The 143,546-nt window shown below is 40.4% G+C and overlaps 6 protein-coding genes and 1 long non-coding RNA gene across 12 annotated transcripts in view; 2 read left to right on the top strand and 5 right to left on the bottom strand.

The window, feature by feature from the left end:
* The window catches only part of NFXL1 (nuclear transcription factor, X-box binding like 1), a 43,305-nt gene extending 43,053 nt beyond the window's left edge, over positions 1–252 (bottom strand). The window contains exon 1 of the mRNA XM_042871088.1: positions 93–252. Coding sequence (XP_042727022.1) covers positions 93–252 — 160 coding nt within the window. The remainder of the gene's footprint in view (positions 1–92) is intronic.
* Positions 253–2,605: 2,353 nt separating this feature from the next.
* CNGA1 (cyclic nucleotide gated channel subunit alpha 1) lies at positions 2,606–9,828 on the bottom strand. The gene is given in 8 exon segments (XM_042871913.1): positions 2,606–4,062; positions 4,500–4,606; positions 4,742–4,849; positions 5,566–5,661; positions 5,839–5,868; positions 6,233–6,329; positions 6,597–6,722; positions 9,744–9,828. Coding segments are annotated over 7 exon segments (1,965 nt in total). The 5' UTR covers positions 6,706–6,722; positions 9,744–9,828; the 3' UTR covers positions 2,606–2,644.
* A 6,512-nt stretch (positions 9,829–16,340) lies between these two features.
* Positions 16,341–25,491, top strand: NIPAL1 (NIPA like domain containing 1). 2 transcript variants are annotated; one of them, XM_042871421.1, is made up of 6 exons: positions 16,341–16,427; positions 20,121–20,384; positions 21,287–21,343; positions 21,756–21,846; positions 22,978–23,138; positions 23,941–25,491. In XM_042871421.1, exons 2-6 carry the CDS (start codon positions 20,138–20,140, stop codon positions 24,543–24,545), a joined length of 1,161 nt encoding a protein of 386 aa, XP_042727355.1. In that variant the 5' UTR covers positions 16,341–16,427; positions 20,121–20,137; the 3' UTR covers positions 24,546–25,491. The 2 variants fall into 2 exon arrangements, with proteins under 2 accessions (XP_042727355.1, XP_042727356.1); XM_042871422.1 differs by lacking the exon at positions 16,341–16,427 and adding an exon at positions 16,619–16,774.
* A 2,704-nt stretch (positions 25,492–28,195) lies between these two features.
* TXK (TXK tyrosine kinase) lies at positions 28,196–46,524 on the bottom strand. Its single transcript, XM_042871867.1, has 15 exons — positions 46,320–46,524; positions 42,584–42,638; positions 42,226–42,328; positions 40,489–40,694; positions 39,372–39,437; positions 38,342–38,396; positions 37,488–37,567; positions 36,943–37,070; positions 36,135–36,209; positions 35,020–35,191; positions 33,970–34,186; positions 33,322–33,386; positions 31,110–31,228; positions 30,542–30,699; positions 28,196–30,035 (listed from the first exon to the last, which is right to left on the bottom strand). The coding sequence occupies exons 1-15, from the start codon at positions 46,498–46,500 to the stop codon at positions 29,967–29,969; spliced, it is 1,749 nt and encodes a 582-aa protein (XP_042727801.1). The 5' UTR covers positions 46,501–46,524; the 3' UTR covers positions 28,196–29,966.
* Positions 46,525–48,051: 1,527 nt separating this feature from the next.
* On the bottom strand, positions 48,052–105,488 carry TEC (tec protein tyrosine kinase). Of its 4 annotated transcripts, XM_042871667.1 has the most exons (21): positions 105,371–105,488; positions 99,133–99,308; positions 98,319–98,491; positions 85,043–85,204; positions 73,989–74,171; positions 62,249–62,350; positions 61,685–61,766; positions 60,222–60,350; positions 59,289–59,329; positions 58,869–59,050; positions 57,630–57,695; positions 56,958–57,012; positions 56,726–56,805; positions 56,228–56,361; positions 55,014–55,088; positions 54,124–54,295; positions 53,776–53,992; positions 53,194–53,258; positions 52,325–52,443; positions 51,824–51,981; positions 48,052–49,274 (listed from the first exon to the last, which is right to left on the bottom strand). In XM_042871667.1, exons 5-21 carry the CDS (start codon positions 74,124–74,126, stop codon positions 49,197–49,199), a joined length of 1,893 nt encoding a protein of 630 aa, XP_042727601.1. In that variant the 5' UTR covers positions 74,127–74,171; positions 85,043–85,204; positions 98,319–98,491; positions 99,133–99,308; positions 105,371–105,488; the 3' UTR covers positions 48,052–49,196. The 4 variants fall into 4 exon arrangements, with proteins under 4 accessions (XP_042727601.1, XP_042727600.1, XP_042727602.1 ...); XM_042871666.1 differs by lacking the exons at positions 98,319–98,491; positions 99,133–99,308; positions 105,371–105,488 and adding an exon at positions 90,082–90,166; XM_042871669.1 differs by lacking the exons at positions 48,052–49,274; positions 98,319–98,491; positions 99,133–99,308; positions 105,371–105,488 and adding exons at positions 51,381–51,748; positions 90,082–90,166 and having other exon boundaries at positions 51,857–51,981.
* A 369-nt stretch (positions 105,489–105,857) lies between these two features.
* On the top strand, positions 105,858–136,147 carry SLAIN2 (SLAIN motif family member 2). 2 transcript variants are annotated; one of them, XM_042871349.1, is made up of 9 exons: positions 105,859–106,246; positions 114,155–114,303; positions 120,132–120,296; positions 121,597–121,758; positions 122,543–122,902; positions 124,570–124,707; positions 129,308–129,385; positions 134,068–134,386; positions 135,846–136,147. In XM_042871349.1, the coding sequence occupies exons 1-9, from the start codon at positions 105,900–105,902 to the stop codon at positions 135,910–135,912; spliced, it is 1,785 nt and encodes a 594-aa protein (XP_042727283.1). In that variant the 5' UTR covers positions 105,859–105,899; the 3' UTR covers positions 135,913–136,147. The 2 variants fall into 2 exon arrangements, with proteins under 2 accessions (XP_042727285.1, XP_042727283.1); XM_042871351.1 differs by lacking the exon at positions 129,308–129,385 and having other exon boundaries at positions 105,858–106,246.
* Positions 136,148–140,730: 4,583 nt separating this feature from the next.
* LOC122180428 lies at positions 140,731–142,368 on the bottom strand. Its single transcript, XR_006179064.1, has 3 exons — positions 142,243–142,368; positions 141,167–141,353; positions 140,731–140,816 (listed from the first exon to the last, which is right to left on the bottom strand). It is a non-coding gene; the product is annotated as an uncharacterized LOC122180428 (long non-coding RNA).
* Positions 142,369–143,546: the final 1,178 nt, after the last annotated feature.

The following is a 143,546-nucleotide window of genomic DNA, read 5'->3' as shown; positions in this document are numbered from 1 at the left end:
TCCAAGTCCCCGGCCGCGTTCTGGGGTCTTCCCGAGGCAGGGCCGGGCTGCTGGGCCCCGCCGCAGCGCTGAGGGGAAGCAGGGGCACTCACCGCAGGTCCCCTCGCCGCCGCTCGCCGCTGCCCGAACGCACGCACCGCCGCGGCCGACAGCGGCAGGAGGCCGGGCGGCCGCCCCGGTACGGCCGGAGAGCCCATCCCCGAGCCTGGCGCGACCCCGGCCCCGGCCACCCTGCCGCCAGGCCGCCTCCATCCCTCCCCGCCAGCCGGAGAAGGGCCGCACGCCTCACGGCCCGGCGCCTCCTGGCCGCAGCCGCCCCGAGGCGAGCTCTCCGCCCTCCCCGCCGGCTCGGCCCCTCCGCACGGAAGCGGCAGGCGGAGGTCTGACTACAGCTCCCAGGGTTCCTCGCTCGGCACCGAGGCGAGAAGCGGCGGGACGGGGCCGAGCGGCGGCCCGGAGGACTACAGCACCCAGCGTGCACCGCCGTGCGGCCTCCGGGCTCCTTTGCGCAGCGCGGAGGTGCTGCCGGCTGGGGGGCAGCTATGGTGCCTGGGGTACGCGGGGCATTCGCGTGCTGGCTCCGTGAGCTCTGTTTTTATGGGTTTCTTCCAACAAACACATATTGATGGCAGTTAATAAAAGGTTTCATAATAAAATTTCATAAAAGATCATAAAGAGCCTGAAAATGCTAAATAAGCTGCTACCGGTCAATCATGGTTTCATTTGTTTTGAAATGTTAGTGATAGGAAAGTGGCAGCTAGCGGCTACAACTCGTCACTGAAAGATCCAAGAGAGACAACGTGCACAGTAGCCCTCTGTCTTTATTAAGACTCTGTATAATATTAGTAATTCCATAACATTTCTCTAATACAAGACCTTAAACTCTTCAACAAAGATGAAAAGTGCTTCTTAAGTGCCTAGTAAGCAATGACACAGGCCCTGTATGATGCTGCTGCCATGTGGACTGTGAGTTACAACAAGAATTCTGGTTGCAAAGTCCAACATTCATAATGCAGAAAATGCCACTTCTTGTTTGCATTGATAGGTTTGAATTAAATGCATATCCTTTTGCCTCACCAACACATTTTCCCATGTCACGTGTTGTTCGAAGCACAGGATCAAGGGTGAATGAACAGCCATCTCATATAAATATTCCATATAAAATCTACGTGTTTATTACTTCATGACATTTAATTCTCACTGTGAAATCAGTTGTTCATAGGTTTCTCCCATTCTAGAATCTCGTCAGCATTAAAAAATAAAAATAAATGAATACACTTTGCTCAAACAAAAGATCCAATATGTAGCATTTCCATCTTACTAAAGAACAGAACAAAATAGAAATATAGATACATTATCAAGTGATAACAGTTTTTACACATGTACTGTTTAAGACTGGAAGTCCAATTGCCCAAGACATTAAAAATACTCTAACTACAGAATTATGTATTCTCTCCGTGCACTCCCTTTCTTCACTCACAGTCACTAAATTAGTCCAACGTTAAGTGACTATGGAAAAAAATATATTGAAAATACCTAGGCAAGTCTGAGACCACAACTAATAAAAACAATTTTTCCAGTGAGAAAAAGACAAATTAAGGAAAAGCCACGGAGACGATGATTTTTAAATGGGTTGAAAACTTACCAGACTTAAACCTGTGAATTTAACTATATTAGTAGTAAGAACAGAAGAAAGAAATACCCAGACAATTTAAGGGAAAAAAAGAAAAAGTATTTGCCCCAGAAGTAGCTACAGAAGATGCTGCAGGGACAGTCAGGCCTCCTTCCAGCGTCTCTTCCTTTTGCACTCTGCTGGTATCCATAGCTGTTACTTTAGCGACATAAAGATTTTTAAGCAGTTATATTTGAGGAGGAGTAGTCCATGCTCAGCACCCATGTGTTTGCACAGAGCAGAGCATTCTTCAGTATCTGCTACCACTGTGGAAAGAATAGCTACTTTTTCAGCCATCTATACTTCTCATACAGATACATAGAAAAGGCCAGATTTTCTCCCCTCCATACTCCAGCCTTTTCCTGTAATATTCCTAAAAAAAAAACCACCATTTTAAAACTGCCCATTCTTACTTCAAGGAATCAGCTGAGGTGGACCCAATGAAGTCATAATATTTTCCAGATCCTACAACCTTCAATGCTCACATCTGCATTGTAGATATACCTAATTTTTTAGGAACAAAAATATGTAATAATATCCCATATTTAATTAATTGTACTTTAATCAGCAGATATTAAAATGTGTTTGTTTATACACAAATTATTATCACGATTCATGCGTATATTCACTTAAGATAATTAATACAGTTACCAAACTTTTTTTTATCTTTCCATAAGAAGACATGAAGAAATGATTTTAAAGCAGTCAGGAAAACCTTCAGTATTCCTACACAAGTAGAATGCATTAGGCGTACAAAGGTGTAACATAAAGAGTGAGATTTTATGTCCCATCCTCATTCTTGATTCTTCTTTCCTTCCTAAAGATGTCAAATACGTGTTGTTTTTAGGGAATTGGTGATATTACCTCAATGGATAATTTTTTGTAAGTAATTGTTGGGTCATACAAGCCTAGAGAAGAATGTATTCAGTCAGAAAGACTGGACCTTCAGTCCTATTGCCAATCGCTAGGTTTTTATTCTGTTTTTGTCACTCCAGGTTTATCTGTGGATGGATCTGCTTCTTCAAAGTCTAAGAATTCTTGCTCTATCACTGGCTTCAGTATTTTCTCGATTTGTGTAAGTCTTTTTTTCAGTTTCTGTTGTGCAGCATCATACTCAGCTAGCAACCTGGCAAACTTTGTTTGTAATCTGTCCATTGTTCCTTCCATATAAGCAACCTTCTCTTCCAGGTCTTTAGGATCACTTCCTAAATTTGCAGCTTCAATGTCCAGCAATCCATCTTTCATGAGGATTTGTTTACCTTTTTCTTCCAGCATTGCCTTTGCATCAGGATACTCTGTTAAAGCCTCCATGAGATCATCTTTAGACAGACAGAATAAGTCTGAGTATCCGATACTTCTAATATTGGCTGTTCTTCGATTGCCAGCTTTGCTACCTTTGATATTAAGAATGCTGATTTCTCCAAAATAGCTGCCATCACTTAGGACTACGAATTGTGTCACTCCATCATCAGCGACTACTGCAAGCTTGCCTTCTTTGATAATGTACATTTCTCGTCCAATATCTCCTTTTCTGCAAATATAGTCTCCAGGACTGTATACTTGGGGCTGGAGTTTCAAAACAAGTTCAACCAACAAACCGGCTTCACAGTCTGCAAAAATCCTAACTTTTTTTAATGTTTCCAAGTGAACATTGATTGCAATCTCTGCTCTTAGTTTGTCTGGCAGATACTTCAAGACTTCCCTTTCATCCACAGCTTTTTTGTTTGTCCAGAGATAGTCAAACCACTTTATAACTCTTTTTTCCATGTCTTTACTTACATTCCGAAAGTGCATATACTGCTTGATAGCATCGATCTTTGCTTGAAATTCTGCCCTGGCAGCATTCATGTTGGAGATCATAGAGCCGACGTTACCAACGATGGTAGCAAAAATCAATACTCCCACCAAGAAGTCAACAACCACAAAGAAATACTCAGAATCTTGTACAGGAGGGGGTGTTTCACCAATAGTAGTCAGGGTCAGAGTGGACCAGTAGAGGCTATAGACATACTTTCTGGTCAAACGGGCAAATTCAGGATGAGAGGTGTTGGGGTAGACCCACGTGTCAGCCCCAAATCCAATGGCTTTTGAGATCGAGTAATACACACAGGCATTCCAGTGAATAATAATCACAATGTACATGACAAGGTTAGAGATCCTGAAGATATTTGGGTAGTTTGTCCTTGTTTCTGTTCGCTGGAAAAATTCAAACATCCGAGCTACTCTGAGCAGTCGGTTTATTCTCAATTCTGGGTAATTCAGCCCTAACTTAAAGTATAAGAGGTCAGTTGGTATGATTGACAGAAAATCTAATTTGAATTGCAGGGAGCTCTTATATTTCTCTTTAAGCTTTTGTTCTTCTTTCACTAGAAGACCTTGTTCCAGGTAACCTAAAATCAAGTTGCATGTAAGTATTAGATTTTTTCATTTTCAACTTTTTGTATTTAGTGTCAAACCAAATGTAAGTTGAAAGACACGTTGTGTGCAACTTCCAGATCATGCATGACTTTTTTTTTTTTTTTTTTTTAAAGCAATTTCTCGTGTGTTCAAGCATTCAACTTAGGACCATATGGTTCAGCTTAAGCTAAAGTGTACAGCTTTGAAAAGAATACACTTCTAGTTCTGACTGTTTTCCTTTCACTGACGAACATTTGGGGGGGAGAAAAAAAAACAACAACAACAAAACAGGCCATAGGAAGTTTAATGGAGGGAAGGAGTTAGAGCCTCAGACTTTCTGTGCCATATTAGAGGTATCTAGTTCTGGGTGTAGTATAAGACTTTAAAATGAACATACTAATAGAAAGAATGATTTATCAAGTATACATACCTGTTCTTGTCCGTACAAACATGTCAGCAATATAGATGATATCAGAAACATAATCAACAATAAACCATACAGGTAAGTAGTCATTCTGAAGCTCATCAAAACAGGCTCTGAATAGGAAAGGAAAAAGTAAGTTACCATGAAAAGAAAATGAAATACTTGCATGAAATGAATGAATGAAGTGAATTTCCTACCAGGCATATGTATTACAGTTTGTCTGAAGTTTTATTAAAGGACTACCTCACCTAGCAATAATCATTGTCCAGTTGTACATGACAGGCATTGTGATGCAGAACAACCAGTTGTAATACATATTTCCTGCTGGATCAATGATGAAAATATCTTTCTTCTTCCTGAGTGATAGGTAGAGAAAAAGGGCAATGAGAAGAGACTGAAAATATATGCAATAAATTCTGAGGAACAAAGAATTCCAGAAAATATTAACGATAAATAAAAGGTCTTTATTGAAGCTAAGCTTCCTTGAATGAATGCAATAAAACAATTGTGTGAATATGCATGTTATATGAGACAAACTATACCTTCCTCACTGTGAAACATCTAGTTCTGAGCAAGATGAATTATCAGCACGATTTATATACAGAAACCAAAGAACATGAAAACAAACAAAACACTTTTCTCTTCATTGGTCAAGAAATGATGATTTTTCCAAGCATAATAAAAAGAAGAAAAAGCAAGAACTTCTAAGTCACATAAAAATTTACTTGTTTATAGGTGACACTGACATGCAGAAGACCTTCCCTTAGACCTTCCTTTGCTGCAGAGCATTATCCAAAATATATTAGATAATCACAATCCACACAAAATCTTTTGTATTTTTTTTTTTAATGTCTTATTTTTTCCATGCAGCATTTATGATCTCATTCTACTCTCTACATAGAAAAATAAATCAGAACAATTCTGTTCTAGGAGAACAACATCATTCCATGCACCAGTTCACTTGAGAGTAAGCATCTTGTTTATACCACACTCATCAATGCATTTTTCTAGTTGTACTTAAAAAGTGATTTTATCAAATTAACATAGCAAGACCTAAATGAAAAATACTTACTCTTCATCCTTTTCTTTCTTCTTATCTTTATTTTTGTGTTTTTCCTTTTTTTCCTTGTTCTTTTGTCTTTCTCCATCCTTTTTATGTTCTGACTTGCTACAAAATAGATTTATGTTTGCAGTTATTGCGGATTGAGCTAAAGCATGTTTGGAAAATTAAACGCTTTAGAAATAGTAGCAGACACCACTGGTAGCAAAAATCAGTGCTCCAATCAAGAAGTTAACAAGCACAAAGAAACACTCAAAAGCCCTTAAAGTAGATTTTCTGTCTTACCTCTTCTTTTCTTTTTTCTTTTTCTTCTCTCTTAAGAAAAAGAAAATACAGCAGTTACTGTTTCCTCATTTAATTATTAGAATCATCTGAGTTTGTTAAGGATAAAGAAATATGCTTAGCTGCTTGGTCTTGAAAATTTGTTTTTCTTATTGCATTAATACAGAACTACTTATACTCATAATTAATAGATAAAATAGCAATAGCTTTGGTATTGGGAGTGATCTTAATATTTGATGTCTGTGAAATTCAAATGCACACGCAATCTCTTTTGGGATTACTTGCACAACATAACTGCTTGTAAGGAAACTATTAGGTACAGATTATTCCTTTTCATGGCTGCTTAAGCAATCAGTAAAGCAGCACTATCACTATTTGAGATTGCAAAGGTACTTACTCGTCTTTATTGCTATTGTTGTTAGCATTGTATTGTGCAAATGCACCGGGTAGATACCATTTCCTAGGGAACATCAAAACAACAGTTATGTGTTATACTGCTGAAATAAAAAAAAATTCCTCTACATTGTCACAAGCTATTTGTCACAATTTTAATCACAGACTAAGTAATCTATGCAAATACTTACTATATATACATATATATATATATATACATCACATCATTATAAAATCAATTTATTAATAGAGGAAGAAGAAAATCAGATGAAGGCAAGTTATCTATGCTTAATTATTCCCAAAATATTAAATAATAGAAAAATAAACTAAACACACAAGAATGGAATGGAATGAAGCAAATCTGGCACACCTGTTTTCCCCTTTCTCTGTCAGTCCAGGATCCTCACTGGTGTCTTGCACCACCACGCTGGGAATGATTGCATGGGAGTGATGGGTCTCAATAACTCCTACCTTCATGGTGAAAATTGTCTTAGCTTGGGTAAGAGAGGAAGATTAATTTCAGAAAGTATCACAACTAGCAGAACACACCTTTATTTTTTTTTTCCCTCTAAAGATGAGTCTCTTATTTCCTTGCTTCCCCCCAAATTCCCAGCAGTTTTTCCAGTTTCCTCTCTCACATGACATTCCCTCCAGATAAAAATGGTGCTGTGGGTGCTACAGTGTGCTGAATGATCAGGCAACTGAAAAAATAGGAAATGTTTTTGAAGCCTTTTTTGCTATTACATGTGGTTTTGAACCAAAGACTCAAAAGTTTTTTCATGGAGATGGATAAATAGATTCATGAACAGGTGACATCCTGAATCCTCAGTATGTTTGACATCTGAAAGTTACGATCTGATGGCAGCAAGAATAGCTGCTGTAACTCTGTATTTGAAGACTGCTGTAGAGTTCTCATTACTTGCGTAGCACATAGGATAAGCACATCTGCTGGAAGCTATTTATGCCTGACTTGTTCATTTCAATATATTAAAAAAAAAAAAAAAAAAAAAAAAAAAAAAAAAAAAGCTGTAGGGTGCATAATTAATATATTGTATCCTGTACTGCATAAACTAATCACTGAAGTAACTAACTTCTGCTGCCTCTTTGCCTCTTTCTACCATTATTCTTATGATTTTGTCACTTATATCTTCATATCAATAGCACTGCTAATTGTTGGAGCATCACTGCTGCCTACAAGTGATCTGGTCTTGAAAGGGCTTTTTAGTTGGGATTTCAAAATAGATGCTATCCACTGCAATATCAATATCCTTCTGTATATGACATCAGACTGTAGAGATGCCTGTAAGCCACAAACTGAGAAATAAGTGCTGTTCCACTGGTAAATGAAGTAAAGTGCCATGGAATAAGCCAGTCTTAAAGTAATTCCGTTCTGTAGTGAAGTACACAGCAAAAGAGAATAAGGGTGCTACAGCTGCAACAGTACTGCCAGACTTACCTGACTTGATTAGCCAATGAAACTAAAAAATATTCCTGTACAAGAAATAGGGGAGGAAACCCATGTTTCAAGCAGCTGACAGACATGAATAACACGTGTAAGAAATGATACAGAAACATACATAACTCTACAAAACAGAAAGATGAAAATTGAAGGCTAACATCTGTTCTTTCAAGAATAGTCCTAAATACTGTCTAGCATTGCTTATCAATCTTTAAACGCTCAACAGCAAGCATCAGGTCTGAAGTATCACAGGAAAACACATAGCAAACATTAGGTCAGATTCATTAGCACCCTAAAAGCTGTAACAGAGTCTTCACTGACTAGCACCAAGGATAGATAGTACTTGAGTGTGTGGAGACTGAAAGTAAACCAGGTTAAATTAAGCAGCTTTGTATCTGCTTACAGCTGCTACAGGTGCTAGGATCTGCTAATGCTGGCACACAAAGCCCCACCCTGGTTTGACCTATATCCTCCACAGAACTCACAGAAAATGGTGTAAAATAAAGCTGTGTCCAACCACTTCCAATCACTTGGCATGAAACAACTGCAAAAATGCTCATCTCAAGGCAAATCATGCCTGTCAGTGTACTCTAAATCAGTCCACATTAACACTCGCAGTAACAGCTTTTCTAGGAACCTGGTTTTCATGTTTATCTTTGCAGAAGAATGACAGCAAAATAGACATCCTAGACTCTGTGATATGGAGACGTATTAATTTGCCCATAAGATAGAAATTAGACAGTGAGAAGTGTGGTGAAACAGGACATGTAGAAAAACCACACCTATCCAGAATACATAGCCTGGAGTTTGGGCAAAGTCTATGTCCTGCCGTTTCCCCTCTTCTTCAGGTGAATAGGAATTTCAATGCATTTTTTTTGCAAATAAACCAATTCCTCTGACTCCATTAGTGTCTAACCAAAAAAAGAAGAACTGTAGGGTGCTTTGTGTTCTGAGAAAGCAGAATTTGCTGGGACTGAAGAGCAGCTTTTGGGGGCAGGACCAGAGATTTCATATTTCTGAGGCACAGAAAGAATTTATTGGGCATTAAGTATGCTTCAAAACTATCTACACATAGAAACTGGAAGCATTTACTATCCTGTAGTCCCAAAGAATTAAATCCAAATCTCAGCTCAGGTGATTGCTGCCTTAAGTTGTCTCCCTTCTCACACAGTCAAGGACAAATGGCACAAGAATATCTTCAAATTCCATTAGCTCCAGCACACACTGCTTGGAACCTTGGAACTGTTGAGTCTAAAGCTCAGAAATAATAATGCAGCGTGTGCCCCATGCCAACTGAACAGACACAACAGTTTCTCCTGGTCTGGGGACTGTAGTCACTTTGTTACAGCATTTGTATCACAAAACCTGGCATTAAGAGCAGCAGAACATTCTCTGTTAAGCCCACTGGGCCCAAGATCTCCCTTAAGGCATTTCTGATTGCCTTACAGAGCTTTTTCATGCAAAATATTTCAGGCTGCCTTTGCTACGTTGTATCACCACCGCGCTTCCTTTTCTGTGGTTGCACATTGTTTCTTCAACTGGTACATTGTCACATCTTGTTACCCTGATGGTAAGTCAATGCCGCATTGTAGTATTCAGGCGTAAAGTTTGAAAGTAACACAGATAAGCGCTTCCTTTGCAAGTATTTTAGGTTTCTTGTTGCTTTTTTTTTTTTTCTTCCTGTATCACCAACAGTTCGCCTTCACTCCCTTGAATTTCTAAACGCGACTACTACATCAAACCACTGCATTGTCAAATCTTATGAACTAAAAATTAAATATGTAATTCCTATGTGTCAAAATCTTCAGGGCTGCAAGAAAATGAAGGCAGCATTATCCTACAGGACTGCAGAGAATGGAAGATTAACTTCCACCTCTCCTGCTTTCTTATTTTACCCATTTCTCACCTTGTCATTGATCCACTGCATTCCAAGCCACAAAAAAAATCATCATCAGCTTTAAAACATGAAGTCTATCAAAACATAAATCTGCACTAACATGCAAAAAGTGTCCCTAGCAGTTCTGTAGCAAAAGCTTTCATCAGTGTGCACACTTACCTTGGCAATGTAATCTGCTGCTTCTTGTAGCAATTCCACTCCTCTAAATGAGCCACGTTTCCTTACTACATAAGTGTAACCACCGTGAAAAGCTAAATACCATCAACATATCAGAATATCAGACTTAAATCCCTTATTAATTGATTTCTCAAGGAGCCAGCTCCATGTGTGGTTCCCTGAATTATTCCCAGGGAAGGACATGGTTGTTAGAGGAGGATTTCCTCGACCTGGTGATGGATTTTGAGATTTAGAGAGAGATGACAGTGACAGTGGCAGTCACTATTATCCTCCTCCTGAGCAGATGCTTACTAGCCCTTTTGACACGCTGAGGAAATGGCAAATATTGGAGCATACTCTGTCTTCAAACAAACAAACAATCAAACAAACAAACACCTGTTAATAACTGTATACTTGTTGTCCTTTGCTGGCCCATTTTTTTAAATAATGCAGATGCATTTTTTACTGTAAAAACAGTCCTTCACTGGAATAGAAGAAAGAGCATAAATCCAAATTTCCTGTTTATGATCTTATCGTATTGATGAATAATAAGAAACAACTTCAAACTATTGGAGGTTCTTCACTTATCTAACATAATTTTTACATTCCTAGTTCTTTAAAACATAAAAACAAACAAATAAACCAAAACAATAATACCACTAATTGAGTATATATATTTAGTGGAAAATCATTGAATCACAGACTTGCAGGGGCTCAAGACATATATCTTTCTGTAACCAAGAGCAGGAGAAAGCAACACTGCTAGCATTCCTATAAGCCACCATAAACTTTGCAGTGCACATGATTGAGCTGTCTTTCATGAGTGGAAGGAAGACTTGTAGCTTTAATCACAAACCCAAAATGATGCTCAGCACCACAGATCAGCCTCCTGACCAGGAGAACAATTCAGACACCATCTGCTGCTACGACTTTCCAACGCTGAAGATAGTTCATTTTCTTTTCTAAATCCAATACACATTTGAAATTTAAAGATATAAGAAACAAAGTTTTAAATGAAATAATGTTCAACAACAAGTAAATATGTAATATTATGTCCACGGGAACCCAGCTGTACAAATCTACAATAAAATATCAACATAGCAAATGGAGTAAGATGGAAATAGTTCTAGCCATTGTTTCATAGTTGTTTTTGAAGGGCTGAAATTCAGTTCCTATCCCAAACTCACAGGCATTAAAAGAATTTCTGAAGGCCTAGTATTGAACCAGGATTGGTTTGATCTGTCATTCTCACAGTCTTTTGCCTGGTCTGCAGTCTGAATGATCCCAGTGTTGAATGCTGAGCAGCTATTTCATGAGTGGCCAGAACGTGGTGGCACTGAGTGACCAGAACTTACACCTCGACTGTGAATCTCTTGAGCACCAAACTATAATTGTGCCCTTAATGGAGAGCAGATCTGTACTTGGCAGATGTCTTGCCCAGAAGTTTTAGGTGTTCAACAATGTCTATGCTGTATCCAAACACAAACTTCAAAGTAAATTCACCTTTTTAATCTGGTGGAGAACAGTGAGTTTTCTTTTAAAATAACCAATCCTGTAAAGGAACCCAAACTTCCATAAGTTGCTCTTACCTGCTTTACAGGAGAGCTTTTCAGCTCTCAAACATAAGAAGTGGAGCCCCACTGGGCCCAGCCAGTTCCCTATCCAAAACTGAGACAATTCCATCCCCCTTTAAAAGCCAGTTAACAAGTTTCCATTGACTGTGGTGACAATTAGACTAGTTTAGAGTCAATACCTCTTCCCAGGGATACTTTTCATACCATTTGGTATTTCAGTGAAGTAACCTTAACTGTTGGGAGGATGCTTGCACTATTGGATTATCATTGTAGCAGGCCAACTTTAATCTATTTCTGTATCCTGCTTTGTCAGTGTGTCTGTAATTCTTCTTAATCCTATTAAAGCTGTCTCTGGTTTCCAACACTCATAATCAAAACACTTGATACATCGAACATAGGTATTCATACATAAATGCATTTTAACAGAACAGTGCAGTGTCCCAGCTGCACACGTTGTAGCTCTGCAAACAAATGATTGGGTGGGACTGCAGCTGGGGCAGGCTCATTTTCTGCGAATAATTATGTGTCTTTAGTGCTGATGCTATTTCAGCATGCAGTGGATGTAATGTCAGAAAGGCCATAGCTGAGAAGGCTCCAAGGCTTCTGGCTAGTTTAGTACAACTTTACGTAAATACGCAATGAGGAATTCAGAATCAAGAAGTACAGTCAGCACCTGAGAAGCCCAGCGACTGGAAAGCCAGCAGTGCAAGCAGTGTCACCAACAGTAGGTGGCACTGCGTTTTTACTTTAGCTTTAGAAGGGTTCTGGGTGGAGAGGAAAGGACTACACGCGGTTTAAGATGCGCGTTAATGTGTTACATTCGTGGATGGAGATGAGGCTGGGATCTGAAAACACCGGGCAGACTTCCAGCTCAACCTCCTGTGAGCGTGAGGACTAACGAGCACAGAAATAGCACCACGATGGGATCCTATGTCAAAGCTCTTCACTTGTATAGAAAATAGATAATGGTGACCATACAAAAGTGCCCCTAACTCTGAATAGTCTGGCTGGATTTCTGTTTAGTTTAGTAGAATTTTATTTCAGGCTAAAGTAACATGGGAAAGCTGGGCTGATTATTCAGAGTAATTTTGCTAAAATACAGACAAAAGTTATTCCATTGAGATCAAGTCTTTTTATTTAAAAAAAAAAAATCATTAACATATGGTACTGCCTCTGATAAAAGCAGTAGAAAATGCACTGTGGTGAAAATAAACTTGATATACATATTCTTGATTGCCATTTGTTGTAGTATAACAGATAAGAAGACACTCTCTGTGCATTTTTAAGGCACCTTGTACAGGACTAGTAATTTCACAGCAAGCATAGCATTTTGATCCTATTGAACCACAATCCAGAAGCACAGTTTCTTGTACCAGTTGAGATTACTTCCTTTACACGTTGTTCCTACAGGTCTGAACTCCACAGGTTTTATCAGTGGGGCAGAAAAAGGAGGTTTCTGATGACAATTTTACTTATAAATGTAAAATTTTAAAGTTGTCTTTAGGTTGTTCTATTTTTATCAAAAATTAACAGTTAAGATCAGAGTTTGCTTGGCAGTCAGTTTCAGCAAAAACATTCTTTGCATAGGTTACAGAATTTTAACACAACTTTCTTCTCCATTTTCCAAGGAAAAACAGTACAAAAAACAATAACAGCTTCTTGTAGCATTTTCCTTTATTTTCTTTTGGAAAAAATGAAAACTGCCACAGAATTGCTCTGACTGTCAAAATCTGTTATTTTGTACACAATAGGACTGATCTTTTCTTAGCTGTAGCTGGCAGAGGTCCACTGGCATAAGAGGAGATGCACTGATTTATTTGCATTAGCTGATGCTGCAGGCATTGATCTAAATCAGTCACATATGCCATTCCAAAGGGTAAACTCACATTATTCTCCTCTTTATCTCATATGATAAGATTGTATATCAAGACCTTAATTTCTTACCCAGTTGACCTTTACACATCATCCAAAATAAAGAAAAATATATCACTGTTGATAAATGAATCTTACGCACTTTCTTTCTTCCAGGCATTGTCTCAAAGTTCTTTGAAACTTGCTGAGTATGCAGCGTACTATAAATCATCAATGAAAAATATATGCATGAAATTTCAGCGAGACCTGGACAGGCTGGAGAGCTGGGCAAAAAAAAAAACAACCGGATGAGGTTTAACAAAAGCAAGCGTAGAGTCTTGCATCTGGGGAGGAATAACTGCATGCACCAGTACAGGTTGGGGGATGACCTGCTGGAGAGGAGCTCTGCGGAGAGGTACCTGGGCGTCCTGGTGGATGACAGGTTGGCCATGAGCCAGCAGTGTGCCCTTGTGGCCAAAAAGGCCAATGGCTTACTGGGGTGCATTAAAAAGAGCGTAGCCAGCAGGTCAAAGGAGGTGATCCTCCCCCTCTACTCTGCCCTGGTGAGGCCTCATCTGGAGTACTGCGTCCAGTTCTGGGCTCCCCAGTACAAAAAAGACAGGGATCTCTTGGAAAGAGTCCAGCGGAGGGCCACAAAGATGGTGAAGGGCCTGGAGCATCTCTCCTATGAGGAAAGGCTGAGTGAACTGGGTCTGTTCAGCCTTGAGAAAAGAAGACTGAGAGAGGACCTGATCCAGGTCTATAAATATCAAAGGAGTGGGGGGCAGAATGGTGAGGACGGACTCTTTTCAGTGGTGAGTGGAGACAGGACAAGGGGAAACGGCTGGAAATTGCAGCATAGGAAGTTCCGCACAAATGTGTGCAAGAACTTCTTTACAGTGAGGTGACGGAGCACTGGAACAGGCTGCCCAGGGAGGTGGTGGAGTCTCCTTCTCTGGAGATGTTCAAGACCTGCCTGGATGCCCACCTGTGCGACCTGCTGTAGGGAACCTGCTTTGGCAGGGGGGTTGGACTTGATGATCTCTGGAGGTCCCTTCCAACCCCTACAGTTCTGTGATTCTGTGATTCTGTGAACCCACTAACTTTTGTAATTATGTTATAAATTGCCAGTCTGCTGTCTTGGATTTTCATATTTTTTTAACTTTTTTTTTCAGAAAAGAATTTTTATTGTGTTTTGACAGTTTATTGCAGATTTTAAAACATGAAATAGGAGCTATATAAAGAAATGTGTGTGTGTGTGTGTGTGTGTGTGTGTGTGTGTGTGTGTGCACTGCAGCCCAGATATCAAATATTCTGGGCTCCATCAGAAGAAGAGTGGCCAGTAGGGAGATGGAGGGGATTGCCCCCCTCTATTTTCTCCTTGTGAGGCCCCACCTGGAGTACTGTGCCCAGGCCTGAAGCACCAGCGCAAAGAATATTCAGATCTGTTCATCCAGAGGAGGCTTGGATGATGTTCAGAGGTCTGGAGCACCTTTTCTGTGTGGAAAGATTGAAGAAGCTGGGCTTGTTCAGTCTGGAGAAGAGAAGGCTCCAGAAGACCTCACCACAGCCTTCCAGTACTTCATGGAGGATGGAGACCAACTCTGTACATGGGCTAATATTGAGAGAACAAGAGGTAATGATTTTAAACTAAAACAGGGGAGACTTATTTAGACTTCAGAAAGAAATTCTTCACTAGGAGGGCAATGAGGCACTGGCACAGCTGCCTGGAGAAGCTGAGGGTGTCTCATACCTGGAAGTTCTCAAGACCAGATTGGATGGGGCCCTGGGCAGCCTGAGCTAATAGGTGGCAGCCCTACCCACTCAGGGGGTTGGAACTGGGTGGACTTTTTCCAGTCCAAGCCCTTCTATGGCACAATCTATATTTCAGTAGAGAAATAAGTGTATCTCAGATTAAATATTCTCTTCCTTAATTAAAAATACTTCAACATCCATCATCTACTAAAGGAGCTGGCTGATGGAGAAATATACCTACAGAAGTATTAACCACATTGTTCCTCAGTATTCTGCTGGGGACCACAGTGAACACCAGAACCACAGTGAGCACTCTGCAGAATGGTCAGTTGAGCTGCTTGCAGGAGCAACACTTAGTGAGCTTCAGTTGCTGTGCAGGAAACTGGGAGCACGACACATGAGAGAGCCATAGGCTAGTTGCTTCTGTTCACCCACCTCTGGGCAAACAGCACCAGAATCTGCTACCTGCCTATGGAACAAGTGGCAAAGAACAGCATGGGCAACATGTTGCATGCTTTTTGTAGTTGCATGCTCAAAATGCTCACCTCTTCTCCCAGAAGTGAATAGGAACAAAGTAAAATTAGAGCATCGTTAAATCATTTGAGCTGGGAGGGACCCTTAGAGATTACCTAGCCCAACTGCCCTGCAATGGACATCTACAGCTCAATCAGGTGCTCAGAGCCCCATCCGGCCTGTCCTCAATGTCTCCAGAGACGGGCTTCCACCAACATTCTGGGCAACCAGTTCCACAGGCTCACCATCCTTATTGTAAAAAATTTCTTCCTTATTTTCAATCTCCTCTCTTCCAGTTTGGAACCATTTCCTCCAGTCTTACTACAACACACCATGAATGCACCCCTGGAAGTGCTCCAGCAGGTAGGTCTGTATCACTCCTGTACTGAGGGCTCGGGGTGAGGCCTCACCAACACAGAGCAGAGGGGTTAGGATCACCTCCCTCGACCTGCTGGCCAAACTTCTTTTGATGCGGCGCAGGTTAAGGTCGGCTTTTTGGGTTGCGAGGGCACCCTGCTGTAGCAGAAATGAGAGAGCCGGCCGGATGCAGCAGCTGTCCAGGGACGGGCAGACACCGGTCCGGTCACGCCAGGACCTGGGCTCGCAAACGACGGACGCGGCACACGAGGCGTCCCACGGGCCGCCTCCTTCGGGGCGGGACGGACAAGGGACAAACAAGGGCCAGGTAAGGGACCGGGCGGAGCCTCCGCCGCCGCCACCTCCTCCCGCCAGCTGCGGAGCCGGCGCTGGGCTCCCGCAGGCGCAGGGCAGCCACGGGGCGCGATCGGTCAGTGCTGCGCGGGGCTCCGCCGCTCGGTCCTGCGCGGGGGGTGCGCGGCTTCGCGCGGCTGCGAGACCGCCGCGTTGCGCGGAGTTCTGAATAAGAAGCGGCTCGGAAGCAGGAAACTCTGCTGCTGTGAGCAATGAGCATCTGTCCCTCCACCACGGGGCTGCTGCGATGACGGCTGCTTTACTCCGCCGTGAGGTCACGCAGGTGCTGGCCGGGGGTTGTGGCGCTGGGAGGGCTCCTGCCGTGGGTGGGCGGTGTGAGCGGGGGGCGAGGAGCGCCCGTCTGCTGAAATGGTGGTAATAATTCGCGTGTTTGTCTTTCGGGCGCTGTTTTGTAGCTGTAAACTCGCTTTTCAGTTTCTTTTGTGTGTTTCTGGGAACGCGGGTGTGCCGGGAAGCTGTAAACCGCACGGTCGGGGGTTAATAGGGATGGGCTGGCATCTCCCCGAGTGGGAGAAGTGGGTACGGCTCCTGCCAGCGTGACCCGGCCTGGGAATGCAGCGAAAGTGGACGGTTATGCATCTGGTAGAAGCAAATGGCTGTTGGGATGAGGTGGGAGCGGCATGCTGGGGGGAGGGGGGGTGAGGCTGTAACTGCCAGCCTGTGGGACACGGCAGTCACTGGCTTCTGTGGGACTGCAGCACTGCAGAAAGTTACACTGGGTATGAGCAGTGAACCCTGCCTGTCTGCCACCTGTCGTCAAATGGCACTCGGGTGGCTGAGGAAACACCTTATCAGGAAAACAGTCAGAAGTGAATTGGTGGCCACCTCCAGCTCTGGATGGTTTCCTGTTGCTATCAGTCTTGAGTCAGAGCTCCCAGCGTTTATTTCTGAAGGAGCAGCCCTGGTGACTGTTTCACGTTGACATTTGGGAGTGGGGAGGGGAAACCAGCTTAGCTACAGAAACCAGGTGCTGTGTGAACCACCTTCCTTGGGAGCCCATTGACTCTTGCAGCTTTTCCAAACAACCCTTAAATTGTTTGCAATGGGCCACAGAGACACACCAGGCTCCTTTTTCCACCTCTCCCTCCATTCTTTGAGCTGCAGAATACCATCGTTCTTTTGCAAGTGGAACAAATGATAATAAATAATAAACAGTGGCCAGAGCTGCTCAAAGTGGCACTTCTCAGCTGGTAGAGGGGACATACCAAAGATCCAGGCTCTCTTTGTAAATGTGGGCAATGATTGGGTTTCAGAAAGGGGTGGCAGTCACTCAGTGATGTTCTGCAGGTGTCATGATGAAGTTTTCATTATTAAGTGTCATACAGTCTGATGGGGAACAGAAAACTGAAGAACAAGTAGTAGTATCATATAGAAAGGAGTAAGCTGCCATTTTCAACAGGTAGACAAGTGCACCATTCACAAAAAAAAAAAAAAAAAAAAAAAAAAAAAAAAAAAAAAAAAAAGAGAAGAGTGTTGTTTTCTTCCCTGTAAAAACACAGCACACTGGCACACACACAAAAAAAAAACATTTACAACCTTGGGTTGTTAACAGACCATATTTATGAAGAGTTTTTGTGCTTTCTTTTAATTAAAGGCTGCTGCTGCCTCTCAACACAAGGCCTGCAGTAGCCAAGTGGTGTTACAGCCTTCGCCAGTCCTGTTTAGCATCATTGTAAGAAGTTAAGCAATCCACTCGATGTTTCATTCCTTTTCTCTCTCTCTCTCTCTCTCTCTCTCTCTCTCTCTCTCTTTTTAATGTTATTTACTTTGCAACTTTTTCTTTGATCCAGGTACCTCTAAGAAACAAAACTAAAGCCGTGTTACTTTGCAGATGGAAAAAAATACTGTAATATTTGTGAATTCTCCTTTCCTGAAGGATTTTTTTCAGATAATCCATAGAGTGTACAAGAGCAGCTAGCCATATATCCAGGTTTTCTTGGATATACATTTTTTTGCCAGATGGCAGTTGAGAAATCCAAAACTTTTCTGGGTTTTCTGGCCACTCAGCAGAGGAGTAGCTCTGGCCACGTTGCAGACATTTAGGAAATCTTCAGTGTGCCTATGGCACACATTCTGCAGAGGTGACCCGGCCATTTGCAGGAGCAGATGACATATTCAGGTCATGTTGCATTTGCGCTGTATGCAATGACAACACGTATATAAACAGCTGTGTGGGAAATCCTGGCTGTCAAAATACATCAACCCTAACCTGACACTGAGTTGTTTGTTTGTTTGTTTTTTTTACTGATACAAAAGAAACTCAAACTGTAATGGAAACTTTTATTTCTACTGTCTAAGTAGATCAGCTCACCCAGTTTGATTAAAGTTACATGTTTTAAAATCACATTCTGCTACCTTTCTTCTGCGTCATGTCTCAGATTATCTTTGTTTTCCCTCTTGTTCATTTACAAGTATTTGCTGCAGAGCAGCTAATGCCTCTCATAAAACATATTCAATTCACTCTGTGACAAAGCAGATTGAATAGCTTTGTTCTTGAGCCTTCACAGTCCCACAGCAAATGGGAACAAATCCGTACAGGAGTGCTCAGCAGGGTGTGCTGCAGCCAAAGACCACCCGAGTTAGCTGGCAGGCAGTAGGTCTCGGGGTAAGGGAGCAGGAGAGAGGAGCATGAGGCAGGCAGGAGGACATGACCTAGGAGCTCTCCAAGCTGGGAAACCATGGTAATACTTTACACTAATACTTTGGGATTTAAAGATATTTTCCGGTACAGATGCAAATCTGTATTTCTTGTTCCTGTTTCTTTTCTTCTATCCTATTTCTTTTGGATTATTCAGTTGCAATTTCTAGAAATTGCATGATTTCAGAAAAGTAGTATCCTCATACTATGAATTAATGTATTGTAACTGCAGGATTTTAATTTTCACCTGCAGTATATGGGCATACCCATCCTGTGCAACCGTTTTTATAAAAGTCTGACTTAGCAATTCAAACCAACTTCTGTTAGATAGAAACTCTCTTGGCAAGCAAGGAAATATGATTGCAGAGCCTGAAAATCAAGTGGAATCTTACAGCAGTGTGTTTGCTTCACTGTGTGGCACAGGACACTCTAGAGCAGGTGTTCTTCACTCCTTACTTGTACACGGTGGTACCTCTTAGTGTCAGCATTCTCAGCTGCAAATGAAGATACCGAGAAGCTGTCAAACTTCATGCCATTTTTAATTCTTCTGATGTTTTACATTTTCCTTCCTAAGCAGTATTAGGTGAATTATCCAAGGTTAATTATTGTTAATAGTGTAATGAAGTAATTCTGACACAACATTAATACTTCTATAGTTTAGGTAGGAGGAGACACAGAGGCACGTCCTTTTCTACTAAATATCCAAATGTTTTTTCAGTTGAAAAAAAGAAAAAGTATATTGGTGCCATTAGTAGGATGATTCCTTCGTGTGTCATTTAATTACAGGGGAAGCACAGAAAACAAAATGATTTGTTTTATTCAATGCTTTCTGTAAATTACAAGAGACTAAGCTTTTGTACTTATGTTAAACTATAAACTGCTGATGTATATCTTAGCAATAAAACCTTTCTTTCAAAAAAACAGACTGTCCTCAAAAGCTGTTTCAGCCTAATTGTATGATCCCCACTACGTGTGTGCTTTAATAACAAAAAACTGGAACTTCTGCCTAAACTGCTGTATGATGTACTACTGGTGCTCCCCCATGCAAAATAATTCCTCCTTTTGTTCTTTTCTTTTTTCATGGATTTGGCTGTGGGTTTGTGTTCTGGAGACGGGATCTGTGCACGGAATAGAACACTTTATTGTGAGGTTTCAGGTTAGCTGGGACAGAACTGTATGTGTTGTGTGGATTTTGTGCTGACACCAGGATCTATCCGTAGGGCCAGAGGGGACATGGAAAGGAGCAAACAGCACAGGGTCAGGCACTTTCAGAGCTGTGCCTGGTGAGTGAACAGCTCTCCCTGCTTCCTCCCTCAGGTGCTGTTTTTGGGCTCATGCCATCATATCTACCAGGCCCGGGGCCAGGCCTTCAGTGGGGCCAAATCCCTCCTTCTCCCCTCTCCCCTATGGATGGGACTTTTAATGAAACAAGCCTGAGGCCTTCTAAACCTGCAGGAAGCCAGTACCAGCCCTACATTGGCCTGGCTCTGGCAGTCAGTTCCAACATCTTCATTGGATCCAGCTTCATCCTGAAGAAGAAGGGCCTCCTGAAGCTGGCCACCAAAGGAGTTCCCCGTGCTGGTAAGCAGCGTTCCTGCTGGGCATGGCTTGATGGTTCCAGTACCAGTTATGTTAGCACTGCCATACAACTCCTCCGTGACAGCAGCCAGATACCAAATGAAGTTCTGCCTTTGTTCTAATCTTCAAGAAGTCTTTATTATTTTTCCTTAATTTTTTTTCTGTTTCCTTTGAGATGGGAAGTTGTGAAATGGTCATTAGATCTCCTGTATTCTTAAAAGCCAAAAGTGGAGTGAGCTATAGAAGTATTTATCATAAGAGCTTCTACAGATAGTACAACTAACTTCCATTGATGGCAGCAGATGCAGAACTAGAAATGTGTCAAGAGGTTTAAAAAAACCTCTTCAGACTGACCTGATAATTCCCTTTACGGCATTTACATGCACAGAGGTAGCGGTTATTCTTTTGTTTGTTGCATTTATTGCAAGATCTGTTATTTCAGAGATTTCACTTTTCACTTGAAAAAATGATGTAACTGAACGCACAATTTACTTACATTTTGTGCAAAAATTAATGCATGCAGTGACATTTTTCTTTCTAATTTCTTTCGATTTAAATCATAAGCAGAGTCAAAAGGCAGATCTCTGTATAAGAATATACTGGATCTGACCTGGGAAGGTACTTCAAAACATTTGTTAAGCTCATCAAGAATCTTAGTTGACACTTCACTTTTTCTTGTCACTTTTCCTCGGTGTGAATTAGTCAAAACCATTTCTCACAAGTCATAAAGCAGCAGAGTGATTAATAAAGATGTGAGTCAAATTCAGACAAAATATTAATGTCACATCCAGATAACAGGATGTTTCTATACTCTATATGATTTGATCCAAATGTGAAGCTGTGCTTTTTTGTTAAAATAAGGTGATTTCTCTCTTCTAAGGTGAGATTTTTTTCCCCATTTCCAGGGCATGGTGGGTATTCCTACTTGAAAGAATGGCTTTGGTGGGCTGGACTGCTTTCAAGTAAGTCACCCTTTATCTCTCAACTATATATAAACGCTGCATAGAACAGTTCATTTTTAACAAATTCATTCTCTATTTTTTCACCCACCTCAGTTAAAAGAAATATCTTTGCAATCACCTTTATGACTGAAACAATTCTGTTATCTATTTTGTTTGCTCTTTGGGGTTCTTTGCAGAACAACAGCCTCTTCTTTATCATCTAGTCAGAAACAATATGGTTGAATCTGTCCAGCTTCTACACATTGTCACTGTTCCTTACAGGAAGGTGTAGGCAGCGCAGGGCTGTCCTGTAAATGCCTGCCTTCAGCTTTGTCATCGTAGTCATACTGCACACAGTACTTAGGGGATATGCATATAACTTTCTCCAGTCCTTACTTCCATTGTGTTCATCCAAATGTTCTTTCTTCTGCAGTGGGATTGGGAGAAGCTGCAAACTCTGCTGCTTATGCCTTTGCACCAGCAACCTTAGTTACCCCTTTGGGTGCACTGAGTGTTCTCATAAGGTCAGTGCAAACTGGAAGCAAACTGATCATTCACTGCCTGAGGGAAAAATAATGTCTTTGGTTAACAGCAGATAATTTTAACAAGAAAACTGAAGGGCAAATACAGATAAGAAAGGCTTGTTTTTCCTCAGCAAGGAGGATCCCTTGATTATTTGGAAATTAATTTCCTGGGTAGAGGGAATGAAGTCTTGTCTCAAAGACTGATCCAGTCTTTGCAGCAGCCTTCCACATATTCCTTGTGTGTTTCTTACCAGCATATACCTGGTATACAGCTGATGCACAGTGTTAGAAGGCTGCAACTTATTTCCTCCTAGAGAAATGACACTTTCCTAAAAAAACCCACCTTATTCTGTTTCTCAGTATGGACAAAACTTAAGAAGAAAATACGGCATTCTCCCCTTAAAATGTTTTCAAAAACGTTTTTTGTAATAGAAGCATAATTTTATATCAAGACTCACTTACTACGCATTTTTGGCAGATTCACACTAATCACCTGGCTGGCTGCTGCCCCTCCTTTCATGCAGGTGGCGATTTTTCACAGAAAGCTTGTGAGAACTTAATGTCAATGCAAAAAATAACTGAAATTTGATCAACAGGTTGAAAAACTGTTCATGACTACATCAGTACGCATGTGGCTATGCCTAAGGTTGTGTGTAATTCTTGACCATAGCCACTCTTTGGTTGCCTTTTTTGGGGTCATGTTATCCTTAGGTTAAATCTTAATCCTCTAGAGAGCTCAGAGAGAGATGGTGAGGAGCTGTCACGTAAACTTGCTTGTGTTTGTTCTCATGGCAAATGGAGTGCTTTAAACCATTTTTATGAGAAAACAACAGCTCACATGATCAGCTGTGAGTGTCCGAGGGCTCTGTATAAGCAGCCCATACCTCTGACCCAGGCAATCACTAATGACAAGTTCCTTAAGAAATTCAGACCCTTCAACCTAGAGGGATCTGATCAGAGTTGCTAAACTCCCCTAAAACTTCAGATTGACCTTTGTTGTGCAAAACTTCTTGTAATTTGGTTGTTTCAAGCATGTTTCCCCTATATCCAAATTCAAGAGTCTTCAAGTTGCTCATATTACAAAGTCTCCCATGTCTGTTGGACCTGAACCTTTTATTTCTGTTTTGTCAGTGCTATATTGTCATCCTACTTTCTGAAGGAGAAGCTGAATATTCACGGCAAGTTGGGCTGTGTTCTGAGTGCTTTGGGTTCTACAGTCATGGTTATTCATGCCCCAGAGGAGGAGGAGATCACCTCATTGGATGAGATGGAAATAAAACTGCAAGATCCAGGTCTGTACACTTAAGCTGACATATATCATGGCAGACACATGACAGATTTTGATGTGCTCTCCCTTCTTTGGATCTGTTGGTGAGTGAGTGGATTGGGATATCTAATCAGAACATCCTGGCTGCAGAACTTTCTTAGGCTGATTGTGCTAGAAGCCCAGAATCCCTTAATAAATGCGTGAGCACAAACGGGTTCTGCACACGTACCGTATTTCCCAAAGATGCAGGCTTAAAAGCAGCTCATCTTACATGGCTTCTTGCAGATTATTCGACTAAGAAATGATGCACTGAGTCTTCCTGCCCTCCAGCACGTTGAGGAGTTCTGAGGCTCTATACGCCAAGTTACTTCCACTTAAAATAAATCACAGCTTTAAATAAGGTTACTTTCAACCAGTTCTTAACGTACTTCATTTGAAATGCTGTTCAATTCTAAGTCCCAATTACTACCTTGCTCTAAGTAAGCAGTCGTTCATACTAATTCAAACAAATATCCTTGAGGTAGCCCTGGAGTACACTTCAAAGAGAATGTGTGTTTGAGAAGCGGAAGAATTTCATATGGATGAGTGTAGCATAGGACAAAATGAGCTAAATTCAAGTTAGTTCATGAGTCAGCTCATAATTTAAAAGCTCCTACAATCAAAAATTAAACATATAGTTGGCATTTTAAATACAAAGCATGTATTTTGTGTTTATTTCAATGCACTGAGTTTGTGCTCCAGTTCTTAGAGAAATTGACTTGAAGTTGAGTGACTTTTAGCATGTGTTTGAACATAGTCTGATATTTCATCTTTCCTCTTTCATACAGCGTTTGTTGCATTTGCTGTTCTCCTAATATCTGTTGTCCTCGTGTTGATTTTCATTGCGGCTCCACGGAGAGGTCAAACTAATATACTGATCTACGTTTTAATTTGTTCACTTATTGGTGCCTTCTCTGTGTCATCTGTCAAAGGCCTGGGCATTGCCATTAAAGAAATGCTGGAGTGGAAGCCAGTTTATCGACATCCCCTGGTTTATGTTTTGGTGGGAATCCTATTGCTCTCAGTCAGCACCCAGATCAATTATCTCAACAAAGCACTGGACACATTTAACACATCTCTAGTGACACCTATTTATTACGTGTGTTTCACCACCACAGTGGTGACATGTTCCATCATCCTGTTCAAGGAATGGAGTAGTATGGACCTGGATGACATCCTTGGGACCCTCAGTGGATTCTCCAGTATTATAATTGGAATTTTTCTATTACATGCTTTCAAAAACATAGATATCACCTGGAGCCAGTTGATGTCCAGTGTTACAAAAGAATCATCATTGCCACATTGTGAGTATGAAACCTCTCACACTTTACTGGAAAGCATGGAAGACCCAGCTGTGTTATATGGGGAAGACAATGTTTTATTCAGCCAATGAAACTCTCAAGTGACAGCTTCTCATTCCACTGTCATGAACTGCAGACTTACCTGTATCTACCAGACCGCTCTTCGTCACTGCTATCCTCTGGAAAACTGCCTGTAAAGGCACACTCCTCTGTGTGCCAGATGTTGGTAATAATGAATTAAAATGTTCAATAATTGACATGAGGGACAGAAACCTGGTGGTTATAATATGTCAAGAAGTGAACAAGTTTGTCTATTTTTTATGCAACATCTCCTATTGGAGAATTTTAGCAAGAAAGGATTTTTTCCCACATCTTGGGCTGTTCAGGGTGATGCTTGCCAGAGATTTAGCAAGAGAGCTGGATTATTAAAAATGACTTCTGATCAGCTGAGATATATATGCCAAGCAGAATCTCTTCATAAAGCAGGCTGTGTAATGTGCAAGCAGTGGAGTAAATGTTGACACTTTAGGTTCCATTGTTCTGTGAACAGAAAGCTCACAATTCTTCTGTAGAAACAAAATGGTTGCTACAGCTTGCAGCATGCTTGCACACGTGCTTGTGTTGTGCCAAGTTTAATCCCGATGCCAAAGCCATGCACCTCCTTTCTGAAAGGTGTTCATGAAACTTCTTACTTGTTAATGACTTTTATTTTAGTGAGGATTTAGAAGCTATGAAAACCTGAGAAGTGGCTCTAGGGATACTTGAAGTTATTTCTAAACTGCAAGCATCTTTTTTTTCCACTTGAATAGGTTTGTAATTGACATACGTACAGGAGGAAGTAGTAATTGTACCAATCACCTAGACATTATTTCTAAATCCTTGATTAGATGAAGCAGGAATTCTGTATTTCCTACTGGACCTGCTTATCTACTTTTATGTGTAAATAACATCTACTAGGAAAACAATGTTATTTTCTTGCAATATCAGAAAATCAAAGTTGATGCTTATTTCCATGGTGTACAAGAACTCAAAAATGTTACAAAGTAAATTATTATCTTTTGTATAAAAGCTTTTGCTAGAAGAGATATTATTTTTGAAACTGTTCATATTTAGTAAATGATTTGGAATAAGTTTAATTTTTACTGAAATTATGCTATTATTTTTCTTGTAATAAATTATACATGGTTTATGTATTAAATGACTGGTGTTTTGTAAGCATGGGAGAAAAAAGAGAGTAACCCAAGTTTACAATCAGCAATAAAATCAGTTTTAGTAGCACATCCTGTGCACACACACAGATTCAAGATGAAAGATGTCTGGATGAAGTCCCTGCAGTTCATGTGAATCTGGCTTGATCGTGACCTTCTTTTAGTAGCTTTGACTTCTGATTTTTTTCCGATAGGAAAGAAAATGTTGTACTCTCTTAGAAAGGCCACATGTGAAACTACCTTTAAATAAAAAACCTGCAGTATTCTGATGCAGGTGGAGGGCAGAATATGGGGAGACCGAGAGGTTTTGGTGTCTTACAGAGTGACTCAATTTTTTTGGATGTGTTATTTTCACCCTTATGTTCTACAGAAAACATCAGCAAGGAGCATTTAATACTGATGAAAACATTAGCTGCCAGAAGACAAGGATTTTGAGGAATAAGATTGGTAGGCAAATGAAATGTCTTCCCTTCTGAACTAGGGAAGGAAAACCAAAGCTGAATATTAGGGAGTTTTTTGTTGTGCTCATGTTTTATGGACAGTATTTCAGTGAACTTTCAGCAAAATAGCAGCAAAATGAAAGCTATTTTTCAAAGTAATCTGAAATTTTTGGAAAGAAGGTAGAATGGTTAACAACTGCAACAAAGGAAACCTTAAAGGCAATACATCACTAACCAAATTAGGGCTTTTAAATGCAGAAATGGAACCATCTTGGTAGTTACTCATTGCCATATCATAACTTGGGACAAATGAGCAATTAAATTAATTACACAGCTGTGCTGATTAGATGTAGGTAAATCAAAAAGACTTGTTACATGATCTGCAGGGAATTTGGAAGGAAGCACATAGGTCATTATTCCCTGTAAGAACCTGCCTTCCCAGCCACACTTAAAACAGTCATGCCCCAGTCAGGTTTGCTCCCAAAGAATCCTCATTCAGAACTTGAATTTCTTTACTCATGATGGTTGTGGCCTGGAGTTCTATCTTTAATCATATACTCATGGCAAATATCATCCTCTTACTATTTAAGTTCCAGCAAAACCAAACCAGCAAATGCATTAGGAAACTTTTAAGTGTTTTTCCCAAAACTGACTCCTTTCTGGCAAGTTTCTAAACTGGATGAGAGGTAGGCAGAAGCCAGGCTGGATGATGCATGAGGAGTGGCGCTTAGGTTCGTTTGTTACCTTCTTATGAAACTTCACTGTGTAGGGGTGGGGAGGGAAAGCTGCTCTCAAAAACAAATGGCACTGTAGAAAAACTTGCCCAAACATGTAACACACAAGTGATTACTTGCCAGGAGTACTTTTGAGGATGAAAGTCATCTCACGTTCTGGAAATATGCTCCAGTTTGTCAGCAATTCAGCTTTTGATAGAAAAGGGGTACATCCTATGGGGTTGCTGCACAGAAGCTAGGAAAACAGCTTCTTTTTTTTTTCTCTCACCCACGATACCAGCTGGCTGGTAGTCTGTTTTATGATATTTGATGAGGAAACAGTGGCCAAATTTTTTTGCCATTGCTAAGCACTCTTAACATCCCTTTGGAGACACGGTGCTTCCTTCCAATCTTTACTGCTCTTTTAATAGAACCATTTAGTTTGGAAAGTCCCCTAAGAATATCATATCCAACCAACCACCCTTTAGTACAAACCATGGCCCTTAGTGCCACATCTACACACCTCTTTCATACCTCCAAGGACAGAGACTCCAGCACTTCTCTAGGCAGGCCATTTCAATGCCTAATCACCCTCTGTACAATCAAACACTTCCTGATAACCAATCTAAACCTCCCCTGGCACAGCTTGAGACCATTTACCCACATCCTATCAACTTGTCACTGAGAAAAAGAGACCGCCATCCTTCTCACTGCAACCGCCTTTCAGATAGTTGTACAAAACCATGAAATCTCCCTTCAGCCTTCTATTCTCCAGATCAAACAGCCTCATCTGCTCCTCAGATATCTTACTTTCTATCAAAAATCTCTTTTGAAATACTCAAAGGTTTATCAGGAAAAAAAAAAAAACAACAGCTAGCAGACACATATGCCTCTGTTATCAGTGGCATGAGCGATTCTCACTGCTCACCTATCATTTCTTTCTCCTTTTTTCTTTTTATATGTCTGGGGTTTGAGGTATGCTAGGAGCCACCACAAAGGCTAAGTTGGCCTGTTGGTCTGTATATGGGTGTAGCTTCTCGAGTAAGTAAACATGCCCTACACACACAACCCTTGCCCTGCCGGACCTTCCTTCTTACTGATTAAACACTGATTCCATTGATCCTGAAGCACATTATAGTGCTTTTTAATTTATTTACTGTAAGCCTTGTGACATCAGCTATTAAATTCATCTGCGTCAGAGTGGTGACATCAGCCCACTCACAGTTTGCCCAGCCTCCAGAAAGGTGGAATTCTGAAAGTGAAGGAATGGTAGGCAAGTATTACTTTCCATCTGAGACCAGTGTGTGTCAAAGATACACTATGGGACAACTCAACAATGCAAACAAAAGCAGGGTGCTTCAAGAACTTGAACTTACCAGAGCCCCTTTTAATTGCATGGTACTGTGGTATTACATATTAACTTGCAGTAATTCATGTAGCAAAACCAGTTTTACAAGAGCTGTTGTAAAATATTACTCTTATATTATTAAAAGTCCCTGAGTGCATTTATACTTCAGACACAGTTTGAATTACTTTTTTTTTGTAGAGCATCATCAGCTCAAAAGCACTGTATTACTGTACTACAGGCATAAACTTGCAATGAGCTCAAAGCAGTGGTTTGTACAGTATTGTATAGGTTTGTGTGCAGTTAGAGGGCTGAGATGGAACTGAATGCTCATGAATAAGTCAGTTATAAAAGTAAACAGAGCCATATGCTGGTGGCAGTTCTTTCAGCAGATTACACAAAAGGATGAGAATATCATGTTTCACTTGAGCAGAAGGATCTTAAAAGCGTGTGTGTGAAGTTACTCCCAAATAGTAAAGTACTCCCTTCCCCAAGGGGTGGTAACTATGAGAATGCTATTGCAATAAAAATGAACTATTATTGCCATGAATTTGGCCCAGAGGTGTCATCACCTTCTGGAAATCCAAAACTCGGAATGATTGATTGTATTGTTTCATTTACTTTTAAAATGTGGAAATGAACAAACTTGTTCAGATGTCCATCATTCTTCATCTACTGGCTTTGAAGTATTTTTTCTACGATGTGCTATAAAATGAAATATGATGTACTTACCTATTAACAATTCACAGCACAATCACATTTTTAAACTACTATTTATTTGTAATGACCTGACTGTTCTCTGTATTGAAAAAAATCACCAAATTCACTTGCTTTTTCTGTAATACATTTGCACTAACCAAAATTAAGAATTAGAAGTGAACAATAAGCTAACAGGCACAGTTACAGATATGGTGCAAGTAAGGTCTCACAAACTCTATTTGATCTAAACTAACACAAAACACTTTCTTTAATGGCCAATTTCCAGTCTCTCTTTGTTCACCATTTTGGGCACTGGCAGAAGGAGTACTAAGAAAAGCATTTGATGGGCATTTGAGTAAGCTGCAGCAAGCAAGAAATGGAAGACAGTGAAAAGTTCAGGGAGAAGCTTGAATAAAACAATCTATACTTGTTCTCTCTGTTTCACACAAAATTAGCCTTTAGCTATGAGCAAGATTAAAATTCCTCAGGGGTGCTGAGCCCTTCCAGCTGTTTGGGATGTGGGTCAGGAGCTGCCAAAGGACAACTGCTGCCTCCACCTCTTCTGTGTGTCTGGACCCCCAGCAACACGCAGTGCAGTATCCGGGCAAAAATCCGCATGCTGCTCTGGTGGCTGAGTTACCTCTGAAACTGCTCCATTCATTCAGTGTTACGCAGTGCAAAAGGTTCTGCCTTTAGTCCTGGAACTTTTTCACAGGTTCTTCCACCACTTTTGCTGCTGCTAATCACTATTTCCTTGTGCATGAACCATATTAAGTAACAAATCATCTCTTATCAATATTGTTACAGGAATTAGCGTAGCTCTGACAAAAAGAATAAGGAAAAGAGCTTATGTGGTGAGTAAGCTTGGTTACTTCTTTCTAGATAGGACATTTTTCATGGAAATAAAGGCTTGAAAGTACAAATCCAGTAATCCAGTCTCCTCGGGTATCTTTCCCAAATTAGGCCAAGCCCAAACAGCTTCAATATAGGGATGCTGCTACCATAGTTTAAGTAAAGACTGCTCTAAAAGGCTGAAGTTTTCAGTATAGGCTACATTGGCCAGCTCAATGCTCACTTTTCAGTAAATACACCTGTATAAAATCCCCAATTATCCCATCTCCATTATATCTGTGAGGGCTTCTACTAATTCTGCAAAAGTAGGACGTCCTTCAGGTTTCTGGAAAAAAAAACAAAAACAAAAAAAAACAGAGGAGACATTAATAGAAATTGGTTACAAGTACAGTTAAAGCAACCACTTAAAATTATTATTCATATTATTATTTTATTTTATTGACACAGATTGAAGAGATCAAGTTTATCTTGTTCTGCACATTAATGTGCCAGAAATCAATAGAATGAAAAAGTACTTTCAGAAGAAAGCATTTGTATGCAAAATTCCTCTGCACACTACAGGAGGAAGCACAGGGCATATACTGACAGGGTATATATATTCAAAACCAGGGATGGCATAGACCTATTGTGTAGGTTATATGCTTGGTATTTACTGAATGCAACAGTGAAAAGAAACAGAGGCTTTTAAACTAGATGTGGTTTGTGAAAAAGCACAGCAAAAACTACTGAGGATTCTACAAAGTAGAGGTTTACTGCTCCAGTTTTTGAGGATAGCCTTCAGATCCACACTGCAAGTGAAGTAAAGTAATGTCACAAGAAAGACCAACAAACCTCATGCCAGCAGCTGTACATGACTTTGTACACAGAGTGTGATGCCAAATGTGGTCGATAAAGTCGGTTACCTGCAGAAATCTCACGGATAACTTCATAATTTGATTTACTTTCAAAAGGCATTTTGCCTTCTGTGAAAACTTCCCACATCAGTACACCTAAAAATGAATCAAAATACGTAGGAGAAAGCAAGTTGTCTAATAATACTAGAAGTCCCATTCTTTTCTGTGTATTTAATAATGAATGAAAAATATAAGCAACCTGAGGTGAATGAAAAAAAAAGTGAACTGATGTAATTATGCTCATATTGAAGCCAGCTAAAGTCATGGTTCATGAAAATGAAATAAATAAGCATTTGGTTAACGGAGACATATGTCTGTTGAAAACAATTTTTTAAGATTAAAAGTGTGTTAAAAAAAATACACACACTCTTCCTATACAGACAAGAATTGAAAAATGAGATAGACTAAAGATTAAGATAGGAAACATCCAGAAAAGTTGCTCTTTCCTCAGTCTTATCAGTAGTTTGGGGGAAACAGCTTGTCACACATTAACCTAACCCACTTACCAAATGACCAGATGTCAGATTTACTGCTGTACTTTTTGAAATGAAAGACTTCAGGAGATGACCACTTGATTGGAAACTTGGCACCTGAAGAGCTGACATATTCATCATCAATGACGTATCTAAAGAACATCAGCAAATACCGTGTATTTTAGTGAGAGTTAAACTGAAAGCAGTTCTGGCAGCACCTTGCACAGGTAGTTTACAATTCCATGAAAATACTGTGTCAGTTTGTAAGAAAAGAAATTATATCATTAATTTAATATAGAATGCACACTGGAATACATGCAGTTAAAGAAATTTCAATTTAAATGAGTAATTTGATTGCTTGTGAGAGGTATGTCATAATTAAAAGATTTAGTGCTATCTGTGTGCTCACAGGATGGCTGTTGTTATCACCTCCTGGGAAAAGTCCCTATGCTGCAGGCAGGAAAAACAGCAGCAATACATATTATTATTACTTTTTAAGAAGAGAAGGAATGGTCTTAATTTGTGCCCAGGGAGGTTCAGTTTGGATATTAGGAAAAAATTTCTCTCCAAAAGGGTGATGAGGTATGATAACAAGCTGCCCAGGGAGATGGTGGTGTGACTATCTGGAGGAGTTAAAGAAATGTGTAGACAGAGCACTAAGGGACATGGTTTAGTAGGCAATACGGTGATGAGTTGGTAGTTGAACTAAATGGTCTTCGTGTCTTTCCTAACCTTAATGATTCTATGATTCTATGAATTTACGTGCCCAACAAGGGCATTTATACAGTAATATATTAAAAGGCTGAGCCCAATATCCAAACAAGCTCTGTAAATTCTCATGAGAAGACGACAGGTATGCACTACACAAATCTTACAACTGAAGACATAACAGTATCTTTTAAAGCACCTTTCAAAGGATGTTGCACTGAGAGAATCATAGAATTGCTCAGGTTGGAAAAGACTTTCAAGATCATCATGTCCAACCTCAACCTAACCATATCACCCTATCTAACAACCCTCTGCTAAATCATGTCTCTGAGCATTTCATCACCCAAGGATGGTGACTCAACCTAAACCTCCCTGCGGAGCCTATTCCAGTGCTTAACAACCCTTTCTGTAAAGTTTTTCCTGATATTCAACCTAAACCTTCCCTGGCACAACTTGACGCCATGAGAAATTGCTTCTTTGTGTCCCTTTCTTATTTTTGGGGCAGGCACAGAAAGATGAGAGGTTACTGGATAAAGAACATACAACATAACAGTACTAAACTGGTCTGTTCTGAGCTCTGACTAATTAGGGAGTGTTCTCATCACCTCTCAACAGTGGACAGAGCTTTGTTTCTCTGGCCTGTGCGTGCACTCTCTCTTCATGTGTGGTTGGTCCCCTCACTAAGTAGAAAAACCACTTCCCTGCTAAGAAGCACATTTCACACTTCCTGCCCACGTGTCATCCTTCCTCACCTACCCTGTTGCTGAGGCTCCAAAGGCCAGTGCCAACACCTGCCTCTGTTCCCAGTGGCTTTCAACTCTCACTGGGCTCGGAAATTTGGAGCACTCACTTTACTGAGCCTAGAACCATGCAATCATACAATGGCTCAGGTTGGAAGCAACCCCAAGGATCATCAGGTTACAAACCCACTGCCACATGCAGGGCCACCACCTCCAGATCTGGTACTAGACCAGGCTGCCGAGGGCTCCATCCAACCTGGTCTTGAACACCTCCAGGGACGGGGCATCTACAGCCTCTCTGGGCAACAGGTTCCAGCACCTCACCGCTCCCTCTGTGAAGAACTTCCCCCTGACATCTAATACAAACCTTCCCTTCTTGAGCTTAAAACCATTCCCCCCTTGTCCTATCACTATCTATCCTTGTAAGAAGTTGATTCTTCTTCTGTTTATAATCCCCTTTTTAAATATTGGAAGGCTGCAATGAGGTCACCCTGCAGCCTTCTCCAGGAAGCAGAGTGAGCTTCTGGCAGCCCAGGGCACACTGGGCATTTCTATGTCCACAAACTACTGCTGACATTCATGAGATATTTTGTTCACCTGTCTTGCAGTCAGCAAAAGGACAATATGACACTCTGTTCACAGTACAACAGATGAACAGCAATATTATTGATTTGATCAGAATTGTAGACGCTGTGCACAGTGAAATTTCCCACACCAGCAAGCAAGAAGTGAAGGTGGCGATGGGCCTCGTCCCAAATGACACAAAATAGGGCACTCACTGAGCTTGTATCTCCTACCTTGCCATGCCAAAGTCAGATACTTTAACAGTGTGTTCAGCATTGACTAAACAGTTCCTTGCAGCCTAGGAGAAATGAGAAAAACATATCTGAAATCCGGCCAAAGGCATTTTTAAGAGTACAATTTTTAAGAGGAATACAATAGATAATTTACTTTCAGCTCATGTATTTCATATCCTGAAAGGAGGTGTGTGTCTTCCTCAAAAAGATGAGAAAAAAGTAAAATTCTGGCTCAGTGTTGGTGAACACCTTTCACTGCTGTGTGATTTCATGCACATAGCATATACCTGCATGAATGCTTGTATCATGAGTTGCAATAATTTCAAGTATCCTTGCACAATAAAATAACTTTCCAAATGCAGAGTCTAGTTATCCAAGCAGGTATTTTCTTGAATGTTAACATCAGGACATTCAATACGAATTACTAAAAAAGCATTTCTGTGACTCTTAATTCCTCGTGTCTGAAGGGCAGGGCAGACAAGCCACTTATATATCCCAGCACCAAAGTAAGGCAGCAGGGACCAGAAGAAATGTGAATACAGAAAGGCTTTGTTAAAGCCTTGCAGGGCACAGAAGCACCCCTAAATTTCAATGGCATGTTCTATATCATCAGTATTCAGCGAACCTCAGAAAACCCATTGTACTTACTAAATCACGGTGAATGAAGTTATTTCTCTCCAGATACTCCATTCCTTCACACACATCCAGGCACATGCCCAGCAGCATGTCTCTGCTGAGCTTCCCCCGCCACTGTCGCAGGTAGTTGAGCAGGCAGCCATTCTCCAGGAATTCAGTCACCACATAGAGGGGCTTCTGGCGTGTGCACACACCGTACAGCTGGACCAGCTTTGGGTGGGATAGTTTCCTGTTTAACATTGTTTAAAATTGCATTTCAGTTAGAAGATCATTTGTTTCTGGTAGGTAGAATCATAAAATCAAAGAATACCCCAAGTTGGAAGGGACTCATAAAGATCATCAAGTCCAACTCAAAAGGTAACTAGACCATTCGTTCATGATCAATTATCACGATAATTTTGAGAAACACCTTCAGTGTTTTATAAACATTATTCAGTTCAACTATCCCTGGAGTTGTCCTCTGCCTAACACATTTCTGTAAGCAATTTCCTCAAAAAGGGTTCATTTTGCAAAATTGTGATAGTCCATCAGTTATACAGGTGGAATGAATATAAACCTTGATTTGGAAATATGAAGCGGAAAGGTCTTATTTTGTCTGGCTTTCAGGCAGGGGACATGAGAGGCTGCAAACCCATGGCTTTCCCTATGGGCTCTGCTCAGCCTGACATAACACCTCTGTTTTTACCTCTTTCTATGGATTGAACCAACACCTGGTCTGGATAATTCCCTAATTTTCAAAATTAGCAGGAATGGCAATATAGCTTCTAAGAAGTTAGGTTTAGTTAGGTTTAGTTAGTTCTGCCCATGCTCCTAGAGGCACTGAGTTATAGACAAAAGAATGGCTGTAGGAGTAACTGTCAGCACATTTATTGCCTGCTAGGCTCCAAGTGCAAAGCAGCACACATGCTAAAGAAAGGCCCCGGTGAGCGATTTAGCAACCATTACACTAGCTTTTTGGTCCACTATTCCCAGCACAATAGCTTTGTTTTAAATGGACTTAGGTTATGTTTGTTTCTTGGTCATCTCAGTGTCATCTGTGAGCCACAATTACTTTGTACTTACATCATCAATTTGGCCTCCTCCATGAAATCGTCTTCAGACATTGCACCTTCATTGATTTTTTTGATGGCAACCTTGATGGTTGCTTTCCATTTACCCAGATGAACAATTCCAAACTGCCCACGCCCAAGCTCTTTCATAAACGTCAGTTCCGAGGGGTTCAATTCCCACTCCTCTATAAAAACAATCCTGTATATTACAATAGTCTAGGAGACATGCCTACCTGCAGTTCATGTACACAGCAAAGTATCACAACTGTTCATCAGCTATAGCATGGATTTTGATTATCTGGAATTTTCCACACATGTATGTGTTCATACATGAGTGGTACTTTACAGCTTGTAGAATGCTGTTTAAATTGTTTAACATAGGAAAGCCTGAGGCTTGAAGATAAGGCAAGAAATTGGCTTTGATTACCTCTGAGGATTTTTTTTTTGGTACTGTCATCTATGTTTTTAACTTTAAATCAGTTCCAAAGGGCTAATATAGCCATAGAAATAGTCACTGACTGTCTCCATTGAAACTGCCAATAGTTCTGCCCTCCAGAAATATTAAGCCTTGATACTGATTCACAGTAAAAATGCACAGTACAAATTTTGGAAATTCATATAGATATATATACACGTACATACAAATACGTATGTGTATATTCATACATACACATCCATCAGTTAATATTAACTTCCTGATCTGCATGCACAGCACCAGCATTTACTGCTTGTTTTCTAACGCTGCGTAAGACATAATTCTTATTTCTAAAACTTCCATAATTGACAAAAGAAAATCTTCCCAATCAACATTAATTTTATTTTCATAGACTTTTAAATAAAAAACCTTTTTCAAATCTGTTAAATGTATATGTGAGTTTCTGGTCTGCTTATGGAAGTCCAGAAAGGCATTAGTGGTTCTGAAAGAAGCACTTCACTAAACTGAAGGAATTGAGCCAGGCCTTTCATTTGGATTCAACACCTGAGGTGTGTGAGTCTGGTGATTATGAAGCTGGTTATGTGTTTCTTATGGCTGGGAAATTTAACAGACACAATTATTAGTTGTACGAATGCAATCTCAACTCTTTCCCAGATACCCAGGTTTCCACCAAAACAAGATAAAGAATTTACCATAACTAAATCCTGCTGTTGCTGGTGAGGAACATCTGATTGATCTGACTGGATGTCGGAGACGGGTGATAAGACCTGCAGGAAACAAAGCACCAATATTCTGTTGACAAATTGCTCCATATTTAAGTATACTACATCATACTTGCTCTCAAAAAATATTTTTGTCTCTACTCACTCGTGGAAAAAAACGTTTTAATCCATATTGAAATGACAGGCAGAACCAAGAATGAATGGCATTTTGAATGCTAGAAATTAAAAAAGGCTGCCATGAGCCAACAAGCAGGGGTGGCTAAATCAGGTAGGCTGCAAGTCAGTGTTAGAGAGTCCTTGTGCCTCCCAATTCTGCCTTTTGTTTGTGTGTGCCAAAATCTGCAAAAGCTGCCTGCTGGTGCATAGCACAGCTCCTGTTTTTCTCCTGTTTTTCCTCAGATTGCATGCATGCAAGCCGCTGAATTGAAGACAATAAAAGAACTATGATCAAATTTAATGCAAGTCACATTCAATCAAATATGAATCAATAGAATACAGAGCGGGTAAGATCATAAGGCTTCTAGTTTCATTCATTTTTATGAATGAAATTTCATTCATATATATGAGTTTGGTATTTTCATTTCCCCCAGGATATATGCACATTGTAGCTACAACTTCAGCAGAAAGGATCACAGTATACTTGAATTCATTACCAACAGAAAAAATTGTGTATCTTTTTGGAAGGGAAGGATTAGTTCAAGACTGACATCCAATTTCTCAAAGTCTTGATGAGCTTCAGGACATCAGTAGTAAAACCTTATCAGCTTACATCCATTACCTGCAGCATTGTGTTGATGATATTGAATGAGCTCAGGAATAGAGGAGAATAGATATTTTTCTGCTACATAATACTGTTTCAAGTGGTTTTTCTTAATTTGATAATGTCGAATGTCTCCACCATGACTTCTGAAATCAACAAAAGATTATGATTGTCAATAAAAATATTTGATACTACAAATCTAACTATATTTCACCAGTATGGCAGCCACAGCACTTTGTGTAAAAACAGGCAAAATGGGATTGTAAGGCTTTATTGTTTGTGCCACACTGCTGAGATGATCAGTCCTTGGAGTAGAGTATTTCAGGGTTTCCGTGAATGCAATTGATCTTATCGTAGGATATCGGCACCCTGACTCCCAAAAGCCCAGCACCAGCATTTCAATATATGGGCTGCAATTCACTGACTGCAGTGCTGCACAACTAGTGCTGGTGCCTCATTGCTCCCTTGCACCATATATCCAGCCTGCCCCTCATCCCAAGGAGTTTTAGGGAAACTCTTCCTTCACATTTTCAATCAAATCACAACCATTCAGAGCAACTCACCCTTTAGACCGTGAGTATACAGACAGTGTAAGGATTCCCTGTTGGCTTGAATCTCTGACAACAAATGAGCCTTCTTTGGACTAAAAAGAAATGCAGATATTTACTTTCTTGAATAAAAGTCTCCTGAAATAGCACTTGCAGATGATTACTGATTTCAGTGGTGTACCTATGACTACTTGGGAGGGTGATAAAGCAGCAGTGAACAGGAATTGATAACAAAGCAGAGCAAAATTAACCAAAGGATAATATCAAGTGCCAGAGTTAAATATTTTGGGTGAATTACACTCTTCAGTGTGAAATAGTGAAAATTCTTTCATTTATTAAAAATTCGGATTATACAAGTCACTAGATAATTGCTGCAAAACAATTTAATCTTTGGTGTTCTTCTCTGCTCTATCTTGCCCAAGCCCTGTGTTAGCCCTTGAGCCCTTGAATTTTACACAAGCTAGATGACATCTAAATGCCCATCAGAGATAGAGGATAGAACACAGCACAAATTGTTTGATCTGTATATAAGGAAGGATCAGAGGTTTTGTTAAGCTCTACCACCTCACTAACTTCCTGCAAGGATTTAAGTCTTCAGTGTTTCATACCAAAGACAAGCACAGTAAGCTCCACGTAACTCATGTCATTCAATATGGAAAATCTTAATGGAATTTGCTGGGGTTACAATGTAAAATTTTGGGATGTCTGGACAGTCTGCACTACACTGTACCCCAGAAAGCCATCCTTTTATTTTAAAGTACCTTCTCTTACTGTATGTCAAACAGAGTTGGATTTGGCTGTTGAAACTCTCATGATGCCTCTACTGATAATCCTTTGTAGATATTAACTCAACATACAGGCTGAATTACCTTCTGTCGCAAAAGTAGTTCTGCCTGGCTTCTGTTGATGCTCTTGCAATACCACCTGCAACAAGGAGATGACACATCAATTTCAGCCAGTACAAATTAACGTTTGTTCTGCTTCACAGAAATAAGCGTTAATCTTAATAGTTGCTCTGTCTCCAATGTTAACATCTGAACAGAACTAACCACTGCTGCATATCAAGCATCTCTTAATTTGGAATTACTTCATTAGACCACAGTAAATATGACAAATACTTTCCCCATTGAATGTGATTCACTATAATTAAACGTGAGGTGAAATAAAAGGAAAAAAAACAGGAAACATTTATGCTAAATTTTGATGAATTTTACAGTGAAGCTGCTTCAGCCCCCTCTTCTCTGGAGTTATGATGTATTTTACTTTTCTCTCCAGGAAACCAGGCTGAAGAAACTGAAAATAGATTCTAGATAATCAACTGGATGTTCACAAAGGGAAGAGATCAGAATAAAGAGATACTATGTAGTAAGCCTACAGAAATAGGACATATCTAGATTCTGTCATTATGATTTATCATAATTATATGATTATTATGATTGATTTCATCAATCACAACCCTTAAATTCTTCTAAGCAGGGCTACTCTCAAGGAGTTCTTCTCCAAGTTTGCATACACACCTGAGGTTACCTCGACCCAGGTTCAAAACCTTGCACCTTGTTTTGTTGAACCTCATTAGGTTCACATGGACCCATCTTTTGAATTTATCGAGGTCCCTCTGGATGGCATCCCTCCTTCTGCTGTATCAACTGCACAGCTCAGCTTGGTGTCATCATCATATTATACAGTCCAAACAGATAGACCACAATAAAAATGTTTAACACATTCTAAGGGTGATATTTTGTAACAACAACAACAACAAAAAGAAGGCTTCAATGAAGAGAACAAAGAGAACACCTGTTCACAGTCAGTCTTCTGGTAAAAGCTGAAAGATCAAGCGCCAAAACTTACCACTCAATTTTTAGAAAAGAAAGTAGAGTCATTGTCTTCAAGAGTACTTACTCATATGTTTCTAAATTACTTTTTTTGTTCTCAGTAACATAGTTGCTAGGAATTAGACCTTCGTTCCTGAAACGTATTAAGGATAATACAGTAGTAAGATGTAAAATATTAATAGGACTAAGATACACATCTTCTTTTACTGAATGACAGAAGTTATTTATACTACATGTCTTTAGATACTGAATCCCAGCATGAGAATCAAATAAGAGTATAACTCCTTTCACCTGAGGCAAAGTGTTTCTGCCCTAGACTATGAATGGCTACTGAAATGACGGTACTTAGAGTGCCAAGAACAGCATGTTAAGGAAAATTTTCAAGTAAAATCAAAAGAAAGATTAGAAAAAAAGTGACATTTCTTCCAAATCAGAAGTCACTAGCTTTATTTCTATCCTTGTAACAGATCTTCAATACGAAGAAATAGAAAGTGTGTGGTTGAACATATACAAAATAATAACAAAGTGGACTCTAATGGCAAATCTGACTTGAGAATAAGTGTTTAAAAGTATTTAAAGGAGGGTGAATGAAAAGGAGATAGTTATTACATAACATGTAATCACTCTTCATATCAGATTACAGGACACACTGAGAAATTGTGGAGAAAGAGAAACATCATGAAAAAAATATATAAATGCAGCAAGGATCCTAAAAGAAGTTATCCAGTTCTCTAAAATGTCCAAGAACCTTTGATTAGGGGCTTTGTTCAACTTAAATGTCTTACCAGTCTCTGTGGTCTTTATGAAGACTTTACACATACACAACACGTGGTAGAGCACTCGAAGCATATAAAGCTGGATTTTCACATGGCTTAAAGCCCAGTGGTTCACATAGTCCTCAGCTGTACTTATGTTGTTTTGGAAGTTACTAAGCCTATGACTTAACCTTGTATTACCAGCAGAGAGGAGTTGCCACCTCATTTCTGGAGTGCTAGACACTGTTCAAACCCTTCTCAATTAACCCGCATCCCTTGTACATACCTTCTCTATACCTTCAAACCTCCACTAAAATTGCACGCACCTCATCCTACATGCTTAGAGGGTTGTAGCATAATCCTACAAAGGGTTGTTCTTTTTATTTCTCTGTAGGAAGAGGGTTTAAAATTAGATGCCCAGTCTCTTACCCATACTGGTCTCTAGCCTTCCACCAGTGAGGATCATACTGTTCAAGGATAATGTATTCTTCTGACTGCTTGAGTGTTAAATCAGAGGGTCCTCTAGCGAAAAAGTCATACAGCGCAATAACTCTGAGTTTCTTTGTGTAGTCTTCAAAAGCCTCAGCAGGTAGAGGAGGTAAAGGCTTGTTCTTTACATGCAATTTCTTCTTATGCTAGTGAAAAAGAAAGTATCTTCCATAATTAGTATTTTCTCTCATCTATTTCTTGTATAATTCCCCTACTTCTATAGCACCTCAGTAACTAAAAGGTACTAATCATGGTCATAAATTCCTGCCATACAGCACAATAACCTTGTAAAACTATTACTTGTAAAACAGTACAGCTCACAGTTGAATAGTTTGGTATCAAAGTCTAAGTTAAAATGGGAAGTAAAGTAAATAAAAGACAAGCCATCTACCTAATCTTCCCCCTGTTCTTTGGGTGACTGCTACATAGTACAATTGCTGGGACAAGTCAGTGTAAATTAGCAGAGCAGCATTGAAAACAGTGGCAATTTGTCTGATGAATTAACATGGAGAACACTAGAAACATTTTTAACAATTGAGCAGGAACATAAGCTTTTTCTTATGCATCAGGTTAGGTTTTATTTTTACCTTCAGTTATGCTCTGACAACTCAAATGAATTCAATTTAGATCTAGCAAAACTGAGGTGGACTTTTCACATGAAGCTGAGCAAGGTGGATGGATGTGTGCATCAGTACAAGTTAGGGGGTGAACTGCTGGAGGGGAACTCTGCAGAGAAGGACCTGGGTGTCCTGGTGAACAATAGGTTGACCATGAGCCAGCAGTGAGCCCTGATGGCCAAGAAGGCCAATGGTATTCTGGAGTGCATTAAAACAAGTGTGACCAGCTGGTCAAGGGAAGTGATTCTCCCCCTCCACTCTCCCCTGATGAGGCCATTTTTAGATGACTGTCCAGTTCTGGGCTCCCCAGTTCAAAACAGGCAGGGATCTCCTGGAAGGAATCCAGCAGAAGGCCACAAAGATGATAAAGGGCCTGGAACATCTCTTGTATGAGGAATAGCTGAGTACCATCAGTCTGTTCAGCCTAGGGAAAGGAAGACTGAGGGGTAATCTCATTAATGTTTATGAATATCTAAAAGGAGATGGAAGGCAAATGGATGAGGCCAGGCTCTTCTCGGTGGCGTGTAGTGATAGAACAAGTAGTAATGGCTTAAAACTTGAACAAAGGAAGTTCCATGCAAGTATGAGGAAAAACTTCTTTACAGTAAGGAAGACAGAGTACTGGAATATGTTGAACAGAGAGATTGCAGGGTCTCTTTCTACAGAGATATTCAAGACCTATCGGGGTGCCTACCTATGTGACACATTATAGGGCATCTGCTTTAGTACAGGGCTGGGCTCAATGATCTCTTGAGGTCTCTTCCCACCCCTGCAATTCTATGATGATGAAATTGTGCCTTCCTAAAGGTCCCACCTTTCCCACCTCCACCAGCCAAACTCAAAAGTTAGAGAATGAACTACCCTCATCCATGACAGCAAACTTGGGAACCCACTACAATCCTGTCTTTCCATCAGTATGAATCTTTCGATACTCTAATTTTTTAAATAATTATGCAACAAAGCAACCTATGTGCTCAAGAGCCAGTTACTCCTCTGCTTGTTTCAGCAGTGAGCCACTGGAATCATCTCAGTTTTTTTCATCTGCCAAAATGTTACTTACTTTACACTTCCAAGTAGCTGCATAGGAATCCTCTGATTGAGAGGCTGTGTACTGGGTCTCCAGGTCAGTGTCAGGGTCCACATTTATCTTTGTTCTCATTGCTCTAATTTCAAAAAATAAGAAGTGTTTTTGTGATTACACTTATATAAACATCCACATGAAAATATTTACGGAAATGTACAGCTTCATTCACATTAGGGATGTGCAGGGTAGAGCTTCTTCAAACTTGTGCACAACTAGTATTTCTACTGAAGATAGACGGACTTTAAAAAATTTTACATCAGTTTTTAAAATAGATGGACTATGTATAGACATTTTGACTGTCTCAATTGCTGAAAATCTGAAGGATTTCACATACCGTTTTTGTACCTCACAGCAGCAGCAGCAGCAGAAAACAGACTGGATGGTGTGATCTGTAAATAAGAACATTTTCCGCATATGAACTGATTGTTTGTTTACAAAATTTACATAATGAATGACTACTTAGCATGTACTACATTTACAGAAATGTTAGTGTGGTGTATCTTGTATGAGGAGCAAGGATAATACACTATAATTCCAGCTGATTTAAAATGGATTAGAAGTCATTACGAAGACTTGAAATCTTTAAAAGGTTGACATCCGCACTATTCCAGTTCGACACAGGCTCTGATATGGAGGTCATAGCACAAGAACAGGTCTCAGAATGTTATTTGAAATAGGGTTCCTAAGGTCTAGGTATTTTGCTCTTTTAGCTTGCTGACAGTTGGACTTGGTGATATTCATGGTCTTCTCCAACCTAGATAACTCTATGATCATTTACACGATGTATCCTTGCACACACCACGTCTTCACTTGTTTCTCCCTCATACAGTTTTTGGCTTGTTAATCCTAACGACCTGTCTTTGAATAAAAAGGTTTTGTTTTTCTGTCAATCTGTGACAGTATTTGTCAATGTATTTTATCAATAGTTTAGCAAAGTGTGCTGACATGCTACCAAAACATTTAGTAACCCGTGCGACAAAAAAACAATTATTTTCTTTATAAAGGAATATGAGTCAGTAAATCTCATTGTAATAAAAGGAAAAGGAGAAAATAACAGATGACAGAAAGGTAAGAAAAGGTAGTTCTCAGTCAGATGTGGAAGAGACCTATTTTATACATGTTTTGATTAGAGTATTTGTCATGAAAGTTGTAGGGCATTTCCCTTAGACTTAGAGCAGCATCCTGTAAAGAACCTGCTGTGTGGGAAGGTGGCCGACCTACACTAATCAGAAGACACAATCAACTGTTTGATAAAAGTTTCCACTAACAGCTATACAAAATACCCAAACCAGATGACAGTGGCAATTTTCTTTGAAGAAACCAGGCCAAAAACTTGAAGGTAATGTAATTTATTTGCTGCACAACTTAAGTGCATTAAGCTGTCTCTCAGCTGCTTAAAACTACAGCAGCTTAACTTTGAACACAGTCTCTAGCATTGTTGGGCAGTAGAATTGAGTTTGCTAGTGTCTTCAGTGTAATCAAGCTTGGAACGAACAATCCTTTCAAAAAAATCAGCTGGGAAATATTTCTGTTTTATTTATATTGCTTTTCTGCTCCTGGAAAAAAAAAAAACAAAAACAGAAAGAGAGAAAAAAAGAGAAAAGAAAAACAAACAAAAAACCCTAGAAGTTTAATTATTATTTATTTGAGGTGCAAAAAGAAAACTTGTCTATTTCTGATGACACCCCATGTAGTCATTAAATATGTCATTTCTCATTAGATTTGCGGTCCTCATAGAAGCTTATTAGAAATAACTAGAAACACTTCAGAGTTTCAGTGTAACGTGAAATTGATGTTCAAGTAAGATTTTAAAGATGGCAACACATAGCCAAAGCTGGAAGTCAATGCATAGGTTAGACCATGGCTGTAGCCAGAAAAGCCTGTCCTACACCAACCTCCTTTTTTGACATATTTGGCCAACACTGCAAATAGTGACAGCTTTGCCACGCTGAACAATTTGATTAAAGTGGCCTACATCCGTGTCTTTGCTAGCAACACAACCAGATCTCTACATGTAGGACCGCCTCCAGATGCCCCTGTGATGCTCACTGCACAGCTACAGGAAACCTGCACTTCCTGCCTGAGGCTTTTATGGCTGCACACACCCTCCCAACGACTGAGGCTCTTCCTTTGTCTTTACCTTCTTCTATTCAAAAGCTTTAAACCAAAATTTAAAAAAAGTTAAAATTAAATAGACATCTCTCCATATTTAAATAAATAAAAAAAAAAAGCAAGTAAGAAATTAAAAGTGGATTTTCAGCATTTCTTCTTGAATCTCTTTCCTGCTAAATCATATCACCCTAAATCATATCACAGGAATCAATGGAATAATTCTGATTTCCTTGTTTTGAATTAAGGACCTTTTCTTAAACAAAACACTGGATTCAAAGATGTTTAGCTGCATACATACTAATAGCCCTTGATCCTCTGATCATTAAAGAGTTCATTATTAAAAAATTAAGCAGTGGTGGTATCAGTGAATGCAGCACTTCAGAAAGAAGAAAATTCTCCAGCACCCACAGCGCCACTCATCCTTTCAGTCCACGTTCCCTTGAGCTCTGTCAAAACATAAGCTACAAAAATACATTTGGCTTTGATCCTTAGGAAGTAAGGATCTCTAAGAAATCAGTTGGGTGGAGAACCTGAAAAGTAGGTTCCACTCAAACAAGATGAGAATTTAGGCTACTGAATCCAGCATTCTTTAGCTGTGGGGAGAATTTTCTATTTCTAATTTCCAACAAACGTTTGCAATCTCAGAGATCAGCCAATTCTACAAATAATTTAACATGGGGAGAAAAAATGTGGCCCATTTCATTACTGGTATCTTTTTCTTCCTAGAAATTAGTTTTTTAAAAGTCGCATTTTCCTGATGACAGATTAACAAGTATGAAACCTAACACCAGCACAAACCATGATAACTTATAGGACTACGAAATCAATTTTTTTTTTTAGCTTGCCTGGTTTTGAGAAGAGAGAAGATATGTTGACAAGTGAGTCCTGTGGAAGAAGCAGAAATCCTAGGAATAAAATGTTGACACTCACTTGACAAATACTCACAAAGCAGAAAAAAACAAAAACAAAAAACAGGGAAGACACAGTGGAAAGATGTAAGTTCTTTGAGATGGTCCATTGCTACCAGTAGTTTTCCTAAAAAAGTCCAAGAACATCAAGCAGAATGCATCATGTTGATAAAATTGTGTGACAGTATGCATATTGGTCACAAATGTGCAATCTTCCCCATCTTTAGTTATACCTCACTCAATTTTGTAGACTTTGGGAAATAGTATCAAAGGATTAGACAAAAGCAACAGGTTGCAGATGAGTTCTTACAATCAGCGTTTTATTATTTCTTAAGTCTCTTGATCTGACTCACTTTGATCACTTTTCTGATTCTCTGCATCTCAAAGTGCTACTGATTTTGAAAGTGCCGTAGTCCATTTCTAGGATATGTATTTTTATAGCATGTTCTGCAGAGTTCTTGCGCTTCAGTAGGGATACGTTAACTCTATACAACGCTATTCTGAGCAACAACTCAAATTCAGCTTCACCCAGCAAAACCAAGCCTTTACCATAACACTCAATATGCCTCCTAATCAACTACATCTGATATCTAATCTAGTAGAAAATACCAGTGCTGCTAAAAATACTTCAAAAGACAAGCTTTCAGCTTTTCAAATGTACAAACTTAGGCTTTCTGTATTTTTCCGTGTGTAAATTCTGCACCGGAGGAAAGCAGGCTCAAGTTCTACCAAACTTCTTATTTGTATCTAATTTCTATGTGCCACTAAGGACAGCATATGGGAATATCTCCACATTTATAACAATTTCCATCAGAAAAGACAGATGCTGTGCTGAATCCGTCATATAATGGATTCAATTCATATTTATGTAGTAATATTGAAAGTCAAGAAAAGGAGCCCAAATACAGATCTCTCAATCTGCAACCAAGCTGCACAGGAGAAAACTGTTGGGTATCGTTATAGCAATAATTAAGTAGCTCATTTGCTATGTACACACAACTGCTGCATGAAATAATACTTCAAGAGAAAAATGTGGGCCAGTTTACTTACAGGTTGAAAGAATCATATCTGGTTCTCTTCTTATATTCACATGAAAATGCAAACCTTCATCAGCTGTGCCTGTAAATACCCGAGCAGTGCTCTTAGCTCTTCTGTGAAGCAAGGTAAAACACCAATACAGCCTGTCCCCACCTACTTTCCTTAAAAACAACCTACTAGATATTAATCTCATGCCTGTTAAGTGGCTTTTTTTTTTTTTTTTTTTTAAAGGAGAAATCATGAAAAAAAGTCTGCTTTCTAAAATCCAATATACAGTTTACAGAAAAAAAAAAATATTGAACTATAATCAGTAGGGCTAACTACTGCTGAAAATGGTAAAAACATCCCGCAGCTGTATGCCACAGAATTTGGTCCCATTCTCATGAATTTTTGATCCTGACATTTGGGGGGGGAAAAAAAAAGTTTTAATAAAAAGGAGGAGAAAACATGAAGTTGATTAAGGAGTGACTGAGCTCACTCAGAAGAAATGATGACATGGTATTTTAACCTGCCTTTGATCGCATGAGAAGGTTGTCAAGAGAGCTGCCTCAAAGCCTGTTCTGATTCATCCCAAAATTAATCATCTGAGGGTATATTCAACTGAAAAATGCATTCATCTAAAAATGAAGTGGCCTCGCAGTTCCTGATAGGTCACGTAAGCGTCAAACCCAATGAGGGATATGTAAAAATTATACTTGGGCAGCATAAAGAGGCAGGTGAAGTACAGCATTTCAAGAGTCATCTTAAGCGCACACCTTCACTGAGGAAATCTGCAAAATACCAGTACAGTTAGGGTTATCTTTATCATATAGATCAACACATAATTGTTGTAGAATAAAGAAACATCCGTATAGTTTACTAGAAATTATTACTCTCCTGATAATTCAATGCTTCATATATGTTTTAAGTGAAATACTACTTATTCCTGTAAAACTATTTACAGAGTCAGAGGTCTTGGCAATGCCATACCTTGCAGTATCTCCACCAAGAAACTGGAATTCAAAGGAGCAGCTAGAAGGAGGATGAGCCTGGCTCACCTTAGGTCATCCACGTTACTTTTCCTGTTCCAGGTAGAAAATGCAAGAATTTTCCCTTTAACAATATTTGCTGTTGGTATTAAATTGGTAGTGGTTTCGACTCAACACTTCAGCAAACTCATTCCCATAGCTGTGAGACTTGACCATTTAAAAAAAAAAAAAAATAATAATTTCAATCCTTTCTGACACCCTGTAAGTTTCTGATGCAATATCACAAGGAAAAGAAAGCATTTCTTCATACTTCCCCCTCATTCAAAATACAAAGGCTTAGACAAAGCAGTGAGAAGAAACTAAGCCCCTCCAAGACAGAAATGATGAAATGCAGAAATGATGGAATGTGTCAAGGTAACTATACTTACCTTTAATAACTTCATTCAAAATAACTTTGCTATGTTCTTCTCTGCATGGAAACTAGTTTTTTGAGAAGCAAACTGGCAATCTATTTTGCATTACACACATTACACAAGGGCATAGGTAGTGGCAGAAGAAAAAAAATAAAGCACACATGTAATGGAATTAATCAAAAGGTTGGTACAGAAAATTTGAAGTGCAAATACTCTTCAGATGCTTTGGTCCAAAGTTAGGTGAATTGAAACAAACTTCAGCAAGGCTGAGGAGATGTCAGCCTTCAGCAGAGGGGAAAGAGTATGCAGGTATTAAGGAGTTCAACCATTTCTGCACTAAACACAGACAAATCCAATTAAATATATATTCATATTAAAAATATATGCATTTAATAGAAAGCATGTGTACACACAGGCATGTATATACATGGACAATCACAATGCCATATTTACACGAACAATGAGTTTGGCTTACGACGCACTGTCTTGACAGTAAATCAGTGGCAACTCTTTACATGTTGTTCCAAATAATAGTTAACACTCAATTTATTTATATACACATGTAGTACAGTGTTGTCTGTTAAGAATAGAAAGATTAAATCAATGTACATACACATGACAGTCAGAAAAATAAGTCCTCCTTAACTACATTTGAGTGCATTTTCTCTCATTTACAACCCCATGCATTGAGAGTTGTATGTAAGTCAAGGTAGGACAAGCTTGCATTTGAAAATGTCAAGGGGAAAACAGTTTATATAAATAAATGCATGAAATTTATATATTTACAATACCTACAGCATATAAATTATTTTACAATTAATCTAAAACAAGGTACTACGGTATGTTGACAGCCAGCTGAATCTTGGACTGATTCGTCATGAGTAATGTCTTTGGAAGGTCTCTGGTTCACCAAACAGCCTAGAATAGCTCAGGGCACATCATGGCTCAGTCCTGAAGCAACACTTTTGAGTGTTACAACAAACTGAAGACTGTGCTGTTAACAACTTACTGCGTGCAAATGAAAGGGGCAAATTTGCATTCCTGGTGTGTCATGAAACATCCATGAATAGTGTTTCTGGAGAATCCCTAGAAACATTTGTATGTCAGTAAATAGATATCTTCATTTTTTTAAGCATGCACGTGACTACTACTGCTACCTGTGTAAAGAGAAATTCAGAAACATGGACCATACGTATATGAACCCAAATCAATAAATGCAAATTAAGCTCCCAGACTTGGGTCATTTTTACTTTCTTCCTCCACAAAGAGCACTACTTTCTGGCTACGCAATGCTGAATTTTCAGAGAAAATACAAAGACTGTTATTGCTGCTGAAGATACCATGCTTATTTTCCAAAATCATGTGAAACTGTCCTTGTATTGAACTAAATACTACGGGCTCCCCATACTGTTTAGCAGCATCTAGCAGCATCCAGGACCAAACCTTTGAAAACAAAATATCTCTGGAAAGTGGTTTCTTTTCTGTGCTTGTACTGATATTGCCTTTTCTCAGAAAGCATCTTCACCCTCCGCAATGTCAATGATTATATGGAGCAAGTCTTCAAAAGTTGGGCGTCCCTCTGGTTTCTAAAAACAAAAGTATGTACAGCCATGATGAGAAAATAACAAAGCTTTGTTGGTTTGGATAAATCTTGGTCTTAGTATCATTCTGCAGAAGTGACTTTACCACTTTATTAAATGCGATGTGGAAAAAAAAATATTTTCTCGTGTAGATTTTGGATGCATTGCAGTTTCATAAAGTGTCACTTTTATTTCCGTGCTGTGAAAAACTATAATATGTACTGCTGGACTACACCTTTCCTGCAATTCATTATTTTGCATAGTGCCACACTTATTCATTTCTCTCTCCGTACCCATCCCCACCCCAGCCCCAATATATTATTCCAGTCTTCCTTTATGCAACTTGTTCATGCTCCTAAGCATTCTGAGCATTATTCTCCAAAATCTTTTACTTCCATATGATTTTTCATATAATGCAATGAGACTGCATTGTAGACTTATGCAATATTATTCTTCATTTATTCTTTTGTCCATATAATTCCCTATGTGTTGTAATATCCTCTTTGTTTTGTTTAACCAAAACAGTACACTGAGACAGTCCCTTTACTGACCTTAATGACAGAGTTAATGTAACATCTTTTGAATGCGAGTGTAAATTGCACCTTACCTCCACTTATCAATCTAAATAAATTTGTATTACCTGCTGAATTTTGAAGCCTTGCACACTTCTCAAATAATTAATAAATTGATCAAGCAAGGACTGAGATATCTAGAGTTAATCGTATTTTATGACAAAGACTGACTGCATGTTGCCATTATTTGTGCCTGTATGGGAACTGCTGAGTCACGGCCTGAACCTCTGATTGATCACCTGAGGCGAGCCATGAGTCAGCCAGAGGAGCACAGGTGAAGGCAATTCACCTGTGCTGCCGGAAGGGGTGGAGCCAGGCTGCACCCCTCCTAGACCTATTTAAGAGCTGGCTACCAGAGGGGAAGGATCTCTTCTGGAGATCACCTCTCTTGGTGTTTTGTGGTGAGCTCAGCCACAGGGTAAGCTCTTCCACTTATTCTCTTTTGTTATCGTTGTCTACTTTGCTTAACTCTCTTGATTATATTGTGATTATAACATCTTGATATCTATTGATTATACAGTGCCCCATTTGTGATTTGCAAAGATTCCTTCTTTCACACAATGTTTGCTTAGGTTTTACTGGTAATAACCTCTCATGAAATCAATACATTTTTAATCAATTGATGTTCATATGAATTCTAAAAATACATCTATATTGAAGGAGTGTTAACAAATAATTTAGTTATCTCATAGGTGATTTATTGGTCCATTTTAATGGAGATTTCAAGCAGGTTATCAAATACAAACAAAACTTAATGATCTATAATTTCCTGGCTCCTGTGAAAAGCCTTTTGGGACCATAGACATGTTTGTTATTTTGCAGCCCTCCAGGACACTGTAGTTTTTAATCTGCTTTTCATTTCATAAACCAACTGCTTTGTAAGCTTTAGATATTCACCAGTCAGTTTGGTGACTAACTACTTGTTCCAGCACCTTCTCAATCAAGACAAATGTCAGACAGCATGTCATCTTTCTTACAGGAAAAGAACAGACTCTCCTCAACAGCCAATGCAGAAAAGACAAACTAGAAAATCAATCATTTAGCTCTTTCCATCACTAGTTCCTCTGATTGCTCTCTGAAAACTGGAAGCAACTAATGAAATACAACTAACCTTTTCATATGGCTTCTGTTTTAATATCATGTTTCCGTGACAATTAGTAAAGTGAGGCAGTATCAAAATAAGTCCTCAATTCTGGACTATTTTGACTAATACAGTTTTGCAAGCAGTGCTTGTATGCAGAAATAATCATGATCAATTAAAACTTAGTGATTATTTCATTTTATTACTAAACTTATAGTTCATTTATTTCACAGAAATTTCTCCAGTGGCTGTTATCATTACAGCTGTACACTTGAAAACCTGAGAGAGACATATAGCTCCAAGACTGTCAACTATTAGATCACAGGAAAACAGGCTTGTACCTTTTTATTTTCTCACCCACATTCTGTGTGCAAAGCATGTGTTCAATTAATCTCAATTGTATCAGAACTATATTTGACTGCTCTGCCCCACTTTCCCCCTCCCTCCCTTCTTCTCACCTAAGGTATATATTTGTCACTGAACTAAAACCATTCTCACATTGATCCCTATACAGAACAATTCCCTCTACTTGACTCAGCTGACTCTCTTGTTGCAGCAAATTTACAAGTTGTCTACAAACATTCAGCTGTGGTCTACATCTCACCTACTGCACCCTATTTCTTTATGCACTATCTACAGTAGATAAAGGAGAACCTTCTTATCCTCGAATTCCTTATTATGCCTCTCTCACACCACCTGTACAGAAAAGACACCCTGCTTCTTTCTGCCCTAGCAGCCAACAGCCATTATCCTCGTATGGGCACCGTTCATTTAGAAATAAGTCTTCTGGGATCTCGGGCCTTGATGCCCTGGTTACAGGAAGAATGCTGCAATACAGATTGATTGTTGTTGCTGGATTAACCTTTTTTTCAACTCAAAGGCAAAAATAAAAACGTGCCTACCTCCTGCCAGCACATCATCATGACTTCATATACCTGCTTGGAGGCCAGTTTGGGGCGGTACAAGCGATGTCCTTGGCTAACCATAGTTACCACATCATAGTTGGAATTTTTTTCGAAGGGCATTTTTCCTTCTGTAAACACTTCCCACATTAAAACACCTAAAAAATTTAAATAAACATTAAGAAAATAAGCAAATAATTTCTTAAAATAAATGTTCATTTTGAGCTCTGGACTCAGGCTTACTAAAAGAAAAATAGTTTGAGAACCATATTACAGAACAAGCACTTACATGTCATCACCGAATAAACTTTATTCTAGTAGCATGTGTTTTAATACATAACAGCTCTAATGACCTCTGCGGAGCTGAATGCAAGCATAAAACCCCAGCAAATGATTTCCGTGACCTCCTTCTTAGATGTGTGATACTACCTGATAACTAGAATTTAACCACAATTGACAAAATGTAAAAATAGTGCTTTGTTTCAGTGATAAACACCTTACCGAATGACCAGACATCTGACTTGCTGCTGAATCGACTGTAATTAAAAACTTCTGGTGGGCACCACTTCACAGGAAATTTAGCCCCTGAGGAACTTGTGTATTGATCATCAAGGACATACCTAAAAAGAAAACATCATGTCTTTCAGCTGGCCTCAAAGCCTACAAATCGTTATTTAGATCGGGAACTGAGTATTTGTAGCTCGTATTGCCACCTAAAGGCTATGACTTAGTATCACATGAGAAAATGAGCTACATTGGACTCGCACTAGGGTCTCAGTCAAGACACTGTTTCTTTTTCTATTACCTTGGAGTCTTCTCAAGCCTTAGCCACTTGCAAGACAAATGCCCATATTACAAGAAAAACAATGCAAAATATTTCATTTCTTGCTCTGTTTCTCACTGGTCAGTCTAAACTTAGACACAGGGACATGCAAGAGCAGTAGTACAGAAAAGTGGCAAAAGTCAAGCAGGTCATGGTTCAACAACTATTGTGTTGCTTTTCTGAGGTTTTTGTTTTGTTTTTAAACAGAAAAATGCTAATAAAAGACCAGTCAGACTACGGAGTCTGTTTAGAGCCAATCCCTGAGATTCTGTGATTCTCAACATAAGCAGCAGAGACACTTAATTCTCTAAAGAATAAACTACACAGTTTTATTTTTCCATAATTTAGAAGGCACAAGTCACATCACTACAGAGCAAATAATCTTTAAAGGCACTGGAAAAATAAATATAAGAATGTTCCTTAGAGAGGTCAAAAAAGATCATTATTACCCGTAACCTTGTTTTTTGTGTATTCTCTTACAGAAAAGAAAAAGGGCTAGGTAAATTTTCCAATATCACTACAATTATGTTTGCACACTCAGCCATACCTTGTCATCCCAAAATCAGATACTTTAACCACTCCCAAATCATTCACCAAGCAGTTCCTGGCAGCCTGCAAAGAGAATCACTAGAATTACATTAAAACTTTCAGTCTCTCGGACAAATTGCAACAGACTGATGAGTCTGTTAGCAAGTTCACTGATTCACCAAGCACATCGGTGTATGACACTATGGCCCAGAAGAAAAGCTGCCTGTGCATTTGGCTCCTGAAAGCGTTGTTTTGACAACTAAAACATTTTGTAAAAAGCCACCAGGAAAAATTATGATCTCAAGGCATTTTGGAGTGGTAAAAATAGCACAAATATACACAGTTATTTCAGCACAACTAGCTATCAACTTTCTATAAACATTTGAGGGACTTTATTCTATTTTCTCAAGAGAGAGACACATCATCTTTTTCTGTACACTGCAGCTTTACATATTTGCTTAGAACCTAAAGAGTCAACTTAAATTACTTGTAGTCTTCTGTGAGAATAAAAGCTGATATTTACAAACATGCTGCTTCAAAACTGGATAGATAAGGTCAAAAACAGAAATTTTACGAAGTGTATTGCATGATAGGATGTTACCAGGTCTCTGTGGATAAAGCTGTTCCTCTCCAGGTATTCCATTCCCTCACAGACATCTTGGCACATCGTGAGCAGGACATCTTTACTCAAAACCCCACGTTTTTGTCTTAGGTAATTCAGAAGGCAGCCATGCTCCATGAACTCGGTTACAATGTAGATGGGTCTCTGTTGTGTGCACACACCATACAGCTGAACTAACTTAGGATGTGTTAGTTTCCTGAAAAGATTGGCATCATTATTGCTTTCCACCTCTCAGTACTGCCAAAACACACCTGCCTAAAGCAATTTTTCCAGTATATGCTATCAGAGACCAAAAATAAAGGTCCCAAGCACTGTGTAGCAACTCACATCATGACTTTGGCTTCCTCAATAAAATCCTCCTCATACATCGCGCCCTCCCGAATCGCTTTGATGGCCACTTTGTACTGCGCTCTCCATTTCCCAAGGCGCACTACTCCAAACAGGCCGCTCCCCAGTTCCCTCATGAAAGTCAGCTCTGATGGATTAATTTCCCATTTTTCTGTAAATCAAAACGAGCAAGAATCACTGACTGTTATTTTAGGATATGTGCTGAACTGGTAGAGAAGAGGAAGGGAAACTCTTCCTAGAAAATTAGGGAGAAAACTTTTTAGAATTAACACAAAAATGTAGTACATCCATATCACCAAGAAAATATATATTTTTTCATCTAGACACAGCTGTTGACAAACACAGAAGGTGAAAATCAAGATTTCCTGGAGCCAACAAATAAATATGGATATTATTAGACTTGATTCAACACGCTCCCATCATACGAAGCTCTGCCAATGCATAGAAGCTGATCACGTCACTTGGTCTGCTGTGGTTAAAAACAGACCACTAAAAACATTAAAAAACAAACTAACAAATCCACCTCTGTAAAGATCAAAGGAACAAGTTTGAGTATGAAGTCTGAAGGCTTATTAAGCAGGCAAAGGCACAGCTCTTTAATAAGGCAGAACCCAAGGTGTCCACAAAAACATGGAGGAAGATACTGAACAGGCTCTGTTTCTCTACACAGTGCCCCTTGGCACCACACATGCTACTGGCTCTGGAGCCTTTCCATGGCAATTCTCTGTGCAGTGTACAATTTAAACCCACTAGTTAGTGAGAATAGACAATGATAGTACAAAACTTCCAAAATTTTTAGAAACTATCATGGCTGCTTATACATATAAAATCATCAGAAAAGGTATGTAAGATAAATACAACACAATTACCATAGCTGAATCCTGCAGTTGTTGGTGCTGTTGTCTTCTTTGGGGTCACAGGGTAACGCAGCCTGGTAACAAGACCTGATAATCAAAGGTAATTCAAGAGAGACTGTTTATTTCTGAAATAGTGCCAGGTAGCAAATAAGCCATTTGTTCACCGCAGACTACAACACTGACTCATAAGCTCATACACAGTTTTGACCACGTTCTCTGCTAACTCATTGCTTTGACTATTCAAAGCGGCTACAAGAGCACACAAGAGCACTCACTGAATCTAACTTGCTGCATCCGCATTACTGTTAAGAGAGAGACATAAATATTTGTGCATTACAATTATGCCAGCACCAGCAAAGACTGAGCAGAGACCATCTCTTTCCTAAACCAGATCAGAAAGACTGCCCAAAATGCATATTCACAATGTTACTTTTGATCATTTCTATTTTGCACATACAAACCCCTCCGGTTTCACACTTATTTCCTGAAAAAATGCTGTTAGCCACATGTGTTTTCTACTTCCTTTTTATCATTTTAAGTTGTTGTGACCCACTAGTAAACACCTAGTAAGTACCTGGAAAGTACTTTAAAGAAGTACTATCCCTACCTCTCTGTTCTGGGCTAAAGACCAGCATTAGAAACAAGACAAAATGAATGCTCTTTTTTTTTTTTTTTTTCTCTCTAATCCAATAAAGCTGTTCTTCTGTTATGCTGTGGATCAGAGTGCACTGAATAGCACTAGAACTGTCAAAAATTAATTTTGCCACACTTTTGTTTTGTTCTGTGTTTGGACATCAGCTGGGAAAAAGGATATTGCTCACTGTACAACAAGCAAATAGAAATGGCAAAAGAGCAACGTATACAGTGTTAAATAAAGTACTGATGGAAAGAAAACACCACTTGTCCTCATAAAACCAGAAGCTCAGCCCTGGTCTCTAGCCACTACACTCAGCTGATAATAGGAATAGCAAGCAGGTGTGGGTATAAATACAAATTACATTAAACTATATACACATTATTTATGTATATATATATATACATACACACACACATATATATATATGCACACAATCTTTCAAATGATTACATACATTGAAAAAATGTGAAATGCAGTTTAGTGCAGTCTTCTATATTTAAGATCTACAAAATTCTAAAAGCCTTCATTGATAATCTCAGATTCCTTATCAAAACAGCCCGTAACGACAGGAAAATTTCAGTCCATCTACCTGCTGCATTATGTTTGTGATACTCAATTATTTCTGGAATGGAGTTAAAGAGATGCTTTTCTGCAAGGTAGTATTGCTTTGGTGATGTCACTGTTTCTTTTATATGGTAGTGTCTTATTCCTGATGAACCTTCTCTGAAAAAAGGAAATAAAACAATATCATTTGTTGAAGATTAACCACATGAATTAATTCTCAGTTTGGCTTGCTCCTCAACGCAGCTCCCCTTGTGAGCACATAGGCTGGCACAAAGGAAAAGACTCAAAAGCATGTCAGAGCCTCCTTGTTTTAGTGGCAGGTCAGATCTACACTAGATTAAAACCAAGGAGGCCTAAGCATATAGTCAAGAAGCTGATATTATGTCAACCCATGTTTTCTAACTGGCAGCCCTCCCCTCTTTGCTGAGCTTTCTCCCGACCTTGCCTCCAGGCCAAGAGTTTCAGTGTACGTGCACACAAATTCAGGCAAGGTAATGTATGCAGGGTGGACACAGAAACTTACCCTCCAAATTTTGTATAAAGGGAAACCGTATACAGGCCAGGCTGACTTGAATCTCTCACCACAAAACCACCTTCTTTGTCCTAAATTGCAAACAAATTGACAGTTTCATACCACAAATAACTTTAAGCTGCATGTCCTTCGTAATTGTTCTGTAATTTGCACATGCCAAAATGAAATGTTAGCTTAAATAGGTTTAAGTAAATGCTGTGGTTTGTACACAAGGCTGCCATACCTCATTTCTAAGGAGCTGCTCTGCCTTGCTGCGGTTCAGGTTCCTGCTGTACCACCTGCAACACAACATCAGCACCTAACCAAAAGTTCTCTGCAACACTTGATTTATGTAAAAGGCTTAAAATCAAGTATTGCAAAGTTACCATTTCGATAATTTTTTTATACCAACGGCCAAGAACTGTACCTGAGTAAATGTAAAAAAAAAAAAACAAACAAAAACAACAACAACAAAAAAAAACCAGTCCTTATTACATTGTAGAGTTTACCCATAAAAATGCCTTGAAATAAATCCAGAGAGATCTCACATAAACCAATAAGGTGCAGGAAATTTGACTAATTTTTGAGCAAAACATTTCCTAAAGCAGGCCAGCAGCCTCACATTTTTTGTGAGGTTTTTTGGTTTTTGGTTTTTTTACTTTTTATAGTAATCTTCTAGAAACTACTTGCCTGATGACCATCTCTGTCTTGAGTCTATTTTATACATCACATCAAAAAATCAGCAAGGAGAATCAGAACATATATATGCATATTTAAAATAATTAGGTGCTACGGTAAATAGCACTATTTTCAATGCTTATAAAAATATTTCAAAACATAAAAAAATGCATTGTAATTCTTAAAGCACAGCTTTTATTTTATGATATTCCACATTTTAAATAGAACGTTCACTTACTCATATTGATCAAGGTTGTTGGACTTCTTTCCTGTTACGTAGTTGCTTGGAATATATCCTTCATACCTAAAAGAATATATAATACATACTCTAAGCAAAAAGATGCAAAGTTACATGCCCAGAAGACAGCATTAATTCTGCTATTACCAGAGGTCACTAGCAGTCATTCTTCTTTTTTTTAACTGAGCTATCCAATGCGCTACTCATTACTGAGTAATGAATTTCCACATCAACATTTCCACATCAGCCTTTGCTGCACCTAAAGAGTTACATAGTCAGCAGAAATGTGCAACAAAGCCAAGAGGAGAGGAAAGGAAACAAGTGACCCTCTGGTTCTGTGGTCAGAGGTTGCAGTTGGTCACTGGAGACTGCCACAGCAGCCCTGCTGTATCTATTAACTCACAATTACTCTTCACTGCTCACAACATTGACTTGATCAATATTGCAGTTTGGTTAGTTTCACTTTTAAAATCAGGTGAAAAGATTTAAACACGGGAGAACTGAAGTCGAGACATTGTGGTCATTAAGGCATCTCACTGCAGCTCTCAGCTCTCTCAAAGATCACCCTTAATGATCCACTTTTAAATAAGGTAATGATCACTCAAGCTTGGAACTCAGAGCCTGTTGATCTGAACATCAATCACAATTCTCCCAAATGACCTATTGCCTGAAACCAGGAATACCAGACCAGTCAAACCAGGTTTTGCAGCCTGCTGACACTATGACTCAGAAACCATAGAGTCTGACAGGAGATATCACTGTAAAAGCTTACAGTTCTGCATCAGATAACTGCAGGACAAGGGGAAATGGTTTTAAGTAGAGGGAGAAGAGATTTAGGTTGGATGTCAGGGGGAAGTTTACAGAGACAGTGGTGAGGTGCTGGAACAGGCTGCCCAGAGAGCTGGTGGATGCCCCATCCCTAGAGGTGTTCAAGGCCAGACTGGATGGGGCCCTGGGCAGCCTCGTCTAGCATTAAAAGGGGAGGTTGGTGGCCCTGCATGTGGCAGGGGGGTTGGAGATTCATGGTCCTTGAGGTCCCTTCCAACCCTGGCCATTCTGTGATTCTGTGATCAGTCTCCACAGTCTACTGAGAATTACTTTTTTTAAATTGGATTCTATGTGGGAATAAAGAATTGGTGCAAATTTCAGCAATTTGTTAACACACAATCAATATAAACTATTAGAAAGTGAAAACAGCCTAAATAACATCATAAGGAAAAATAAGAAACTCATGTTTACCCATGTTTGTCTCTTGCCTTCCACCAGTGAATGTCATTCTTCTCGATTACTGTATATTCTTCACCTTTATCTAACCTTAAATCATGACGTTCTGTGGGCTGGAAGTCATACATCGCAACCACTATCTCCTCCTCTTCATTGTCATTTTCCTCAGCTGGAGGAACAGGTGGTGGTGGCCTTCGCTGAAAACGACACAAAATTATCATCATCCCCCTCCGTTCTTTGATTTTCCTCCACCCCACCTCTGCTATTACAGTTGTGTAAATGAGCTGAGCAGCCCAGAGGAAAAGGCTGAGCTGGTTCAGACTGTCCCATGAGGGAGCTGCGGGGTCAGGTTAGGCATGTGTGAGACATTCATAGCATGGCAGCCCCCATGGTGCTTATTTTTGGACCCTCTCTACCAGCAGCACAGATACCTACCATACTTTTTTCTGGCATTGGCAAGGGCAGCGTTACTACACCTAGAAACAGAGCACAGAAAAGCATTAAGTGTCCTATGAAAAAAAAGACTAGCTCAGAGAGTAAGCAGTGTTCATGGCAAGCCCTATCAATGGCTACTTTTTGTATAGAAATGTGTAAAGTCGTATAGAAAGGTAGTTTTTAATTATTTCTCTGGCCCAAAAGTATTTTTGTCTCCTGTGCTTCTTTTTTCCATTCAAAAGGTCTTGTAGAATAAAGGCAACCAAGAGCAATCTTTTATTTCTCTTTGAATGGAATGGAATCCACAGTTCCTAACCATTGCCACTCAAGGCTCTGATCAAGGGAACCAACGGGGCACTCCTGATTTCACCAGGTAGTGACCACTGGTGCCATTTCTTCTCTTACTAAGGAGGATTCCTTGAATCAAGTTCAAGAACAAATAACTACTGTATTGTTACACAGAACAATATTGCACTGAGGGTCATGTTTCCACATCTTCATATGCCACAGCACACACTGTGGAATAAGCACAGACTGTGATTTACATGCTAGAAGAGTCACTTCCAAATATGTATTTGGAAGTGATGTTTCATCAGGTTCAGCATTTGAATATTTGCAAACTACTAGGAAACCTAAGCTATGTGTCTGCAAATTCATTAAGTCTGGTTACCCTCTTGCATCATTTTCACATTGGTGTAATTTCTCTCAATAATTCCTTGCAGATGTCTCCAAATGTTTTTTGGAAGGACAACTTTTTTTTTTTTTTTTTTTTTTTAAACACAAGTGCTTGGAGATGAAAAATGTTTTGATTTAATCTAGGCACAGTGTCACTGACTCATCCTGCTCTATAAATTTCCCCATTACCTACAGCATTCAAGTGTGATGACATGATCATATGCCAAAACCATTTCATGTAAGGACACATGTACTTACTATTTTCAAAAAGATTGTATTTTTCACAGCCAGGTGCTAATTTTTCTGTCTGTCTGCAGCACTGATAAATTCCTTCTGTCCAAAATTTAGGATGATATTTTATCATTATATTGCTGTTGTTCTTTATTCCTACCGGAAATAAAAAGCAAAGGTCAAACAAACAAACCAAAAAATAATAATAAAAAAGCATGACTGCCCCTAACTTTTAAAGTACTTTCAACATTAAGCATAATGTTCGTTGCCTGTCCTTATTGTAGCATTGCTTTTCTTGAGGAACTTCTCACAAGTCTACATGGAGGACATACACTGATGGCAGGTGCAATTTGTAGAAACATACAAGACTGTACTACAGAATAGAGTGCTATACTCCCTGCCTACACCAGCTACACCAGCAGGTTGCCCTCCAAAGGGCAGAGGGCCAGGGCTCACCACAACAGGCCGAGGCACCCACCTGCCCCCTCCCAATGCAGTCAGGTGGCTGTGAAGGCACTGCAACTCTGGCTGCCTCTTTTCCTTTTGTTACTGCCACAAATGACTCAGAATTTCCTCTACAGTTAGCAATCTGGAGAGAGTTAGCTGACATGCACCACTATTCCATAGCACAATGCCTGTAGTTGGTTCAGCAAGCTCCTCACCCCTATCCTGAAAGCTTGTTGAGTTTCAGAAATCACTCTGTGAATGATGGCAGCAGAAAGCAATCAAGAGGCTCTTGAGAAAATGATCTTTATTCACTACAGCAGCAATAATCAGAATCATACCTCAGTGGAGATGTCCCCTCAGTGTTAGACCATCAACAGGTACCTCATTCTGGCTAGCTACAGTCAAATAAAACCTTTGAGTAATGTCATTAACTAGCTTGAATGAATTTTTTGGATGCTTTACATGTTATAGAAAAGCATAGATTCAAATTCTGATTGCAGTGAGACTACACTACACAAAATAAATGAAATTAGTCTGGGTGTTTGGAGACACTGGCATTGGCTGCCCACTGAAGCTGGGAATGCCCTTATCCCTGGAGGCACTTAAGGTCAGGTTGGATAAGGTCCTGGGCAGCCTGATTTGGTAGGTGGCAGCCCTGCCCATTGCAGAGAGTTGGAGCTGGATGATTTTAAGGTCCCTCTCCAACATAAGCCACTCTACGATTCTGTGTGCCCAATACCCATCATCAAATACTGCATATACAAATGACAATCTGGCCCAATTCAAAAGAAATTTAAAAAAAAAGTTTCACTATTTTATTTTTCTATCCTGTGGTGAGTTGTTCCCACCCGGCAGCAAAGCACCCACACACTGTGACAGGGGAAAATAATAGAAAGAGGAAAAGTGAGAAGTTGTGGGCTGATAGCAAGAGCTTAGTAAGAGAAGTATGTACTGAGTTAACGCCATCCTAGTCAGACCCAGCACACAGCTTTAGCAAAGTTATCTAAATATACCAGATATGAAGTGCAAGCAGTTTTCATTACCTTCTTTCAGATTCCTCACCCACTGATCCCGGCTTTGTGCACTTGGTGCAAAAATATAAAGTGTATTAGCATCATATACAACCTGCGAGGGAAAAAAAAAACAAAACACCAATGAGACAAAACACACAAAAAAACCAAAACACCAATAAATACACTCATATAGTACACTTATTTCCATTTGGATCACAATGAAAGAAAATACAATAAGGTTTATCTTGATTTTCTTATGCCTATATAAATTAATGGTAATCACACACTTGATATAAGCAGTATGTACGCAAAAGAAGGCAAAGGCTCCAGCTCTTTCCAATCAAAACCTAGGCAGAGTGTGATAGGGAAAGAAAAAGACCAACCGTCAGAGGCAGAACTCCGAAGAGCAAGGAGTTCAGAGGGAGAAGAGCTTTTGGGGGATGGCTTCCAAGCCCTGACCCTGAACTGTCTCCTACACAGTCCCACAGAATGGTTTCAGTGACAGAAGCAACAGTAATTTCAAGCAAGTCACATTCAAGCAGCTTGCTGATGTTGAAAAGAGCGCTGTATTTTATATAAGCCAAAGGAGCATACCTGAAACGGATATTTATTTTGACAGGGAATAATACCATCATTTTGTACAACTTCCACACATTTGATCCTTGAAATATCCACAGACCCTTTTCTGTACTTTTTCTGTAAGAGAAGAGTAAAAAAAGATATTATATTAAATACAGCTGAAGACTGATTCATCTACAGGCACTCATTTAACTTCCTTTTCCTGCCCTCCCCTCCCTCGCAAAGTCTTATCGCTTTCTTTCCCATTTACAATAGAAATACAGCTTTAACTGCAGAAGTAATTCAAAAACAGGAGAAAGAGAGCACAAAAATCTACACAGAAGTTCTACTGCTTAGTAGAAGGCACTACATTTTCCAAGATAAAGTTCCCAATCTTTAATAATAATAGGCTGGCCTACTCTTCTTTACAAAGAAACTTACAAAGGACAGCTTGCTGATCTCAAGCTATGACTAAAAGGGGTGAGTGAAAAAGGTTCCAACACCATCTAATCTGCTCGCTTGCTCTGACGCCAATGTGCTCCCACTGTTTTGTGGCTACTCCTGTGTCCCTCCAGCTTTCCAGAGAAACTGCAATGCACAGGCGAAACAAGTTCAGACAGAGTAGAAAGGAGAAGATAGGCTGAAATTGTCCTTGGGATAAGTTGAGGTCTGTGCTGAAAGAACTTTCTTTGACCAAGGCTGGCAGAAGTCTTGAAGAAGCAAGGTCAACCTGATCTAGGTGTCCCTGCAAGGGAGTTGGATCAGTTGACTTTTAAAGGTCCCTTCTACCTCAAATGATTCTACGACTCTACAATTCTCGGGGAAACAACAGCTGGGGGTAGCTTGTACTGTGCTTCAGTCTAGTAAAAGCAGTAAGTAACAACAGTGAAATCCACCCACATGCAGACGTTTTTAAACTGGCTTTTTCTGAAATAATTTATTTATACTGTTTTTATTTAAGAGAAGTAGAAGAGATTGAGCGTGCCAGCACAACACAGGTTGGACTCGATGATCTGTAAGGTCTTTTCCAACCTGAGTGATTATATGAATTATACTTTTATTTTTTTTAATCAAGGTGATGAAATCTACAGACAACATAAGGGCCACCTCTCGCTTTTGGGAGAGGAAGTTTCCACTGGAATCTAGAACAAAAATAAGAATAAAATATTAAAAAAAAAAAAGCCAGCAACTCATGGCTGGTCCCACGTAAACGCACATTAAACTTTTGCACTGTAAAGTACATCCAACAAGTGCAGTCCAACATGCAGCTTATGAAGGATGAATACTGTTCAGGCAATGTGGAAATAATTAGTAATTAGTGAATTATTGGAGATGCTCTAATCCCCACTCAGCTCCCCTCCTATCTCCTGAGGATGAGAATTTCAGCCCAAATAGCAGAATTCTGGCACAATAACATGCAACTGAAAACAAAAAGGGGAGAGCCGCTTCCTGTGCAGTCATGGTGATTCTGCCACCCTCATAATACAACACCCTCATAGCACCATCCAGAAAAAACAGAGGAGCCTCCTCAGCATTTAAAACATATTTAGTATTCCAACTCATAAGTTTGTTATGAAGAAAACAGAGAAACACGCATGAAAAATTCAGGCTCGTGATGGTCAGCATCAGGAAGAATGGCAGGAACTGAATTCAGATAAAGCTGTAACCATCATGCAATACCAGAGATTAAAAAAAAAAAAAAAAAGAAAAAACGGAGCTTTTTTCAAACTGCAACAATAATTAGGCATTAGACATTCTACTGAGACATTAAAAGAATTCAAATCATTGCTGATAGCATGCAATGCTATCATGTATTTTGTGGATCCCATCTAGCAGTTAACTGTGGTGGTGAGACAGAAAGAGATATGTTTTCTGTTTTTTTCTCCTGTCTGGAGTCACAGACTTTCATTAGAGGAACAGGCTGTATTACTTTAAGCCTCTCCTCCTCCACAGCTCCCAGGTTTTCAGGACAGTTCTGGCATCCAATGAGTGCTCAAAAAGAGCATATGTGTGCTAGGATAAAAGATAAAGAACAGGAAACCAAGAAAAACCAACCAGCGCTTTGGAAAAATATATTAACTAAAATAAAGCAAAGCTCCTGATACACAGAGCAGATCATTCTAATATTGGTATTCCTTAAGTGATCCCTTTGTATACTTTCATGATTTAAGGAGGCTCGGTTTGCATTCCCATAAGGTGCTACACTAAACCAATAGAAATCTGACCCTCTTTAAAATCCAGTTCAGCAAATAAAGCCTAATGAAAGCACGTTATTCTACTTTTGCATATTTAAAAAAAATTAAAAACCTTGCATATGTGAAATTAAACACAAGTGCACTGCTCCAGATTGCATCAGGAGCAACAGTTATTAATGGCCACCAGCTTTCAAATTGTCTGGTCTGCAGCTGTGATTTAGTTTAGCATTTCTCACAATTAAACTGTTGTGCACATGAGCAAGAAGGAATGACTCAAGAAAGATGCCAAAAAAACCATTAGCATTCCACCCCCATTTTAACAATTTCCTCTTACAGTGGGACTTTTTGCACACCATCACTGTAACGTATTTATTATGAATGCCAAATGGCATGCTCTAGACCAAGGCATGAGCAGTCAAGAAATGTGTGATCAAGTGAGAGCTTGAGCCCTGACCTATTGTGGAAGTAGAGGGGCAGACATGAGCCAGCCAAGAGAGAGCCACCAACAGCCACTCTTTCCAACAAGTGACAGAGATGGGATTATTGTAAGAGATAATAATGCAGTGCAAAACTACAGTGTAAAGAGGACTGTAGTTTTTTGCAGTTGTTCTTAGAGGAAGATGCCCAGCACAGTAGGAAAAAGTTGGATTTGCTGTAGCAGGGGCAGTATTTCACTTGCACATTCACACATGCTCTCTGGATAGAAGTGTTCACAGAGGATTTGAAAATCAAATGGTCTGTAAACACAAGGGACCTACCAAAGCAGAGTATATGCCTCTAGAGGATGCTTACTGAAGGAAAAATGGAAAGGAAAAGGAAAGGAAAAATGGTTAAAATTGTAATAGAGGTACACATGGTGTATACCAATAAGGATAACAAACAGATAAAAGCATGTGTTTCGAAGCCACCTTAAAGGATAGTGGTGTCTTTTTTGTTGCTTTTAAAATTATATTTGCTTGATGAAAATAACAAAAGGGAAGCAACTCTACTGCCACAGGGCAAAGAATAAGCCATTCCTATTTTTTTAAATAAAATACAGTAGTATCAAAAGTTGTAACACTAGAAATACACCATCAGATATGGTAAAAGTACATGATTATGAAATTCCTATACAAAAAAAAAATCTTAAAGGAAGACAACAAATATCTGTGAGATAAGAAGCATAGATAATTCATCTTCTACACACTTGAAACAACAACTCGGCTGAAGATAGTAGCTTTACAAATTCTTAAGAAACCCATGTTCCCACTGTCAGAGAAAATGGTTTCTTCAGTGCACGTCCTCTCTGTTTACGAAGGCATTACGCTGTTTACGTTCAGCAAAGTGGGGATGGGGGTTAAGCAGTACAAAGGACACTTTGGGAAAATAAACAAACAAAAAAACCCACAAAAATATACAGAAGTCAATCCTGCTGTCAAGAAATATCTACTTTCTGTCTCACCCATGATTTCTGTTTCTTACTCTTGTTCTTCACACTATTTCTCTCTTCCTTCCTAATTCTCACACAGGAAATCATGAGGTCATTAATGTGTAACCTAGGGAACTTGTGACCCCTAACGTATCCAAAGGTCTCTGCCTTCATTACATCTCCTTTTATGGAGCTGCTTGGCAATGCTGGGAAACCTCAGGAAAGCCTGATTATTCCAGCAGTCATCTGAGCCTATTTCTCTGTAGAATATTCTCCAAAGTCAAATGCAGGATGCTTACATAACTTTAAATTTATATATTTATCTTAAATATCCTTGCCATTAACAATAAGCACTGGATATGACTGCAGCTGCAACAGGAGAAGCATCTTAACCCAAGTCATCTCATTACCGGTTGTATAAATATAGTAATACTGTAGCTGGTTTTTAGATAGCCAGATTTCTATCTCTTATGTTTTCAGTGCATTAGTCATGTTAAAATACGCACTGCCTCCCTTTAAGTTTTTTTGTTTTTGTTTTTCTTTTTTAAATTATTCTAAATTATTCTAGGAAAAGCAAGTATCAAGTATTTTTACCATAAAGGGGGAGCTATGAAAAAGAAGGGGACAGACTCTTTGTACTGACAGGACAAGGGAAACGGTTTCAAACTAGAAGAAGAGAGATTTCAATTACATATGAGAAAAAAATGTTGATAACCAGGGTGCAGAAGCATTGGAACACGTTGTCCAGAGAGGAAGAAGATGCCCTATCTCTGGAGACATCTAAGGTCAGGCTGGACGGGGCTCTGAGCAACTTGATCAAGCTCTACGGGTCCCTGATCATTGCAGGGGAGTGGGACTAGCTGGCCATTAAAGGTCCCTTCCAACTCAAATGATTCTGATTCTGCCCACCTTTCTGAAATGGCTATAACTGAGATAAAAGTGAGAGGTGATTATTGTTCTCATATAGCTTGAACTGATCCAAGATCAGACTCATGGGAAGAATTTTGAGAGGAAAAAAATAATGCAAACAAATCTCAGTGAGAAGGAGAAAGTCTTAAACCCTGTCTTGCAGACTGTGAAACTGAGAAATCTTTACAGTTGCCTGGTTGCGCAGCAGATGCCAACCACCAGCAAAGACCAAAACTAAAACAAACAAATGAAAAATAAATTCTCTACTGGCACTGATGAAACTGCCTAGCCATTGCTGCAGTACATTGTATGCAATTTATTATTTTCCTGCAACTGAGATCAGTCAGTCAAACATACACAATTACAGCTCTGTTATATTGCTGTATTCACATCAGGTAGCAGTGCAAATAAGAGAGAAGGAAGCAAAATAAATCAGCCAGTCCCCCATCCAGATCAGGCCCTAAATTACATACAGTCTTCCAGCTGTCTAAACAAACAGCACTTAGCTTCAAGGTTCTTTCAGACAAGCATTTGCTTCCTTGTTTCCTGCGACATCCTCACAGAGCTCTGAGTCTGGCTAACCCAGCTGTAATACTTCTGCCCTATTTTCTTCCCTTCGATCACAGAGTCTTTGCTCTGTCCTGCTGGAGAGTGATACCTTTCCTTCAGCCATCCTTCAGCAGACCTACAGCAGTCTGAACTCTAAACCTGGGCAACTTGAGCCAAGAAGGGAGGAGAGTTGAAGTCATCAGGCTATCCAGACCCTCTCTGTGACATTTTCCTTCTTAGGTACTTTCCTGCTGCTTCCTTGCTGCTCGTCACATGGGGTTTCTGGGCCTCTGTTCCAGAACACAGACTTCTTTTCTGCTCACCTCTATAGCTCAAAATGCTGTCCAGATTTATATGCAGCTGTATTTTGAACAATTAGTTCCTGCTTCTTGCCCTACCTCATTTCCTAAAATAAAGCTGGTGGCTGATCAGAAGTGGCTATCTCACAAACATGCTATTCTACCAAAGCATGGGGATCCACAGGAGCAACACACCTTTGCTGATATGGCAATACCTACCTGTAAGCCTGCTTGTCAAATTATAACCTCACGAATATCCATTGATCAGTCACCTACACGCTTGCTAAGTCACATGCTAATGTGCTGCCTTGATTTCTGTCTAATTAAGCACAAAAATAAGTTAAAATCAACTATCTAACAAACAGCGCTAAGATGTAAAAGCAATGGTTGTAGTTGCTACAGAGGCATTATACAAATAAATTAGAAAGAGTGACTATTCACATTCTTTGTATTTAAACACAGATTTTGCAAAAATGAATAAGCAACAGTAGAATGGATACACATTAATCTCTATTTAAAAACTGAAAGGAAAGTAATTAGTATAGGCTTTTGTAACTCGATGTTGTGGTTATGTTCCAAAGGAAGCTTTTGCACAAAAGTAGCATTGAAATACAGCCACATAATTTTATCCTGAAACCTACAGCATTAGGGTGGGTTATTTTTTCCTTCCTTAAAATATCACCACAGTCATGTCAGTAGCTTCTGTCTCTTCTCTATTCAAATTACAAGAACCAAGTAAAACTCATTCAGAAGAACCATTTTTCCCTAGAGGAGACTTTCAAAATTAGGAATTCTCAAGAACATTTAAGTTTCTTCCCTCTGCATTTGTCACTTAAATGCTGGTTGGTTTTGTTCATTGCAATAGTTGTGCTATTTATGCAAGACTGTTTTCACCCTGGACTGATCCTGATGGCAAATACCACTAGTGCCAGAGAAGAAGAGAGCATCCTGTCAGAATTTGGTCTACCTCTTTTGAAAATGCAAACGTTGATTTGAACATCCTATTACTGCAAACTGCAATCCCAAACACCAAAAGTGAGTGAACATTGAATATGTTAAGGTTTAAAGCAATTCTGCATGCCTAAGCTCATGCTCATAAGCTTCACTGAAGGTCAGTGCAAGTCAGTGTGGGCCTGAGAGGTTAACGAGAGCTCGTGTGTGGGAGGGAGCAAATAAACCACACAGACCAGCACACTGCCAAGCTAAAGACTATCACTGCAAAGGAGGCTGAGAGGGGAAAAAACACCACAGCAAATGGAAGCACTCCACAGCTCCCACAGGTACAAAGAGACTAGCAATCAGCACATTGTTACCTGATGAAGCTACAGCTGGATCTGTGTCAGCTCTGTGGAAGCACTGCACCCATGAGCAACATCAACAGGAAATTTTTCAAAACAGCAAGCTGGCAGGACAGCTCGCTTGCACAAGCCAGATTCTTTCAACTGCACTAGTGGCAAGAAGTTGTTCAACACCTACGTTATCATCTTGTCCTCACCTCAAAGATTTTCCTTCAACCAAAATGCTATCTATAGTGCAAATCTCAGGTGCAGTAGCGCTTTTAGTTCAAGCGAGCTGCTTCACCAGCACAACCTGGTTAAAACTTGTGCAAAGTACACACCACCTGCTATCACAGCTGTCCTGTAACACAGAAATAAGCTGACTTGACTGCCATAACATCATACAGCTCAGATGCATCTTCTGACCATGTGCTGAGAAAGAATTCACAGTAGTACAGCTTATTGCCACACAAGTAGAAATAGCATAAGCTGTTGGACTTGTGGACCATTCTGAGGGTTAGAGCAGCTTGAATTGCTCTTTCTGTGTGGTTTGCCCTGTTGGCTAGCCCAAGAGGAAAAAAAGATGCTGTTCTGACAGCAGCTAATGATCACTCCATGAAGGAGTACCTGGCCTGTCCTTGCACTGTCCACCAGTGGAGCTGTAAAGTGAGTATTCTTTTCAATTAAAACCATGCAGCTGATACTTACAGCAGTATTTCCTATTTTTATGATAAGGTAGGCTTCTAGATAAGAACCAAGTCTTGATTTTCCAGACAGCCAGTGGGGAGAACAAATGCACAACATTTCCAAAAAGAAGAACCAGTGCATTTGAAGTTGAATATACAAGAAGGAGGCCACATTTGACAGAAAATGTTCAACTGTACTCAGAGCCATGCACTTCTTAACAGATGTCACTACCACTGTCTGAAAAAATCTATTTATAAAACTGGTTTGGTAAGTCTACAATGCATACATGAGAACACTGTACATATCTTAAATCTTACTGACTGTAGGGTAAACAGTTTTATAATACTCAGCAGTACATCTCCTTATTTTTATACGTCATGATCAGTACTCTCTACTTAGAGGCCATTTCAGTTATTTCTTACTGTGATTAATTTTTGACTTCACCACGAATGAAATCAATCTCATTCAGACCTCATTAGCCACTTTTGCAATGCTAAGAGAAAAGGGCAGAAAATGCTCTCCCCAAGGGCTGCCGATTAACCCTTGCAGACTTCATGAAACAGACAAGATTAATGCTGCCTTTTCTATCCTTGCCATTACTGTTAGCACAATTTTATACTGTAGTAATGGTGTTTCCCCAACATTTTCACTTCACCATTTTGGCCTAAAAGCCAAAACCAGAAACCACCTCTAGCTTGAAAACAATACTTCTGTCTTCTGGCAACATATTAAAAATTCATCTCTGTGACATTTCAGGCAAATCTGTTCCTCATGTATATTTATTCTCAAGCTTTTCAACGTCCATCTTTTTAAACGGCCTTAAAGCAAATATTCTTCACTGATTCTGTAGCTATGCTCTATTGATTTGATAACCCATATGCTGCTTCTATGACTCATGTTCCAACAGTACATCTAGACAAAGAAGCTCCATTTCTCCCTCTAAAGACTGTAGTGCAGTTCCAAATTCAATATAGCTACATTGCACCACCATGCAAAAATGACAGAGTGCCTGGGTTGCTTTAAAGTGCATGAAAAGCTAAGTTTTAAACAGGTTATGAACTAGTTCTAAAACAATTACCCTGTTGCTAGCAGTCATGCTTGTGAGATAATCACTTAATGCTCCAAGTAGACATACAGCACTTTGCAATACATAACAAAGAAAATAAATAACAAAGAAAAATAGAGAACAGTACTTATACATTGTGCAGTTTGTTGTCAAAGAGCAAGTGAACTCCTACCACTGGATGCAGAGAATGGGGGGGTTGGGAAAGGGGGGGTGTCAATGAGATCTCCCAGAAGTATTTACATGAACAACGTTTTTCTGTGGTTGACTGCTTTTTGTTGTCATAAATGTTCCACTTCTGCCACCAGATATATCAAGTCTCCTCTTCTGTTTCTCCATTTACAATCCCAGGTTGCCCACACTTTGAGTACTGACTTATCTGGTTAACAACATTGAATCTTAATAAAATAAATTAAGAAAAAATGTTAATAATAATATAAGTGATACGATTATTTACACGAACCTAAACCCTGAACTTCCTGAACTCTCTCTGCCAGGTACCCAGTAGAAGTCAAAACTGAAAAAGTTATCAGTGACCATGCTGGGAATCACATCCTTGCCTGGAGGAGCAGAGCTCAGCACCCTGGACTGACTGCTCCCACTGCAGCAATGTGACCAAAATGATGCTGTGAAGTTCTCTTGGCCTTGGTTTCCTTACTTATCTTAACAGTCTGAATTTCTGTAAAGGACCAACAGGTCAGATTGGTAAGGTAAGTCCACTGTCAGCCCTGAAAAGAGACTAGTCTGTACGTACCCTTTATCTGCCATATCTTTATGTTCAAACAGTAAGTCACGTTTCATTTCAGCAATAAACATCCAACTATTCAGAGGAACCACGACTTTCATTTCCAATTACTTTTTTCATTTCACATAAACTGCTTCAGCCAAAATACACAGCTGTCTTACTGTTAATACAGATTTACAACTACCAACATTGGCTTAAAATAGATGAATAAAACCCTCAACCTTTTTCCATTTCAGTTGCTCAGTGACACAAAGGAATAACTACTGCTGCATGACAGAGATCTTAGTCACGCAGTAAGTTCTCAAACAGCCCAAGTACTGCTGACATGAAATACTGCATGCTCCTCTATGATCAGAGCTCATTATTTTCAGACACACTCTATAAAACAGAACGCTGATTAATGTTTAAAAGAACCTAATGTGGGAGGCACATTGAAGATGAAAACGGATTGGAGGCATGGGTTGTAAAGCTGTATGCTGTGGCTAAGCCAGTCTGACAACTCGTTGATGCCAACAGCTGGAGCATTCTGTTCTCCTCCACCACCTGACATTGTCTCTGGCACATCAGATCCTACATGGAGCTAATGGAGCTTCCTAACCTAGCATAACGCTCACCTGGCAAAAACAAACACACACCAAGCATCCTTCTGCTGATGAAAAATGCCTTCAGAGCATCGCAGAGCCCAAGAAATGCCAGGGCCAACTCAAGTAGGGTGAGGGTGCTGCAAGGTGAGGACAGGGAGGAAATTGATTTGTCTCTTTCCACAGCTGGGCTGTGTAGGTGTAGTATGTAGTTTCATACCAACAGTCCCGACCTCAAACTGGAACATTTCAAGAAGCTACTGTCCCCACAGCTGAGGACACGATGTCCTACTCCATCTCACTGCAAGCAAACCTGCAGTTTAAGCCTCTTCTCAGACAGATCCACCTTGGAGGCTGCAGGGTATCAACCTGCAGGGTGAAGGTGGTATAAAGCTGGAAGTGGTGACTTCTTGAAAGATAACAACTAGACCTGAAAAACCTGTTTGTAACAGTTCTGCCTGGACTGAATGTAGGCTCATACACACACAAAAAAAAAAAAGCATGCAAGACATGTTCCAGAGGGCTTCCTTAGCTTTCTCCTACTGTTTCTTTGAAGGAAAGGGAAAGGAAGATTGGTTGTATTCTAAAGTAAATGCATATTTTACTGCAGCAGTCAGTGAAAAATACACAACAAATACAGAAATCTGTTTCTTGTTTTTAATCCTTGACCGCATACAAGCTACGTGCAGAAAAATGGCAGAGTAAAGGACCAACAAAAACCACTTTCTGTGTTATGCTTGGGTGAGATGTAACAGGCAGCTACAAGAGTCTGCTGTAATCCTCCAGTAAGAAAGCTCAATTCTGTGGTGAGCCCTGGCTCTAGCAGAGAACCACACTATAACAGACTTCTTCACCAGAGGTAAGGCATCTAACAGAAGAGGTGCAGAGACATCTCCATTACATTTTATTTACTGTACAGCTACCCTGTGTGTAGCAAAAGCTCTTCTAGATATTGCAGCCATTTTAATTGCTGTCTTCACCATGACAAATCTGGAAGGCAGGCTCTGTTACATGGAAAATGTGACCCCTCAGCACTAACTGCGTGATGGGATACTTCAGAGACAGATGATCCTGATGAAACTGAATCCAGATCTCCTCTGAAAAAAGCTGGTCTGAAGATTTGCCTAGTATACACTGCTGACTTGTCACGTAACTGAATTTACATTAAATTTACATAGAGATGGGTTGTTAGTGCTGCGAAAGAAATTGCTTCCAGCTTCACTTCAATCGCTAGGCTGCAGGATCCATCCTAATTGAGCCCATCCCTAGTGAACTTGGTCTGTAGTGCCTACCACATGTTCATGCTACTGTTAGAATTTGGAAGCCAGTTACTTTACAGATGTGGAAGGAAGTTCACAGTCTCACTGCCACATACAAGTTGGGGCTGGCCAGCCCAATTTGGAGCAGAAAAACAATCAAGGCTTTTTCCATAGCAGTGTAAGGAAGTCTATTTGAAATATCTTCCAAAACTCATGTAAAAGAAGTTTACACATGGATAGAAGCCAAAGAAGGGCAATAGCAAAGTTACAACAAACTCTTCAGTGAGAACATACCGTACAGAAAATCCTGTGTGAGAATCAACTGAAAAACTAAAGAATGTCCCATTAGTAGGGAAAATGTAAATTTCTTACAGAAGCCTTTCTAGCACAATATCCAACATGCCATATTCAGAAAAAATGATGCTGTAACCACTTGGGAAATAATTATTAACAGTGAGTGACAAATGCCAGCAGTAAAATTATGCCAAGACCCTTCCATCAGAAAGATCCAGAAATAAAACAATTAAAGATAAGAAAGAAAACAGCTCTTAGCAACCATCTTTTACTTTGTTATTGGCATCCTGGCCATGCACTACTGCCCCAATTAGAAATTAGTTTACACTACCAGATACATAATCTGCACTTCAGGAAACATAAATTATAAATAAGAGAAATGGAATCAGTGGTTTATGTTCACTGCCATCCACCTTATCCATTCCCTGACTGTATGATACCCTACAGGGAAAAAGAAAAAAGCAAAAGAACAAACAAAGGCAGCCTGTCATATAAATCTGTATCTCCTACCTCTGCTCGACCTTCATAATATGTTAACATAGAATTTGTAAGTACAAAAAGCCTCTCTTTGTAGTTTAAAGGAGAAGTCCTCTTCTTCTGTTGTGACCTTTTAATCAAGATCTCTTGTAGAATAGCAGTCATATTCATTTCAGCCACTTGTCCCCTCTGTTTCTAGCCATTGAATATCAGTTCCTGTGAAGATGAGAGAAACAAAGTCATTACTCTGTCTTTGAAGGATCACAGCTCTGGAGATTTCTGTAGTGAAAAGAACTTCTACTTACAAATTAACTGAAAATACAGACAGCTGGAGTCCATCTGAACCACACGGAAGTTCACAGAAGTTAATGATTACACAAGAAAGTTCAGGTGTTGCCAAAAGCTGTATCTGGCTGGGCTGAAATAAAGTACATTGCAGCCTATCTTGCTCTAGGTGGGTTGGACTTGATTATCCTTATGGGCCCTTCCAGCTCAGGATATTCCATGATCCTATCCCAGAGAGAATAATGTGACCACATCTGACTATTCCTCCTCACCATAGTACCAACCAGACTTCAAGCATTTTAAGAGAAAAATTTTCTGAAAAATTCCCTATGAAACAAGACTCTTGAAGCTCAGGAACTCAGTGCTATCCTTCCCATTCTACTGGGAGACTCTGGGTGAGCCGGGTGCCCATGAGATATTTTCGGGCAACCAGATTTTAATCATTAATGCCCACACATATACATGTGGGCCTTAATGCCTTCTGCAAAAATAAGTTTGCTCTGAAAAAATTGAACATGCAGCAGTAAAAGACATTTTGAAAATTGTTGTCTATTACATCAATGAAAGTTTTCTTTCACAAACAGTGGTTTAGAAGATGTCAGTTTGGAAGCAAAGGATTAAAGAAGCCTAAGTCTCAGCAAATGCTGAATACATGCCTTCCACCTTCTACTTCCAAAGATTTCAGGCTGACTATCAAGATCTCAGTTACACAGTACATTTCACAGTATCATACAGAAAAGCTTGAAAAGCTGCAGGTCACCTCGCAGTATTATTCTACAGAAGAAGTGTTTAAATAAAGTTAGATGTAAACACAATCACTTCAGTACCTCTCCTTTTGCTTTGTTCCCAAACCTTTCATTATTTGTTTTGACAATACACGCAGTGATGCCCTTTGCCTTTCAGTCTGTGTTACCACGTTTCACTCACTGTCTTAGCTGATTAATTTATTACATTCCACACTCTGACCATTTCACACATCTGGATTTATTTTCTTGTTCACTGCATTAAAAAGTACCTTTTTTTTTTTTTTTAAGGCATATATCTTGCAAATGTTGAAGGATTAGTCTCTAGTTTACACTTTACAGGATAGGATGCTTAAGTAAAGGTAACCAAATTGGACAAAATAATTACGACGAACAATCTTTTTGTTTTCCCTCTTCCTCTGATACATCTATGCACATAAACTCACTGGTCATCTGTCACACTGCATTATTGAAAGGAAGATGAATTTTTGAATTAGTAATCATCTTGAGTGCACTATTTAATTATCCAAGCTGCCACATTCTGTTTATTATCCTTCTGAATATAAATTCACAATCTTAAAGGTAATTAAGAAGGATATTACTGAAAATGCAAACACTGTTCAAAGAATTAAAGGTTAGTATTAGCTTTCAGACCACCTTAACACACACCAGACTACAAGGGTTCATCATAAGCTTTCTCTCCCAAAACAACTAGTGTGTTCTCCATAGTACAAACTCTCTGTTGGCACTTACAACAAAAAACTGTCTTAGAAATTGTGATATCAGAAGTCTAGCACAGATACAAGAATAATTTGATACTAATTCTGATTTCAGATCTCAGTATTGATAACATTAAAATATTTTATCTCCCAGTCAGCCCTCTTCAGTGATATTCACATTACACAAGAAACAAACAAAAAAATTCTTTTGAAAGAGTATCAGGTTAAAAAAATAAAATATAATTGGTCAACGTCTGCACTTTGCTTGCACCTGTTGCTACAGGTATTTATCTACATTGAGTTATTGCTGCTGCAGAGATCTCCACAGATTAGAACCAGTTTCCCAGATCAGAAAATCAGCCTTTGAATCTGCACCTGGTCACAAGACCTGCTTTTTCACATCAGTGTTTCTAGCCACATTTCTGTTTCCATAAGTGAGGCACAGGATAACAGAACTCTCACCTACAACTTCTACAAACTTCTCAGAGAAGAAGCTGTAACAATCACTCTTACCTCTTGTGAAACATCTACATCATTTCTTTTCTTCAGCAGTTTCAGAATGATTTTTCCACGCTTTTATTCCCAAACATTCAATTGTTTCTAAACTATTCCCAAGTCCATGAAGCTATCGTATGACACATTCTTATCTTGTTCCAAACAGCTGTGGGAGTTTCATGCTGCCACCCATCTAAAATTTTCATAATACTTCCTGCCTAGGGCTTGCCCATCTCCCTGCCAACTTGAGTTACATGATAACAAATACAATCTAGTTTGCAAGTACTACAGATCATGACAGAAATAACAAAGAATTACAGATGTTCGAAAATTTTTAGGGAAAAATAAAAAAGAAATGCATTCCCAGCTTCAGGCATCAGTTTGCACTGATCAATCTTCACATTTTGATGCATTCAGATGTAAGGCCGTGAAGTCAGCGTATACTTTTCTCAGAACAAATTTTAAAAGCTTCTAAGATAAATCCGTTAAATAATAATAGTCAAAATCCACAAAGCCTGGCTTTTCCTTGTAGCTAGAGTTGCTTATGCACGCCACCTCTCCCTTGTTTCTCTAGGAAAACAAGCATCAAGCGATTAGGTAAACAGAGCAGTTGCAACATTGCTCCTGTAGTTGGGAACTACTTGTTCCCACTCCCTTGGGAGTTTCTCTCTTGGCCTGTATTCGTTTATTGAAACAATTTACCATTGCAAGTCCATCAGTGGGCACATAAATGGATGCAAGTCCCAACAGAAGCTCCATTTAGAAAGGAAGAAGTGCATCACAATCTGGCTAGAGCTCCTCCAGCCCAGAGGTGTTAATTAACTCCTGCTTTTCACAGCACAAATCCTTTTATCAGAGTCAGACTTGTTCAGAGGAGCAAAGGCATTCTATAAACACACTTAGTACAACAGTCATAAAACAAACACCAAGAAAACATTTGTCTGCATCTAAAAAAATCAAGCCAAGTCAGAGCTCTGTTTTCTGAGTTTCCTCCCTCCTTAGTGATTTACCTGATAATTCGGGTTTTCCCATGCAAAGTCTCAATGCTAACTGGATGGACTGCCAGTCATGACAGATAACCTCTCTGACAAATGGACACCCTCAGCTTTCTGGCTTAGGTTTTATATATCCTGCACATATGCTTTTTTCACATTTTGGGTGCATCAGTTCAAATTGGCAGCAATTTCAGGCCTGTGTATTTAACATCAAAAACATATCACCTGCTCCAGCACATTAATTAGAACACTGTGATATTCACCAATTCAGTTTAGAAAATATAAAGATGTCAATTTTAAGTACACAGATGGTACTTCGGAATTTTGATGCAAATCTGCAACTCTTCATCAACTGTGTTGTTTTTTATGAGCTTTTTTTTGGGGGGGGGGGGAGGGAAGGGAGGAGAAGAGGAGAAACTGGTTGGTTGGTTGGGTTTTTTTTCCCTCTTAAGGCAAGACTGAGAAGCCACGTGGCTCTAACATGTGCAAACTATTTTTTAACTGACAGAAATGTAATTTTGGGCAGCAGTTTTCAAACAAATTTGAAAATTATACCTAAATGTCTGTAAAACCCTAATCTTTACTTGAAAGTCAGTCGAAGTACCAGTGGGCTAGTTCTAAATGTAATCAGGCCGTGTGGAAAGAAAATGCCTATTTTCATGCACCACATTCGGGTAAAGAAATAAACAGGCTAAGGGGTAACTCAGCAACAACCCTTTGACTTGACAGTCTCTAAGTTAAGCACACAATGTTGCAAAATACCCTTTTTTCAACTGCAAGCTACTCACGTATGCACTGGGAGAATTTCATTTTAACCTGCACAGGTCTTCCAAAATTCCTTAGAAACAGGGTTACAACATTTTACAAACTAAAAATGTTTGTTTTCTTTTAGCATTATAACTTAGGTAGCTGGGTTGGTAAGCAAACACTGAAAAAGTGCTGGTCCCTCCTGGGTAGGGTGTGCTGGCAATGAAGAGAGAAGCTTCAGCACACCAAACTGGAGCACCAGTTCACTGCTGGCTATCAACCAGCACAAAAGAGAGGGCAAATCCAAAGAGCACTGAAAAGTATGGGAAAAAGGAATTATTTCCTTTTAGGTTCAGGAGAACAATGTATACATATCTCCAAACCCTTTGATCATGCCCCCTGTAAGGAGCACACTACAATGACTATGTTATCCTTTCACAGATTTATAAATACCTTCACCAATTCCCTTACAAAGTATTTAGAAGGAGGTGGTGCTTTATGAAACAAAACTACTTTATTATCCATGTAGAAAATGTTTTCTTTTTTAAAAATTATTTTGATTATCTACTGATTTCGAATTAGCAGCACTACCAGATACCACATGAAGGTTGGACTGATGAATTTTCACTTATTCCTCTGTAGGTAACTAGCTGTAGTTTTTCCTATTTTTTCTGCACGAGCGCCCTACATTACCTGTAAATTTTTTGCCCGCAGTTTATTCAGATCAAAAAGACTTCAGCATTTGTAAAGTTCTTAACTGGAAGAAAATAAAGCTGAAATTTTGTTTGGGATGGAGGAAAAAAAGGAGGAAAAAAAAAGATCATGAAACATTTGCTAAAGTAGCAAAATCCAAGCAGCTTTCTCATCCTACAGACCTCAAGCACTCTCAGCCACCTGTCCTTTTCAAAGATAAAAACCTTTGAGTGTGTCATGGCCTCAAGAAACAGCACTGGCTATGAAACAAGAGATTCGCTCTTACATTATATTCCATTCCCAAACAGAAACTTACCCTGTTTATTAGCCAAAGGGTTTTATAAGGACGTCTTACAATTTCATTAAAGACTGGTAAAAATCAGCTTCGTTTCTGAATTGAGGAAAAGCAAAACCCACTGCCCAAGAGTTAGAGTTTCAAATCTCTTTGAATATGAACCTAATCCCCCACCTTTTTTATTGCATGCCAAGTGATGATGGTAAGGCTGCAACATCTGAAAGCCTACAACATCTGTAAGCCTGCCTCTTCGCCACTCTCAATGTTTGTGAAAAGTTTTTGCTGCTTTTCACCACCAGCAATATAAAGTTTAACCTCTACTTTCATCCACCCTCTTTTCATCTCAAAGTAATAGTAGTAAGACATGAAAATGTGATGGCTTTTGTAATTGGACAAAAGGGTCTTTATACGTATATACATAGACAGAAGATGGTTAAAATCATTATATTCATGGAAAATTTAAAACATACACAAAGTAAATCTTTAGCAGTAAGAGAATCTCAAATATCTGTCAGTCTGATTTTTTAGGCTTGAGAAAATAATTCTGTAACCACAAACATAATGTAGCTTTGTATCACCCCTGTTCATTCTAGCAGTTAGCATATCTAGCAGTTTATGGCTGCTATCACTTCCATAAATACTGTTGCTTTTCACACTAGCTACTATTATAAATTCTAATCCAGCATCCAAAATTACCATGTCATTTTTGCCGTAGACAATGGCAAGCTTCTAGGCAACACATCACAATGGCACAGTGCCTCCTGCAGAAGAAACTCAATCTTGAGTCTTCTGTAGGCAGAACTGGCCTCTACTGAGAGGCTGTGGTTTTGGGCTTACCAGAAACCATGTGCAGTCTGACACAAACTAAAATATCCTGTCAGCAAGGTTAACTAACTCAGGCTTGGCTATAGTTTGTGCATTTGCCTTAGCACACAGTCAGATCAAACTTTAACAAGACAAAGTAATATCCAGTTGGGCCTTCTGACCAGACCTCCTGCAACAGTCAGAGGAAGCACATGTGAGAAAATTAGCACATTTTTAACTATTCTACAATTGACTCGTGAATTTGATTGTATCGTGGGGCTTCAGGATGCTGTTGAGATCAGCTGGACTGCAGCTGGCCAGGTGAGGCAGAGACTACAAGGATTTGCCTCTTCATGGGTGCAGCCTGAAAATCTGGTAAAGAACAGGAGTCCAGCTTCCTTGTGCAAATGTAACTGGAAGTGGGAACACATGAACAAAAGGGTCAAGGGTCAAGTCAGGGTTGGAACTGATAGGAGGTAGGTGGTATCCTGGCCTTGCTTGTATGTTTTTATGTATAGTATAGCTCGTATGTTTTTATGTAAAAGAAACAGTCCTCTTCATTCTGGCAAACATCTGCAGAGCAAGTTAAAGAAGAAAGTGGAAGAACTACCCCCAAATCTGCATGGCATTGGCTTAGCAGAGATGAAGCTGATAGAGAGCAGAGCATTTATTTCACTTGTACATAGCTGTGTCCCCTACAGTGTTCTCAATGGCTCCACAGAGCTGAGCAGACATTTGGCAAAGTAGAACCACTGCCTCAGCCCTCCCCCTAAACACCCCTTCTGATAAGGAGGGAGGAGGAACAGCAACACCCACTTATTAAAACACAGGCAGAGGTGAGATTGGCAATGGAAATGGGTGATGCTGGTGGAAAAGCTTTTCTTCCTTTTACAGGAAGCTGGAGATTAAGAGGGATTAAAAACTAAACGTTCTGCTCAGAAGTTTAACTTAATTCTTCTGTTCACAGAGTCTAAAGCTCACCATTAAGTAGCAGGTGAATTGCAACTGTACACAAAACTGGGAAAAACAAACAAACAAGACTGACATCAACAGTGCCTCAGGCAGTTCTGACCTTTTTAGTTTCACTAAAGGAGAAATATTAATTCAACTCCCTCATAATTTGAATTTGGTTTTCCTAACATCACATAATCTCAGGTGAACAGTTGGCATATTATAGCACAAATAGCTCAATTTAGCTTAGTGGTCAAGACACTCATTTGACATGTTCTAACTAAAATACAATAATTCATACAAATGGTGCCTTGTTTTCTCTACAATGAATGTCTAATATTTCTAAAGTAACTTTTCTTTCCAACTGTAATGCTACCATAAGATGGAAAGCACTGTAATGATAGCAAAAGTCCTAGGCTGTAGCAAGTGAGAATATGCTCAACACAGCAGCCATGGACACAGCATAAAGAACCTGCTTACCCTCAGGAGGCTTCCATTAGGCAGGGATCTCCAGCAAAACACCCTTGCTTCCACTGCCAACCCTTAAATGAGGTCTGGGAAGGAGTGGATCCTAGCTGCACCTCTTCTGGTCACTCAGGTATATTGTATGCACCTGAGCTCTGAGTTGGCCCTGCCTTCCTACCAGGTGCTCAATCACTGTTTCAGGCCCTGAGTTAGCATTTCCACTACACCAATACAGTAAGATGAACTAAACTACCCTTTCTCCGACTACAAAGTAAATTCTTTCTGCTTACCCAGTGTACATACCATGTGACTGACACCAATACAAGTTTGCATTAAGTTCAACACAATTACAGTCTTGTTTTGCACCACTGAACTGAAACACCTTTTACAGCAGAGAAAAGCATAAATGAGACACACATTAATCATCTGGTACCATCCCTCCTCTGGCCCTTAAACTATTAATTCCATAGCTAGGAACAATATCAGACTACAGTATTTCAACACACAAAAAAACATCTCCCATTTTTCTGGATCATTATCTGCGTCATTTTAAACCATCATGGAAACTCAGTCAGCAGCTGAAGGAGTTCTACCTTGCACAGGCTTTGCCAGCAAACATGGAATACTTCTAAGCAGCTGTCCTCTGCATCAAAGAGCCATCATGGATCATGGCAAAGTGTCACTGGTATGTCTGTGTAGCATAGCTGAAGCAACAGAAACCCTGGCTGGGATGCTGGCTGCAGGAAAAGCAGTACCAATGCTACCAGTCATTTGCTCTACTCTGGAATTGTTCTCTCAGGTGTGAATTATGCTACACTTGCTTCTGATCCCAGCCAGCTTGTCACTAGCTTCTCTGACTTGCACTCTGCTGAAAAGACACAGATGAGTTCAAGCATGAGCATCCTGAGTTACTCATTTCTCAGTTGATATATAGTTGTCAAACTATGTCATGAACTGTATTGACTGTACATTTGACAAAGGGTTTATGAATTAAAAACATATCTTCATATCTCAAGAACAGTACATAGAAGCAGTCCATAGGTACATCCCATGTAATTGGATTTGATAACCTGTATCTGCTTCCACCTTCAAAGGCCAGCTTTAAGTCACTAAAGCTTGCAGTCACACCAGACCCAGGTATAATGATCTGACTGAAGTCAAAATGAACACCAACTCCTACTTGCTGTTTTATTGCTAAGGGAGCAACCTATTCACCTAGCAACCTGCCAGCCTCTTTTAGTACTTGTTTTATTCATAAGAAATGTAAAAGAACTTTCTTCTTCCACACTACTGGGAAAACTACTACTTCCCAAATTGACAGCAGGCCTGTATGTGCATCTACTAAGATTATTTCTATCGTTTCAAACATCACATTTTCCTCCATCTGTGATGAAAGTGTCTCATCAGAATCCAAACGACATTTATGACTTCTGCAGTGCTCCTCAATATACTTTCTTTCCCCCATGCAGTTATATGGAAACTATATCACTTCCCAAAATGGATGATAACTGTTAGCACCTGCAACAAAACAGCCGGCGGAGCGCTTCAGCACCTACAGAGTGACAGCCACACAAACATGTGTGAGCCTCGTTGCAAAGGGACAGTTTATGGGAAATTTAATCCAGACCCATCTGCACTGAACTGGTTACCTCCCAGCAAAGGACATATGACCATGGAAGTGAGTGTATGGTTGGGAAGAGTTACAAGGAAGTTTTGAGGTCAGGAAAAACTGTGAATGTGTACTTGGTTCACCAGGAATTTGGGGGAAATCTTGAGCATGCAGCTAGCAGAAAAGAGTGCTACCTCTGGGTAGGAGCTGAGTTAGAGAGGAATGATGGCTGCTGTATTGTTCGTCTTTCATTTTAAAGCAAATTTTCCCAGAACAAGATGAGGAAGCCTTGAACCAGCTCCAGGGGTGTGGTGTTCCTTTTCTCTGGGTTGTGGAAGAACGCAAACTACTCTCCATATTGCTAAAAATCATGATCATTTTAAAATCTTTTATCAGATATCCACCCTCCTAAGTAATACACGTAGGTTAAATACGAGCCAAGTTCATGTCCTCTCAGTAACAGTAGCTGTTAGCAGCTCTACTGCGGCACAAAATGACCATTCTCCCTCTAAAAATAAAAGCAGTTTAATAAAATCACATCCTATTTTTAATTACCCTTTAGATGCTTTTGGCAGATGGTCTATGAAGAGCACCTTCACAGTGAGATGCCAATGCTGAAACTAATGCATTCACTGCACAGTTTGCTTATGAAAAATGAATCAAAGACTGTCAGAGACTAAGTGCAGCTGTGGCAGGCCCTATATGCACCAGGACTGGTTCCAGTGTTCACACACCAGCATTTTAACAAAACAAAACATGAAAAAGTACATAATCAAGGTAACCACATGCTATGTGACAAGATGTTAGTTATTAATTATAGAAATTTACATAACATACATTTCTCATTATGACAACTGTTTATTTCCAACAAAATATACCAGAAACTACACTATCTTTCAACACATTTGTTAATAAGGCAACTAATATGAAAAATACACACTTGTATTAGTAATTGGTTTTAGAGACAGAAACAAGAACCTACGATGGGGTGAGGAAGCTAAAATGGTAAGAAATAGTTCATGGGTAATGGGAATTTCAGCAGAAAACAAAATTGTGAAATTAACTAGATGATGAATTGACCTCAACAAAAGCCTACTTCTCCCCTGAAATTCTTGATTTTCTTCTTGAGGCAGTACAGTGATGCAACTTGGCAACTGTTAGGTTTTTTTTTACACCTATTTAATAGCTGACTTGCCCCAAACCTTCTCTCATACAGGCAGTGCTGATATATCTAGAGTTATTCATCAAAATCATCTTCTGTGCACAAGAAAAATACAAGCCAACAAGCAGGGGGCAGGAAATACTGCAAGCCTGCAAGTTCCTGTGTGTTGAGTTTCCCATGCATTGTTTTCATCAGGATACATCATCAAGCAAATGGAGGAGATGGGATTGCAAATCAATGATCATTTTCACTTCAGCTGAGATGTTGTACTGCTTTTCCCACATCTGGCAATTCACAGCTTCCCAAACCGTGTGACATTTGCTGTGCTTACCAAAACAGAGGTGTTGGAAAGGTCTACATTCTTATCTTCTGATTCTTATCTTCCTGAATCCTTCTGATTCCTTTCTGACCCTGATCCATCGGATGGGTTACAAGAAAAACTTCATATAGCAAAGCTCAGATGAAACTCAACTCAAAACTCCCTCACCATCACACCACACCCTCATGTCTCATTTCATTAACAATCCGTCATATTGTGCTCGAATTTCCATTTGATTTGCACTCAAAATCTTAACAGTCATGCTACCAGAGAGAATTATACAGTGTCATGCTTTGTGCGTGCTTAGGTGGCAAATGACTTGAAGGACTGCATTTACTTACAGCAGCTTTCATTTTCTTTCAAAATTTAGCAAAGCCTTTCAGTTTCTGCTTTGCTCTGTACTTGAACAATCTATGACACAATAAGGATTGAAAATTAAAAAAAAAACAAAACAAAACAAAACATGCAAATAACAATAGTCTCTCTACATAGAAACCACACTGCTGGGTACTTTCTGAATGGATAATTGGAAGAGTGAGACCTATTTTCCTGAAGTTCTGGAGGCAGATCCAACAGAGTTCTATCCTGACCTTATTTGTAGATTTTTTAAAACAGAGAAACTTCCACTTGCATTTCAGCCTTTTACTAATAAAGTCTCTAAGTACAGGCCTGAAAACTCAGGATGCAACCTTGAAGAATTCCTTCACATACAACACAGCCCAAGAAGCAAGGAATACTAAAGTACTGTAGTCTCACCACTGTTAAATTTTAAGCATTATCTCAAGGAAATAATTTCTCACCATACCTGAAAATCAACACAACTGGAGGTAGTGCTGTCATCTTGTGCATTCCTTTTCTTTCAGGCTCTCAATCCTGTGAGGCAGTCAGCATCTCTAGCATAGAGGCTCATTACCCCACTCCCCTTGATGAAAATTCTTGGATGTCAGGATGTTTCAGCTGTTGTGAGCTAAAGAGGGACAAGAGCACTCATCAGGCATCACAAGACATTTAAGATCTAAAGCAGCTGTATTCGACTTAAACTCTCTTTGAGATACTGTATGATACCATCATTAATGTGTGATAACATCATATGCCATTTAATCCACTCTGATCACTAATGGTAGGGCATAAAAATACCATGGAATAGGCAACACTAGAAGCAACACTTCCACCACCCAGACTCACTGATGTCCAGATTACATGGGATAAATGCAAGAGACTGTAAAAGTAGGATAAGATAGTCATTTTACAGCTAGATCTTAAGTTTTCACAGGGATTGCCTGCTTCTCACTGACTTCCAGGGTTGGTTTCAGTTTGAGAGATCTAGAGAAATAACTGAAGGAAGTTGAGGAATCATGCCACTTGCCCATTATTTTGTTTTTAAATGAGCCGCAGCATGTGACCACGTAACTGAACACTACCCTCTGACACATTATGCATAAGCAAATTGAAGAGAAGTTGCAGTGGAAGTTTGTAAACCGATCAGTTTTAACACTGAGTGCTACATTCTGCCACGCTTGAAAATGTTCCTTTAATCATCTTTACTGGATAGAGTCTGGATAGTCATTTTGCTTTCAAAAGATCCCAAGGTGTATTTAAGACTACAAGTTTTAAGAGACCTGTGGAAAAGTTCAACCTCTGCTGCCATACCACCACCATCTCCCTCTGGCGTCATGGGCTAAGAAAATAAAATAGGAGTCATTGCATTTGGAGCAGCCATCATCTGTTCATCTCTCTACACTGAGTTGGGTCTGCCCATGGTAGCAATTGGGAGTCATCTCCTTGCCCTTCTCTCAACCCCTGACCTCTATTCCATGCATTTTCTCTCCTTCTTTCGCTGGGGAGAGGAAGTGAAAGTGTGTGTGTGGTGTGGTGGAGTTTAGCTGCCTCTACATCAGGAATTTTAAGTGCTGTTGTCATCTCACACTTTAGACTAGTGCAGAGAAGATGACAGAAGATCTCTGCGCAGGGAGAGAGCTGCAAGTACTGCATTCAGCCACAAGCAAGGGGCAGTTACCATTTCTATCTAATACTGAATTATGTGGTTGCTTCACCAGAGAAAAATGACTTATTTTGCGCTGTAATTCAAGGGGCCATGCTGGCTGCCAGTGCCCTGCTCACATCATGCTGCAAAAGGATGAAGACTGCACCATCTTTTTCTGTCCTATTCAAGTGCAAACAAGGCCTACATCTAAGGTGTTCTTATGATTTCATCAGATCACAGCTCATAAAAGGCACAGGGTTGAGCAAAACCTCCTGACAGGAAACCCTGCTGTGACCTACTTGAGTACCATGCAGTTGTACCTCACACATAGCAGAGCAGCACCCATTCATACACTTGCCTGTAGGAGAAAAGTGAATAAGGGAAAGCAGGACCACCAAGAAAACACTTGGCCCATGCTCTGTGCATTCCCAGCACATTGGGGTTTATTTTTTTTCCCCAGCAGGTTTCCATTAGTCCTCCAAGTTTTGCACTCCCGTTTGAACACTGCATGCCCTTTATGGTGCTTGCAAGGCAGTGACCTATCATGCCTCCACACACGAGAAATTGTGAAATCCTACCATCTACCCCTCTCAGAGCATCCCTTATGACAAGGCCCTTCACCACAGATTTCTAGAAGAAGACTATTTATTTTTCCAAGTTCTGCCTCGTGGTATTTTTCTCATTTCTGCATCCTGACTCTGAATCACAGCGCTGAGGCAGGGGATGACTGAGAGCTACCAGAGCCATCATAGCCACAGGGCAGTGCTCCATTACAAAGCTCTGCACCCCAGTTCCTCTTCTACCATTTGTGATAGAAAGGGCACATGTGTCCACCCAGACACGTGCCGCCCTCATCTACACACTGCCTTCTTTGCTGTATGTTAGATGTCCTTCAGAAGCATGCATGCTTTTTGAAATATAGGAAGGAAAAAAAAAAAAAGAAAGAAGACACCCCAAGCCTTCTTCTCCATGCCAAACTATAGCCCTCTTCACCCAAGTACTGCTTCTCATTTGTATCCTATTGCTGCAGGAGGCCCACTATAGACCACAATAACTCACTTTTTGGCACTCACAAGCTTGTCTCTTTTTTAAAGCACAATTCCAACTGCAGCAGTGAAAACATAACCGGGTACTGAAAAAAGTCAAAACATACAGAAGTAGCAAAACATCTTAGAGGTCAATGGTTAACAAAGGCTAAAGGCATTTTCCATGACATCTGCGTTGACAGTAGGAAGCACAGAATTCCATTATCTGATAAACAGAAAATATTTTGCATATCTGAGATATAAACATTTGTGTAAGAAGCACACCATTCTTTGCCTTATCTTGTGTACTCAGTTTACTAGCTAACACAATACAGAAGGAACTAATCTACGGCAGGTTACATCTATGGCTGGCGCAGGGGGAGACTTTTCCTGGTGCTTCCAACCAGTTCTGTGAAATTAACCACTTCCCAGCTATTGTAATCTTAATTACAGGATACTGCACCATCACGGCACTCCTGAATACAATGTTGTTTCAGGGCAAGATAAAATGAAATAAAGCCAGTAAAACAATGTCAGCTGTATTTCATTTTTCTCCATTTGCAGCCATTGCAGGCAGCCAGCCAGGCTATTGGATACAGCACAGAGTTGATTCACAGGGCTAAGCACACAGCTGGGAGCTGAAATGCAGCATAACTCAGGACATAATTCTAGCTGCTTCACAATCTATGCCTTTAGAAGATCAAACTTGAAAATAATATCTAAAAGGAAAAAAGAAAAGAAAGGTGCTCCTCTAAGTTTTGAATTGATAATAAAATCAGCTCTGGCAAATGAGAACTTGGGTTAAAAGCCAGCTCAACTGGCAGTGTCTGCCATCTCTAAATGCCACATGTTTGGATTTGATTCTCACACCTGTGAGATGATCACATTAAAAAAAAAAAAAGAGAGAGGAAAAAGAAGAGGGAGTACCCAGGTGGCCAATATAACCACACTGATTCTGTTTTCAGTGGTTTCAGCAGGCAAACTCAGAGATCTTTTTGGTTCACCCACGGGATTCTTTCTGAAATTTAGCAGGGCATGTAAAACACCCTTTTATTTAGCAATAGAAGTAGAGATGGGTGTATTTCACCTCGAGCTTTGATGTTTAAAAAAAAAAAAAAGTTGGTTAGAAATAAATACAATAAATAAACCTGAGATGTATGAAGACTGTCAGAGGAGAGTGACAACAAATGGGCTTTCCTGCTCTAGCCCCCTACAGATCGTGACCATCTGAGATCTTATAGCAGGCCAGTGGACACTGAACACCACCACGACCCCACATAGCAAGAGACAGCACACCAGCTCCCCACCACCCCTACCCCATATACCAGTCCCTTCCCAGCCTTCCATTGCACCCTGCATGGACACTGCCTTCACCCTAGAAAACAAACAAGTGCCTTCCAGTGTCCCAAGAGACCTTTTGGACCACAGGGAAGGACTTGAGGGAGATAGCATGAAGGCCATGAAGAGACCAGAGTGGGAATGGAGCAGAGGGTACAGGTAACTGGGAGTCTGCCTGTATGGGCTCTGCACTCTGCCACCCCAAAACAGCCTAAACATGTCTGATCTCAATTCATAATCTCAATTCAGGATTGTTTAGTGTAGAGAAGAGGCACAGGAGAGACCTTTTTGCTCTCTACAAAGACATGAAAGGAGGTTGAGGTGAAGTGGGGGTCAGCTTCTTCTCCCAGGTAACAGTGAGAGAATGAGAGGTAATGGTCTTAAGTTGCACGGGGGGAGGTTCAGGTTGGATGTTAGAAACATTCTCAGAAAGAGCGGTGAGGCATTGGAACGGGCTGCCCAGGGAGGTGGTGGAGTCACCATCCCAGGAGGTGTTCAAGAAACACGTCAATGTGGCACACACAGACGTGGTTAGTAGGCATGGTGGGGATGAGATGACAGACCTGGTGATCTTAGTGGTTCTTTCCAGCCTTAATGATTCTATGAAATACTTCTATACCAACCATATGTAACAATTAATCCTTCAGTCACTGGAGAGTTAGGAGAGGAATTAAGAAGTGATGCCTCACCCAGAGCCACGCTCTACCAAAGTCAGACTGAGCACCTGTAGCAGCATGTAGTCTGAACTGAAAACAAGCAGTCAAGTAGTACTCCCAAGACACATTTACATGGGCACTTCTGCTACCACTGATTATTTATTTATTTATTTTAATCTCTGTAAGAGATGCACTCTTGATGAAATAATACTGGGCACTTCAGATCAGCAAAGTCTGTAGCCCAATCCAGCCAAAAAGCTCAGTGTGTCACTAATGACCGATTCCAGCTTATAGGAACACAGCAGGATCTCGCACAGCAGCCACCGCGTTAGCTGCCCCATGCAGCAGCTGGGCAACAGTTGTAGGAGCGCTCCCACGAGAGGGACGGCCGCGCAGGGCACAGAAGGCACATGGAGCCGTACTTACATTGAAACCCCCCACTGAGCTGATCCCGGCCCGAGACGCGGAGCCTTACTGAGGCAGAGCAGTTACACGGCTACATCGAGAAACTCCGTCACGTAAACAAGGAAACACCGAGCAACACTCGGCTGTAGATGGGAACACCGCACTACCGCACTTTCTATCACGCGAACTGTCCGGTCGACCTCCGGTGGTTCCAAGCGTTTACCGCTCAGCGCTTCATTTCTCGCCGCCACTCCCGCTGCTCGCTCGAAGCCGTGCACTGAGCTGCAGCTGCCGCACGGCATCGGCCAGCAGCTTCCGAGCTGCCGGGCAGCGGCCACCTGCGCTCAAATCCCTCCCCGCACCCACTAGCAACTCAGCAAAAGTTGGAGCTTTCTCTTGCTGTATTTTATCACCGCGCTCCCCGCCTGTGCCTTACCTGCGGCTCCCGAACGCCGCCGCGGAAGGGGCCGTGAGGCGGTAGTAGGGGTAAGGCGGGAGGCACGGCTCCGCTTCGGCGGGCGGTGGCAGAGGGGGGCGGGGCGGGGCGGGGCGGGGCGGGGCGGAGTGTAGTGAGGGCGGCGGGGAGGCGCAGAGGCGCTAGGCGCTGCCGCAGGTGCGGGGAGCGCGGAGGCGTCTCGGTGGTGTGCGCGCTTCGTGGGGAAACAAACCAAGCGAGGAGGAGGTGGTGAATGGTTAAGAGAGGCTGCCAGGTCCCATCCCGGTTTTCGGCGCGCGTCTTGAAAACTGACGGTGTGCTTTGGTCCTGTTGGTACCCGCTCCACAGTGTGTCCTGCATGATGCCCGTGGCAGAGCGCCCAGGCCGGATGTTGTGGTTGCACGTAGCCACCCCAAAGCTTTGGGCACCAGCCACGGCTGCAATAACTTCTTGCTGAGTTGTCATCCAGGCCCTTTTCCTCACTGCCTTCCATTATCACAACTTTATCCATAGAAACTATCTGCAGAACTTTGTTAAGAGATAAAGCTGGAAAAGTTCGGCTAAAACAAGCCTCTAAATGCTTTAAAGTATGAGTCCAGAGGAAAGCAAACTGTCTGTGCTGCTAACAAGTGCATTGTTTTGCTGTGCCTATGCGTAATGGCTACATCAGCACAGATGTCTTTCTGTTCAGCACAGAGGAAATGACTTACAGAGCCTTTGTTTTCACTTGGGGGTTTTCCTCCAAAGCCGTGCTGCTGCTGAGTCCCGAGAGCCGCAGGGCTTCATCCCTGGTGCATGGGGCATCTCCGGGGTGATGAACGCCCAGGCAGCCACTGTGTGGCCACCGCGCAGTAGCCATCTCTCAGCCCTCTCCCCACGTTCCTCTGCCCTGCCTCCAGGCCTGCAGCACTGCAGCACTGCGTCCGGCGCCTGGACAGCCCTCCTTCAGTACCACCCAAAGTTCAAACCCTCTATCTCAGAGCATTGTCCACAAGTTCCTTGAACTCCAGCCTCTTCCATGCCCATGCCACCTGATGAAGGGCCTTTTCCTATCACCCAGCCTGACGCTCCCTGGCACAGCTCCATGCCATTAAAGAAAAACAACTGAAAGTTTGGGTCCTGAGGGATGGGAGCGTGCTGAGCAGCCTTCAGGAGATTCTTAAATGCACACCTAGCAAATGCACTGAGGAAAGGTTATGCAGTTTGAGAAAAAAACATGGTTCATTGTTGTGTGTGGCTTCCTACAGCTTGCTGAGCAGGGCAGCACCAGCCACATGGGTTTTTGCTGCACAGTCTTGATTTCTCATGATCTGTATGCCTTTGACACTGTTAAGTAGAGCAATGGGGGCGGCTTCACTGTAAGCGGCATGCCAACCCCTGCACAGCACTGAGGCTCGCTGAATTACAGGGGAAGGATCTTTAATTTTGCAAGAAGTATTCGGTTTTCCTTCCATACTTCATAAACTCCAGAAGTGTCCATTGCCATGGCCACTAGTGCATCATGATCTAAATTACTGAAAGCAGAAAGACCCTTTTCAAATAACAGTATTTCTTTATGCATCTATATAAACTTCGCGGTCAGGAAGAACCTGGACTTTCCGCCCAGGGGAACATTTCGGCTTTAGGATTAAAAAAAAAATCCAGTGCAGAAAAAGCAGCAAGTTGTAACCAGAAATGATTTCATTTCCCCAAAGTTTCACATGCTCAAACATTATGCAGCAGAGAGGGAATGAGAAAAGGAGGGGATGTTCAGGGCTTTGGTCCTGTTTCAGCTCCAGAAGAGCTCAGTGCTGCTTGCTGCTTCCATCTTTTCTTCATACCCTCCTAGAGGTTCAGGAACCCTGAGGGCTGGTGGCGCAGCACCCATCCCACCTGTAGGCTGTGGGGATTGGAGCCCATGCTGTCCAAGCCCTTCCTTTGGTATGGCCTCAGGCACCTGGTGAGATGCGTGGCACAATGATTTCACTGTGCTTTGTGTTATGGGCACCCAGCACTCAAAGCAGTTGATTTTGCTCTTCTGAAGAGGAGGGAAGCAGTGAAGTTTCTGTGGCAAAATGTCCATCTTTAGGAGGAAGTTTCTCCATCAGAAAGCATGGAGGTTCTTGAAATTTCAGGCACACAAGTGGCATGAAGCACCAAATAGGGAAAGAAAAAGATGTCTATTAGATGGCAACTCACATAGACTATATTTCCAGCAGTTATACATTTGTATATGCTTTACCACCTGATGGCCCATATTACTTCTGTCCTTGAAACTACTGTTTGGGCAGTCTCTCATGTTCAAAGTCTCATCTGTGCAATCTTTCTGGTGGAGAAGCATGTCTGCCAGTCCCCACATCACAGTGAGGCTCTTCCTCTTTCTCCCTGGTGCTTGCTAAGAGTTTTCTGTGAAGGCAGTAACTGGGCATTTCCTCTCTTCATTTCTCTTCCCTCACTTGTTTGGAAAGAAATGACAAACAAGAGTTTTTTGCATTGCCAGGAGTAAACTGTGTCAGTGAGGGAAAAATAACCGTCATTTGTCATTATCTGGCTTCCGTATCAGCAAATGTATTGCTTTTTCTGCCTACCATGTCTCCAAAGCTTCTTTTCTTTTTGAGAGATTTGGGAGGTGATAGTTCCATTAAGTCATTTTGTTTCTATTTGATCCTCTTTAAGAAACTGAGAAAAAGATTTTGTCCTTCTGTCTAGCTGAGTTAGGGGGAAAATATCAAGCATGGGTCACAGAAGATGCTATGTGTATTGAAAGGAACAATAAGCCCAGAGTTTCCACTACATCATGTGACAGAGCCAATGATTTATCCCAGCCCTTGCTGACTGGCCATGTCAGGACTTCAAGGGGCCAGGCAGGGGCCAGAGGCTCCCGGGAGCTGTGTACCATTCATTCTCTCTCTGTAATTTTATGTCAGTAGCGCTGCAGGCAAGCATCATGATGCAATATTTTGTTACTCAATCACAATGTTTCTTCCACTTTTCTACTTCTTTCTCCACTTGTCTGCTTCCTTATTTATATATAAACTGAATTGAGTTTACAGAACATTACTTCTTCAGTCTTTCATTGTACCTATCTCACAGGCTGCCCTGTGCTTTCTTTTTCTGTGCATTTTTTGGAAGCTTAGTCTGAGGAAACATTTAATATATTTATGGGATGCCCAATGCTACATCTGATGGATGGAGTGTAATGGACCACCTCCAGCGTTTAAGACAGATGGCACAAAGTGAGCATGGTAGAAATGTTAAATGGGATGAAAGGACTGAATAAGAATCTGCTGTTTACTTTCTCTTCCAATACAAGAGCTAGAAGTTATCCAGTGAAGCCAATAACAGCTAGACTGAAATAAAACAGATGAAGATGGTTCATTATGCATCTTGGAAGATGTGTGGAGCTCTTTGCTCTGCAAACAACATTTATGGATGGAGCAGATCAAATGAGCTTCAAGAGAGACTGGGTGGACACTTGGAAGAGGAATCTATTGAGAATCACTAGACAGACCCAACCCTTCAGATCCAGGAAGCCTCGAGAAAGACGCTTGAGGAACACTTGTATGAAGGTGTGATATATATTTGCCCTGTTCTTGCTTTTCCTGGACATTCATCTGTGGTCAGCACTGAAAGCAGGATGCTGGATGGATCTCATGCTTGACTGACACAAATAAATATATTTTTACAGCAGGCCTGTAACATTGTCTGTCCTATAAGATATCACAGTAACTTACCAAGGTCATTCTAGGTCTTTCCCCACCATCAACTGATCTGCACCTTGCACAGCCCAGGACCTAATTCTCAGCCTACAGTAAAGTCAATCTTATTTTTTCCACTGAAGCCTTCACTTCTGCAACAGGCTGAGATTCAAGAGAAACATGGAGTGAGACAGAGGCAGCTGGATCTTCCACTGATTCAATTGAGACTTTTAAAAGCCCACAAATGTCTTTGAAGGGGCTGATGACTTCAATCATAAGGTCAGGTTATAATCCAGTATAGGGTTAGTTTATAACTACCATTGTGTAATCCCATCAGTCTGAGGACTCAGCAGTCACAGTCAGGTTATACCAGCACCAAACATGCCAGACAGTTACATAATGACTGTGTGCTTAAGTAAATCTCCTGCCTAGCTCTGAGGTCAACCAAGCAGCTTTCTGTTGCTGAGAACTGCTTTTACCTGCTTCACTTCAAGCAACTGAACAGCCCCCATTGCCCTGCTTCCTCTTTGCAGACAGCATGCTTCCTCTAATGTCATAATAACAGGCAGCATTTTGGCCACAGTAGCTAGACCATAAAGACATTCCCTGCCCTCTTTCGTTAAAGACACGTCCTTATCTGGAAAAAAAAAAAATTCTTCTGGACTCACTACTAATAGGTTATAGTAGGGAGAAGAGTTGATTTCAAGCTCAGGTCTGGTTATCCTTCCTTTATAAACTCAAAACCTAGGTTTGAGGTTTTGGAATGGATTGCTATAATGGTGGAAACACTGAATTGGACACCTCCAAGAGTGCTGTGAGCTTTCTTCTGAGAATACAGCACATATTAATAATACAGAAGTAGCATTTTTGTAAGAGTTCTTCTTGCAATGTCAAGATGCAGGCAAGCAAATTCGTAGAACAATTGCTTGCTGGAGGAAGCCCTAAAAGATGGGCTTCACTTAATGCCCTCTGGGGACAACATGCTCCAATTAAAAAATGTAAAAAAAGTACTAGTAAGTCTGACTATCCCTTGCTGTGGGGAAGGCACATGATAACTGGGGTGACATCAGCCATACATCCCTTTTTTGCAGTGGCTAGATTAGGCTGAACACATCTGTCCCACACCATGGGAGCACAGGCTTCCCTGCCACTACTGCTTCTTTCCTCTGCAGTCCATCTAGACCTCTGTAGATCAGGGTCTCTCTATTTCATGGCCAATGAAAGATAACACAGGAAAAAGAAAAAAGAAAAAAGAAAAAAAAAAAGTTAAAAAAAAAAAAGTAAACATAGTCCATCTTCTGGGGCAAATTTTAAAGGATCCGAGAAACAAGCAGCATTCCTGAAGCACTAAATGTGCATCCATAGGAGAACAGGAAATAAAAAATTGAGCTTTTTGCTCAGTTCATGGAAGATATACCCGTTTGCTAGTTAGATGTTACTCATTTTCAGTCTATAAGCAAACACAAATGGGATAATCAAACATCAGAACAGGAAAAGATGTAACCAGAAAGACAGAATGACATCTCTTTTGGCTATCATTGGACAGGTTCCAGCGGCCACAAGCTTGGCAGCTTTTCTCTTCTTCCTACCTTCTAGCCCACAGCTGCCAGCTCAATGCCAGCCACCAGGGCTGTGTTTCACTGCATTCAATGAGAGGATGGTGTATCCCAGCTGACACACATTCTTGGAGAGACTTGCATCATGTGAAAAAGCAAGAGCATCTTTGCAACAGGCTGGGACACTGGTGCCTGGTGCACTAAAATGTGTGCTATGTATGCTTTGATAGCTAACTTCATGGAGAAAAACAAACTGAGGAAATGCATTATCAACACTTGGGTGATAAATATGTACTAGAAATAAAACTGACAAGGCTGTAAGGAATGTGAATACAGTTATTAATTAAAGGAGCAACGGGTAAAAGTACTATATATCAAGCTAAATTAGCCTTCAGAACACAGGCAGATGTCTCTATAAAGCTACAGGATTTGTATTCATGCATTTGAGTGTTAAGCTGGATCCATAAATTTGGAGGAGGATTTGCTAGACATCTTTAATTCTTGGTGGGCCTCTCTGACCACAACCATTGCTATAATCATACACCCACACACATTCTCTTTCCCATTCCCCTCTGAAGTGCTGCAATATTGCAATGCCACTTGCCGTAGTCCAAGCAACCGAACAGTAAAAATAGACCCCTGCAGCCTTATTTGAGCAGTGACATGATATAATAAACAACAGCAAGCGCATGTACATAAAATGAGGAGAGTGTAAAGAGTACTTTCTGTTATCACCATTCACCCCACTTGCCAACTCAACACAGCAGCACTGGTGAGCAGGTTAAAGTTTCATACTGGTACTGAAGCAAAGAACTACCTAAAAAGGCAAAGATGTGGACGGGGGTGTTGGTGGCCCCACTCTGGTGGTTTTCAGCTCATGATCGAGCCCTTGTTGCTCAAGGAACTGCTTGTCAGTGACCATTGCAGGTAGCTCCCCAGGGCCACCCTGCATTCACTGGGATCCTCTCTGCTGTGAAGAAGCCCCCATGATCCTAAAACGCAAACCACCACCCCGCAGCAGCACGTCTCTGCACGTATCCTGGGCCAACCTGCGGTGTGCTGCTCCCCCTCTGTGGTGATGCCGGTAAGTGACACTGCGGGGCAGCATGAGTGACAGCACTGCGTGGCTTAAAGGCGCATCTGTGGCCGTGAAGGAAGCGGAGGAAGCTGCCTGCAGATACCTATCCGCAAGGATTCAAAGCACGTGTAGGCTTCAGCTACAGGTGGCACAGCACGAATTTAACCAGCAGCGGTGGTCTCCACAGAGCAGATTCTGAGCCTGATAAAACTGGGATTTCTTGACTGACTTCAGTGGACTTGCACCACTGAATAGCAAAAACACTGAAAGGAGATTTAGTTCCAGGATGTGGTCTGTTTATCTAGAATATACTTCTGAAAAAAAGGTGGTCAGTGTGTAATTTTAGTGTATGTAAAATTTCATGTGAGACTCCACATAGGCATTGGACACAAAGCAAAAATGCTAAAATGAACAAAGCTTTTCTTTCTCAAGATTCAACATTCCTCCAGTCAGAAGAGGTGCTATTATTGCATTACACAGCCTTGTTACATTGATCTAATTGGGAAAAGTAACTGAATCTCTGTGATTAGAAGGCTGGCATCCAAAACCTTAATCCCAAAAGAAGCTCAGGTTCTGCTGGTGACCACGTTATTCAGATGTATGCCCAGAGAATTTACACGTAGCACAAGCTACAGCTTTGTTTATGGGTGCTTAATGCCCTTATTGATTTCTGATACAGGACCAAACCTGTGTAAATCCACTTCAAAGAGTTCCATCAGCAGTAGGACAGCAGTGTTCACTATGCCTTTACCAGGACAGTGTGTGGCATCTCAGTAATCTTACCTCAGTTTACAATTCTGTGAACTTTGTGGCATCCTAAAAACCCACTTTCTAGTCTTCAACAAGAGCAATCAATGTTAATTATTTTTAAAAGAGAATGGCAAATGGCACTTGCTCTGTTAGTAAACAATTGCTAACTTTGTGTGAAACATTTTAGTAACTGAGTACTTTAGTAACACTTAACAGTGACACATGGCTACACAGTAGAGACAGACAACAAAACCCTCATGTCCAATTCATCCACCTGAATTCTACTGCTGAGCAACCCTAAGTAGGGATAAAGTGCATCCTTGTATCCTTGGTAACACTGTATTTGCAGCTGTGGTATTGCTGGAAACAGTTTTACAGATGTTGCTGCCTTGTTCCAAAAAGCTCTTAAATTTGAGGTATAGGGACGGTTAGGGAGCCTCAGGTGATGTAAAGAGAACATAACTGCCTTTCCACTGTATCTGTAATTCCCACTGTTTTGTAGCCTCCTTCAACTCATGTCTCAATCTGACCTCATGCTCTATTTGATGTCTAGCTTTCTAACGTTACTTTAGATCTGGAGCAGTCTGCTGCTACCCAGCTGAAAAGATGTGTGCATGAATGTACAAAGATGAACATGCATACACAAGTGTACAAATGCACACACACACCATTTGTTACACATCTATTGAAAGTCACCTTGAAACAATTCATCTTGGGTCACCACTTCATACTGCAGAAATAGGATAATATGAATAACTGACACTGATGCTATTTTTTCCCAAGTTAGCACCCCCTGAACTTCATTGGATTCTGCCATAAACCCAGAATTTTCTGAGAATTATTTACTTATCTCTACTTAGACACTTAACTCTTAGGAAAATCAAATGTGATGAGTGTTAAAAGCGTTCCTTTAAAATAGTAATAGTAATTAAAAAAAAAATCAACAGCAAACACTATGATTTTTCTTAAACGTGTCTTGTCAAAATGCTTATGTGAAAGAAAGAAAACTGTAGGTCTCCTGCCCTCACACATTTCTTTGTCCTAACACACAGGCATGTCACTGCTAAGAGATGCCTGTGCCATGACTACGAAGGGCTGACCCATTACTATCTAACCTCACATTTGGCTTGTAAACAATAGCAGGAACTGAGCCCATAGAAAATACCTCGCACTCACCAGGCTGCTGCATTGTCTGAGCTGGGAAATCGACACAAACTGCTGGATTCTTGGTTAAAAATAAGGGTCCTTTGATATTCTCTCTTCTCTGAACTTTCCACCAAAGGTTGGTTTCAGTCATTTCGGCACATCTTTTGAGGTCTGAATATAGCTTGACTCTTATGTAGTGCTTTCTGTATTGAAAGAATCACACAGCACTGGAACAGACTCAGATCTGCTAATAACAAAAGGGCAAAATCTGACTTATGGCATCAGACTCCAGCACCCCTCTCAGCCCCAATGCAGCAGCTTGGTGCTGATGGAGGAAAGGAAGTACTACCCCTGCGGCCTCTGCTCGAGGCAGCTTTTCCTTCCTGAGGTTCATGCATAGCTCTGAAGTACATTCGACTGCACTCATAGCCCACACGTAGGTTAAACATGTCCCACCTATTCCTTTAATTTTGTAGCCTCCACAAATCCCTCATGATGATGATGAGGGTGGTGGCACACTGGAACAGGTTGCCCAAGGAGGCTGTGGATGCCCCATCCCTGGAGGCATTCAAGGCCAGGCTGGATGTGGCTCCGAGCAGCCCGATCTAGTGGTTGGCGACCCTGCCCATGACAGGGGGTTGAAACTAGATGATCTTTGAGGTCCTTTTCAACCCAAACCATTCTATGATTCTATGATATGACCCGGGCTTTCCACCAAGCAATAAAGTCATTGAGAAGGCTGCAACTCACTGGCATACTCCAAAGGTTGTTTCAAGCTAAACATAAAATCAGTTACACTGTGCATGTACAGAATACAGTGCTGCAAGTGGCTGAAGATACTTACAGAGAAGGATTTGTACAGAAGGTCAGTTCTGATGAAAGGGATGTGTTGTTTTGAGCTTGGTACAGTCACAAGAAAGAGGATTTTCCTTGATAACTCCATGTTCAGATATTAATTCTTGATTTCAATTTTGGCAGAGAAATAAGATCGTTTGAAGGGATTAAAATTTGATCTTTTACCTGTCAATAAGATAGAAGAGCTTTATTGGCACCTCATTTTAACATTTTGCTCAAATTTACATATATATATATGCAAAAATATATAAAAAGGTAAATGTCAGTGGACATTTGAAATATGCTGTATGTACAGGCACACTCATTATTACCACATGCCTCAACAAAAAACAGCCTGCTGTTTGGTCAACAGTGACCCTGGCATGCCACTGCTGCAGCTTACCCAAGTTACAAAAGGACACGGTGGGACCTGACACTACAAGATTTTCATCCCAGCTTATTCAAAAGGGTGTAAATTGATAGCAGTTGTTGGTTATTACATTGACATCGCTCAGTCTATACTCTGATAGATATGTTTATATTACAGTGTGTTAAATTTGGTTTACAAAATGCAGCAAAATCTTTTTATTAACATTGTATGGGTTGCTTTGCTTGCATTTAAATGAAAGGTTCCATTATACACTCTCTTTTCTCCTGGTTCAAGCTGTCTGCCAACCCTGAAGACTTGATGAGACAAATCTTATGCTTGAAAGTAAGCATATGCATCAATGTATTGCTTGTTCATGTGTGGGCTGTACTGCAAGTATTTGGACGAAGCTAGAAAGGCAACTCGGTACTAAAATCTTTCTCAGATCACTGAACTTGTCTTCAGATATATAGGTGTGTTTTCACTTTTCATGAGTAGTAGTCTTCAGATATCCCGCAATGGACAACTGACTAAAACAGCCAGCTCTTCACTTTTTGTCAGCAGCTGATGCACCTGTACTTCCTGAATAAAGCCTTGCTGGTCACTAAGTTCCTCGCCTTTGTTATTTTAGAATTCTGTTCCTTGCGCCTCCACTTCATGGCAGTTCAGTCCTTCTGTGCTTTAAAGTCATCTTCTTTGTGTCACCAGCATATTTCATTAATCACTTCTATTTTTATTTATTACTTTATTGGACAAAATACTTTCCACAAAAGATAAATACAGTCAATCCTTATGCACTCCATAGTCACAAAACTCTTCTGTCTACAGCCTGAGCCTTCCCTTGTAAGTACAACTTTTCAGCTGGTTTCTTCCCTCTGTTTTTCCAGTATCACCACACTGACACACCATGTCAATCACTTTACTGATATCCATATGGATTTGCTTTGTTGCAGTTCATAGAATGATAGAATCACAGAATCACAGGGATGGGAAGGGATCTCAAGAGATCCTCAAGACCCCCACTGTTAAAGCAGGTATCCTACAATAAGTTGCACAAGTAGATACCCAGATGGGTCTTGAATATCTCCATAAAGACCCCACAACCTCTCTGGGCAACCTGTTCCAATGCTCCATTACCTTTACCATAAAGAAGCGCTGCCATGTGTTAGTATGGAACTTCCTGTGTTCAAGTTTTAGGCCAGTGTTCCTTGTCCTGTCACTACACACCACTCCTTTAAAAAAAGTCTAATATTTAATCAAAGAAAATCCCAAGTTAATTTGGCAGAATCTATCTTCAGTAACTGTTTCTCCCATTTTGTATCCTTTCATATCTCTATTTCTTTCATACAATATTTAATCCTTGTATGCAATAAAATAACATATTTTTAAGGATCCCTTTTTTCCTTAGGAAAAAGAAACTTCATTATCTAATGTTTTTTCACATGGCATTACATCTGTTTTAGTAAATGCATCAAAACTCATATGAAGAGCTTTATTATCTGTTTCTGAGCCTCCAAAAGAGCTGAGCTCTTTGCACTTTGCTTTCACCCTGCCTGTGATAACGTGTTTCCACACCCATTCACATTTACTGCTTTGATTTTGCTTCTGTGTACACTGCCATTATCATTACCAAAGCTGAGGTAAATAGTTTGGGGCAGTGCCTAGATTCATTTTAATGCCAGCACTTACATTATGTAAGGCATCTGTTTATCTTAATTTTTGTTTATATGACCAAGACAACTTTTATTATTTGATTAAATTTCTTGTTCTCTAAGCTGGATTTTTTATATTTTCACCTCTCCCACATGCTTCTGCCTGTAAAGACTTTTACTTTTTTTAAGTTTTGTTTCAATTCCTTTTAGGCTTTCTTTGCACATTACATTTGGAAAAGACCAGTAAACAAATCCAGTCCAGCCATTCACCCATGCCCATTAAACCACATCTCAGTGCCACTCCTGCATGTTCTCTGAATGCCTCTAGAGACAGTGACTCCACCACCTCCATGGGCAGTCCGTTCCAACGTCTCATCACTCCTTCTGAGAATAAATGCTTCCCAATATCCAACATGAAGCTCCCCTGGTGCAACGTATGGTCGTTACCTCTTGTCCCATCTCAGAAGTGCTTTGTTCAATCCTAGGCTTTGGATACTGTTTTACCACTGTGTGTTAGAGCGGAAGATTTCCATTCGCGCATCCTCCAAACAGGCGAGGAAGGAGCAGAGGTCTTCTCCAGGTGCTCACACACTGCGTGCGGGGACCAGAGCAGTGCATCGCCGCCCCCCCACCAGGTCCCTGTGCCACCGGTGCAGGGGCTGCCACTACGTACAGGGCTGTCACTAGGTGGCAGCGGCGGCCTTCCGAACTGCGCCGAGGCGAAACGGCAGCCCCGACAGGAGGGAGAAGAGGTACTAAATTCCAGTGCAGGTTTCAACAACGATGCCATAAATCCTTCGGCAAATAAAGTGTCGTCACTGTTCCTCCAAGCTCAAGCACGGGGGCGGTACCCCAGGTTTAATGGAAATTTTCCTGTCTGTGTGCAGCGTTCCCAGCAACATTTAGAACTGATCACATCATGCCTTTCTTGGCCATAAACCTTAATTGTTTTTATCAGTGTCAGCATATTGTCTCCAGCCAGGAGTCCGGCCTAGCTAAATACAAGGCAGAAATGAATCAATGAAGTATGAACATAATTTAACTACAAATTTTGTTTTGCATGGCTCTATCCTCTCTGTCATAAATTGTCATGAAAATATGGATAAGATATTCAAAACATAACAGCATTTCATCACGTGTGGAAATACAGCATTTCAAACTTGTCACATATCTGGAAATTGTTCACTTGTCACTAACTGTGTATACTGAAGACTCGGCTCTTTTTCCTGCTAAAACTTACAGAGGGGAGACTGCTTTCAGAGTCCCTTGAGTGCAGTGAGCTATTTTTCCTTGTGGAGCTGGCTCACTAACAGAGGAATGTCGAGAGAGTTCTCAGTACACTCAGAAACTTTTTGGAATGGTTTTACAGAAGATTGCTTCATATGGGTGGAGACATGTAAGACTTCACTCAGTGATGCCCACATGCCTAAAATTACTGTCATCTGTACATGAAGATAAGTCATGGATCTTCTTGACAACAGCAAGTCCTTTCCCAGTGTTGAGTCACCTCGCTCCCATCCCAGCACCTTAACCAAGCTGAGCTCAGTGGATTTCTAAAAAGCTATTATTTCCATGTAATCAATGAGCATGGAATACAGGTAGCTAACTCCACGATGAAGCTGAATTTACATTTTTGAATGAATATTATATGCAGATTATGCTAAAATTTCAAGGAGAAAAGATTCTAAGCCTGTAGAAGAAACTCCAATACTGCAATGATGAACCTCAGGTGAACAGATCTCATTTGTGGTGCCTGTGGTGATAGGGGATTTTTATTACAGTGCTCAACTCTGATGATAATCTTTGAAAAGTCATTATTCTGAATTAGTAATATAAATTAAAGGTTAAATTAGATTATTTAGTCCCACATTTTCTAGCCACATGGCATGCCATAAACACTAGCCTCATTAGAAAACCTGTGCAGTACCCTAGAGTTGTTGTCATTCCAGATTTGGAGGATAAAAGCAGGTTTAAACAACTTTTCTGTGCATAAAAAAGAAGCCTGTTAATTCACATCAAACAGATACACTCTGCTTGAGAATACCCCAGAGAAGTGTATCTCAATGGCAGAACTCAGCTGGAACCTTGCTGCCCTCCAGAAAGGCTTGTAACAGCATAGGAAGAACGGTGCATGGATGTAGTCCTTCTTTCACACTAAGAGGTATGAGTAGTAAATACAGCAGACCATCTGCTTGCAAAAAGATTTGTAAAGGCTCTTCTGCCCACAGACGTCTTCGAAAAATTCACTAATGCTCACAGTTTCTAAAGCATAGTTAGGCTTCCAGGTAACCTAAGTCTAAGCCAATGGATTAAATACATTTTCCCACCACTGAGGAGACCAGATGTACTCAGATATCTTTTATAGATAATTAAAGTTGCAATGTTGGTTCTTTCAGTTAGGGTTTTGAAACCAGCTTTGAAAGAGACAGACACTAATTCCACCACATACGCAATGTTTGTGCATGCCATGAGATACTGTAATGACAAATGATTCCTTTTATTTCAAAGGTTTATCTAAACACCACCTAGCAAGAGTGTGTGTGGGCCTGCTGAACACCTTTGGCAGGCAACAATCTTCCTCAGGAGATTAAACAAATCTGCTTAAAAAGCAATCCAGTTTTCCAGGCTTGAAGTTAAATATTTGCTATAAATGTTAACTTCCCACTGCACAACTGTCCGTCTTTATCTACTCCCTTTGAGGATTCTTTTGTTATTTCAGAAGACAGTTAAAATAAAGGTATGGAAGTCAGAATTTAACATTTTCACTAGAAATAAATCAGCAGATTACAACTGTATAAAATAAAAATAAAAAATAGAGTTGTCCATGCTAGGAAGCTCAAAGGGCACCAAAACAAAGCTCCTGGAGGTCTTTTTCTCAGGAACCACTTGTCAGAGAGAGACAAATTGCATTACTTGAGTGACATACAAGCCTTACCCAGGCTTCTTGTGCTTTGGAGGGATTGCTCCCCATTTCTTCTGCTCACACATATCCTGAATTAGACCTACATTACATACACAGGTAGACATCTATTGCCCTTCAGCTTCGCTATTACCTGTTCCAATAGCACATAATGCTGACCGTACTGGCTGCGCACAGAGGGACTTTCAGAGTCCATGAGACTCTGCAGAAACACTGATTTTCCCTTTCCTCTCTACGCATGTGAAATAGACAGCACAGACTCAACCTGCTCAGAAAAAAAACTTAAAAAAAAAAAAAAAAAGTATCTGCAACATCTAATTTCACAGGCAGACAAATTTCACTTGCTCTTGTGACAGAGTGGGAAGATTTCATTTTTTGTGGCATTACTACCAATTGTAACTATTCTGTATAGTCAGCCAGAGGCTTCAGCTTAGGTGTGGCCTGTCACATCTGCCCAGAGCAAGCTTGGAATCTGATGAGAAGCTCACGGCCCATTATCAGCTCCTGGTCTTCAATTCCCCTCCCAAAACATGACAGGGAAACCCTCTGCACAAGATGATGAGAAAGCAGGGTCACAGTCCTTGCTATTCAACCACTGACTATGGTGACTATTAACCAGCAACTCCCTTTGTTCATCTCAGTTGCCTTTACACTTTGGAAAAATAGCAGATGATTCAGCAACACCTTTTTATTTCCTCTCCTCACTTGCCTCCCCACTACCCACACATCTTTTTGCAGTGTGCATCTTGCTGGGAGGAATAGTTGCTGGTGCTGCTGGAAGCAAAGCAATGTCAGCAGGGGATGATAAGGTGGGGCAGGAACCCTGGGGGTAGAGACTGCAGAGAGGATGGGTGGAGGGGAGATGCAGGATACCAGCAGCTCTCAGACCCATAGCTGTGCCATTGTATCAGAGGAGGCCCCAAAAGCAGCAGGATTAACAGTTCAACTGGGCAGTCCCAAGGAGCCCAAGGCTCAATGACCCCAATCCTTCCTAATGCTGCCTGCCCAGCTCTTTCAGCACATTGTCTACAGGACAGAAAAGACCAAACTATTTTAACGGCGTGACTCTTCGTCCTGCCACCAACAGCTGGACTGAGGGTAGGAAAAGAAGGAAGCTGTATTAATGCTCTCAGTTAGAATGAATGTCTCTATCGAACTTAAGACCACTTTTACACTCACCAACCACTGAATTGCCAGCAGTGTCATCACGACACCAAATGTCCTTATCATCACAAACCTTACCATTTTTCTTGCCTTACGGAGGCCTGCAAGCCCTGCTAACACAGCCAGCTGTGCTCGCAAAACTTACCTGGATTTTATTACAGCACTTGGTACCAAACGGTGCAAGAGGAGTTGGATTTACAAACCAACGCACAGAGCAATCCTCCAAGGGCTGCTATCAAAGCAGCACCGATAAGTAAAGTCCCTGTTCCCAGGCCAAAGCTCCTCCGCAGTCTGATAACCACCCCAGCAACAGCTCCCCCGATCCCTTCTTCCCCCCCTCAGCACGACGGCCGCCCGCAGGTCCCAGCCTCCACAAGGCACCAGAGGGCGGTAAGGCAGCACGGGGCGCAGCCCGCCAACACCCGCCCGGCTCCGAGGCGGGGCACTTCCAGGTTACGCGAGTGACGTCGTGGCTCGGGCGGGCTGAGGAGGCAGCAAGATGGCGGCCGGACGCGGGCCCTCCGCCGCCCGCCGGCGCCGCTGAGAAGGAGGCGGCAGCACCCGCCCCGCCCCGCCCCGCCGCCACCCTCTCGTGCCGCGGGCCGCCCGGCCATGTAGACGGCGCGGCGCGGCCGGCCTTCATCGCGCAGACCACCCCGCGGCCGGCAGGCGTCATGGAGGACGTCGGCTCGAGCGTGAATGCGGACGCGGAGGTGCGGAAGCTGCAGGAGCTGGTGAAGAAGCTGGAGAAGCAGAACGAGCAGCTTCGCAGTCGCCACGGCGCTCTGCCCGCCGCCCCCGCCAGCCCCAAGCGCCTCCTCGGCGGCGGGGCCTCCCCTTCGCCCCCCACCGCCGCCTCTCCGTCCGACGGCCGCTGCCTCAGCCCCAGGGCCGCGGCACGGCGGCCGCCCCCCGAGGAACCCGGCGGCGGCGAGAGCGACGGCCCGCCGGACGACGCGGCGCCTCTCCGGCCCGACGAGCTGGAGCGCCTGGCGTGCTGCGAGGAGGACGAGGCCAGCTGGTGAGGACGAGAGGGAGGCGGGGAGCAGCCCAAGGCCCGGCCTCGGCCCGGGGCCCGCAGCCCGGGGTAGCGCGAGGAGGCCTCGCCCTGAGGCGCGGGCTGCGGGGGTTTCGCGCGTGGCAATTGCCCCGCCGAGGCCCGCAGCCCCATGCTTTTGTTCGGCCGCGGTGACGGCTCGACATCAGGAACCGGCTCCGGCTGTGCTGCGGATGCAGCGTGCCGTACTGAGGCGGTGCAGAGGCGTTCTGTGAGGCAGCACAGAACCGGCCCACAGCTGCTGCTGTGCTTCTTTAAATGTGCGCCTGACCTGAATTTCTTTCAGCTGTAAAGGCAGTAAATGTAACGCGCTCTGCCTCAGAAATGCGGCGCTGCGCGTTTTCATTTCTTGCTGGCTGTCCCGTGTAACCTGCTGTAGGGAGCCTGTGTTAGCTGAGAGTTGGGCTGGGTGATCCCCGGGGTCCCTTGCAACCCCTGCAATTCTATCATGCTACGATGCAGGACCACAGTTTACTATAGGCAGTCCCTCTCTGTTTAAATGGACGGTTTGCCTGCTGCTCCGGCAGAAACAGCAGCTGGAGGTTGTTATCTTGTCCTTATTGCACTTAGATGAGCTTCTGCTAGCTGCCAGGGAGGTTTCAAACCTCTCTTAGCGTTATGCTGTTGGGCAGCTGCCTGAAGTTTCCCGTGACACCAGTTGAGAAGAGCAGTGTAGGAGTTACAGGAGAAGCAGTGGGGAGGAGCATAGCATTAGCAGAAACGCAAGAAAAATGTGTTCTGAGTGGATAAGTGTAACAGAAACACTTTGATTTGAGTCAGAGTTGCTTTTCAAGCTCAGCTGCAGAAGTATTTTTCTAGGACTAATGGAAGTATTTTTAAAGGACTAATGCTCAGACAAGTAGATTGTAAAAAATAATAATAAAAATAATAATAAAAAGTATTTGAGTAACTGACACCATTAAAAACACTTAAACATTGCCCATGCATGAAATCATTTCAGTTGCTCAGGGAGGATACAATGTGTGTATTGCCTCACAGGAGTCATTTGCTTGACATCCAGCCTGAGCCACAGAGAAGTATGAGAACATAAGTTTATTCTGATCCAACACAAGCTTACTAAATTAAAACAAGGCATCATCTTCCAGAGGATGAATTTGTGCAAAGTAGCTGCTCTTATTTCCCAGCTTATGCCCCGTAATCTACTGGTTGAGAGCACATTGGGGAAATAGAACATTGTGAATTCACACAGTAAATTCGCAGTAATATGGCAAATGTTTTGAGTGTGATATTTTCTAGTGGCAATAGGCGTTATTAGTTTTATGTTAATCTTAAATTGCGGACAACTTGATGAACCTCTTCAGTGAAAGTTAATGTCACAGCTTACAGTGACAACATAAATGCTGTGTGTTTTTGTTTATGCACTTCTGGACACACGTGTGCAGGCGGCACAACTCACTCAGCACTGCACTTGCTGGTGGCAGTGTTTGGCACGTTGTGCTGCCTGTTGTTCTGACTTCAGTCAGTTCCCATGCAAATTCGAGTCCTCAAAAGACAACAGGGTGTAAGTTTTTGTTCCTTTCCTATTATAGTGACTACCATATCAAATTTCATTCTCCATGACTGAGAGATAAAAACATACAACTTGAGAAGAGTTGTTTTAAAAATGTACTTGTAGCACTCATCAAAAAATATCAATATGTCCTTTCATGCTATAATTTAATATGCACTTAATGATAAGTGTGGTTTGGCTAGATGAAAAGTTGGCTCGTGACATTTTCTTTTTCTAGATTATTTTATAAAAATGGAAATTGAACTTATGCAATTTCTGAACGACACTTAATTCAACTGTTGAGACACTGAACAGATTTAAAACATTTTCTTACAAGGGTGGGAAGTCTTTACGCATTTGATAAATGGAAGCTATTGCTCTAAATGAAGTAGAAAACGTTCAGTGGATCAATCAAACAGGAATGATGCTGTGAAAAAATAGCAGGGATGATATAAGTAGATTTCTCTTGAACTGCTTCATGAAGATCCTGCTAGTAAGGCCTTGCTTATGCAAGGACATTCAAGTAGTTGAACCGACTGAAAAGGGTGAATGTACTCAGTTAAACCTCGTGTGAACTCTTCAAGGTTCAAATGGATTTGGATCACTGCTGTTAAACCTGAAAGCCCGTTTAAACTGCGGGATTACACCAGTATAGATCAATGACCAATTACCAACTGGGGAAATCTCAGATGGAAACAACTAAATTTAAATCACAGCTTATGCTTAAAAGGTTAATTTGTCTGTTGGTTTGTCTGCATGGAGAAGTATAGATCTGTCTTAGCTGTTGATTTCAGGAGGACCTGGCCGTGAGAGATAGCTGGTGAAGGCTGCTCGTTATCTCTTGTCTTTTTTTCAATTTTGTGTAATGTGGACACTTTTCAGTCCTTGTATTCACATACCCCATTATGAAATTGTCTCCGGCCTTGTAATAACAAACTGATAAAACTGCCTTATTTTACCTTCAGTGTTCATGTGAGATTAGTGCTTCTGAATCCTTGTCTCGGTGGTCAGACTTTCTGATGTAGAACCGAAGGTTCTCCTTAGGCATGTATGCATGTGCACACAGCACTGCACTTCAGCTAGGCCTCTTAAGATTTCGGTTCAGGCCTGCTCTGTTCACAGGAACAGGACACAGCGTACAGCTGCTTGCCTCACTTGCTGGGTAAGGTTGGGCGTGGGTGTATCATGCTGAAGGTGACTTGGTAACAGTGTGCAAGGTGGTTTGCTATGCTGCTTTTAAAAAGCAACTTGTCTCATTTATTGCAAGATAAATGTGTACATGTGGGCAATTACTGGAGTTAACGTCCTGTGGACCCACATTGTCACTTACTTTGCAGTAACTTGTCGCACACTTTCCTAAGCTTTCTGAAAAGCTCTCTTTTAAATATCAGAGCGAAGCATAGCGATTTTTCTTCAGAACTTACTCTGATGTGCACATACTGCACTGTATAGAGGTTGCTGTGTGTCTCTTTTATGCACACTGCACAGTGAACTTCTGAGCAGTTGTATCCTCTACACGTGGTGTTGCTTTAGAAGTTACCCTGCCCATCCCAGTGTTTGCCTGTCACTTCCATGTAAAGCCCACCATTATGGCTGAGGGATAGCTCATGGATGACTGAGTTTGTTTTCAGACAAGGCATAAAGTGAAGTTACTGGTGGATTGCTTATGTTAATAGTGAAAACTGATATTTTCAGTGTATTAGTTAAGTATTCTGTTTAGTTGAAATGGAAAGCAAGTGCTTTTCTTGCTATACACACCATCATTCAGCAGCTATTTCTGTTAAAGTAATACCTATTTTTAATAGTTTACATTTCTGATCTAGTCATCTGTTCCAGCTAGCTGGCTAAGTTGCTGCTTTGAGAGATAGAGGATAAAAATATGATTGTCATCTGTAGTGATCATCTTGCATCTAATTGCTTGATATCTGCTGAACACCCTGAAGTTTGCCGTGGTGAACCAGTAAAATGTGGTGTGTTTGGGTCCAGAGCTGCACCTGAAGAAAATCCCATTGCTGGAATTACATTGCAGTGTTTTCTGCTCAACTGCTGAAGTTGCCTTGTGTTAATGTTGCCTTGCCCTCTTGGACCCTGGACAGGTTCTGATCAGCTCCTGGCTTGTGGCTTTAAGTAAAAGAGAAGGTGATACTGGCAGGTTAAGTATAAATCAGATGTAAAGTTTATCTTTTTAAACCAAATTCTGATAACAGCTCCTCCAACTATGAGGAAGATGTGGAAAGCAGCATGTTAAGTTGACTAAGGGTTACGCAAGTTATTAATTAGTTATTGAGGTGTAATAACTCATAACATCAAAGATCAGTGTCTTTGAGATATCTTTTTGATTGTGGAATGGATGCTCCAGGACTGCAGAAAGAAATGAAACCTTTTCCCATTTTTAATTTCTTGTGTGATATTCCTCGCTTTTAAATATGGTTCATATTATCATGAAAGCTTTGACACAGATTTCCTTTACTGTGTTAAAGGTATTCCCCAAATTTACCTCATAATCACATCTTATTTTGGCATGATCCACATTTCTGCCTCCTTGTAGGTGTTGGTAGAGTTCCGAAGCTTTTCTAGTTTAGATTCATACTGCTGTGCCCAGAACGGTGTTTCCCAGACTGCCTTGTATTCTTGTCAGATTTATTTACTTTTAGTAGCTCTTTCTCATGAGCTTTTTCCTGGATATTTTAGGGGAATTTCTTACTGATCTGTACCCACTTATCTATTTTTCTTTTGCATCAAGTAGCTTTCTTCATCCTGCTTTTGTCTGGAACACGCTTTATCCATTCCCTTGTTTCATTCTCTCTTGTACCGGTTTTTGCTTAATGTGACTAAAATAAGTAAGCTTTAAGTCAAGTTTCTTGCACTTGGTGTATTCCATTTAATTGGATCTTCACCTTGTTATTCATCTGCATGTTTTTCTCATGCGCTTCAACTCTAAAAGAGTTCTGGTACAAAGACTCCTCCTTTCTTCCTAGTTGGAATCTTGGCTTCTGGCTTCATGCTCGTGGCAACCAGCCACTTGTATCTTAATGTGGTGGGAGGTGTGCTCATCAGGTGAGATAATCCTTACGGCAAAATTCCATTCCTTCCTCCTTGTCTTCTTACTTCAAAGCTTTTCCCAGCTCAGCTGTGCCCCAATGCAACATGCTACAACTTCACTATATTAGGCTGGCATTGTCCTATGAGTGCCTAGTGATGATTGTCCCTGTGCAAAAGCCTTTCCCTTTTTGTGCTGCGTCTTCCTAGAACTAATCAGCGGAGCCCCTGACTGCTTTACATTTCAGGCTGGCACTGCTCTGAGAATGCTCTGTCACTCCAGCTAGTGACAGCTGGAGGAAGGAAATGTTCCTCTGCAGCACAGTCATGTGCCTGAGCTTCTTAAAGCTGTTAGAAAATAGGTCGGTGCTCCCAAGTTTCTTTTCATGTACTGTTTTCATTTACTTGATCTTGTGTCACTAAGCTGTAGTTGAGTCTTTGCTTTCTTGTGGATCAGTTGGAGTGTAGTTTTTCTGATGTGTTAATATTTGAAGTCTGGGTGGTAACTGTAAATTGCCTGCTTCCTCAAACATGTTCCATTTCCTGTTTTTAGAAGGTGATTTAATGGTGTTTAAAGATGTATGAAGTCATTGGTAATCTTCAGTCTTAATGTGGCTGTGCTGCCATTCAGCGGAGTTATTTTGCTGTTGAATGTGTAAATGGTCATGGATGGAAAGAAGTCTTTTCTGGGAAGCTCTTCCGCTAGAGAGGACCTGTGCCTTTAGAGTCCTACAGCAGCTGGACAAAGAAGATCACTGAGCTCTGTGAAGTTGTATCTACATCCTTATTTTAATTCCATAGTGTCCTTTCTGCTCCTTTTCCCTTTCTGCTACTGGGAGGAGAGGAAGAAGTAGAAGCATTGCTCCAGCGCTTCACCTTGCTCTTGGTCTTTATTTTTAAAACTTAAATTAAGCGAAGCAAGAGTTGCATCAGTTTCAAAATGTAAATTAGCTGCTCTTTGTCAGACATGGGATAAAGATCACTGCTTCATAATAATGGGAATTAATAATGGCACAACATGGAAGAAACTGTCCTGAAAGAGCCATCATGTTACTGCATTAGTACACATGTGCTGCTTATGGAGCAGTTGGATGAAATGTATACGTTCTACATTCTACAGTTCTGTTTTTTTTTTAAATGTAGAATGAAACAAAGGAAAAGCAACTGGCTGGAAATAGGTGGGAAATCTGCAGTATGGGTTTGGTTAGAGGGTGAGTGCAAAAATAGGAACTGTGTGAGCCTGGATTGTATCAGTAAATAAACTGCTTGTCAAACAAATGCAACAGTTGGAAATTGCAGAAAATGATCACTTTTGTCTTTGTAATTAGTCTTGTAAGGTTGTTCGAGATACTCACCATGTGCATCTATAAAAAGAGAATGTGCACTTCTTGCCCATGGTGTTGGGTGTTACTGTAAACACTTCAAATGTGCATGGAACTTCTCAAACATGGCAAGGCATGCCAGCTGCCAGGGAGCTGGGAGTCTCCTTGCTCAGCACCAAGGTTGGCTTGGCTGCCTTTGACTCTTTTGTGTTGTGTAACCCTACCTCAGGATGGAAAAGAGTACATGAGATGCTAAAAAGAGTGAATAAAAGGCGTTTGAGTGCTGTTAAGTGTTAAATGTTGACTTTGTCTATATGCAGGTAATTGCATTAAGTACAGCAATTAGTATAATTGTTGCAATAGAACTATGAAAATCAAGCAGATCCTGTTCTTTCCAGGAATCTTCAAGGATGTAAATGTGTGATGGGCTCTTAGCTTCTCTTGTGGGCAGAGTGCTTGTAAGGATCTCTGCAAAAGCACTTTTACTGTCCAGCATAACACTGGGGAGAGTGTAAGCCACGTGTGCTGTTGCATGGAGCAGTGGCTATTGGACTGTTAAAAACGCTTTGATTTTGTATGAAAACCTGACAGGTGAGAATAAATCTTCTCCTGCATTTGTAGATGCAGCCTTTTAGTTTCAGTGTTTGAGGGAAGAATGTGTTAGAGCATACTGTGAACAAAGTGATTCGTGTTCTGCATGGGAGGTTCATGATGTTCATGGTGATTTTTAAATACGCCTCTTGGGAAGCTTGTGTAAGAAGCAGCCATTGTGATACAGACTTTGCCAAGACAGTAAGGGCAGTAATCAAAAAAAAAAAAATAAAGTTCTAGAATTACAGATGAAGGACTAGTTAATAATCTTCTAATAGGGCTATGGAAAAATAACTTCTGATGTCATTGGCATCAAGGAAACAGGAATTTCTGCTGTTTTGTATGCGAGCATGCTGACTCAAATGATTCTCAAATGTTCCTAAGCTACTGGAGTAGGAGGTCTGTCACTAGGTGCTCCTAGAAGAGACACACGTTTAACCATCTCTGCAAATGCAAGTGGTCTGGTTAGTGCTGTAGATCTTGCAGTTAACTTTGTCTTTTGCTGAAACAAATGCCCAGATTTGGTTTTGTTCCAAAGATAAGGCTTAAGTATCCCTATTTTGAGTGACTGATTGAATATGGTTTTGCCTTTAAACTGTTTGTTGAGGGGTGATACGTTTCCAGCTAGAGCTTTAGAGCCTTTAAAATGGAATGCTTGTTTCTTCAGTTATGAAATACTGAATTTAGAATAAATAAATGGGAGTGCCAATGGGCAAAGGCCTTTCAGCACGTCCTCCAGAACGATATGGTCCCTTTGTTTCCCTTTAGTCCCCTACACACGTTATCTCTTCTTCCTTGTTTTTAATGCTTGACTGTGTACCCCTTAGGACAGAGAAGTCTCTTTGTTCAGGGTGCAAAGGAAAACTAGCGGATCAGGTGCCAGGGTACAGGTTATAAGTAGAAAGAAAACATTTATCATTCAAGGATACAAAATTAGGAGATGTGTCCTGTGTACTTCAGCACTTAAGGCAGTTATTGCTTACAATTTCTTTGCATTTGGGAAAACTGTAGTTGCATATTGCATGATTCTTCATTTTTTTCTTTAAGGTGAATGTTGCTTAAATCAAGTATCAGCTGTACTTATATTGTATGTAACAGATATATCAGTTGTATGGTTATGTAACAGTGAAATTGTCCATATATCAGGGTTTGTTTGGCATACCAGTTGGTTTATGAAGGCATAACAATATAGGCATCAGCTTTTGACAGAAATCCTTAGATAACCACGTTATCAGTATTAGACTGTATCCAAAATCATTAATTTAAATTTAAAACTTGCGCTTTCTTTATATTTAGGGTTTGTACTGTATGCGTTGTATAAGAATAGAAATAGCGTAGCGTGTGGTATTTTTTTACATGCCTGATTTATCCACATTTTGTTTGTCTTCATAATGTTTTTCTTCTTTTCAGGTTACACACGTCTCCAAAGAAGAGACTGACTCCAATGCAAAAATGTGTCAGCCCATTAGTTTGGTGCAGGCGGGTGTTGGATTACCCAAGTCCTGACATTGAATGTGGTAAAAAGTCACTGATCCACAGGCTGGAACAGATGATGTCAGGTGAGTTCTGAATATTAACACCACTGGGTGGTACGTACTATTAAACAGAGTCACAGGGATCAGAATTAGCTAATAATTGTGAGAGAATGAGGTGCAGCAGTTAGTTCTGCCATAAGTTGTCATGGTTTGCAACGAGTAATTCATTGTCATAATTTTCTATATTGTGAATAAAATGAAGCATCAGGTGTGAGGGAGGATCTCGGAGTTTTAGGTCCTCTGCATAGCTGTGATGTGTTCCTTTCTGAAAGCTCCTGACCGATGTCATTAACGTGGAGGACTTATTTTAAAATAGCCTGTGTTATACTAATTGTTACACCTAATTAGTTGGTAGGTGCTTGTCAGTACATTAGAACATTTTTTTTTCTAGCTGAGCTATTTTCTCTAAGAGAATGAAGTTCTTGAGTAGCATGGGCAGATAATATTGATTTGTTTTCCTCCTGTCCCCAGTAAGGTAAGATGATGTCACCATTAGATTCAGAAATTCAGAGTTTGATATATATATATATATATTTTTTTTTTCCTTCTTGGTGCAGCATAGTTGGTTATATTCCAAACTGGGGAAGAGTTGAGTGTCTGGTCCTTGAGGAAGGAAGCCTACCACCTTCATTCTTTGATTCACAGCATTCTGATGTCCAATTAGCAGCAAAATGCTGACGGTCTGATTAGAATTTTCTGTCCCTCTAATTTCTTCATCATTTTTCCTGTTAACTTACCAGTAATACTTTGCCCTGTGAATGCCCTAAACTCAGCTGTAGCCTCTGACTGTTTTCCAAAACTTGCTTTAACTTCTTTATTTAAGTCTATTTTTATGGGAGGAAAGAAAAGTGATACTGAGAAATACCTTTCTTACTGTTAATATTTATTCTTGCTTTGTATTTCCATCTTTTTTTGCAGCCTTGTGCTACTTTTTTCTTTCCTTACCACTATCTGCAGGAATTAAGAGAATGATTGGATTTGACCTATGAATATCTGAACAGTTATTTCCAAATACAAATGTTCCCAACCATCCTTCATATGGTTATACATAAATTTTGCTGAGTTCTATTATGATATTTTCCCCTTCCTTGGATTCTTTGGAGCAATTCAGTCTTTACTCTGATTTGTACTAAGATTGTTCTTAATAAAATTTGAAAACATTGCTAGTAGATCATATGAAAAATCCAGTTCTTATTGTTACAAAAACTAGCAAACCTAATGCTGAAATTGCCTTCACAATGAGTTATTTCATTTCAGCAGGTATCACAGCTTCTGTAACACTTGGAATATTTTTTAGAAGTTCAGTCGCAGTGGGAGCAGGATGGCAGGACGTTGCTGTATGAGATGGCTGAACTTGAAAGTCTGATCCATTCAAACTGTGTGTAGGCAACTTTGTCTTTTTTCCTTATCCCCAACAATCTACCTCTGGCAGTTACTCTTGCAAGAGTACAGCAACTCGCCCATGGTACAAACAGGGAAAAATATTTCTGGTAGAAGAGATGAGCACTAATACTGCTAGTTGGAGAAGACTGTGTGGAAAAGTGAATTTGTAACAGAAAATCAGATTGTCCTTTAGACCAACCAGACTACAGCAGAAATAGGGTAGCAGGAAGCTCCACTCTTGCAAGCTGTGTGTTTCCTACCCTACAATTTCCAGAGTATCTTGGGCTTTTGTATTTTACATTCTCTTTGATTCTGCCTCAAGGATCCCCATCTCTTCACCTATGAGTTAGTGATTCAGTTAATAAATTTCAGTTCCAGTCTTCATAGAGGCTTTTTGTACTGCTGTTACTTTCTCTCCTTGATCCCTGTTGTTTTGCCATGACTGTTTTCTCTTTGGCAGTTCCTGTTATGTGTTTCTAATCTTTTTGCCTCTTCTCAGTCTCAAATGCACTCTTGTTTTCCAGATTTTCTTCTTTCTTCTTATAAAATAATCTTTTTCCATTGTGTGATGGTAAAGAAGGGAAGAGAGAATTTCAGCTCCATGCAAACAGTTTCTTGGAACACAGAATGCATGGGGCTTGTTGCTCTTGAGTTCAGGTTTACAGTTGCAGGGAGAGGACTGCTTAGTGTTGGAAGGAAATCCAGACTAGAGGTAACCTTAGGCGTGTCCTGGTGCAGTCTTCTCTGAGCCTTGCCCTCCAGACCCTGGTCAAAAGTGCAAAAAGCACATTTCATGTTGGCTGGAGACCAGGACTTCCAGCACAAGGGCGTCTAAAACAAGATCGGATTTTATGAATGAGATGTGAAGAAATCAGCAGCAGGAACCCAGAAATACTATTCCTCTCTATTCTAGAGCAAAAGAGAAATTGAAGACCAATTTAACCAAATGCTGACGAAAATAAATTGGGTGGTGAATGCTGTTTCTGAATCTTTTAAAAGAAAATATGCATTACTATAAAAATGCTCATCATTTCATTAACCCTTCCCTCTATGTTTTAAAAGCTAATGCATGATCTAATCAAAGCTGATGTTTCATCTAATAGAGAATTGTTTTCGTGTTAAAATTTATCCAACTTATTAACATTGTCACTCCTAAGAAGGACCATGTTTTGCGTTGTTGAAAAACACTTAATGCCTTCCTACGCTATAGAAATCCCTATTGGGATTCTGTACCAGGAAAAATTGTTTGAATCCAGTTGGTTTCTTTTTGTTTGGTTGTTGTTGTTTTTGTGGAAAAAAAAAATACAATGCTGAGGATGGTAGAAATTCATACTTGCCTAGGATGACAAATGTTGTACCATGTAAATTTCATGATGTACCAGGGAGTGCTTATCTGTACATAATGAAAAGCTTGCTTTCATCTGAAGAAATCTGCGTGTCATAAATACTTAGTATCACTGTGGATATGTACAAAGAGCCTGTCTTTAAGATTTTACAGTAGTACAGTTGTTTCCAAATTTGTGTTTAATGTTTTAGTGTTTGTGTAATGAATACAAAATGAAGAACTGTTGTGCATCCTTACATTTTAGGGGTTTTTGCAATAGGTATTTCAGAGCTGTTGCATGAACGCTAAAATAGCACTAGTTGTCTCATCAGTCGACCAGAATACAACCACTTTTAATAACCTTTGTTGACTATGCTTGATAATAAAGCTCAGGTTTCCTTTGTGGCATTCACAAAATAAAGCGGAGGCAGCTCAAGAGTATTTACTAAAATTCATTGAAATTTCATAGCTGGTGAAATTAGCACATAGCTTTCATTTTCAGGCTAAAATAATGAAAGTGAAAGCGGAGCAGTTTAAGGAATCTGCTGTGAAGCTGGCTTTAATTCCTGCCGTTTCTGCCTTTGCTGCACTCTGCTAGCCGTTCAGTTGAGGTAACACAATCCCTCTTGCAGTGCTACTGAAAACTGGTCCTCTGATGAGCTCAGTTATTATTGACACTGCTTTAGTAGTCTGGGTAACACTGCAACCCCTCTATTACTTGTATTGAGTGAGTGAGGAAGTAGTGACCAAGAGCAGAGTGGGGTGGGAGGAGAAGCTCAAGCAGGCTTTGCTGCTGAAGGCAGCATTTCATGCAACTGTTTCTATTTGGCTTCTTTTAATGTTAAAAAGATAAATAAAAGCAGAATAAAGGAATTTTCAGTAAACCAAGTGAATGCCAAACTGCCTGACATGGCACAATGGAATTCAGTTATTTTTAATCTTTTCATCTACTGTCAATAGCCTTTTTTTTTTTTTTTTTTTTCTTTTGAAAAGCTCAATTTCTGTTTTTTTTTTTCTTTTTCCCCTAGAGCCTGCTTGAGTATAATGCCACACATTGAAGCCTATTCTTGCCAGTTTCAAAACTGTCATGCCTTATAGTTTAATTTGCAGCTCACTGAGCTGCTGGCTACTAATCTAAATACAATTTTTTGTCAGTTTGGCATAAAGTACTTTCAGCAATGAAGAAACTGTTTTACCAAAACTGATCGTATTGCCTTTGGTTTCCACTTTCCCCATCAAAGTTCTGTTTTCTATTATTTTGAAATGAAAACTGAAATTCTGAACAAAACATTTAAGTAGGTATATAAATTGTAAGCTGGCAGCTTTGGGAGCGGAGGTATAATAGTGGAAATGTATGCTGCTAATTAAAATTCATCTGAAAGTACTTCAGGATTGAAACACGTAAGGCTAATAGCAGTGGCAGGTGCCAAATTGTAGCTCTTACTTCATATGTGGCATTGAAGCCCAATGGCAGAAGAATCCCAAAGTAGGGAACAATCCTACAGTTTGAAAGAGCCGTTAAGGACTCCATTTTGATAAGGGATTTTTGACCAGATGTAATAAATGTGATTGTGGATTCTAATGAAATGAATTTCACATTAAGGTAGCTAACTTTCTGGCATATCCTTAAGAAATTAATTTGGCTGAAGTCTTAAGTAGCTGATGAGAGCAACCAAAATAGGAGGTGGCTCTTACAAAAAGCATTAGTACAGATGGAAGCAGTGAAGCTTTAGTCTAACCTGGTAAACATCTGGCATTGTTACTAACCAGCCTGACAGTGTCGTGATTTGTGTCATCCTGGTGTACTTCAAAAATATTCTCTGAGTAAGTGATGTTGTCCTGTGGTTGGTTGCTTTAGTTACATTCTTTGGGAAACTGAAGACTGGTAGAACAGTATAACCACCACATGGCTTGTCTTGGTGACTTCTGGAGAAGCCTTTTAAGTTCTGTATAAATCTACTACATAAGTTTGGGTTGCAGTAAAACCTATGACCATTTCTGCTTTATAGTCCCAAACAGATTCAGAGTATCCAGAACTATAAACAAGCATTTGCCATGCTTAACTTAGATTTTTTTCTTTCGGCTTATGCTTTGGGAAATTTCATATGCAGTATTTCTAGTTCTCTGTTACTAGTCTTGGGGTTGCTGTTTAAATACTACACAATCCAGAATCTCTGAATTCTGGAGAACTAGAATTAAACTGCTTTCCCATATGATTTATATGCATATTAGCTACTCTTTCACCCTAAAAGGCTATTGCAGGAGGTATAGGAATGCTGGTTTAGTTCTGTATATACATCAACACCATCCCAGGGATTACCTGTGATTCTCAAAGACTAGCTGAGAGCTGAGATGAAACCTACGGGGAATGAGAGGAAGGTTGTTCTAGTCAATTGATATTTAAAAACATTTGAAATGGCTAAAAATCAAAGGCAACTGCTTCAGAAATTTCATTTTACCGGTTGGTTTTCTATGTGGAAATCATGTTAGGATTTTGTCTGAATGACTACAGTGTTGCAGCAGCTCCTTAGGAGTAGCCAAAAGCAATCTTTTTCTGTCAGTACTTACACATGCTAAGGACTCTTTGTCTTCAGTGAGCACTTGCTGTTATTGCTGTAACATCTGTCATTTTCCAAGGTAGGGTGGCAGGGTTGCATCCGGAACTCATTCAGATTGTAATTGGGGCAACTGTGTTTCATGTGCTCTTACCTTGATATATGTAGGGATGTCTCTTTTCGTTGCAGCTAATTACAAAGAGGATGGTTTTTGTAGCCCTTGATACTTAATGATGTCTCTGTTTTGTATGTGATGTGTAGGTTCTGTGTTAGCATCGCTTAGCGACTGCAGTCACATTTGGAGTCACTTCCCTCCTCCTTGGTTGGGCATGCTGAACAGAAGAAAGAGTGTAGCAATTTTAGATCTGATTTTTAAAAAAGTGCTTGTTATCTTATCTTGTAGTTTTCTTGCGCTAGGATTAGTATCTAGGAGGCTAAGAAATCAGCTGAAAAACAAATCCCTGCTGACTTAAGTGCTTTGCTTGAATTGTATAGCAATTAAATCACACTGAAGTTACCATATTATTATATGCATTTTTTCTTGCTTGTTCCTGTATTATAATTTGTAGTTTTCCTCCTCTTTTGTACAGCTGTGAAGAGACAGAGTTTGTACAACAGTCCTTTCAGTGCAGTCAGCTATGCCAGCTCCTATAGTCCAAATACCAGTAGCCCCTACAGTAGTGGTTTCAACTCTCCCTCCTCAACACCAGTGAAATCTGCGTTAGCGAAACAGTTCATATCTCCGGGTGCCTCAGGTAAGTGTGTGTGTTTGAAGGGGTCCCTTCCTTCCCCCTCTTCCTTTTTTTCAGAAATACATGCTCAAATACTGTACGTTTGCATGGAACCTAGAATAAGAAGGACACCTCAATTCATCAGTGTTTTTGTAGGAAGTTTGCATCATGCGGTATTTAAGCTTTTTAGGAAAGACATATTTTTATACACACACCTTTCGGCATGAGGTACATTTACAATGTTTTCTTTGGATACCCACTTACCTAAGATAACTGGTTACATTTTAACAGCTAGACCAAAAATCTTACTGCTACTTCTGTGAAGTCCCAGAGCGCATAAGAAGCTTCTGGAATTGACCTTGTGTAGTACCTTTAGACATTACCTGGTGGTGGCTGTAAAGTCTTTGCAATTGCAGCATTACTTATTTACTGAATCATTTGATATGTGATGCATCCATCAGTACAGCTGCGATATGAACAATGTAATCTAAGAAAGAAGCACGTATTTCAATTACAGCTGTTCCTTAAGGCTCTGCAGACATCAGTATGAACAGTAACTTCTGGCAACCTTCTCTGCCTTTATTCTGTGCCACAGGCGCCTTTCTGCGCTTTAGAAAAATTGATGTGTGGAACATCTCTCTACACTGAAGTCAGAATGTTGGCTCATTGCATTTACTTTAACCTAAGTTAGTTTGCAGGGAAGAAAAAGAAAATTTAATTAAAAGTTCCACTATCCATAGTTTGCTGTGGACTTATAAAGAAAATCCTGCTCTGCAATATATTCACCAGTTGTTACTGAAGTTTTGTTTTCATTTATCTAGCTCTGGTCTTTGTTACGTGCTACCATCCTGTTGCCATCTGTCACACAGCAACAAAATGTAATGGAATATTGGCAAGAAAGTTCAACGTCTACTGCCATATCTTCAATATCCACTTCTGACATTGCAGGCCAACATAATCAAATAGAAGGCATTACTTTCAGAGTAGCCCTCATCGGGTGTAGGAATAAGAACAAAGCCGTAAATGGAACAGGCATGCAGTGCTCTTTCTGTAAGAGCTGTACAAATGTCATAGCAATTGAAACCTTGGTAGAAATGGACCAAATTTATGTCGTTAATTTCATCTGTCACCATTATAATGATTTTTATAAACTTACTCATTTTCAGCATAGATTTGCAGTCAGATATTTCAAATGTCTGTCTCAGTGTTTTAAGTCATAATCTGTTTTCAGATTGTTGGTTCTTCTACCAGGATATGTTTTGTTTTGTTTTGTTTTTGTTTTATTTTGTTTAACATCTCCTATTACTTTATGTTCTTTCTATAGGTCATCTTAAAAGCTCAGCTGATAGGAATCCTCCACTAAGCCCACAGTCTTCTGTGGACAGTGAATTAAGTGCATCAGAGATGGATGAAGACTCTATTGGGTCTAATTACAAGCTAAATGATGTTACAGATGTGCAAATTTTAGCACGAATGCAGGAAGAAAGTAAGTATTTTGCGTCTGAAAATCAAGTGGGATGACTGATCTTTTTTTAATTAAACAACTGCAGCAGAACTTCCTTAGCAGGAATGGGAAAGAAGTCTCTATCAGGGATGTACAAATGTAGTTTTCCTGAGAAGATTAGCTAAGGACTTCTGTTTCCTGGGTAAGGAAAGGAAATGTATACCACTATATACACGTACTCCTGCCCTGGTACATTTTGTACATTATAAGCACGTACAAAAGTAGAAATTTTAAACGGATGATGCAGAAGTGAAGCAAACAGTAATTACAAACACTGTTTTATCTCTTAACATTACAAAAAAATTTTCTTCCCTTTATCAGATTGAATTGTTTTGTGTGCCTCATTGGCTAAGTGCACCCAGCTTTGGAGATCACTGGTCTAACTGAGCTCTAGATTCTCTGGGCGTAGCTTTTTGTTATATTTACTAATGTATCTCAAGAGGCATTTCATTGCAGCTTCTATAATTCTTACAGGGTGGTACATGATACCCAAATTAAATTGTATCTAGTCTGGGAGAGAAGATGAACAAGTAGCGCAAATATAGTGATGATTGTTGTAGTATGGAAAGGAAGAAACTCATCTGGTTATTCAGCTGTTGGACAACCTTGTTTGATACTAATCTGGAATTAATTTTATGTCTCGAATAAAAAGAGGGAAGATGAGCCAAACCTTAGCTTGAGCCCTGGGCAGGTAGCTGTGTAACTGATTTCTAGTCTGCACCATATGTGGGCTGATAAAAAGTAACAATCTACTCAATGTTTCTAGGCCTCCGGCAAGAGTACGCAGCATCGGCTTCTCGGCGTAGTTCTGGTTCTTCTTGCAATTCTACCAGGCGAGGCACATTCAGTGACCAGGAGCTCGATGCACAGAGTTTAGAGGATGAAGAAGATGGCACACATCACACAGTGCACCCTGCCGTCAGCAGGTTCTCACCGTCACCTCGTAGTTCTCCCTGGCCTTCACCAAAACAGTCTCCAAGGAATTCTCCTCGTTCCCGATCACCTGCTCGAAGTATAGAATACAATAGAGTGTCACCCCAGCCTATGATCAGCCGTTTACAGCAACCTCGTCTTTCACTTCAAGGCCATCCTACAGATATGCAGACCAGTAATGTCAAAAGTGAAGGTAATAAGCTCTGTTCTCAACTTCATTACACAAGTAGCTAAGGTAGCTGTGTAATTCCCATAGAAGATTTTGTCTGGGTTGAAGTGCTAAAACTATACGCTTGCACAATGCCATGGTTTAATCTCAGAGCTTTTAAGAAGAAGAAGAGTAAGCAAAGCTTAAATACTGCTGGGGAGCTCTAGCTGTCAGATGACTTCATAGACTTCCTCTGTATGTTAGATGTTATCCAGTCAATGAGTGTAGTTTTGTTGTGAGTGAGTTCTGTCTGTGCCAGTGAAATGTACTACGATAAAGGAGAGCGCAAGGGAACCTATCGTTCACCAGTAGGCCTTGCAGATGGCAGAATAAAATGAAGAGAGTATAACTGCTCAGAATAAGAGTAAGATTGCAGTTTAGGTATGCCTCTAGCCTGTGAGATAGCTGCATGCTTTCTTCTGACACTGCAGGACTGTGAGCAATTTGACCATGAATATGGCCTTAAAATATTCATACTGTCTTTGTTGACTATTTTAAATAAATGTTGAAGCTGTGCAAACTACCAAACAGTAAAACTGCAGAAAACTTTACACCAATTGTATTATCATATAATAATGCTGTTCTGATACAATTTTGCTTCTTGAATGTACTTCCTGGTAGCAAGCCAGTGAAAACTCCTTTAATGGAGCTGAAATTAGGCATATTCCCATTTTTAAAAGGGTAGGTATTTGGCAAATAATATTAAATTCAGAACTACATTTAGATTCAAAGAATTGAGCTTATTTATTTCTCTTCAAGGTAAAATAGATGTAAAGTGTCTAAAGTGTGTTGATGTAGAAATATATTTTTAACTGTTTCTCTTTTCTGCTGCTGATACAGTAGCAATCTCTATCACTTAAAGAATTCCACTAAGAGTAGTTAGAGTACTTCCTTCCTGCATCACTCTTCATAGTTAGGTTGGCCATTCATTGTGCCTTGTCAGCTGTGCTCTTCTGTCATGTAGCATCATCAACCCAGCTCTGTGTGGGTTGGACATATGCAGAAGGCCACAAGAATTGAGAAGAATTTAATGGCATCTTTTTACCTTCTGTGAGAAACTGTACAAATTTGATAAGCTACTTAAGGAATCAGTATGAGCTGAATTAATACTTGAGTCATATGTGAAAGAATCGTAACACTTAGTAATTTTGAATGCTAAGTGATATGAGTTTCTTTCCAAGTGCCTGTTTGTTACATAGCGTGCTGATATGGGACTGAGTGGTGACAAATAATGCTTCAGAAATTACTGTTTTTAATCTTATGGCAAGCACTGTATAGTATAGGTTTCTAGATAAAGGCTTCAGAAAGTATGCAACAGTGGATGACAGATTTGTGTATTCAATTGCTGTAATGAAGGAACAAAACCCAAGGAATAATAATTTAGACACATTTCAATTTTGGAAAACCCCATTCTTGATTTCTTTTTTTTTTTCACAAGTCAAAATTGCATATTCTTCAATTTTATATATAAATATAAAACTTTATTTCAAGATGATCAAAGAACTGTTATGTAGCAAAGTATGCATTTAAATTAGTTTTATATACCTAACTGTTTGTGTCACTTAGATTTTGAGTTCAGCTATTGGTTAATAACATGAACTTTGTCAGGCATTGGGCTACACGTAGTGATATCTTTGTGTTGTTTCACACAGAAAAACTAAGGCGTAGTCTTCCAAACCTGTCCAGGACATCTAACATCCAAGCTGAGTCTGTGAAAAACAGCAGAAGTGACTCAAACTTCCAAGTGCCAAATGGAGGAATACCTCGCATTCAACCTCAAGCCTCAGCCAGTAAGTACTTGCCTGACATTTTAGTGGATATGTCAGAATTAAGTGATGGCACTGAGCTTTTTTCCAGTTTCATGGCACAGAGAAACACTGCATGCCACGCTAGAGGTGCTAATCTGGATTTTAATCACATCTGTCTGAAATACTGCTTTTTTTTTTTCTAAAGTAGATCAGGTATTGAATGTACTGAAAAAAACTCCTAATCTCCTGTTAAAATAACATTCATACCATCCTAAAAGCATATATAAGGTATAAATACTCTGCAGTAGTGAAGTAGCATTAGACAGAAAGGATAATGCTTCATACTGTTGTATTTTATTTCAGACTAGAAAAACACATCATGCTACCAGAATGCTTATCTTGATGATGGTTTTGCTATTTTTAAACTATTGAAACCTAATACAAAATCATTCATGCAATTTTAACTCATTTGCAGTTAATTTTCTCTGCTTTGTCACCTGAAAATTTTATATATTCAGTTGCAGATTCTGTTTTTTCAAACATCAGTGTTTCTCAGCAAAGGTTGAGGTGAACCTGAGTCCCGTGCAACAAAAAGCACAGTGCTGGGTTAGTGCCTGCTGGTTTGGCTGGAAGTGAACCACTGATGTGAGAACGCTGCTGATCTCACAAGTCTCTTACAAATGGTGACCTTAAAGCCAGAGCAAATGAAACGCAAATATTCAGTGCTTCTTTATATGTCAATATTGACAGTTCCTTTTGCTTAAATGTTTCCTGACCATTTTTATTTTAAAACAAGTTTGAAAATGAATTATCTTGTGTGACATTTTCAAAGGAAAAACGCATTATGAATATTATTATTTGCAGAGCTTTGATCTAGAAAAGTTCATCAGTAATCCAAGTATTTGACAAGTAATGTAAGATCGTATTTGTGAATGAAACAAATTTCGCTTTTACCTGCTGAAGAATAAACCTATGCTAGCATATCTGATTGGCCTTTTTAACTATAGGCCTTTCAAAACAGTTTGCTAATACAACCAAGTACAGTTAAATGCAGAACACTACGGACCAGGCAAAGACAAGATTTCTGTCTTTGTAATGACTCTGGATGTAAGGGTTCTGTGGACAATTAGTTAACTGTGTGATACTATAGCCAAATCTATACAGATTGCATTTGGTGTTTTAAAATAGAGTGAACTTGAAAGGGGAGAGTAGAGAGGGCAGCTTAGCTAGTCAGAAAGCTAGTTTCTAATTTCTAATATTTGCACTGAAACTTTGTAGAAAGATGAGATAGAAAAAGTCTCTCTGTTTTCAGCATTTGAGTTATTTCATTGCAGAAATGAGATGATTATAATACATAATTGTTTTCAACTACTGGATGGACTGAAAATCATAAAAAGCATTAGGTAGATCTGTTTGCTTTTTACGGGAATCTTTCACCAAATGTGAACCACTCTAGACCAACTTACATCTAAATGTAAGTTAAATATCATTAACAAAGCCCAGATTTCTAGCTTTTACAGTTTCCCTGCTCTTACAGATGTTTTCAGAGTCTTGCTATTGACAATCGTAAAACGGTTTGTGTATGAAGTCAATGAGTAAGTATCTTTGCCTAGTCTGGATTTAAAAAAAAAATTCCTCAAAATTGTACATTGTATAAAAAATTTCCAGAATTGTGCTTTTTTTATTATACACTTTTTGTTTTATTGGTTTTATATTTTGTCACCTTGCACAAAGCAGTGTTAAATTGCAGCAAAGCTTTGTTTTCCCTTGGCAATGACTTCTGGGTCTAAGGATTCAAAGCTTCCTCATACCTGCTAGTTTTGCATGAGCTTACCTTTGCAAGGATGCTGGCTTGCCACCTGGGATCACTACTTTTCTTTTTGTCAATGATCTGCTGTTCATAATTTACTTGCACATTTGCTGTGGCTGCAAATACTGAACTTGCTATTGTTGCTGGCATTCAAAAATGAGTTAGGAATCCAGTAAGGTTCTGTACAAACAATTCCTGATATGGTTATAACGTAGGCAAATTAATACATGCTTGATTAAGGACTAGATGGAAGATAATTACAGTAAGTACAATTGCAAAATGAAAGCATTTTATAAACTTCAGTTGTAATTTGGTGAAAAATCCAAATTCTCTTTGAAAAGATTCTACTGGAGTCTTCATTTACACATGGTTTACTGTGCTGTCATGCAGAAAGGACTTTTGAACGTGAAAGCCGTTAAGTATTTCACTGTAGAGCACTGGAAGATGGGGTAATACTTGCATTCTTCAAAGACCAGGCATCTTCTAGACTTCAGTGTGTTACAAACTGCAGAAGTCTCTGCATTTAGATTGCACTCTGTGGAGACTGTACAGCTTTGCACAAGGTGGTTTCTACGTAGGAGCTATGTGGACCACGTATGCACGATGCTTTTGAACGTACGCAGCATTAATAATGCAGGGGTGTGAAACCTTTAAGCAGAGTTGATTACAATGCTTTTTCAAAGAGCTAAGCTGCAGATTGTTCAAATTATTAGTGACCATAGTCTGCTTGCCAAGATGTGGCCGCATCACATGTTCAGGGCAAAAGAACCTGTATATTTTTAGGAAACCTAAGTACTGCAGTTCATTTAATCAGAAATAAATATAATTAAATATATTCTGCTTGCACAGTTTCTGAGAGGTGATATAGAACTGTCCAAGAGCAGCAAACAGTGTGGATGAGCATGCACTCTGCTTATCTCAAATCACGTTTCTACAGCATTGCTCAAGTTCCCTGCCTGCAGCTCTGCGCAGTGGTGCAGTGCATGTGCTCTTATTTGTCAGATGCTGGGAGCTTTCCCTGGAGTCTCCACTGAGAAGGAAAGAAGGAATTTGATATATACATAAAATTATTTTTTAAAATTCTTTCCACATCATCTCACATCTCTGACTTGCAAGTAGTGCAGTAATGATGGGGGAAGCAACTTACTGCCACGTACAGTTGGCAATTTAAATGTAGCAGAATGATTAAGGGAAAACAACATCCAGGGTCATAAATATGAAGGAAGAAGTTGCTCTGGATTTTGTGTGGTAGAGCAAAAACACTGATTCAGCAAAAAGTGGTATTATGGAATCCTTGTGGACAGAAACACTCTGGCCAGTGGTTGGCTTCACTAAATTCCTTTAAGAAAACAAGTCTGGGAATTGTGCTCATTTTTAAACATCTTCATGTGTCTAATTGGCTGTTTAGAAGTATTGAAAAAAGTTTACAGTAAGGCCATGTGTCAGAAGTTGAATAATAACTGTCCATTGCCTCAAATTTTTTGCATTAGATTCTAGTTGGTGGAAGGATTTTTTGTTCTTGTTCTTTTAGACACGTTTTATGTTTCTAAGTGTGTTTATTCATTTTTGCTATTTGTTGAAAACAAAGTTATTAGGTAGTTATTAAGATCAAAATGAAAATAGACCACCACCTAATATTTTTAGAATGAAGGTAAAACACACGATGAAATTCCTTTATAGCTCACAAAATATTGCAGATTTTGCATTGACTGAAGGATAAGAAATTCTTTAGTAAAGGATTAGTACTGATTGTTCCTCCTGCCTTCTGTAGTGATTTTCAAGAATTGGTGACGTGAGCTCTGAGCTTCCTTACTCAGGGTTAGGCTCTTCACATACAACTGTTTCCCCATCTTTCTTCCCTCTTGCTATGGAAATAAGCCTTACTGGTGCAGGCAGTTTCATGCTGGCATAGAACTACACAGTGAGGTGAGCAGAGACGTTTTTTCATACGTTGTCATTTTAAGAAGCCTTTATGTAGGCAAAGCTTTAGTTCACTGACTGTTTTCCTTCTTCCCTCCAAAAATATGCTGTGGCGAAAACGTGCCGAATCAGTGCATTCCTTCTGGTAGCAGAGAATTCTCTCTTTGCCAAGTTTCTGCCACTCCTGGAACACAGGCTTCTCTCTTAGTATCTGCTACGTAGTAAGGATGTGTCGAGGCAGTATTAGCCCCTGCATGCTACTAGAAAAAAGGCAGGACATAGGAGCTATATAGAAGAAAAAGCTGCTGTTTGCTTGCTGACAGCTGCTAATCCTCAGTTTTGTGTCTTCATTCTGAGTTCCCTTGTGTAACCTCAGAGAAAAAAAAAAAAAGCAAACATCTCTGAAAATGGCTTACTTTTGCACAAAAATGATGCTCATGCCAAAAGTGATGCTTTTGTGTAGGGCTACAACTTTTTTCTTGAAAGCTACTTTAAAATGAAAAGTTTAGTCTCGCTTGATCCGATAGGACAGTTAAATTGTCACCTTTTTATCTGATCTTGCACTCATATTGCTGTAGCATGCGTGCTAGGCGGCTTGTTCTCCCTTTGGTGTATTTATTTATTTGGTTGGTTGGTTTTGCCTTTCTGGGCGTTTTGCCATGCAAGCAGCTTTACTCTTACAGAATCTGCACATTTTGCACTGCAAAATTTCTCACACGCTTCTTTGTAACTCCTGGCCATTAAGAGCAAGCACCATTTAAAAAACCATCACTTTTGGAGTCATAACAGCTTTTGGAGTGTTTTACTCACTCTATTCTTTATGCTTCACAAGCGGATGCCGTTCTGAAATTCCCAGTAAATTTAGCTTACTTCTCATCTTAGACAAATATAACACTTCTTGTCTTTCAACAGCTCTGCAAAGGCAGAAAAATTTGCCTCGCGCTGCCTTCAAAACCAAACAGTTTCTTCAAACTCCATCTGCAAAAGGAGGTAATTAACTTATAGGCTCTTATCAAGCTCCAGCAAGTCTCGGATAATTGTTCACCTGCATTAAATCTCATACATTCAAGATTAATGAAGTTGCTGTTGCATGTTGAGATTAACTGAGTAGCTCTTGGTGTAACGAAGAATCTAACTTCACAGGATCACAGAATGGCCAGGGTTGGAAGAGACCTCAAGGATCATGAACCTGCAACCCGCCTGCCATATGCAGGGCCAACAACCTCCACATTTAATATTAGACCAGTAGCTAACTTCTTGGTCTAAACATTGAAAATAACATTCCTGTATCACATAAGGAAAGAATAGCTTTAAATCTGATTTTGAGACAAAAATCCAATTGTTAGGTGACTTCTAGCATTGATCACTAAAAAGCAGACTTCTGAATGAATATTTAGTGGGGTGACACTTACTTGGATGGGATTTTTTTCTTACAACATACAGTTTGTAAAATGAATTTTGTAAACATTTCTGAACGTGAAAAATAATCAGACAAGTGAAAACATTGTCTTTCACTTAGTTCTGGAAACAAACAGTAACAACTTCACCCTTCTGCATACAGCATCAACTGGAGATTTGTGCACATGAGTACATGTTGCTTGTGCTTCTTCCCTTCCTCTCAAAACCAAAGCATTATCCCACAGTAATTTAGTTTGTCTTGGGGGTTTTTTTTCCCCTCAAAGAATTAGAGACTATTGTGTGTAATGTTCCAGTTGGCTAATGACTCAAGTTGACATTTTTGAGAAGTCCTAAATCCAATTAGGCAAGCTTTAGCTAATTTTTTACTAATGCGGGCAGCCTTGCTTGTGACACTGCCTCAATTTCGCTACAAGATGAAAACAAAAGTATATAGTTTTGGCTTCAAATGTAGTTGGTCCTGTTGTGTATTACAGACAAGAAAGCTTTGTTTGATGACCTTATCTGTTGCCAGTTCATTAGATATTTCTATGTTAGAAACTCTTAAGGATGGTAGGAATACTTGTAGATCCTGGAGGTGGTTGACAATAAGCATGCCTTTCAGTGCTTTAACACTAACTTCTTTCAGTCAGCTTCATTCCATTCACAAAGTTTTAGTGTCCTGCCTTCCCTTGAATTAGCAGTGTCATGACTTTGAAGCAGATTCACGTGGCTGATAGGAAGTTTCTAACGGTCTTTAAGATATTTCCAAATGCAAAAAACTTCTCTCAGTGTTCTGCTTTGGCATACGACCATCTTTTTTATTCCTTCCCAAAGCTTTCTGTGCCCTTTCCAGCAGGCTGTGCCTTTGCACTCATCCCATTACGTAGAACACTCGCAGGGCCAGTGGCCTCGCCTGCAGCTGTTGAAACGTGCAGAAACACAGAAATGTTCTGGTCTTTGCTGTGTTGGTTTTCTCGTCTGTGACCTAAGTGAGATTCTTGGGATCGTAGCAGTGTTACGCAGCAATGAAACAAGACCTTTGTTTCAGAACAATAAATGACTGTAGGCAGAAATTCTTCTTAGTTTCTTAAAATGTTGGTCATCACATCTCTTAACAACTTTTGCATAAGCACTTTGGCACGTTTGGGTTTTTTTAATTGTTTTCTGTAAAACATTTCAAAATACCTTCAAGAAACAAAGTCTTTACCTCACAGTAGCAGATTTGTTAAGGTTTATACGACTGTTCTGTATCAGTCTGAATTATTTCATACTGATGTTTCAGTTTAACTGCATCTGAATTGGTTCAGTTTCGAGTTGGTGTGCAGCAGCTGGCCTTGGGGTTCAGTCCTTACTGCAGTCGACTTCTGCCCTGCCCTGGAATGGGGAGCAGAATCCCGAGAGGATGGAAAATCCCTCCCAGCATCATGTACAATGCCATTTATTTTTCCTTACTGCCTCAGGTTTTGATTGTAGCTGATTCTAGTCGTTCGCTGCCTAAGGAGATGGAGTTGTGTGTTGTTGTTAAAACACTGCCCTTATGTGTTTTCATTAAACATCTACCAGTTTGCTACTGCAGATGGGTATACCGTGTCAAATAGATGAGGCAGTACTTCACTTTTTGTAATCCTGTCTTACAAATATGCCAAACTGAATTTTATTAAATATCCAAAAATGCACTAAGACAAAAGCGTAGAGCAGTCTGCATGTAGCACAGGATGGTGAGGCGCTTTGCCAGTGATTACTTCAGAGATCATAGCTCAGTGAAAGACAATTAATTCCTTTATGTGAAATAGCAAATACAGCTCAAGCTGGAAGCGTAGCAAAACAGGGTGGGAGAAAATTGGGGAATGGAGAAGACTAATTTGCTGGTGTAATGCTAGAATGGGACGATAAAAGTAGGATGGCAAAGTTTTTGACTCCAACAAACGAGAACAAGCCCAAACACAGCAGCCACAGACACAGAAATGAAGGAGAAAAGCTGCTTACCTTTGGAAGCTCTCAGGTAGGCAGGGATCTCCAGCAAGATACCCTCACCTACTGCTAACCCTTAAATGAGGTCTGGGAAAAGGTGGATCCTGGCTCCACCCCTTCTGGCCACTCAGGAGCATTGCACACACCTGAGCTGCCTGGGTTGGCCCTGCCTTCCCATCAGGTGCTCAATCACCGTTTCAGGCCATGACTTTGCATTTCCACTACAACTGGATTCTTGTCTCTGGAAAAATGAGAAACTCTCTTCAGTTACAAGTTTTTGTTGCACTCAAGGCTGTGAACCTTTTCCCCATCGTTCTTGCGTTAGCAGCCAAAACTGTCCTTGGCAGCCCTAAGGCTGTGCCCAGTGTTTATATACTGTTTATATATTATTATTCAGTAGGTCAGTTGCTAACATGGTGCTGCATTTGAGTTCCACCAAGTACGGTGATGAGGAATTTAGTGATGAAAGCTCCCTTTGTTTAGACTGTAGAATCTGTTGGTAGTTGCTGATTTAACTACACCAATCTTACTGACAATTTCACATTCAAAAAAACCCCACCCTTCTAATATGTCATCTATCGTAGTTGTAGGAGCACTTTGCTGCCATTCTTGTCCCATCATTCTGCTGTTAATGCTTTCTGTAATCCATCGTCTGGCTTGACACCAAGGTTTTAAGGCCTTTTCTTTATTCTCCTTGCTACTTACCAACTGTCATGTATTGCTGACATCTCTACCACCTTTGTCAGCCTTTCCCATCCGCAGCCTCATGCTTTCTACTGTCAGTAGAAAGGCCCTCTTGCATAATCCCAAAGGAATTGAATCCAACTCACATCTATAATGTACATATTAATCTTTCTATCAAGCCCTATCAGGAATAGCTTTGCAGAACAATCTGGAAATTATCACTTTCTCTGTACCCCATATAGGAGGTCATGATTCCTATCATTACTGGTTTCTTCTCTAGTCCTCTATTCGTAGTGGATCTGTCTTGTAAAATGATGAGTGCTGTGTGAAGGGCCATCTTTGTTAAGTACAACGTCACTCAAAGAGGAACTCAATTTCCTCTGCATAAAGAGATGTTTTAGTCAAAAAGGAATTGCTCATGCAAGGTCACTAAATGTCAGCGTGGTTTCTCCTTTTTTCTGATTGATTGTCCAACATCAGCTGTTGCTGAATCCCATCCTAATCAGGCTGAGAAGCTGGTGAAATTCCATTCAAATATTAAGAAGATTGATTAGTTCAAGAATTCTGTTCAGTGTTACATTATGCATATTTTTACAATATTTCTGATACTCATAAGGAATTGAATTTAAGATTTAGTATTACCAAAAGACTTAAATATTGTCAGTATTTTGCTGCAGGATCAATTGTCATTAATTGCTAGTTGTCTTTGAAAATTCAGAATTAATTCTTGTGTATATAATAAATAAGAACTCTTCCTATTGCATTGAGTAAAATAAATACATAGAACCAAAAAAAAAAAAAGGCATACATTTGTGTGTGCGCTTTGAATTAAAGGCTTGTACAGAGTGCTAAATTCTAAGTCTAAGCCAATAAATAGATTGTCACTGGTTTATTAACATTTCCCAGGGAGGATTTGATAAAGACCTGCATTTTACATACTGACTAACTTTGATAACAAAGTATTTGAATTCAGCTGTAAGTAAAACTGGTAAGAAGAGGAAGGCTATAAACTGTCAGCATGGTCTGGTTTAAGTTTCATAGCTGCATCTCTTTGGTGCTGGGAGATGGCTGACTCTATTTGTTTTTATATTTTTGCCTTCAGACTATAGATTTTGAACTTGACCCTATCATAAGATGAATCCTGACTCAATGGATTTGGTTGAGAAGAACAGCACAAAAGAAACTTTAGGATGCCTTGCACCGAGCTGCATCCTTGTACCCGAGGAAGTGCAAACATGCACAGATGTCACACTAGAATCCTATATACTTTAATGTGTTCATTTAAAGATGGAAATTAGGTACATTTCTGAAACAGCTGAATTTTTTCTTACCAAATATGTTCACTTCTATTTCTTCTGGCTTGATGGATAGAATGGTTATGGCCTTATTGGCATGACTTGAAAATCCAGATAAATATTCATAGTAGGTAAAGGGAGCATTGGAGTTATATCAAAAACATGACAAAAAGGACATCTGAATTCCTGTTTCTCATTGCTGCTTGATTGGCTGTACTCCATTATACATTGTGTTTGAATTTTCACACAGAATCCTTGCCTGTTTTTAATGTCAGTTATACTGTAAGTTATGCTTGAAAGCAACTTCTGCATTTTATTTTCCAGTACCTTCGTCAAGTAAATTCCGCTCACCCGCAGCGCCGTCTCCCCTTGCTCTGCGGCAGCCGCTGAAAGCGTTTGGTAACCACGGACCTGCTTCTGTTGCTCCTCTGGAAGCCACGCAGCTGACACACAGCAGTTCTTCACCGGGGCCTCTTGCAGCTCAGAGTTCAGGCTTGCCCAGCCCTGCCAGCGGTGTTAACAGCACCACCCTCACCAGGCCGGCAGGGACAACGGGAATGAGGAGTGGTTTGCCCAGACCCAGTGCCCCTTCCACGGGGGGCATCCCAGTGCCTCGTAGCAAACTTGCACAGCCTGTTCGCAGGTGAGTGTGAGAAAGGCAGTCCAAATGTTTGGTTTGCACACTGATTTCTGTACGTTGTATATCTCTGCTGTCCCTTACTGCAATTTTTAGTTTGGTTCCAGGTCTTAAGAAATGACAGAAATGGAAACCTCCACGGCAAGTGTTTGTGTTTTCAAAAAGGGGTTTGGAGCAAAACTGAGAGAAAATGTTTCTTGAATTGGGATGGGAAGATGGGTGAAGCTGAAATGAATAATGAAAGATGCTGAACTAAAAAAGTGTCACAGCATGGGGCTGCGAAGGCAAAGATTTGTTCTTCTGTGGTTTAAAAAAAAAGTCACCAAAATGTAGCTGGCAAATGAAAATTTATTTGTACCACTGAGTGACACAGTCTGAAGTTGTTAGAACTACTGAAGCTCCTTTTGCAAACCGTGTCAAGTAATGGCACCACAATAGAACACTTTTCGTTAGGAAGGAAGGCTCGTTAACAACAGAGGGCTCATCCATTGGGTATTCTTAACCTAACGTAAATATCAGTGCAGTTAAGCCACAGGATGAAAGAAAATTTTCAACTCAAACATAACCTCTGTGTCAGCAGCCACCTGTGGAAGTTGCTGAATGTCAGAGTTTCAGAAAGCAACCACAAGAGAAGCTAATTGTCAGCTGGAAGGTTACATGGACAGTTTGTCTTCAGAGGAATAGAAGGAAACGGTGCATAACTTGGAATATGTGCTTTTAATGCCAGGCTAGTGTGTGTTTTCACTGTAGGTGTCAAGTGGAAGACACCTGACGTAAGGAAGCAGTCATCCATAAGGAATATTGAGAATCCCCTTAAGCAGAAAGAAAAAACAGTTCTCTCCAGTATCATAGGAAAGGTGAAACAGTCTTAAAGAGCAGTTCTGCTGTGAGTGTTGGGCAGGGAACAAGAAGTGACTCGCAGTACTGACTGTTTAATACTCCATAAGCAGCATTATATTATACTATTATAAACAGCAAGGGTGGTTTTTTCTACAGAAACTTTTTAAGAGAAGCAAAGTGTAGTTGTCCAAATCCCAGCTGGCCTTAGAAGTGCTTCAGTTATTACACAGCTCTTGTACATGCTGTAGGTACAGCATGCAGTAGCTGTAGGCAGTGCAGTAGTGAAGTATCAATGAACTTCCAAGATTCTGATGTAAGGAAAGTACTCTAAAAAGGACCTCTCTGCTTATACAGAAAAAAAAAAAGCTCATTTTTAAATCTGTGTTCTTGTAGAATACAGTAAAAAATGTTTTCTGACTGTTTATTTAGACGGTTTTGTGATGGGATAATTGCTAAGTTCATAAACTGAAAAATACTTTGGAGTTTATGTTAAAAAAACTGTACTGCAGAGAAGCAAATGAGTGAAGTGTGTACTTTATTTTAAAAACACTTAAGCTCTTACCTATCGTAGATGGAGACTTCAGCTGTTGTGTATGAAACTGAAAAACATCTCCTTTTCTTTCAGGTCATTACCTGCTCCCAAAACCTACAGCAACATGAAAGATGAGAGTTGGAAAGATGGCTGCTATTGAACTGCAGAGCTTAATGCAAAGTTCCAGTGCTCATGGATGCTTCCTCCCCAGGCTAACACACAGCTTGATTCTACAGACTGTTCGGATGTGACTTTTGGGATTTGTATGAATTCCAGACCTCTCTGTCTCTAATTAGCACAAGCTGGCAGAGATTATAAAGCAGCACTTTAATGACATCTAACATCAGATGTTTGGTGGTCATACAATCACTTTCACATTAAATTGCTCTCAGTTATGTTTTGGGGTTTTTTTTTTCTTGCTTGCTAAAATGGGTCAATTTGAGCATTTATGACAGCAGCCAATGTCTGGGCAAGAACCTAACGAATGCCAAAGAAATGCCCATCTTGGAAAACAGCAAGTACAACAATCACTTAGGTTTTCCAAAACATCCTCTTCAACCTATTTTAATTCAACAGAAAGGTTGGAAATACATACTAATTAAACAAGGCTACGTTGATATTCTGATTGCAGACTGCTACAGTGCTACTGAAATATTGCTGTTAACAATTGAATGAGATTCTTATTGGGGAAAGTGGTACATACATCCTTCAGGGAGAATCAGAAGCTACTCTGGAAGATTAGGCAGAACAGTAATGAGTAGCCATGGCTTTTATTAATGTTAAAGGTTTGAACGTAGCAGACGTACACAAATGCAATAGTATAGATTGCATCTTTCCTGTGTTGATTTATCAGCTTTACATGCTCTTACTGCTTGATTGCCAAAAGGGCTTAGCATCAGTTGTACAATCTTTCTGACCTTAAAGTTCCTGGCTCAGGAAAGATGGCCTTTGCTGTTGTAGCCACATTTTTAACACATTACTCACTATTTGGGGAAAACTTTTTTTATAGCAGGTTTCCTTAAAAAGGAACAAGCAAGTAGTAACGTTCATTCATTGTCATACCATACCACTATGCTTGCAGCCTGGAACACAACTGTAAATGCTGGTAGTAGAGGAGAAGGAAACACAACTATGCACTTGTAACATACAAATTTTAAGGTGAGTTGACTCTTGATGCCAAATGATATTCATTTAGGTGATGTTCCATGGTATGAGGGAGTTTTCTGTATCCTATTTTTTTACTTTCATCCATTTCTTAAATTGGTTTATTTTAAATTGTAAATATTTTTACAGAAGATATTTCCCATGTAAGTAAGTGTGTTTTAAATATGTACTTTGCCTTACATATGTGTATCTTACATTACTGGTAATAGAGTATGAAACCTGCTATGTCTGTTTACAAGCTCTTAAATTTCTCCTGTGGCTCTGACATATTCTAACACTCATGTTTTTCTCAAAACAACTCATTTATATAATTAGCATTTGAACCGTCATTTTCTGTTTCAGAAGACATCATACAAACACTTGTAACTAAGGTCGTGTTGGTGGGACAAGTTAAATGGAAGGGATTTTGTTTGAGGCTTTTTCAGTGTGTTGGATGTACAGTCAGTGAAATAATGAAAGGTGAGTGGTATCCTTTGTGCAATGACTGACAAACACTACAGGTTGGATCAGGCAGCAGATAGCCTTCAGCCCCTGAGTTTGGAACTGCTGGTGTATTTTGACTCCCACCAAGAGGATAACTAACCCTGAAATCCATGCACTTGAGTTTTAGGCAGGCGTTTGCATATTCCTGGATAAAAAGCCATGCAATACTACTTGTGTTGGAAGAAGCCAAACAGAAAGTAGCAGAGACTGATTTGCTCTTAATTACTCAAGCGGCTGTAGGCAAGCTATGGAGTGATGAGCGACTTCACACTCCAGACCAGTATCTGTGCTGAGACTTTGCCATCGGTATCAAATATACTGTAATTCATAAGATTCCAGCGGAAGTCACCTGCTGAAACAAGCTGGTCTTGCATTGCTGGCACAGACAGCGGATGTCAGTAAGTGTCGCACGTGGCTGTTAAGTAGAAGAGGTCAAATGCACCTGTTCCCATCAAAGACAGAATTTTTAACATGTCAGCATTTTACAAAGCAATGCTGCTTCACTGAAAAAAGAGTTTACTTTTAATTGGTGGATTTTATTAAACACCTTGGTTGACTTTTAGAAGTCCGTTTAGAGGACAATACTGGGGTTTTACCATGGCTGCATCAAACTGTTTTGTAAGTTTCCTTAAGTAATTTGTTACTTGGCTAAATTCAGCTTCAGTTCTTAAGCATTCTTTTCTCTGCTGTTCTACTCCCCCTGAAATACAACAAACAGCTTCCTGAAAAGACAGACTGTCTGTTTACTAGAAAGCCTTCGTGCATTACCAGTTTATTGATATCAGGAAATCATGGGGCTCTGTGTTTAGAGATTTACTGCAGAAGTGTGGAAATATGGATTTGATAAACTAGTGCCTATGATTTACTTAACTTATGTTTGATATAGTAGTAAGGGTTTTATGAATGTGGATTACTTTTTGTGCCAACAGCTCGGAATTGTTGTATGTATGTAGGCAGAAAGACTCATTCTGCTTCCAAAGTTATTTAATTTTTTTTGTTTGAATGTTTTTTGTAAGTGTTAAAGTGTAAAAATATATAAAATATTCTTACCACAAAATACTGCCCTCATCATTCATATAACAAACTGTTTATGAAGTCTTTGTGTATTTATAGGGCGGTTTTTTTTAGAGGTTCTTGTTGGATTATTTTTTTGGGGGGGGAGGGGGAAGGAGAGGGGGCGTTCCCTTCTGAGAACTGTATTCACTTCTTCAATCCTGAACATCAGCTACTGTCCCTGCAGTTCATGAAGTGAGTACAGTGCTGTTATTTGCCTCTGCAATTCCCTCAGTGAATTGAGGTACTATTGCTGCGCTCAGAGGCCTCTGCTCTCTAAGGACAGTGTGCAATTCAAGTAACATTCAAGGTTGGAAAAGACAGCTGAGATTATCCATCACCCCCTGCCAACTAAGCCATGCAGCACTGGAGGACATCTGCGTGGTTCTCAAGATACCTCCAGGGCTGGGGACTCCACCACCTCCCTGGGCAGCCCGTTCCAATGCCTCGCCACTCGTACTGAGAAGTTTCTCCTAATATCCAACCTGATCTTCCCATGCTGCAAACTTAAGGCTATCATTTCTCACCCTATCACTGTTACCTAAGAGGAGAGGCTGATCTACCACCTCACTACAACCTCCTTGTGGGTCACTGTAGAGAACTCAGGTCTCCCCTGAGCTCCTCCAGACTAAAGAGCTGCAGTCCCCTCAGCCACTCCTCGTAAGACTTGTGCCCCAGACCCCTCACAGCTTCCTCACCCTTCTCTGGACACACTCCAGGGCCTCAGTGCCTGCTGAGGGGGCCCAAAACTGAACAGTACTCAAGATGTGGCCTCACCAGTGCTGAGTACAAAGGGACCATCACCTCCCTGCTCCCACTGGCTGCACTATTTCTGATACAAGCAGAATGCTGTTGGCCTCCTTGGGCACCTGGGCACACTGCTGGGTCACATTCAGCAGCTGTCAGCTAACACCACCAGGTGTTTTTCCTCTGAGCAACTCTTGTTGCTACCTAAGGGTGGGACTCAGCACTCGGCCTTATTGAAGCTCATACAATTGGCCTCAGCCCATCAATTCAGATCCCTCTGTAGGGCCTTCCTACCCTCAGGCAGATCCTCACTTCCTCCCAGCTTGGTGTCATCTGGGAACTGAGGGTGCACCAGTCTGAGAACTGAGCATGTACTCAATTCCCTCACCCAGATCATCAGTAAAGACATTAAACAAGACTGGCCCTAGTACTGACCCCTGAAGAACATTGCTCATGATGGATTTAATTTATATCATCCTCTGGATCCAGCCATCCAGAGGGTTTTTCACCCAGTAGAGAGTGCACCCATCCAAGGAATGGGCTGCCAGCTTCTCTAGGGGAGTACTCCAGGGACAGAGTCAAAGGCTTTACTAAAGCCTAAACAGATTACATGAAAAGCTGTATTCTGAATTGTCATCCCAGTGATTTATGTAAGTCTCTAAGTGCAGAATCTGCCTTCTATCTTTACAGGATAGAATTCATGCTCACTTCAGCAGAGGAAACAAAAAATTCTCATTACAAAAATTTGGGAATTTATGTAGAAAATTGAGCAACCTAAAAAGTGTATCCAGCAAGCCTCAGTTCAGCTGTTAAGTTTTACCTAGTTCAAACACAAATGCCTTTATGTTACAACTGATAACATGTGGACAAGAAACTGGATATATGCATTAAGAACAGTACAGGCCAACAATTCTTCAACCCATTGCTTTCTGTTATCTCCTCCCAAGCAATATTGCATGCTTGTACTGTATCTTCTGTTCTTTGTTGCCTGCTTGGGTTCACACAGCAGCAAGAAGTTTGCTTAGAATTTGGTAACGTGCATTTTGCTACAGCATAACATAAGCAATAGCCAGCATGCTCTCCCACACCTTGAATCATTTATACTGCTGTTGTATTAACGGTGGGTGATTGCTTTTACTGCTGCAGTAGCTGGAAATCATTCAACTTCATAGCTGTGAAATCCATGACCCTTTGAGCAAGATGTCTGCAGTAACCAATGTTCAGGCTCTTCACAGGCCTTTAAAGCGTTCTCATGGAGGTGCCACATACAAATCCACAGCAAGAGCACAGCTTCAGATTCAGTAAGCCTGTTTCCATAACACAAATGCCATCCTTTCATCATGGCAGCATTAGAATATTTAAGCTGGACTTACTTCTATATGGTAAACAGACCTAGCGTGATTTGTGCAATGAAATTCAACCAGTGAGACTCACCATGTATTCCAGCATAGTCCCCTGGTTTGTAATGAAACATCCAGATCAGAATGTTTTCCCCGAGGCAGCTTACCTTCTAAAGCTGACTTCACTCCTCCTGCCCCTTGGATGCAAGCTGCTCCTTCCCTTTGCCTTTTGGTTCAGCAATCAAACATGGTTTGCTTCATGCTCCTTCAGGAAAACCTAGGGCAGCATCAAAATCATAGGCAATTTGGTTGCCTTTTCTACGTCTCTCCTAGCAGGTTTCTATAATAAACTCTTCTGTATTAAACTTACACTGAGCATCATGATTCTGCCAACGCTTAGAATAATATAAACACTAAGGTTGGAAAAGACCACTAAGATCATCCAGTCCAAACGCCAACCCAATATTCCATGCCCACCAACCTACACCCCTCAGCACCTCATGATTTCAAAGGGAAGAGAGTATTTTTTTCCCCACAGTCCTCTCAGGCTGCAGGAAGGTGTGACCGCTCCCATGTCGGTGCTGCAGAAGCATTGGGGCAGGTTCTACAGGACAGTGCATTACTCACCTTCAGCTGAGCTGGGGAAGTAAATGTGAGTGGGGCTTATGCTGCTGCTGCTGTCTGTTAGTGACTGCAGAGCACTCCACTGTGATCATCTGAAACTCACTTTTACTACAAATACTTCTGAGAAAGACAAATCGCAGCAAACTTCATTAAATACAACAGCAATGTGTTTTTAGTTCTGCCTCTTGACCTGTAAGAGCAAGAGTTTGTTGGGTTTTTTAAACCTATTAAGTTAAAAAGTGTGAAGTTAGATTGCTGCAAGTGAGAAACAAACAAGACAGAAAAGCCCATAGAATTACTCTTGAGCATTGGCCGTCCTCTAGCACAAGGCTGACACCTGCAGGCAGTCTGAGCACAGCTTTGGTCTAGGAAGGTGAGGCTGGGATGTGGGCAGCGCTTCACACAGAACTTCAGCACAGCGAAGAAACCTTTCCCTCCCAAAGCCTTGCGTTAATCCCTGGTTTGCAGTTCAGGAACTGAAAGGAGCCAACCCTCCTTCAGGCTCACATTCTGTAGAACTGCTCACTTTACAACGGGATCCCCAGTCCCAGTGTCTCACTCATTCTGTACATCACTGCCTTCCCATTACACAACAGCTCCGCTGTGACTGCACTGAGCACTGCAGGAACAGAGTACAGCTGTGGTGGTTACACTTACTTACAGCTCTTCAGCACAATTACAGGCACAGGTAATTGAAGTGATTCCCTACCCACAAACGGGGTTTTCAGCACCCTCCACTTCTGTTGCAATCAGTTAATTACAAGGTCTCTATGGATTAAAGTTCTGTATCACTCTTCCCCAGTCAGGCTCCCAGGCTAAACTAGGGGCCATAGTAACCCCACACTGAAGGTCAGACAGGACAGGGCTCTGAGCACCCTGACTGAACTGTAGGCATCCCTAATCATTGCAGGGCAGCTGAACTAGAAAGGCTTTAGAAGACCCCTTCCACCTCAAGTGATTCTATGATACTTTCCTCAAGGTACATCTCCCAGGTGTTTTGCTTCCCTTCAGTTAGTACCACCAGACCAACCCATACACCCAACTACAAAAAATTCATTACCTAACAGAACTTCACTCACCTCTCTCTTTTAACCCTAGGTTAATACATCTTCTGCTCACAGTGTGCTCCAGTAGCAGCCAGAATGCTAATAGGAGAAAGCAACAGACCAAGCACTAATTGAGAGCTTCCAGCTCAGAGCTAGATACACCAGTCCACCACACAACCTGCTGTGTGAGAAGAGCTCTCTTTATCAGCATGAAGCTGGGCAGAACAGGTGCTGCTCATGACAAATCTTCCTGATGCTCCTCCTTGAGAAATGCAGTTTCACTGAAGCAGGTGCTGCCTTTTAGAGCCTCATGAGGGATGAAGGAGTTGGGGAACACTGGGCAAACCCTCTGCCCCTGCCTTAGCCTCTGAGTTTTCCACGAATCTCTCCCCTACACACTGATGTGGAGCCCAGCACAAGGTTAAGTTGTTTATGTTCATCCACCCCCAGGCTAATACAGATGCAAACCCTGCTAATGCTGCTTTAGCTGACTTGAACACAAAGGAATTAGGAAACCTTTGCCCTGATTCCATTTCAAGCAGTGCCTGGATATCAGTGGCAGCAGTGTTGTGTCACTGCTGTCACCTGGCTTCAGGATCAAAGAATTATTAACAGTCATTAAGTGGGCTGCAGGCGACCCTCCTCTGGTTCCCTGCTCTGCCACACACTGCTGGTGATGTTGATGTATTTTCCTGGGGGCTCAGTCCTTTGTCAGCACCCTGTGGCTGGGAGGGAGGGGTGGGCACTCTGCTATTTAGAGACAAGGGTCAGCTGTGGGCATCCTCTCATCTGTGGCAGTGAGGTGAGCTACAAATGGAAATTTGGTCAACATCTGTTTATAAGACCAAATGTCACAGAGCAGATAATGTCTATTGTAAATGTCAGAGTTGATAGAATTTTTTTTTTTTGTGGGGGTGGATTGGTGAAAATCTTAGCAAAGATTTGGTTCCTGTATTTATGTTGCCATTTACACAGGCCTGGATCAATGCTCAGCATTGCCTAGGCTGCACTCTAGGCACAGGAACACTGCAGGACACCAGAGCCTGTGTTGCACAGCACCCAAGCCTGGCTCAGTCCTCCTGGCCAGGAGCTGGGCTGAATGCCTGTACTGCAGACCTTACAAAAAGCAATGCTCACTGTTGGGCTTAGACCCCCATAGCCTTTGTGGGTAGCACTGCCCACATCTCAGCACACTGCAAGCACTCCCATCCCACATTTTGTGCTGTTCCCCTCCACCAAGCTTTACATTAGCAGAATGTCTTCTTTATCAGTGTGTTCCCACTTCCTGCATTTTTCTCGTTATGAAGATAATTAAATAATATTAATTACCAATGTGA

Source organism: Lagopus leucura, unplaced genomic scaffold, assembly GCF_019238085.1.
Source record: "Lagopus leucura isolate 7727_CA_CO unplaced genomic scaffold, USGS_WTPT01 Super-Scaffold_100004, whole genome shotgun sequence".
In the NCBI taxonomy this organism is placed as follows: Eukaryota; Metazoa; Chordata; class Aves; order Galliformes; family Phasianidae; genus Lagopus; species Lagopus leucura.
The sequence above is the reverse complement of the archived record's forward strand: the minus strand, read 5'-3'. Positions and strand labels throughout refer to the sequence as shown.

What these genes read in the sequence shown, in the direction of transcription:
- NIPAL1 (XM_042871421.1), top strand. Translation starts at nt 20,138, where the DNA reads ATGCCATCATATCTACCAGGCCCGGGGCCAGGCCTTCAGTGGGGCCAA. An exon ending in CAAAGGAGTTCCCCGTGCTG is followed by an intron (nt 20,385 to 21,286) that starts GTAAGCAGCGTT and finishes CCCCATTTCCAG; the next exon opens with GGCATGGTGGGTATTCCTAC. An exon ending in AATAAAACTGCAAGATCCAG is followed by an intron (nt 23,139 to 23,940) that starts GTCTGTACACTT and finishes TCTTTCATACAG; the next exon opens with CGTTTGTTGCATTTGCTGTT.
- SLAIN2 (XM_042871349.1), top strand. Translation starts at nt 105,900, where the DNA reads ATGGAGGACGTCGGCTCGAGCGTGAATGCGGACGCGGAGGTGCGGAAG. An exon ending in GCTGGAACAGATGATGTCAG is followed by an intron (nt 114,304 to 120,131) that starts GTGAGTTCTGAA and finishes TCTTTTGTACAG; the next exon opens with CTGTGAAGAGACAGAGTTTG. An exon ending in TCAACCTCAAGCCTCAGCCA is followed by an intron (nt 124,708 to 129,307) that starts GTAAGTACTTGC and finishes GTCTTTCAACAG; the next exon opens with CTCTGCAAAGGCAGAAAAAT.
- TXK (XM_042871867.1), bottom strand. Translation starts at nt 46,500, where the DNA reads ATGAGATTAATATCTAGTAGGTTGTTTTTAAGGAAAGTAGGTGGGGAC. An exon ending in AGTAATTTAGAAACATATGA is followed by an intron (nt 38,397 to 39,371) that starts GTAAGTACTCTT and finishes TCCTTGTTGCAG; the next exon opens with GTGGTATTGCAAGAGCATCA. An exon ending in TCTGACTTTGGCATGGCAAG is followed by an intron (nt 31,229 to 33,321) that starts GTAGGAGATACA and finishes GATGTTCTTTAG; the next exon opens with ATACGTCATTGATGATGAAT.
- TEC (XM_042871667.1), bottom strand. Translation starts at nt 74,126, where the DNA reads ATGAATATGACTGCTATTCTACAAGAGATCTTGATTAAAAGGTCACAA. An exon ending in GGTGAGGAATCTGAAAGAAG is followed by an intron (nt 60,351 to 61,684) that starts GTAATGAAAACT and finishes TATTTCCGGTAG; the next exon opens with GAATAAAGAACAACAGCAAT. An exon ending in GAGGAAGCCAAAGTCATGAT is followed by an intron (nt 53,993 to 54,123) that starts GTGAGTTGCTAC and finishes CAATCTTTTCAG; the next exon opens with GAAACTAACACATCCTAAGT.